We start from the raw sequence: 143682 nt of genomic DNA, 5'->3' as shown, positions 1-143682 counted from the left end.
TTACATTGATTAATATACATATGTTAATCTGGTCTATAGAGTAAACAGAGAAGCATGACTGCAGCATACAGTATGAGTGTGACTGTAAAGGAATGGCAGTGTTATGTATATATTTGGTCAGACATGAGTAGTTAATTCTAACAGTATGCACATTTTAGCCATGTCATACATTTTGTTTAGAAAAACATACAAAAGGCACTTGTGTCGCCATCTCAACACACAAAAGGGGGTCCAAACAATGCGCACTGAGAAATCCAGTCTACATTGTATGAAGGTTGTTTTCAATCATAACTCTTCCAGCTGATATAACTTTGTTTATATCTGGTACTAAGAAGCTCTTAAGTTCATTTCAGTTTTCATCTTAAGCCAATTACTGAGTGGTGCATTTTAGTGGAAGATTGTAGTCCCATGCTGCACATTTGCTCCAAATTAACCTCTGAGCTAAAAAACTGCGTCATATACCTAAAGGTATGCACCGTATGTTTTTCAGATAAGCAAGGCCACACAGACTAGAAGATTTCTGAATGAAGGCTGGTATATTTTCCCATATATAGGGCAGTAAATATCATTATATTTATGGCATTACAAAGTCAACATTTGATTCTATTATCCCATCATACCTGTTGATAAAAACTGTACACGTTATAATGTAAATAAGTAACTCAAGTACAAATGTAAACTACAAATGTAAGCTATGACAATGCAAAACTAATTGGTCAGTATTGTAATTAATTTTCATGTTCCTTCAAATAATTTCTCCTGTATGCTGAAGTTAAGGAGAACTGCAATAGTTAACATTTTTACTATTAAAGCAACTCCCAGCTGATACTGTGTAAATATGCAAAGTGCTGCATGATGAACGGTTTAAACGGTTAGGGCTGCGCTCCCACAGTTCCTTTAGAGTTTGGTTAGTATATGCAATATAACAGCTGCACACATGTTTAAAGTCAAATACATGCAGTTCTTGTCTCTTATCAACAATACAAAAGTGACCCCCTTTTACAGGTAAAATGCATGAAAAAACAAAAACACGACTGGCAGCTGTATAAAGTCGTTCCCTGCAATGAAATCTCAATACACTTCAGCACGTAGAAAACATCTTTAACAAATCACTATGTAAACAGTTCTAGCATTGGTCACAGTGTTTCAGCCGGGGGTGTCATGCTGTAATTGTGATTCAAGCTGTTCCCACTGCAGCACTACAGTTAAAACCTTTCTAAAGCAAATGTGCGTGAAAAACATGTGAGGAATGTAAACCTGTCGCATTTGAGCTACAGAGATAAATGCTCGTCTGAGTTTGTTCTTAATGACCTCTTACTTAAATGTGGCACATGTGCACAAATGCTTCATGGGTGGAGGAGTTAGACTTGCTAAAAATTGATATTAAGAATTTCAATGTGTTTAAGAGCCACAGTGCTATGATAGTCTACAGAGAAGGAGAGTGATGAAAACAACTATTAAATTCCTGTCTTTATAAAACACGTCAGCTCCGCTTGTTTTTAATTTGTGCTCAATTTTAAAGTCAGAGTATAAAATGAGTTGAAATTTAGAATGAGCTTCTGTATGTATCACACCACACAGTAGTTCCACCAGAACACCACCTGAGGGGGACAAACTGAAGGCTTTCTGCTTCACGACTTCAGCAGATCTGAAACTGCTAGGAATAAATTAAATAAACATGCATGTTAAAACTGGTGGATTGACGCATATAATACTGCTGGCAGGTTTTTCTGTTTCATGTTGCAATCAACCACACGTGCAGGCCAACTTCAGTCTGCTCACTGTGCTGTCACTAGGGTAAGACGCCGTGTGGATTGCTGTGCTGGTGGGTCCTTAGTGCGGAAGGAAGTAATCTTATCAGCCGCTGCTGGTACTAGCAGCACCTCCTGGTGGATGGAGCAGGCTGTCGTGTGAGTTTAAAGGAATCATTGCTGTCCACCTCAGAATTTTCCAGGGGTGGAATTTGTTTACCTAAAAATACAGACATTTAAAGAGATTCCACATCAGATTTAGTCATCTTAAGCATACAAAGAGTTTTATAAATTTAGCTGAGTTGTATTTGGCATTGCTTCACTACTACTAAAATTAAGGCAGAGCAGTTTTTTTGATGACCACATGAAAGAAAGGAGTTTGCTTAGCTTAGGATACACAGCGTTGAACCAAAACATCCCAGCATCAATTAGCCGGAATAAAAATAAAACTTTCATTGTGTTATATTTGATTTAAAATGTATCCCCCACATTATGGCAGAACCTTAATGCAATTAAAACAGAAAATGTGCATTACAAACTGCATGTTTCATATCATCATTTGGAGTCATGCTGTGTTGCAGGCTCCAGGGAAATGTAGAGTCCAGGTTTATTTGGAACTGAATAATTAAAGTCAGAGATTTTTTCTGCTTCCATTCTGAGCACAAACAAAAGATACATTTAAAAAAAACTGTCTCTTGTCACATTTATCCACTTTGTTAACTGATCATCCACTTCAGGGTCTATTCTAGCTGTCATACTGCAAGTTGCCAGGTGCATCCTAGACAGGACACCCTCAATCACAGGGCCTGTAGCCAATCTAGATTCGTTGACCTAACAAATCCGTTTTTGGACTATGAGGGGAAGCTGGAGTTCCCTAGGGTATTAACATAGACTAGTGTTTAACATGACCAACAGTTAATTTCACTGAAATGCAGAGAAGAGAGAAGATTTTAGAGCTGATCTGCTATAAAAGTGTAGTTACTTTTCTGGGGAGGTGCAGCAGGCTGCTTACGCCACTCTAAATCAAGCACAAGACAGGACACACTAGTACTTCTGATGGAGAAAACAAAAAGCCACAAAACCTACTGATTTTCTGAAAGAGCTCCTCAACATTGACAGCATTTCGGGCACTCGTCTCAATGAAAATAGCCGCAATTGATTCAGCAAACTCCTTAGCTTCCTTCATAGGAACTTCCCTGTAAAAAAGATGAACAGTTCAGATGGAAAATCTGCATTTTAATCAGTCACTTTCACCAGTTGAGTTTCTAACTGGATGTAGACATGTTTTTTTTTTCAGGCCTGACACTTCTTCTCACCTCTGATTGTACAGTTTCCTCCATTTTTTAAGGACAAACTGCACACTGTGCCAAAATATATCGGGGTTTCAGTTTATAACACTTTGGGAATCAGTTTGTTGGGGTAGAAATGCCATTTTATGCCTGTCAAATTGTGTTATCTTTGCAATCTCTCGTGAATTCAACTAAAAATGTTAACAAAAGATGTATATTTGTGACAGGCTGCCAGTAACAAAATGTCTACAGATACAACTGAAAATTGTTTATTTGCTAAGTTGTCTGTAATGTGAAGGCAACACTTAAAAAAGGACTTTTTAAACTTGACTGTTTCAAAGGTCAGTGGCTCAACAAACAAAGTCAGTCCACTGAAAATAGTCAGGTACAAGAACGTACAAAATGTACAGAAATAACGTGGCGACCCCACACCTTTGCACAGTATTGTGTGACTTTACTGCACATATATTGTTGAAGGAAGGGATACAATAAAAGAAGACTTATAATTGGGACCAGAGTGAATAATAACACAACTTCTTCATCACTAAACATAAAGAGAAAGGTCATGTTGCTGCTTTGGAACAAATAAGTCCTTTGAAGTGATGCCACAGACCTCCAATAACAGGGGTGTCAAAATTATTTTAGTTCATAGGCCACATATATATTTTAGTTTGGTCTCAAGTCTGTCAGGCAATAAAACAAAAATAGAAGTACTTTCTGAAAACGACCACAATTAACGAGCTATTCATTGACAGAACATGTGACGAAGAGCCTCAGAGATCAGTCTGCTGTCAGTACAAAGAACCCCAGTGGTTGTAAATTCAAGAAATGCACAGGTCCTTGGCTTAACCACCTTACTTCAGTGTGGTATGACAGGACGTGGCTAGACGATGATTCAGATCTCTGCCCGGATTAAGTTAACAGTTGTCCTGTTTCACTCTTAAAGACTTGCAACACAATACTTTGTACTTCTTGTCTGCAGTTTGCTCACTGTGAAAATCCCTCAACTTTGGACCCCTTTTGAGGTAAATTATTTCCATTTTCACATTTGTTTGTTAACTCAGTCTAACAGTGTCTGTAGAAACTTTTTTTTAACATATTTGTAACAAAAGAGATGAAAAATTGCGGCTTCAAAGAGACAAATTCAACAAACTCTGTTCCAGATGGACCCAGTACATTAAAGAGCTGAGAAGCGATTTTATTTAAGTGACTCTCCTTACCTAGGTAAGCAACTATAAGGTGGACATCACACCAAGATTGGATCAACTGCCTCCAGTTACAGAAATACAACTGGGAACTATTACTTACATCTTACTACAGTTTTGAGAAATTGAAATTCTGTTGGATATGTTGACCAACAATGTATATGGCTATCTGATCTTTGTCCCCATGTATGTTGTAAAGTTCCTTCTGTACAAGATCACCAATAAAAACTACAAATATAAAAAAAAAAAGAGATGAAAAAAAGAAGCCCACCTGATGTCTCCTAAATCATTCTTATTCCCTGCTATAGCTACTACAATGTCTTCTGGACCGTGTTCCTTCAGCTCCTTCACCCATTTCTTCAGCGTCTGGAACGAATCCTGGACAACAAGAAGACACTGGGGTCAATCCTGGGATAGATCGTTTATGAGAATATGCCCAGCAGTTTTTTTCCGTCTCCTGTCATATATTCATTGCTTTTTTTTTCCCAGACGAGTTTCCATTAACAAACCAGGAAAGAATGACATTTGTAGGTCATGAAACACAGCATCCCACAGTGATGGAAAAGTAGCAAAAATTCTTCACTTACAAATGTTAAGGACAGCTGTTACTGATGTTTTTCATTTTTTCCAGGGAGCTAACAGCCCTGACACTTTAACCAGTTTAGCAATAGTAAACTTGCTGTTACACTTACCAGTTTAGTAATGTCATAGACAATGACAGCAGCAGCCGATCCTCTGTAGTACATAGGAGCTAACGAGTGAAACTAAAAAAAGACGACACATTTATATTAGTTAGCATAATTGATTTAATTTTTTGGTATATCACACATAAATATTATCCAAAGTGCTCAGTCTATGATTAATAAGGGGGGAAAAAAGCTTATAAAAGCCTGGCAGAGTACTATGCCCATACATTCTTACATGATGAGTTTATGGAAACAGTTACTTCCTCAAGTCCCCAGGCCTTTCTAACTTTTAGCAGTTACCTTCACTTTGACTTGACAAACTGTGGTAGCTTGTAAAGAAATGCTGAATGTAAAAATCACCTCACTAAATGTTAGCCTACTGCAGATAAACGATGAGTGAACGCGTCGGCTAATAATGTACCAACACGTGCCAAACTTTGAGATCATTTATAAACAGTGAATCCAAAAACAAATGTCAATTTAATAATAAATATCACACTCAGGTTATATTCTTTTACATTTCCTACACCAATGTATGGCATCTGTATCAAAATTATTTCTATTTTGTACTGAAGTTACTGTTGGTTTCTCTTATCAGTTAAAACCGGCACCATTCCCTTAAGCTTGCGCAGCTTTTCTTCTCCTCTGCACCGACACATTGCTCAGTAACTATCATCAGTACAACTATATATCCACTGCCAATGAGAAGAGAAGATACAATTCATCTCAAAGTTGCAGCAGTTTAGTTAACTCAACAATCATTAAAAAAAAAAGTCAATCGGTAGAATGGTAAATGGCCTGTATTTGTATAGAGCACTTTACACATCCAGTCATCCACCCATTCACACACTGGTGATTTCAAGCTACATTGTAGCCACAGCCACCCTGGGGCGCACTGACAGAGGCGAGGCTGCCGGACACTGGCAGTACTTTAATGTTGGTCATAAGGGTGGTATTCTAAGAGCTATATATTTTATGAGGTGGTACTCGTTTTGAAAGGTTTGAGAAACACTGACATGTTCAATTATATTTGGTATCTAAAACCCCAAAAATGTCAGGTAAGGGAAGTGTGTGTTTAAACAAGCAGATGGTGTTTGAATGATAATAAATGTAGAATAAAATATTATGGCGTGTTTTTAAAATTATATTAATTACTCAGACGTCACAGGTTTAATCAGCAAGCTCACAGTCATGATGATAACACTACACTACAGTGACATCAATATTTCAAGAGTGTCCACAGTTGTATTGTTCACAGATGTTTACAATCAGCACCACTGATCACACAAGATCAGTCGGTCAAATGTAATAATAGAACGCTCACAGCAGAAGTCCCAGCATACTTTTTTCACACATAAGCAGGAAATGCTCGCGTTAGTTTTTTCCATGCAGTAAGCAGGTTTGGCAAGCTTCAGCTATAACCCACCTCCCCCTCTTAGCCATCAAATTAATCACCGTGATGTCTCATGACCTTTGAACTCTTGTGTCAAGCATCCTGTTTCATAACCTATAAATATCTACCTATCACGAGTACCAGCTTTCTGATGCAAAGTTTAATGGAAAATCAACATCACATGTGTTAACTTAAAGCTAACAGCGAGTCCATGCGGAGTTTCTGTTGCGTACACTTACCCGTTCCTGCCCAGCTGTATCCCAGATTAGAAATTTGTGTAGCTCATTTCCACATGGCACTGTCTTGGTCAGGAATGACGCTCTGCGGATGATTTAAAGCATTTCACAACAGCTATTTTTTAGGTCACTCTTTAAAAACAAAGGGGAAAAAATCTGTGCATGTCAGCAGGAAAGTAAGAACACTGAAAACAAGTATGTTTGGGACAGCATGTTTGTTGCTATAGAGGCATGTAAAACCTCCTTTATTTCAGTGTTTATTGCACCAAGTACTAAAAAAATATATAATTTTTAAACAATTCTACAATCTTTTTGCCTTAAAGTGTTACTCCAAAGTGAGGGTTTTTAAAATAAAAAAAAAATCAGATGCAATGACATAGTAAAATCAAGGTTTTTTCACAGGCTTACAGAAGTTGGAAGGTGGATTTGCAATTATTCATTTGAACTCATTTTCCCATAAGTTACATTTTTTACACTGTTTTCAACCACTACTCGTACCCTATTTGTGCATTAAAGCTTGCAAACACTTAACTAAAATTTGTACTTCAAAAAGGTCATTAAATCACATATTTGTAATAAAATGAAAACGCCTTGTGAGAATTATTGGAGTTGTGGAGCTGAAGCAGGATGACTCCCGCGTGGGTTTGTCTTTATTTCAGTTGCTAAAGTTTGTTTAGAATAAGCTATGTGTTACCTGCTGAGGTTTCCCTTACAGGAAGGAGACCTTTTGGCTGAGCTGTACATGTTCTACATTGTCTAGGAGGTTATGACTATCACCAATCCGCCCAATTTTAGTGTGGACTAAAGAAATATTAAATAGTAATAAAAGTCTGTTAAGTTTTAACAGTCTGACAATAGTGTCTTGTGCAATTCCTTATATGTATATATAAGTATTCAGTTAAGATAAAAGACCCAAATGAAATAAGGTACATTCATTTTTATCTCTTGAGTAATCAGTTCTTCTATAATTAGGTTTAACTTCTGTAGCTTATAGACAGTTCATAGGATTATCAATCTACCCATTAGTACAAATGATGTGGATTGAGATCACTAAAAAACACAAGCTTAACTTGAGCTTGAGCATAGTTTCATTCAGCCAAATTACTGATTAACTGGCTGAATCTCCCTGTACATTTCTGTACATCTTTACTTCAGCTTTGTGTCCAAACACGATTGATTAGTTTCCTGCTGCTTAAGCCTTCTGCTGATTAACACTCACCCTATGGTTGGACTTATGTTGTGATCGAAATGATCCTGGACAAATCGGCAAACAATGCTGGATTTCCCAACTCCAGTGTCCTGCAAACATCAATCAGTCACAGGACATGCACACAAAGAGTGAGCGGTCACTATTGAACCTACTGGATTATACAACCATAGCAAATACAAGAGTATGCAACAGCAGTATTTAAGTCATTAAAATGATAACGTGAAATTATCCAGTAACACACGGTGTATGACTCTGTAACACGTACTTTCACTTTAGATTTCTTAAATATATTTTGATGGTAAAACTTTTGTACTATAATCACTTTTACTTATTAAGGGTTTTCACAATGAATACTTCACCTGCATTCTTACTAAGGGCCAGCAGGGGGCAACTCTTGTGGTTGCAAAAGGTTCCAGCTGTAATCAGCATCTTCCATGCTAACTCCAGGTGAGCACAACAATCTGCTAGCCACCAAAGCAATCACAAAGAGGCTTTTGTGCACAGCGTCCTCTTTGCGACTGATTTCACCTACTGTAGCAACAGCCAAGCAACCTCTGGGAACTACTCACCAACCACTCTGGAATACACATTTTCACTTGCAAACAGTGGCTATATCATGTCCATCATCATCCGAGATAATACTGGTATACATTTTTTTACTGATATCACAGACTCACTTCCTACTTACAGACTCCATTTAGTAAGTTGACTTTTCAGAATATACTAATTGCCCAACACAATCACAAGGTGTTAGCCAAATGAGCATGTGGTTCACAGAGAGAGCCACCTCTTATTAGTGTTGTGCAATACTGCCGATTTTAAGTAAATACAAGGCCAGTATCGCTGTTACCAATACCGATACTTCTAACTTATAACATCAACTTATGTAGAGAAGAGTGGTGTGTCATGACTTATGAGATGAATCACCATCAATTTTCAAATTCTGAATACATTTTATTGACCACAGTAATTGGATAACACAATAAAACACACCTTTCAGCTTTTTGTGTATCTTGAAACTGTTTTTTGGAGACCTGGAACGTAATGCCCTTTTGCCCCACTAGCACCTACTGGGCTCAGCATGGCTCAACTCAATTCGGTTTTTAGGTGGTACTCAGTTGTAATTGAAAACAACTGAAAATGAGTAGAGTTGAGTCAAATTGGTACTAGTGGGGAAAAAAAGCGCAAGTGTGCCTGTCTCAAAAAGACTTATGTTGTTTAAATGGGTTATAGGGTAAAAATAAAATAGACATTAAAGTCTGTTTTATCCTTTCCCCAAAAAGTCATTTAATACAGTTCAATGGACTACATACTGAATTTAGATCATAGAAACTAAGTATCAATTCTATCGCACTAGTATCGATACCAAAACCAGTGCTGGTATCGTTACTACCGATATCTGGATAGACACCCCCCCCCCCCCCCCTCAATTGTTACCTCTGATTCCAAAAGACCGACATGTCAACAGTAATAATGCTCAACTCATTGTATCTACATTAATCTTTGAGTCTGTCTATAATTTAAACTCTCATGCAGTCCCACTTTTCATGTAACACATCTGATGAAGAAAATAGGACCCCCCACCCACCCACTTCCTAATCTCCTAATGTGGCACCCCATTTTTTTAATCGTATAAACACCCCTGTACGGTTTTATGTGACTTTAAATGTGCATAAAATCTGCTCCTCCCGCTTGTTATAAGCATGCAGAGGTGTAACAAAAGATGGGTTAGGGTCAGCGTATGGTTGGGCTGACTCAAAAAAATATTTTAGTGAGGATGTCAGGGCCCTGAGGAGGTATGCGGGGGCCTAAAAACCTTATGAGGCTCTGAAAAGTTCCCAGCTCCCGACTTCAACATCATCGATAAAGCGACAGTTTGCGGTCCAAAGCGCTCTCGCCGTCCCTGTCACCGCTTATAAAGACAGACTGACGTGTTTCGCTAACGCAGCAAAAAATCTAACGGCTCGCTGGCTCCGATGATGACGTAATGGCTGATAAACTGTCAGAGCCGTTATAAAGTAAAGATTTATACTACACAGCAGAGCTTAATCTGTTAAGAACTACAAAATACATGCGAGAGGACATACTCAAAATGACTGCCGACCGATGAGGCTGGTTTTAAGCCAACTACTAGCTACCAATATTAGTTAAATTCCCAACTTATTTCACGAAGACGACAAAGAGTTCTTTTAAATAAAATACCGGAACTGACAAAGTACCGACTCTACCATTAAGTTGTAAACGAGCAGCTGTTAACATCAACATGTTGTCGGCTTTTGCAGTTTCGCAGCAGACTAAAGGAATTTGCCCCCAAAACGGATCAACAAAAACATCAACCACTTACCCCTAAAAGGCAAACCTTGAGCTCCCTTATAGCCATGGTAAGTTTTGGAAAGTTTTTAAATCATCATTTGTCAGTGTACACTCAATGTATTTCTTTCTTCATGCTTGAAACTCTATTATTTTCCCCTCTTCTTGGATAAAATAGAAACCCAGCCCCTGATACAGACAGACATCTCCACTAAGCGGCTGACAAGGCGCATAGAATAAATTTTACAACATCCGACAGTGACTTTCAAAATAAAGGTATCTTACAGCCGTTTTGGCACAAATAATGCGAAAAGGCTCCAACAAACAACTTCGTTTGCAATTTTATCTCTGCCTGTCAGTTACATGTTTATATTTTGAAATAAGAGATGAAAGATTTTAGACCTATTTTACCCTAAAAAAAAACAGTGTTCTTTAGTTAAGAATAGATAAAAGTGCATACAATGGTCTTCAGTTCAATGAAAGCATAACAGGACCGGGAAATGTCGGTCTGCTCTTAACATATTTTTGCAATTAACTAATTTAACCAAAGACAATGACGACTGTGACAATGATGTTTTTGTTTCAAAAATAAAAGCCTAAAGTAGGATCATCACACAGCCGGCTGTGCCCTGGCAGCCAAAAATGAGTGGGCTCCAGCCCAGTAATGGCTACCAGGCTTGGGTGGGTTTTTTGTAAGTGGGCTTGGGCCAGTTTGGACTGAGAATTGGCAGAATAAATGCATGCACACTGCATTAGGACTGAAAAACCGACCAAGGTTGGTAGTCTGACTTTTGACAAGATAAAGACTTTGTTCACTTTCAGCACCCAAACTACTACCATATATGGGCCAAGGCATTTCTTATAAATCAACTTGATTTTGGCCATTAAGGTGCCAAGCCGTTTTGTATACCTGGCCAATCTGTTAACATACTTTACAACATCACGAAACAAAGAAAGATGGGGAGGGCACCGAGGAAAACTGACAGTAACCACAGAGTCACAAGCTATGCAGGTTTCTGTGGTACATGATAGAAATGACCACAAATAAAAGAAAATACAACCATCAAGACTGAATAAGCTACTTATAAGGCAATTCTCAGTCATATGGTCTTGTGAGTTGTGATTTTATTATTTTTCATAGAAGAGTGAGGAATGACTGTGACACAGTAATTGTAAATGTTGCAAGAAATCTATGGTTAAAAAAGAAAAAGAACACCAGGTAAGATAACAGTTGACTCATGAAGACCATTGACCATATCTGGCATTTAGGTACAATACTGTAGGTTTCCTTCACATGCTGAATACCAAACCTGTACCATGCAAACTGGGGCTACAATTTACATGCGCTCACCAGTAATTGATGATTAATGCAAAAACATTCTGTTCTGGTGGGTCTTGATTTCTGCTCCAATATATGGATGGCAGGGTCAGTATCTGCTGTAAACAGCATGAAAGCATGGATCCATCCCCCACCTTCTATCAACAATTTAAGCTGCTGCTGTTGTAATAATGAGGGGAATCTTTTCTTGGCACACGCTGGGTGAAGAGAGCATCTTTGTAACCACAACCTAACTGAGTATTGTTGCTGACATGTTCATATCCTTATAGACATCCCTTTTTTTAATCTCTTTTTTTGTTCACTGTGCTCAGATGTCTCCAAATATCTCAAAAGTCACCAGATCACTATTTCATAGAGCACCTTTCAGATGTGGTGGAACAGGAGACTCAGCCAACCACTCAACAGTAATTGTGTGATGCTGTCATTATCTTTATAATAATAATAATAATACATTTTATTTAAAAATAGCGCCTTTCAAAGCACCCAAGGACACTGTACAACAGATAAAAACACAGAATGGTTAGATTTTTCCAGCACCTTGTTCAATCTGTGCCATGAAGACATAAGAATTAAGCCAAATCTAAAGGAACAAAAATGTTACAACCTTGTAATAACAAGTTGTACCTAATAAAATGCCCAGTGAAGGTATGTATAGCTCTATGGTTAATATTAATTGTATATCTATAGAGCCAACATTTCCTGAAATGCAGTAAACTATGTAAATCTACTCTTTTAAATTACAACCATTGCTTCCTTTCAAGAGAAAATGGTCATCTTGTTATGTGAATTCAAGTCAAGCTTTAATTTTGAAAAGACAGTTCCTAACATCCGTTGTTCTCTTAGTTTTTTTAGTCCTACTTGACAAGCCTAGTTTCCAAATCGGAAACCAGTTAAAGCCCTGACCAAAAAAAAGAAAAAGAAAAAAAAAGCTGGGTGGCTCCACTATCTCTTGAGTAATTTGTTTTCAGAGTCAAAGTCCAGCTTTCTATTCTCTCAGAGATGCTCAGGTTTGTATTTAGGCAGATACTGTGTAATGGAAAATGAGAAGTACTAAATATGGAATACATGTCCAGCCAGACATAGTCGAGTGAAAAGGTAAACTTGAGGAAAAGAGACAGTGAGATAATTATTTTAGACTGACACTTTATTCTTCACAGCATTACTGTCTGTAACAATCAGCTACAAAAGCTCAGAACAATATGAAAATAACCTCACGAGAAGCTTCTGAGCCTGTTCTAGTTTCATGGAATCGGGAGTCCAGATGAGATTGCATGGATTTGCCTGTGACCAAAGCAGGGCAGTCGCACTCGCGTAACTCCATACAGGTTATTAATGGTAAAAAAAGAAAAGAAAACAACAACAAGAAGACAAAACACGAAGAGCTGAAAATACAGTATGTTTGCAATTTTACAATAATATACAGAAAAAGTAAATCAGGACACATCTCTGCCTTAAATATTATCGAACAATGACGTTACATTGCAGCAGACACGGATCAGCTGTGAAATGAAAGGATTGAAGAAAACCTCCACACATGAAGAGTACAAAACAAAGCGTCTCCACCCATATAGGAAGCAAAAAATAAATCATCAGCACAGACTTGTTACATCCTTATTAAACTGGACAAATATGATCTCCCGCTCTTCCTCGTTAGTGCAGCGCAGGCAAAGGTAACTGAGAAGACGACTGCACTACGGAGCAAAGTGTGGCCTCCAGCTGTTTGTCTGCGTTTTGCAGCGATGAACACACATTTGTTATTTGGCTGTTCGTGTTTTCATCCACCGGTTAGTTGCGAGGTGCAACACTTCTCTGTATGAATCTGCCGTTCAAAAAAAGAAAACGAACCAGAGACTCTACAATATATTTATTTGTATATTTATATATTACTAAAAAGCTGCAACTTAAAATTAATGTACTTCTTGAATAGTCATCTGTGTACTTCAGAATACTACTTAAATATAGAATATATAGATAGACCGATCATAAATTCTTCATCATTCAAAAAGCTTTTGTTATCAGTGGTTCTCTGGGGCATCCTCAAGTTATGGCACAGTGGTCTCTATCCAAAAGAAAAAGTCAAATTTCCATCAAGGTAAGGGACGAATCTGAGCGACAGGGACTGATGACATTTGTGGTCTAGTGATCGCTTCCTGACTTGCTCACCAGTGAGAAATAATCTACAATCTACCCTCTCTTACTCTCATTGCCTTCATTTCCCCTTCCTTCCTCCTTCATACAGGCTTGGCACGGCATATTTGAAAACATGGTCCCTGCTAGTCTCTTACAGTGGTAGTCAGTTGTCCGCTACACCAGCTAAACCTAGCATTTGTTTGTTTTTTTCAGGGTGGTTTTTTTGCATGAGGATGTGAAAAAGAAGGTTAGGACACCGAAGACGATATAAAAGGTTTTTCCTTGTCTGCCACTTGGTGGACACGGTCACTAATGAGCTCTGCAATGTGAAATCTCCAGCAGGATAGCGAGCAACGCTGCAGGACAACTGGCCCACGGTAGAGACGAACACCAGCACAGACGACCATCAAAAGCATCACAGAGGTCTCACATGTTGGTGTCTCTCTTGTCTTTGTTTGGTGAAGGCTTTGATGGATCCTTAGCCGCCTTTCCGTTGGTGGTGGCAGCAGCTGCATCGGCGGTAGGAGCCACGGCAGCAACGGAGCGCTTGGTTTGCTCATCGCTGCGGGCCTCCGGGCTCGGCTGTGTGGGTGGAGCCTGCTCGGCTGGCGGCTGGGCGGTCAACTCCTGCTGTAGCTTGTGGCTCTGCAGGAGGCGAAGCTGAACGCGGAGCTCCAAGATGGCCTCCTGCTCCTCGTGGATGGCCTGGTTCAGGTGAGTGTTTTTGTTCTTCAGGGCAACAAAGTACACATTCAGAGTTAGATCCTGTAAAACTCCAGCCAATACTTTCACTATTACCAGAAACAAAAGCATGCTGAGCTTCTGGAATACGAATAACCACAATTTTGTCAAACACCACAGGACCACCGCAACAGGTAGTGGAGGCTGGATGCTTTCTCACCTCTAGTTCCTCGTTTTGCTTCTGCAGATCTTCCAGTATCATCTGCAGCTCTTCCTCATCCTCGCTCTCACTTTCGCTGTCTGATGAATACTCCTCTGTCTCGCTGCGACCCTGCTGCCGACTGCGGAGGAACACAATGCTGGCTTACTGCTAGGATCTAATGTCGTGTTTTACTTCATGGTCCCATAAACTTGTCCGACCACGTACACTGTCTTAAAGCAACTTAAAGCAAGACTTAAAGCGGCTGCCGAATGTTGACTGGTTCACAGGTGAGCTGGAATAGAGCAGGGAGGGATACTGGAGTTCACTGGGAATGGGAAAAAAACTTCAAAGATCAAAATACAGAGTATTAAAAGCACAGGCAGTGGCTGCAGTGGACACTTTTCATTGCTTTTAACACTCTGTTTCACTTCAGCTCTTTGTGTGTTATCACTTTGCTCTCCTCTGTGACTGGCTGATGGACCAACAACAGCACAAGCAAGAGTGGCCCATAGACCCAAGTAGCCCATACACCTGTTGGGCCACATACTTGTATAATGCCTCTATCTGGCAACAGAGCTCACTCCAGGCAGACGGACAATCCCTGGACTTGAGTGGACAGCGAATGCACCATTTCTGCTCGACCATAAAACCAGAGGGAAAACATCATGTTTTTCTCTCAAACAGGCTCAAATGTCATCAGGGGTATTGCTGCTAATGAGGAGACATTCACAGGGGTTCACACAATGCAATGGTACCAGAGTGTTGTCCTGAAAACAGCCCAATATGGTCCTTCACGCACAAATCAAAGGACACAACAAGACATCCACTGAGGGATCTGAAATCAGCAGTCACACTGAAAATGATCTAAAGATCCGCAAGAAAATGTACCTGACTGGGACATTGACCACTTTTACATCAGGTATAGGTTATAAATTTTACACTTCCAACACTGGAACTCTTTGTTCACACCTCATATTTAATCACTGTCCTCTTTTACCTCTGTATGTCTGCAATCTCTGCCCGCAGCCTCTCGATTTCCTCCTTCTCAGTAGCAATCTGTCTACGCAGCACCTGCTCAAGAGAGATCAGCTCCTCCTGCTCCGTCAGGATCTCATTCTCCTGATTATCGAGAGAACGAGAAGACGTTTAAAGGTTTTCTTGGCAAGCTTTTGATCGGTGTATTTTTATGAATTACTCACCTGTGCTAAAAGGAGGTTGATGACTTCCTCTTCATTCTCAGTCATCTCCTCCTTAGAAACGTCTTCCTTTGACAGGCTTGCTATCTCCTGGGCTATTTTACTCTCGCACTCCTAAAGCCCCACGGAGAGCAGACACATACAGCACAGTTAGAAAGTAGTTCTAGTTGAAATAACAAGACAATGCTTTAATCTTGGTCGATTCATCTGCATTTGCCTTTTTGTTGTTACTGTGTAGGGCCACATTATAGTTTATTAAGGACTCCCAGCTCAATTTAATACAGACTAAAGAAACAATCTTACTGCTGTTTCCTACCTTAGTGAAGGTTATAATTTCTATACATCTCAGAAGAGGTGGAAATTCAAACCCTCACTGGTATTACTGGGTATACGAACAGCTATTGTATCCAGAGAAACATAAATACTGACATAGACAGATTACCTGACGTTTGGCCTCCCTCAGTTTGCGTTTCAGTGCGGTCAGGATTCTCTGAACCTCCCAGAGCCGCTCCTCTTTGGACAAGTCCTTCACCCCTGCCTGCAGGTCCCGGTGCAGGCAGTTCAGGAGGAACTCCTACACACAAATACCTTCATAAATATTGGCTGAAATTTACTTAATGACAACAATCAGCTCAAGACAAGTAGAGGAGCCAAGCACATTTAATAAAGTAGTCAATATGAGAATAAAAAAAGTCAAAGTATTAAGTAGCAAAATAAACCATATAATCTTTTTAAAAAGGGCAGTCTGAGATTCACACATAACCACTTATAAATGACAAATAAAGTTAGTTGCCGTGGATAATTAACATGATTTGAGCATCATAGGACAAAAAAATCTACAATAACTTTTCAGTATATTCTAAGTTAGGTGATCTAGGAGGGATTTAGATGTGTGAGCCTCCTCTGGGATGTTTTATTGTTTTGGAAATCCAGGCCACGAAGGAACATTTTGTAATGTTAAAGAAACAGCTTCAGCCGAGAGACTGGGGTTCAAATCGACAGACTAAACCATCTGAAGCTGACGTGTTTTCTGGCATTTTCTTTTATATACAGGTGATTTCTGGCACACTGAGAAACAAACCCAAGATAAAGATGTGTACTGCTGACAAGACACTTTAATATAAATAGAAAAGGCCTTAAAGCTGCATTACTATGTTGTAACATTTTAAAACCTGCTTTAAGGGAAAATCATCATCTGCTTATATTAAAAAAAATAATTTCCTTTTGCAGCAGATATTAAGATATGAAGCAAAAGAAGAAACTTTTTTTTTTTTAAACTCATTTGTTCAAACACTAAAATAGGCAGTCATTAGTTGCCACAGGACCGAACCCACCTGCCGTCTGATCTCCTCTTTGATGCTCTCCTGGGTCTCGGGCAGAGCCGGCATCGTCGCCATGTTGGACCAGCGGAGTGGCCGCACCACTGGCTTCAAGACTACATCCCCAAACAGCTCCTTCACGTGGGTGAAGAACATGTAAAGGACACGATTCCCAATCTGGAAAGGAGGCACACGGATCACCAGAGGGAAACGAGCACAAAGCTGAATTGTATCTGCACCAGTTCCTCCACAATACAAATTCCTGCATGTTTATTTAGCCTGATTAAACTGGCCCTGGACTGTGCTCATTAAGTGGGAGAAGTATTTATTTAACAGAGTTGTGGCAGCTGCTTGCTGCTGGTTCAGAATAAGTGGAGCACCAACAGAGATGTCCCCTATGGGAATAAATTAGCTTCACTAAACTGGGCCAGGGTTTCAGAGATGAACTGACTCTTTGATCCAATAAAATTTCACTGGTTTGTTGCTAGGGGGAGGGTTGTTTTTTTTTTTTTTAGCTATATCTGAGCCTGAGCCAAAGCGCCACATTATTATTTGATGTTTAGTTTGCCTGTTGCTGGAAAATTGATGTTCTCTGCCCCAACTCATGATCTTCTTGCATATTTCTTCCCTTTCCCATGTAACGGTGCATTTGCATTTTCACTGATTGATCTCCTTCCCACTGACCTGTATGGTGGGGTTAAGGACGATGGAGATATTCTGAATATTCATCTTCGTCTCTGCCTCCCTGGCAATGACGTGGTCCATGTGTGTGACGAGCCAGGACAGAAGCAGTCGGCTCTCCAGCGGCACTTCGGTCAGCAGCCTCTGAAACTCCGTCACCTTTTCGGCCTCGACCTGCCGACCGCAAGCATCCTCGAACCACTGGGCCAAGTCTCGACCGAGTATGTTTTCGGGCAGCTCGCGGAGGTACTGCTTCAGCAGGCTGGCGACCGTGTGAGGGTCATACTCCTCCAGGCATGGGCACTCCTCTCGGTCATACGCAGCTTTCAGTTCATCTACTTTGGACTTCATACCTGAAAGAAAAAAAAGAGCCAATGTGAGTAATCAGAGACGTTGTTTAAAAAAAAAAAGAAAAAAGGAAGAAGGTAGAATCAAAATGTTTGATACCTGAAACCCGGTAGATGCCCTCACACTTCATCCCATAATTTTCAATGTAGTCCACACACTCTCTAAAGATGGCTGGTAGCTGGATGCCATCATACAGAGCTGTCCTCTTGATAGCTTCAGCCAGCGGGGCTCCAAAGATGGGCCTGAAGGTGGGGGTCTCCACTGGGACCGGTTCTGCCTCTGTGGCTGGTTTCTTCTTCTTCTTCTTCTCCTTCCACTGTTTCACCACATCTGCAGCTGTCAGGTCCTTTGACTTCTTATCCTTGGCTTTGTCCTCTTTGGGACCCTTCTCTTTCACCTTAAAATCCTTTTCTTTCTTCTTGGAGAAGCTCGGCTTCTTGAACACGTGGATTCCCTTGGAGCGCTTCATTTTGGACGGGCTCTCTGCTTCGTCTGCCGAGCTGTCCTCCTGGAAGGCGGCGTATCCTTCCGCTGTGAAAGTAAATAAAGAGTAGAAGAGGCAGAAATCAGGTTAGATCTGAAGGGAGTAGCACCTCTGTTTTCTAATCTCCGTCCTATAACCGAACTATGATAGCAGCGAAACAGAAACAGGAAGAGAAACGGGTGAGAGAGAGAAGATAGCAGAGGAGGGGGAGAATGAGGACTAGGAAAAGAGGTCAGCCACTGATTTAGCATAGCTCCCACTGCACCTTACAACGCTCCTCTCCAGAACAGCTCACTCTAAGCTTTTTTTAAAGTGATAGCGAGGGGCCCCTTGTCACTTTCAACCTCCTAATTTTATCTACGCTGGGTTTCCCCAAGAATGGGCTCTGCGTATCACACCGCTGCCTGAGACACACCTTCACTGGGTTCAGTGGGTGTGTGCTGAATCTGTCCATCTCTTCCTCTCTCCCACCATATCCTGGTGTAGGAGCTAAATCCAGGCATGGAAAAATCATGATACAAAGTGGACGACGGTGAAAAACATCCCCAGCAGAGGAACATTTCACACCACTGCAGCCATCAGGATGGAAACGTGGGAGTAGCTCGCCTCATTAGTACTGATGTGACCTTCAGCTCCCTCGGTAGCTCCCAGTTGTTAAAATACAAGGTTTGAAATATTCTAAATTTTTCTCCTTGTTGACGAATAACACAGCCATGTGCCGCCCTCCAAAACATATGTTAAAAAAAAATGTTGGAATGTTTTTGAAAATGTAATCTAATCTTTGGCTCAATTAAACTAGATTATAGGGTTTGTAGTGATTTCTATTATGTAAAACCTGTCCTGCTGCGCCTGTGAGAACAACATCTGACAGCTTTTTATTACCAGACTTCATTTCCTGGTTGTTTGGAAATGGTTGCAAAGCTATAAAATCGTGCTTATTTCATAAACCAGCCCAAGTCTGATTATAAATGTGTGTCCTGTTGTGTTCTACTGTTGTCAGTATTTTCTGTTTATCTCACTGTGTTAACCTCTTGGTCTCAATTCAATTTTATTTATATGTTGCCAATCACCTCAAGGCACTTTATAATGTAAGGCAGAAACCCCACAATAATACAGATAACTCAAACAACCTCCTTTAAGCAAGAACTTGGCAAAAGTGGGAAGAAAAAACTCCCTTTTAACAGGAAGAAACCTGCAGCAGAACCAGGCTCAGGGAGGGGTGGGGCCATCTGCCAATACCATTTGCAGGTGAGGAGGAGACAGAACAAAAAAAGAAAAACACTGCGGAATAGAGCAGGCGATAATAAGAACTAATCATTAAAGGGAAAGTGGTGTATAAACACAAAGTAAGTGAAAAAAAGGTCTTGTGAAGTATTTTGAGAGATGGGTGTCGCAGTTTAGCACCCACTATAAAAGCACCTTTTTCTTTCAACTGTACAGTGTACTCTGTTGGTTGCCATAATACTACAATGCAATTAGAATTAAGGTGCTACTACAGTTTATTGCATGATAACTCAAGCACAAGCAAACACAGCGATAGTGGTGATAACACAATCTATACTGCAGAGTTGGATATACTCAGTAAACTCTGGCCACCCTGCTTGGCTACCGTTACATGGAAACACGAGGCCTTTTATGTAAACTCTGGACAACATCAGAGTTTACGTCTAATCAGAACTCGATACTGTCTGAAGTTGCCTTTTCCCACATAGCACACAGCAGGAGACGATAAGAGGGAAGTTCTCACTACTGGAGTTTAGATTAGAATGTCCTCAGTGTACACACTCACTCTCTTTGAAGTCAGCAAACAATTAAGTTCTTTGTTCCCAAGACTGGACTTCAGTCACACTTTGTGTTAGGGAGCTAAAGTTTAGATGTTAGATCTAACATTTGGGTTCTCATGTGCACGTTTTTTCAGGTAATGCCTGGAAAAGTAAAAGGTTTTAGAAGAACCAGATTATCATATTTCCACATCCAAGAAAACTGTTTGTTTTTTTTCCCTACACAGGTATACATATTTAGATCACCTGGTGCTAAAAAACTTTTTCAAAGTGCTATTTTCAGAGTCAAAAATAAGCCTGCAATCTCAAATAGTTCACTTGTGCTATACTGTCCTTCCCTCCCTCAATCCATGTTTCCCAAAAAAAGCATCTTACTCCTTTTCTCCTTCTTCTTGAACTTGTTCTTTTTCTTGCTGTGCTCTTTGTCATCGTCGGAGACGTAGGCGTCGGGAGGCTCGTGGTGATGTCCATCGTGAGGCGGCGATGGTTCCCCGGTGCGGTACAGCCCGGGGAATTTGGTGGGGCTGATTTCCTCAGAGCTCGGGGTGCGGGCCACGCCCCCGGGGTGCTCGGCCCTGCGCTGCTCTGCGGGGCTGCTACTGGGGGGCAGGAAGCACTCGGTCATGGCTGCTTTGGCCTAATCACTCCTCTGATTCACACGTCACCCCTCCATCACACCTGCAGTGGGCAGAAGTACAAAATTCTGACTCAAACCAGTGTTTCAACTCATTGTTCAAAAAATTTTTCTACAAAAACATCAGTAATTGTGCACCTTTTCAGCCATATAATCAGACTAGAGCACTTAGCTCATTTGTTAATGTTTTTGTTTAATCTCAGGACCAGTGACTTAGATATATCCTGTGGATACCGTATGCTGTCTTTTACAACCTGTTCGGTATAACAGAGCTTAATTTTCTATGTTAGAGCACACTGCAACGATAGAAATATGCTTTCACAGCAAGGCAGATAAACTCAAAACAGAATCCAATCATTGTCAGAGAAGTATGTCTATCTCCAAAATGAAATCTTCATTTTAAGATCAAGTTGCTAAAGCGAACAACATAGTTATAACACAATTTACCGCTTAAAGTTAAACATGTTTAACATAAGACTTTGCAGACAGATGAGAGAATGTATGTAAAATAATCACGATCTGTAGCTGATCTTTAGATGTTAAGGTAGCAGAACAGTAAAACAAGCTGGAACTCTTTCCTGTGTTGTCTTCCTTTGTTTCTAAACAGTACGATGATAATCCCTAAAAAAATGCAACTGCACCAGTAATGTCCACCCACCAGATGGGGCTTCTGTCATTCAAACAATCCCGCATCCAACATGTCAATCCAGACAGCTGGAGTAGGAAAAAAACCAAACGATCACCTCACCAGTCAGAGACACAGTGACTTATCTGAAGCTCATCATCTCACATTACTGTAAATCATGTGATGGGCTGTATACAGACAGCTACCTGACACAGCCCAATGGCTGTCCGCACTGTGGACGGTAAACAGAAAAAGGAAGTGCTGAGTACTTCCACATGTTTAAGGAAGTGAGTTAAATTACATGACTGCACCTATTGATTCTAAGGTTTTGTAGGCTGAACATCATGATTATTATAGTTAACTAAAACTAGATGTGAAAAAGAAATATGTTAGGTAACTGGGATATAAAATAAGAAATGAAACCTTAATCTTAAACCAGTCATGAGTATCTATAAAAGGAGATAAAAGAAAATAAGTGCACACAGGAAATGTCAAGGTTTGTTTTTTTTCCTAATTTAGTCAATTCTGAAGAAACATGAGGAGGCTTCAGCGCAAGTGTTTGGGGTTTTTTTAAGACTGTGATGTTTAGATGATTCATCAGTGTTGTGTTGGTCTTATCAGAGCTACTTACAAATACCCATCATATTACATATATAAAAGACTAAGACTGAAACAAATAAAAGCTACACATAGTTCAACAGTAAAGACCAAGCTGAAGCTGGCAAACCCACTCTGGAAGCTAGTCTACAACTAACCTGGTCTGACAAAATGATCGTTTGAAGACAGACAACTGATGAAAAATATACAGGTATGAAAACTATGTTTAACATCTCCTAGATGATGGACATCAATACATAACAGAAATTTATTTAGGGTGCAATGAATTCACGTTTTTCAAGAAAATAAGCAGCCACATGTTCCTTTAAAGTATCCTAAATTAACTCTGGTTGCAAACAGATTATTCAAGCCTGACTCTCTTTTAATCTTTCTTCGCTTTGGGCAAATTAAATCACCATTTTCTGCTGGGTTCCTTAAAAATGACGTTAGAACAGCTGGCTACTTATTATCTGCTCATTTGTTTAAATGGCAAGGTTCGTTTCTGTATCTTCGATGAATTTACAATCAAACTGTCACAGAGAGCTGCCCTCCTGTGAACGTAGGGCCCCATATGCTAACGACAGTTCAGCTAGCTGCCATCCTGCTAAGCTAGCTGGTTAGCCAGCCTATCAGTAGCGATAAAAACCGAAGATCCGTCCAAACAAAAACCAACATCTGATACACAGTTAGCTACAGATGGTAAACTATATTTGCTAACCGCTGCATTATGTTTAATCAGGCAAAACACAAAAGGCGAGAAACTTTACCAAGTACTATCCCGTTCCGTTTATTTCACAGTATAGCTTCCGGCTGCCTGTATACCAAATAAACCCATCTGCGCTTGCGCTCAAGCACAAGTGCGTGTCGGGAAATGGAGTTAAACGCAAATAGAATCGTGTTTAACTCAAGTGAAAGAAATAGTGAAACATCTGTGAGGGGAAAACAGGAGAAATATAACTGAGAAATATCATAGTCCTCTTCTTCTTGTTTCATGTGTTCCCTTCATGTTACCCCATCCATAGCATCCGCCTCTATCACACCAAACCTTTGTCTTCAAACTGCTCAACCTGAGCAGTCTCTCAGATATACTGATTTCTAATCTTGTCCATCCTGGTCACTGTCAGTGAAAATCTTTTTATCAAATCCACGGTCTCCAAACCATACACCATATGAGAACCCGCTAGAATCGTGTACACTTTTGCTGCTTAAACCCATCTACCTTCACTGTTATACCTGTCTGCCTCTCATTCACGCACATTATTCTTCTCTCAAGAGCATACCTCCACCTCTCCAGGCTCTCTTCCACCTGCTCCCTACTCTCACTACAGATCACAATGCCATCTGCAAAAATAGTCCACAGAGACTTCTGCCTGACAATCACCCCTGCAAACACAAATGGCCACAGAGCTGATTCCTGATGTATCTGAAATGCTTGTTGCAGACCTCATTATTGTCTGGCTCCACATACATGCCCTGTATTGCCCTGACATACTCACATTATTAGCATATGTTTGCCTCTATAAGCTTACAATGGCTCATTCTTCTGTCATTAGGTAGAACTGAAACTTACATCAATGCACAAAAAAAAAGATAACCACAAGTACACACATACATATATATGCCTTGACTAACACATATTTTCCTCAGCAAGTTTGTTGTTACTGTAACTTCCAAAGAGCAGTCACAGCCTTCGTCTCGGTCACAGGTTATTTTAAAGCATCTCTTCTTTTTCCTTAATCTTCCATCTGCCTTTGCTTTTCCTGAATGTAGCACAGAACCTATTCCAGCGGTTCACACACTGCTGTGCTACAGTTATGTCCATAGGTGTTTGGACAATGACACATTTGTTTGCATTTTTTAAACAAGGGTGCAGGCATAATCTGGCCATGAAACTGCTAATTAATTACTGTTGAGTGTCGGAAAAGGATTAGAGTGCGTGCAAAAATTCCTAAATGTTTATTGCAAAACTTTTTTTTTTCAATCCCCTGAATTACAGATTAAAGTAATAATTTATAAAAGAAACAATTTATATTCATTAAGACTGCAAACCAGTCATGGAAACCATAAACTCACCATAAAAGCATTTACTCATTTCTTGTATCAAGTCAGAAGTCACACCATTTTCATAGACTTCAATATAAGGATTAATGCAATTTTAAGGCATGTCTGCCAACATCCAGAAGCTACTTCAGTTTTTATATATAGTCTGTTTGCAACACTCTGGCAAAGTAGGTGGTAAAAATACACCTAGTAGTTGGTAGAAGTGGGTGCTTCATTTATTTGGAGATCCTACCACAAATGTATTTTCTTTATAGGTTTCCTGGCTGAAAACAGTCTGGAACTAATGGCGTATGTTTAGGTTGTGGTATCGTTTTGATCTTAGCCACAAGTTCACTGCTATTCAAGCCAGTGTACAAGAGAAACTGTCAAACTGTGTTTTTAAAAAGCAACTAGAATCTAAATTTGGTGAAACCACATGCTATTCTCAATCATGTGTACTTTCCCCGAGCGCTGCGGTCGGACCCAGAAGACTGGTGGTCATCCTCACATATGAAACACATTATCCCTCTGATGATCTTTGTTGGCACCGTCGGCTCCAAACCACACAGCTGCAGTGGTGAAATGAGGTCGTGATTCAATATTATAAAAAAAAAAAAAAAAAAAAAAAAAGACAAACAAGGTTTCATTGTGTCGGCCGGTGGAGGAGTCTGTGCAAACTGCTGTTGCATGCCAATTGGGAACACAATCAGTGATAGGGCACCCTGCTGCCTTTTGAAAATGTACTGGCATTACAAAGAGCATTTGTGTGCGGCGGTGAGAGATTGGCATCGGCAAATGTTCCCTTCTCCACCCACCCTCCCCACACCATTGCTTGCATGAGACGGTCGGTGAGCAGTGGAACACCTGTGGACCAGAATGGTATAATAACAACTTTGTTTCCCCAGGAAATGATGCGTTTCCTGACTTGGGCAACAGAAGAGCTGGAGACAGGCAACTAGGAAGACAAATATTTACCATTTCACTCATGCCATAAGCTTTTCACACATTTTTTTCCCCCTCCCCAGAATATATAATGAAAGACTTTCTTAGAGACGGAAACAGTCACCAAAACGTATCTTTATTTGGCATGAGACTGGGATTTAGCGGACCATAATTGTAAAAATACATTATTCATATACAACTCTAGTAAAAAAAAGAAAAAGAAAAGAAAATGCTATAAAAAATTAAAAAAAAAACATCTAAAAATATACAGTGAAACAAAAACAGCAGAATAAAAGTTTGCAGGGGTAGGAGGAGGGCTGCAGGGGGCATTTTACAAGGTAACTGAGGAATGCTAGCACATAACAGTCATAGTTTCCTCTGTCCCCAGTCCTGCGGTATGGGGCAAGCATTTGGTACCAATATGTGCCCGCACTTCAGAAGAGACAGTTCATGCACTTCACAAGCTTGCTGCCGTAGTCCACGCACTCCGGTCCGATGCACTGGCAGCAGGCGTTGTGAAACCAGCGGTACTTGGATCCTCCCATTGACTCACAGTATAGTTTACACTGACGAATGGACACGCAGTCGTCAAAGTAGACCACAGTGCACATGCTCTCTGAAATTAAAGAACAACACGCAAAGATGATGGTGTGAGTCACAGATCCAGTAAAGAGAAAAAACTAAACCTTTAACCCTCAATTTCCTGCTTTTCCTTAAAAGCTGAGGTCAAATTGCTGCGTCAAGTATGATTGTGTGTTCTGGTGAGCTTAATGAGTTAACAGCTCAGCTCTGAGGGATTGCTTTCATTATTGCTTTATAGCAAATAAAGCAATAGAGGTTGAGAGCCAAAATGGCCTCAAATTCAAATAAAAATGGCAACGTAACACTTCCAATTCCCTTAGCTGGAGATCTTCTGGCAGCACAGTCCTGCTGTAATGATGCAAAAGTCTGATCCAACTGAAACTGGTCACAGTTCAAGACTGACTCGTCAGGTCACATTTTATTACCCTCAGTGAGTGAGACTAAATGTGAACAAAACAAGGAGACGATGGGAACAAAGGAAAAATTAAATGGCAGCAAGTCTTGTTTTGTGTGAGCCATTCAAAAACGTAAAGCAATATGAGACGGCACATTTAGGAAAAGACTGACTGCTTTTAGTGGACCATGTGGCTTCTCATCATTAGTTACAATTTCTGTGGAATACGGTGGTTTCGCTGATGTACATTTGTGGTCAGAGGTTTACATACACTCATCTCAGGCATGAATGTCATGGTAATTTTAGGCTTTTAATCATTCCTTTGAACCCTTCTCTTTCCAGGGAAGAATGATTGGACAGCATACATCTTTAACGACTTTAACAAGGATTGAAAGTACAAAGAACTCTGTGCAGATCCCGGTATCGTCAGTCCGATGAGTGCTGTGAAAACCTTTTTCTGCTGGCAAAGCGTAGTAGTAGCAGTCAACCATGATTAATAACAAGAAGTTAACAGACCTTTGCCATGTCAGGTTCAGAGCCATTATAGAATATTCATCACCGCTTATTCAAATTGTTTAGGTGTTAGTGAGATAGGATTTCCGGGGGATTCATTATTCTTTACGTGATGCATGAATCTCTATAGATCGAGAAACTGTATTATTTATTACCGAACATTAGTAGGTCATGACAATGAAATAGGTTGTTATTTACGTGTGAGGCACGCTTCGATTGTCCTAGTCCATGAGTTTGTAGCTGAATGAACTGTTCTAGACTGACTGAATCATATTTTTGAGGCGGGGGTCTTTGCTTTGTCTGTGGAGGTAAGGTGATCTGTTGTGCAGGGAGACTGCAGATTGCTGCTTTGTCAAAAATGTATTTTTTTAGTAAGTTATCTGCTTTTGTTAAACAACAATTTTGCAGACAGAAGAGGAAGTCTTTTGGCCTGGAATATCCGCCGGCCACAGAAACAAGCAAACAAAACACGCCGTTCCCCCCCGAGGACGAGTCATCAGACTCGTGATACATCGGTGTGCACACAGCATTTAAACTTCACATTAAAAGAACGAGCCAGTTACAAAGAACTAAAGAGCAGCTGGAAGCATTAAAATTTTAAAACCCATCTCTGAAACATAATTTATACACATTTCTTTATCTCGTTGTTGCTACACTGTCGTTTTATTCCAATTCATTTTTTTGACTGTTTAAATCTGCTGCTTTATGTTATTCACTCACTAGGACTTACCGATTATTAGATAAAAATATACTTTCATGTTTTGTCTTTTTAATCTACAGTAACTGGCATAACTTTATTCCTTTTTTGCCCTTTTTATGTTCTAAATGTACTTCTCTTTATGTGCTTTAAGTTAATTTTTATTACATTAGCAACTTATCAATCATCTGTGAAAAGCCAGTAAAAGTTTGCTTTCAAGCACACGAAACACATGATTAAAGCAACATAAAACATTACGGCAAAACTGTACTTGAAGTATTCGTGTAATTGACTTGACGCCCATTCATGAGTCTATTCAGCTGAGAAGCATTAATGAGGACCCTCTATTGATCAAAGAAGTGACACAAAAAACCCCCAAAACAAAACACACTTTCATTCTAAGGATGAAACAAACCTCCGCCAATCGAGGGGGGGAGAAAAAAAAAAAATTCAACTTACCAAAATTGTGAGAAAATAACTCAAAAGTTTTCATTATAAAGTTGAAATTTTTAGATTTCCAACTTAAAATTTTGACATAATAATAATAAGCCCAAATTTTGATTGGATTGCAATAGTTCCCCCCAATTAATTATTATTTTTTTGGCCTCAGTGACAGAAATACGCTTTCCTTCAAACTTGATGATCACACCTCAGTGTAGTAAAGTGTGAACAGGTACTTTTCCACGCTAACGCAGCGGCGTTACCTTGACTGTCGAGGCTGCCGTGGATGCTGTTGCCAGGCACGGTCACGTTCTCGTGCTGGCTGTTGAGCGTCTCCAGGAAGGAAACCAGGTTCTCGTGATGCGACAGCTCCTCTGAGACGGGGAAGGACACGACCATCATGTTGATCTGCACGTCGCCTTCCGTGAGGGCGCGGAACAGCGAGGGGATGGGATTTTGCAGCTCCTCCACGGTGCTCTTGGACGTGGCTGGAGTGTCGCTGTAGTTCTTTGGGTTACACATCCCTGATGTGAAAACAGTGAGAGCACAGTGAAGGATCAGGTCACAGGAATCATCTCAGAAAGCAGAAACTGCTGGAAGTCTTGTTTGATTGAAACTCTGACTTCACCAACACAATGCAGCTAAATAACTGACGCTCACGAGGCAATTTCCCCACTTCTCTGGATAATCCATAGACATCACTGTCAGGTTTTATTAATTCATATAAATCAATTTTTTACGTTGTCCAATTGTATTCATTGTATTCAGTTACATGCAGAGCCATTTGTTTTGTTTTTAACTGAAATCATTCAAATTTTAGACCTTATGCTAGTCATTTACTACACTCAGTATCCTGGAAGGAATCAGGTTTATTAGTTTACATGATACAGTGTTTGCTGTGATCAACAATTCTCTGATGGAGGCTTTTGTATAGTTGCAAAACTCGTGAAATCTTTGAGATCATGTTTATTTCAGTGTAACTACAGCGTAAAGCAGCAGACTTTCACACAGTTTAAGAAAAAAGAAAAAGAGACCGAAGCAAAAAACTAGAACAGCAGTGAAGGAACGGGCCGGCTCACGATCCATCATAATCACAGGTTATTTTCATGTGTGAGGTTTTCTTGTCACTGGTCAGCTCTTTTGCACAAATGAATAAGAATTCAAATCTGGTGAGAAGTCGAGGAGGCTCACAGTCAGTCCTCAGGACAAATTCATCTTGTTTTACTGAAATCTGACTGATACTCTCACAGGGGTAAGTCTCCAGGAAGTTAAACGCTTTCTGGTGACTTATCAGTCCTACACAGCAGCACGGAGGACTTAATCCTACGTACGAACAGCCAAGACTGAGGTTTCCGTGGGTTTCCCCTGAATTTATTTCATGCTTTCATTCCTATAAAACTTCTACTTTATTAAAAAAAAGTTGAGAATCATGACCATTCCAAAACACCTGAGAGGCAACAACGTGATTTCTTTTCTTAAGTTCTCAGGTCCTGTGCACAAGTGCAAGTAAATATTTTAGTAAACTTTCTCTGTGGTCTAGTCAATTTTTGGTCTAGTCCACAAATTAATTTACGGATGAACTTAATTTCTGCATTTACATGAGAAAAAGGAAAAAGATCATCTTGCAACATCAAAGGTGTTTTTCTTTATATCTTTTTTGATGTCACACTGTGGATCATATTTTTTTAGCTCTAGTCTTTGTATATGTACAACAAAATTGTGGTGTTTGCAGCTTTCTGATTAGACAACATTTCGACACATCACGCTCAACAGCCCTTGATATTGTAGATATTTAAGACAAAAAAACAAAAAAAACAAAATCCCCACTTAAAAAACAAAACAAACAAACAAAAAGAAATACCAGTGTACTTGTGGAAGTAGCCTCAGTTCATTTGACTTGTGAAAAAGAAACCTTGTCAGATTCCCGCTGCCTCACACCTGAGAAACGATTACCTTTGATTTCCTCGAGGTTCACACACACACACACACACACACACACACACACACACACACACACACACACACACAGTTAATAATTTTCCTCACTAAGAAATCCAAGTCTAATATATTATTCAGATATATCACCAAGGACGTGACTGTGGGTCGCAAATCTACTTGAAAAACTGAGTGAGGTAATGTCAAAAATAGATATGCATTTTTGAGCATTAAGACATTTTTCCCCTTTACAGTCTTGAATTATCCGGTTAAATCTTAAATACAAAGACTGCTTTAAAGGCTAAACGGTCGAACACACACAGACACAGCAACTCACAAAGGGCCGTTCTGTAAAACCACACCACTGTCAAAAACGTCTCGTCTCAATTAAGGCCTTTTTAACACTTCATTTAATTTCCAGATACAGTAGTAATCACTCGACAAAGTCCCCACATCAAGATACGATCTTCCTAAGCCTTCAAATGAGTCAAAGTGAATTATAGTTAATGACTAAATCATTTTATGGAGAACGGAGTTTGACAGAGGAATTGGATTACAAAACTGATGCTAAAAGCAGAGCCAGAACAGCTGTTTTCGATAAAATGTACACATGGGTCCTCCCTCCATGTCCTCCCTCCCTCCCTCCTCTAAAATATAAACCGTCCTCTCCCCTCCACTCGGCCACTCTAACGGCTCTCAGACACACACTTCAAAGTAGATGGAATTTGGCACAGGGAGCGTGTTTAGAGTGAAAACTTACTTAAAGTAGACATAAGGGTAGCGGCAAGGAGGAAAAGCAAAAACATAAATGAGGAGTATAAACTTGCTCAAAGCTAAAAGCCATCCTCGGTGTATTGTAAAAGGCCTGTCCGGGAGGAAAACGGCACGTAACATCTGTGCAGCAGCAGCAGGAGCAGCAGGATGGAGTTCAGAGCTCAGTGTCAGATTCTTGTGTTCGTGTTCCACATGAAAGAGCTTTAATAAAGCTTCCTTGTCAGCACGTGAAGCAATATCTGTCTGCCGGAGCTGATCTGAGAGAAGACTGGTTTACGAGGGCGAGAGCTCAAACCTCGTGCTTGCGTTTTCGCACAAACTCCAAACAGCGTGAGGGGAATCGAGACGTGTCAACAGGTGTCCTCTCTCACACGTAGCACACAGCTTCAACATGTTAAACCAACAGTGTGTGTGCGCGCGCGCGTGTTATCGCTTCTGGAAATCCGTTTTATTTAGATGAGGGAGTCTCCTACGCCACGCAGACTTTGTGGGATCTGGAAGGTTATTAAGAGCGTTTCAATCTATGCAAGTGCAGCGTGTGAAAATGGCTACGGATAAAATTCTTAACAGATGCAGGCACCCTCCACAGGAAGGGATTTTGGGGGTGGGGTTAAACAACCTCCACCAAATAAATAAGTAAATAAATAAAAACCAAAAGAAGTGCAAAATAAGCTAAATCCACATGCTAAGCTACATACAGAATTACAAAACAAACAAATTTAGGGGGAGCCGCAAAACCACCAGAGACAGAAACAAAGAAATATCAAACGAGAGATGCGAAATGGAAAGCAGAACACACACACACACACACACACACACACACACACACACACACACACACACACACACACACACACACACGAATGTGCAAAGCAGCTTTAAAGAGGAACAGTCCAACCACAAAACAAGAGGCAAAAACATCACAAAGAAATAAAATAAGCTAGAAAGTCAGAACAGACACACAAACAACTACAAGATAAAATACAAAAAGGACACAAAACAGTGAGAGTGACACAAAAATACCTGCGAGAGTCAAACACACAAAATGAGAATAATGAGATGCACAGCTAAATTACAGCTTTAAAAAAACAACAAAAACTCGTACAGTCTGGATGTCGTGCAGCCATGTAGCGGAGGTGGGATAGCTTTAACAGCTCCAAGTCAGGCTCTTAAACTTTGACTCTGCTCACTGTTTCTTGTTTTTTACCAATCTGCCTTTAAGTCTGGTTTTCAAACCACCCCTGCTGCTTTGAAGTGAGTTACAGTTTTAACCAAAAGTCAAGAGTTCGTTTAAGCAGCTCGGCCTCGCTGTCCCTTCGGGGCCTCTTCATCCTTTGATCTTCGAGAGCACCTCGAGACTTCTGTCCATATGTGGAAGTGCTACTTTAATTTCCTGTGCTCTGATAAACAGTCGTCCTCTCCGCACGGAGGCCGAGACACGTTTGATATCTGGCTCTGCTCACCTCACACTCTGGTATCACAGCAGCAACACCCTGAGCAAACTGCAGCGGTTTAAACCTGTGTGCTTCTCAGCTGTCGAGCGCATTACAGCCTCGCTCTCAGGCTTTTACTGGGAGAAAGAGCTCAGAGATGAGACTTCAACTGGCACGTTCAGGTATGGATACAGATCAGTGTCAGAATTATTTGAACTACCTTATGAGTCAAAATATCTGGGGGGAGTTTAACGCTTGCTGTGACAAGTCGTCAGGGTTTCTTACAACAAAACTGGGATTTCATTTGACAAAATGCAATCTTGGATCCACTGATGATCATCTGACAACGATTTAGCTTTTGAGATCTTTGGAATCATCTACATTCGTAACTAATGTTTGGTGCACACAAGCTAAATGATTGAGCTAATAGGCTAGCCACTGGGTTCCCTGATGAGCTCAGCTCATCTTTATGGGGAAATTATGGTTCACCAATGGCAGTGTGGGCAGCCTGGGACTGCATGGCTACCTGCAGAGCACGCCTGTGGTCAGATTAGGTTGCTGTGGGTCCATCAGGTGCAGAGAATAGTAAACTTCTAGCACACAAAGATGATTTGGGGAAATTTGTGGAATTTTTTTGAACTTCTACCTTTTTGCTACCTTCCCTGTCCCCGCCTACTCATCAACCGATCAGCAACGAACACACTCATCCATGTCAAGCACCATGCAGCATGGATTTTGGACGACTGTCGGGAGCATATTTACATAGTTTGAAAACCCCTCTTCGTGGACAAATCCCTCCATAAATCGAAACAATCGGGGTAGCATAAACTAAGCATGACACAGGCTCTGCTTCTATGCCACGACACTTCATCAAATTTTGCTTCCTCCTTCACACACTGCTTCACATCACACCATGAATGTTTCAGAAGAAGTCTGCACAGTTCTCACCACATTTTTCTTCAAGTCAATCTGATCTATAAAGAGGACAGAGTCATTTTTCCAAACACAGAGGAACTTGTGTAATACTTCTGACTGAAACAAGCTCTGTCTTGGGCTGGCCTTAAAGCCATGTATTCTCATTGTTATGGGTACTTTTCCCTATGCAACCCTCTGAACATTGGCAGGATTCACAACAGAGTCCAGTATCAGCACTGTGTATAGCTCCCAAAGCCTCATGTTAAACATGAATCAGTGGTGAAAGATGCACGATTAGCCATTTGTCCATGTTTTTTCTCAACATGGAGGAAAAAAAAACAAAAACTCTGCTTCAGAAAAGGCAGCAAAAAAAAAAAAAAAAAAAAAAAAAAAAAAAAAAAGAAGCAGGAGACCTTGGGCCTGATGTCTCACCCCATTTCTCTCTGACGGAGGAGGGGACGGCAGCGCTTTCATGTCACCTTTTTTGAGTGTAGAGTGAGCGATGAGGTGATTCAAGTTGAGTCAAACAGTTCAGAAGGACAAAACAAAAACGCTGATGTGACGTGGTGCTGTATGTGTGCGTGTTTGCACTTCAGTCTTGCGTCGCTGGTTACCGTTGGAAATAAATCCTTGTAAACAAAACTTCACAACAAATTCAGCACTGCGGTACACACATCCATCGCTTCTGACACTAATGTCTTACGCACATGTTGAGCTCAGCAGATATCACCAACCTGCTCAGTGTGCAGAAGCCTGAACTAACAGTGAAGTTCTCCAAACCTAAAACAATACGGACCAACTTTCTGTCAGCTTTAAAATGCGTTGCTAATAAAAACGGAGTCCCCTGCACTCACCCACGCAGTCGCAGCACTCCTCCCAAAGATTCCCCAGGCACAGCATGCACTCTTTACAGCAGGAGCAGTTCCCATCAGACGGACGACACTGGCACAGCTCCTGCAGGAGAAAACACAAACGTGCATCAGTAAAGCACAAACAGCTCGTGACTCGTTGCAAAAACACTGGATAGTACTGGCTGCTGTCCTGATTATTATGCTACTGGTTGTACAAGCATACTTGCTACACATGAGTAATTTCTTCCCCTGAGATAAAGAGTGTGGACAGCGAGCATAGAAGCAAACCATTACAGAGACCTGTGCACAAACTGGAAATTATATTTTATGAAGGTAAAATATGGAAATGAACAAATTTAACCACGACCAACCGAAATGTTTCCTTTGCTATACACCACAAACACACTTTGTCCATGATGGAGGAATGGCAGCAATAATGCCAGCCACAGACGTGAGATGTCGACTGATACATTATAATGCAGAATGGCACGCTTATGTGGGACAGTGTCATCACGTAGTTTGTCCAGCAGAGTGACTTTGATGTCTACTGTGTCCAATACAGACATCACCGCAGACTGTACAGGCTTTGGTTAGGATGTCTAATATTAAAGTTAGTGACAATGAAAGTATGACTGAACAAATATGGCTTGTTTGGAAAGGTTGGAGGATGAAGCCTCTTCTCTCTTAAAAGAACACGGCAGCACGGCTTTTGTTTGCAAAGCATCTTCTGAACAACAATTCTGGGACAATGTCCTTTAGACAGATGAGCCCAAAGTGGAGATGTTTGACCTGAATGCACAAACACCTCATTCAAACTCCTGTGTATATGGAAGTTTTCTACAGTCAAATATGACTCTAGTCAATGCATTCTGTATGTCTTCTTCAGTAGTCTTTCTCACTCACTATGTGTTAATAGACCTCTCTGCATTGAATCATACTTGTTATTAATCTATGTCTCTCTTCCACAGCATGTCTTTTGTCCTGTCTTCCTTCTCTCTCCCCAAAAAGTCGCAGCAGATGGCCCCGCCCCTCCCTGAGTCTGGTTCTGCCGGAGGTTTCTTCCTGTTAAAAGGGAGTTTTTCCTTCCCACTGTCGCCTAAGTGCTTGCTCATAGGGGGTCATATGATTGTTGTGTTCTTCTCTTTATGTGTTATTGTAGGGTCTACCTTACAATATAAAGCGCCTTGAGGAGACTGTTGTTGTGATTTGCTGTATAAATAAAACTGAATTGAAAGTATCTGGCCAAATTGGCTTAAGCAACAGGACAATGGTTCCGAACACAGCAGCAAATCTACAACAGGCTGAAAAAGAAAAGATTCTACAGCCCAGTCTGGACCTCACCCTACACCCACTGAAGCAATGCTGTAAAGAAGAATTCCTCAACAGTGATGCAGCAGTCTGATAAAGTCATACACAATATAATTATTTAGTAGCCCTACAAGCCATTGAATCGTGGGGTGTACCTCGTTTTCACAGGACTGTATGCATTAAACACCGCTTAACAAAACCTGACTACTAAACTCATCTCAGTCCTGATGAATTTGATGCGGAGGTGTCTGACAGGTGCAGCAGAAGCTTCAAATCACAGCAAACACGCTGCTCAAACAGCAGACGTACCATTAAAACATTACAGGGCCCACACAGGCCATTACAAGACTGCGCTCTGCGTGTGGCATTCATCGAAGAATGCGAGACGTCACCGCAGACTCGAATGACTGAAAAAAAAAAAGAAAAAGAAACGGCATTTCCTTTCATGACCGCAGCAGGTCCGGACACGTTAATCCACACTTTCACATCACAGGTCTCGGTTTATGATCGAGTTAAATATTTGACACGTTCTTTAAAGAAAAACTGCACTTTGTTACAACTTTGGTTTACTAAACCAAGAATTCAACTGATTCACAATAAAGTAGCTAATTATGTTGATGATGTTTGTACTTGTAGTCATCAGTAGCCACATGTGAACAATTTACTTAATGTAATCAATAACAGTGGTTACCATGGTTCAGCATTTTCTAATTTGATGGGTTTGTTTTATTTTGTTTTTTGGGATTTCTGTTCATATTTTATCATTTTAAAAAAAAAAATTAGTTTTTATTACTTTCAGTGTTGGTTTTAGCCTTTTAAAATTTTTACTGCATGGAGGACGTGTCAGCGGCAAGATTTAGGAAAATCAGTGATAAAAAACAAAACAAAAAAACCCACTTCACCAAAAGCAGTTGACTCACAGTTTTGTTGAGATCTCAAAGCTCAAACACACCATCAATGTCTCATCTGTAAGTGGTAAGAAATTATTTTATATTCAAACAAATACTAAAACTAAGGATATTTCCGCTTTTTATTTTTTCCCCCGCATACTCTTTCACGTGATTGAGTTTATTTTGAAAAGTCTCAAAAGCATCTTGAGCTTTATTGTGAAAGGTTTATATGGAACATAAACAAGTGGACACGCGATGGTTTTACCATCGTTGTTGCTAACCACAACCCATAAAAAACAGGCTTGTCCGTCAGTTGTGTGGTTATATTAAATATAAGAGAAAGAGAGAACTTTAAGAAATTAATATAGCCGCTACAGTGACCATCAAAACGATGAAAAAAAAAAAATATTGCCGTAATGAGTTTATGTTGCGACACCACGAAACAAACGATAGTGTAAAATGAAATGATAGACGTTTTTATATCGTCATCCGATATATATCGTTATATCGAACAGCCTTAGTCAGTTATGTCTTCTTTTTGACTTTAGGGCAAAAATAACCCTTTTTCCTGCAGTAGTGCCATTATTGTTATGCAAGCTGACCAATTTTAGAGACGCCAGCTGTAGAGAGCATCATCTCCCTTCTCTTGATTATAGTGGAACTAAAAATTCCACTTCTCATGTAGTCCCTAATCCCCAAAAAAGTTTTTCTACAGAAACTACGAATCCTAATGAAATCCACAAGATCAAATCCAGCCCATCAGATGAGAGTTAACACTTAAAGGAGAATTGGATATTGAACATGCTCGCTGGTGACATCCAGGTTGGCCCACAGACTTTCTGAGGACAATTATTAAGACTCATTTTTCTGCCTGTTAGGAAGGTTTTGCCAAATTCTCACAGAGGAGGAGGAGGAGGAGGAGGAGGATTAAAGTGGTTTTCATGTTTGCTAACACGGAAAAGATCCAGGTTAACTTCTAAGAGGAAATAAATCTTTTGCTTTAGGAAATTTAAAAAAACCAAACCAAAAAAAATTGACCAAAAAAACCAAAAAAACCTACCAAAGCAACAATTGATGATACAGCCCAAACCATGCAGGCCAATCAGAAGCCTACAAACAATAACACACAGTGCACACTGATTTCAACAAGATAGATAACAGCACACACATTTGACCTTGCAAGACAAAAATCTCTGGTTTGCTTGTCTGCAGGTAAATGCCAAAAAATCTTGAAAAATTTTCAAGAAGTGCAATTTTTAGTGACTTAAAAAAACTAAACAAACTAAACAAACTAACAAACAAATAACAAAACGAACAACAATTATTAAAAGTTGAATGTGTGCAAAGATCTTGTGTTTTTTTCCCTGTCCCACTCATTTTCTACATATCTGTACAGTGATGAGAGAGTTTCCATGAAACAGACACAAACATTCAAAAACATTCATGTGGATGTTTTTGAATGTCCAAAACATTCAAACTGGAACAAACTATCCTTTAAAGTCTTAAGTCTTTTCCAGACCAGAGTCCTGAAAGACTTTCACAGCTCAGGTCCTCATATTGGCACATGAAGTGAAATCTAAAGCATTTATTAAAGTACACAAAAAACTATAATAAAAACAACAGCTGTGCAAATAAGAAAGAAAATATAAAAGTCTTTGTATGACATGATCTCATACAGAGGCCTCACACACACACACACACACACACACACACACACACACACACACTTGAGCTCAACTGCTCACGATGCTTTTTTTTTCTTCTTCTTTCTTCCTTCCTTTCTCTTAGATGGAAGCTACAAGTTTCTGCAAACATCCAAAAACATGAAACCACTGCTGATGCAATACCTCCTGTACAAACACATGGAAACAGCACTCCTGTGCTGCAGTGCAGTTTGCGTTTAGAGTTAAAACGACACAAAACTAAAAAAAAAAGCGCAGTTGGTGGGCTTAAAAAGCAAGTGAGAGTGCCAGAGGAGCTCCTCTTCCTCCCTCCTGTTCCCCCATGACACTAAACAGGGAGCACATTCCTCCATGTCAAGGTCACTGGGATGGGGGAGGAACAGAAGGAGGGAGGGAGAAGAAAACACCTGGAGAACAGGACAGGGCTGCTCCCTCCATGACTCCTTTCTTCCAGAGTCTCCTTTGCAGTTTTGCAGAAACCATGTTTTACACATAGACAGTCTCTCTTCAGTGACTCACCATCGAGGGATTGCAAGAAACACACAGAGCTCACTTAATCACTGGCCTCTCAATCCCCAAACCTCTGATCAACATCAGATCCCATGAGTAATTATGACTCTCAAGGGTGAAATTATGAAAAACTAAACAGCTGCTCCTGGGAAGAAAACATGCAGCCTTAAATCAGGCAAAACGTATAAAAATAGAAATTTATTTATTTATTTTTTTAAAAAGGATGGAGGAGACTCATAGACCTGCATTTAGCCTGGCTTTAAAACAGTAACGGCTAACTGCCTACTAACTGCTACTTTAGCTGGATCCACTTAAAGAAATAAAAACAAATAAAAAGTACATAACAGTACATAATCACCTTTTCTTTTGAAGAAACGTTTTAGTGAATCTTATCTAAGAACCATGTCTTTATGTGACGTATGGCACTAAAGCAAGAATGCTTTTCATTAGCTTAATTTACAGTTACTAGTAAATTTGCTTATTTATTATGAAGATGTAGGCAAAACAGGAGGGAAGTGTCAAATATAAAGCTAAAGCTAAAATAACTGATTAGCTTACATTTCAAAACTTAAGGAAGGCCGGCTGCAAATCTACACGTCAGATTTCCAGCCGGTCTTCGCTGCAGGAGTGTTTTGTGGAAAACTTGCTCACATGTTTAGGGGTAAGAATTTAAGAAGTGATGTTAATTACCTTATATTTGTTAAGAATGAGCTCAAGCTTAGAGGGAGCTAGCTTTAAAATAAGCACCTCTCTGTTTTTACAATCTTTGCTATGTGCAAAGACTAAGTTAGAGCTCCATGTTTTTGTTTTGGGTATTTACGGGAGTAGAAACCACAATTCACTTCAAACATTTTTTTTTCCCTTTTACTTTATTTAATTCCATTTAGCACCCACATGAAGATGGGACATATAAAAAAAAACCCGACTTTGTCTCAATCAGCTGACTTCTAGAAGCCTGCTGAGAGGCAGCACCTAGCATCTGTGAGCACAACCTCATCATCCAGTAAGTGTGAAGGTTACGTAATGGCCCTTTATTATCATTTGTCTAAACCAACATCAAGCTAGACTCAGATTTATAAATGTATTCTCTCCCAGAGCACCAGTGGTTTGAAGGACACCAGCAACAGCACAAAGAAAAAGAAGACGACATAAAATACAGTTCGTCTTTGGAAATGGTAACTTCTTAAATCCATCTGTACATGTGAGAGCCTTAATCTGCTGCACAATATCACAGTGGACGGGATGGCTGTCTGGAGAAACAGCTCAAAGATGGCATCTGTAAGGCCTGCACTCAGACCTCATTACTGTGTGATACGACACTGGATTTATTCTTTAAATTACAGGTCATTAAAAAAAGTGAAGGCTGAAAAAAAAAAAATGAGCTAACATGCAAACTGATTTGGACACAGCCACTTCTGCCTTTCAGACTTCATTCTGAGACAAGCAATTTGTCTTCTGGCTCTACCTTTATAGTTAACGCACAGACATAATTAGTCTGTTAGTGTTAAAATATAACTACGTCCAAAAGTAGCGTTTCCATTCTTTTTACTGAAGGAAAACAAAAAGGAAACAAGGTCTCGTCCCATTTATTTTCTTTTCAAGTTCTCTTTCTTGGCTGGTATCACCCTAAAGCAGATTTCATATAAATTCGAGTAAAAACACTAAAGATTTACTTGCCTAAGCCTCTTAAACTCTTCATCTCCTGTGATAGTAAATTCAACCTCTTTGCTTTTTCACCATATTGTTTGACAAAAGAAGCTTGAAGACATCGCTTTGGGCTCGAGGAACCTCCTTCACCTCTGCCTGACGCTGTCGGGAAACAGCTGGAAAACGAATGGACAGACTAATCAGAACAAGCGGTAGTTGCAACCTTCCTAACAACAATTTCCCCACTGAGGTGGATGAGGTTATCTTAACGGCTTAAAGAGCTCTTATTAGGCTACCCTTGCTCTCAAGTGGAAACCGCTGCAATCAGTCAAAGCCCGGCTGCAGCGAGACAAAAGGGCTCTGGAGGGAAAGTGAGTATGCGCTCGTCCCACCGAGCGACCGCTATTGTGTTTCAGCTTTGAAATCTGCTGCCCCACCCTGCTAAACAGCCTGGTGTGCAGAGTCCTGGACAGAGCTGGATTGTGAAGTTTTGCACACATCTTAGACTCAAAACTGTAGGTTTCTCTCCACACAGACGCACACACACCTCCTCCTGACCTTAACCTCCCCTCCCTCCTCTTCAACCTCCTGCTCTCATGTTTCCCCACCCCTTGGTGGGGGTTTAGGGAATTCAAGACAAATGACTTGAGATGGCAGCAGAGCGCAAAAGTGAGCGTCGGACAGCAAATCCCACTAATCACAAGCAACATGGAGCGTCTACAGAGGGGCTGGAGAGGCAGAAAAGTTTCTCCTTCACGGCGCACACACACACACACACATAAATCGCTCTCGCCTCTGACAGCTAGCGAGTTGGTGTCGACGGGGTCGCGGAAGCTACAGAGCTGTTGTCCGGAGCAGTGATTCATCAGGCGAAACAAGCCACCTGGAAGTAAAGAACAAATAGAGGGCCTCAAATGTTCTGGGGAAACTCAAGCCAGGAAGAAGGGATTTGTTTAGGAGTTTAATCCAAAAAGAAGTAAGCTTTAAAAAAAGAAAAGAAAAAAAAGCCACGAGAGGCTGTATTTCCTCTGAAGATTTTTGGAAGAGAGCTCATTTTTCCTCAACTGTTTTTAGATCACTTAGCAATTTAAGACCTTTGCAAAACAACAAAATCCAGGAATTTCCTGGCTACAGTGATTCACGTGAGGATTTCTCAATTTTCCTGAGGCGTTTTCACACATGAACTCAGGAAGATGTTTGTAGAATCAGTTCGGGACGCCTTCTTAAGTTTCCTTTCGCCTCAGCCACATTTTCCCCAACTGAAAATATCAGTATCTCTGTATTCATCGCACCATCACCTGCACTACTCTCATATCAGTGCATCAGTCACACAAAGCAAACTCTTAAAGACCAAAGGACGTCTCTTCTGGCTGTATCAGATGCTTACGCGCCCTCATACAAATCCTCGGCGGGTACCTCTTAGAAAAGTTGAGGGCTGTGGTGCATGTGTGAAAACAGCACAGATAAAATTCCTTGTAACAGTTTCTAAAGCTGCACACAATGTGGGAAATAAGTATTCGATCCTCTGACGAATCTGTAAGTTTGATGAAGTGATGATTTCAGTCCATTATAAGGTAGTGTGTGTAACCAATAGTGTTCTTGATGACTCTGGTCCCAACTGCCTTCAGACCGTCAACGAGCTCCTCCTTTGTAGTTCTGGGCTGATCCACCACCATCATGATGATCATCTTCACCCCATGAGACAAGATCTTGCAGGGCGATTTATGGTCATTTTCGATATCTACAGTTTGGATTCATCTCCTGTCTCTAAGTCTTGTTTCTTTTCATACCCACTGCTCACAGCTTACATTTAACCATGTCCTACATGTCTTGTTGTACTGTTGGTAGTTGCTGCACGAAAAGTTTTCCTTGAAGCAACGTAGTGATCAAAAGGGGGAAAGGTTGGATTACCAACCAGGAAAACAGAGGAAGAGCACAGGGCTGCTTAGACCCCTCTGGGCTCTGATTCACAGCATGCCAAGCAGATTTTTTGGTAACTTAATTAATTGCAGAAACCTGAACCTTTGCATTAAAGCCGGCGCTGTAGTACTGATGTATTTTGCAATCCTGCAGCAATGCTTTTTTTTCTTTTTTTTTTTGCATGGTACCCACATTAGTGGTTAAAATCAACTCGAAACTGCATACATTTAATTATTTCATTTAATTAAGCAATGAGTTTGGTCTTCATGACTAAAGCCAGACCTTCAAAATGTCTTGTTTTAGCTAAATTAAAAATAAATAAATAAATCTAAATCCAAGAAAAGACAAACTTTGGAAGCAGAATATGTTTGGGATTTTGTTGGATACGTTAATTTTTCTGCTAAACAATCTAAAAGCCAAATCTTGAACAAAGAAAAACAACAACAACAACTTCCTCTCTTTACTTGCAAACATCCTGCTCCAAGAATAGAGTCTGGTGCAAAACAGAGCTGCAGCTCACGTTCACAAGAGGTTAAACAGGTGAAATAGCCACTGAGGTTAATGACAGTACTTTAAAGACTGTAATGGAAGAGGCAGGAAAGCTAAACACACAGCTCTGACCTACAGGACAGCAGCCAAGCAAAAATCTAGCTTGACAGCTGAAAGAAAGTCAAATCAAGAGAAGAGTTGGCCTTTCTAAAACCAACTCGAAACAAGAATTCATGAAGGAATCAGTGTTAACGCGTGGGCTGAACCCCTCATCTGAACGTGTGAGGAAAAAGTGACATGAAGGAAGCGATGTTAGAAAGTCAACAAGCATGAATGAGTTTGATGTGAGATTTTTAAAAGCAGAGCTAAAAGAACCTCACATAAATAAATACAAACAAACGGAACAGAACGAAAGAAAGACATCCAACTCCCTCTCAGCTGAAGGCTGGATAGCTTCACAGGTCTGCTCCCTTTCAGACGCCTCCAGGATTATCTAGGGAATGTATCTGCATTCTTTACAACAGATTCCATCGTTGCTCCCAGGTCCAAATCTTCATCTTATCCTGGCAGATTTTTAGACTCGACTTTGGCTGCCGTTGGATATTTACTGTTACGAGAAGAACTTGTATAAAACAGACCGACTGCGGAGGCATTATTTCCCCTCAGTGAATTCAGCTACCGCTCAAAGAAGCGCCGCTGTACAGTTTTGCTGCTTTTATGGAAGCAAAGCGGCAAAAAAGCGGACTCCTCGTCCACCTACTGCTGTCGCTTTAAACTCCTAACTTGTGTTTTAGCCAAGAGACACAACTGTGCCTGTTTACACAAAACAGCTGTAAACCCTGGAGGATGAAAAGCTTGAACTTGGCTGCACTTCGCCGCTTTAATCTCCAGAGAAGATCATCACATTCGTGAGTTAAGTGCACCTGAGATTATGTGTCTGCAACCACAGAGTTACCTCAGGGAGGCGAAGCCTGTTTGCAAACACTCGTTCTTTCACACACACCGCCTCACCACAAACATCCAGGACTCGGCTCCACGTTTAAGGTGCAAAAACCAAAAGCAGCTCGCAGGTCGCGAGGCGTGGGAAAACCTCAGCATCCCTTACCTGGATGAGACATTTGCTGACGTCACTGGCGCAGAGGGCTTTGTTGCAGCCGGAGGTCAGAGATAATATTGAAAGGAGGAAGAGGAGAACGGCGACAGCGGGGAGGATCAGCTCACCGGGCCTCATCCTGACGGCTCACCAGCAAGGCACTGGGAAAAGTCCTACATCAATGAGAGACACAGCACAGGATCTTGGATCAGGAATGGAGGATTAAGGCAAACAAACAACAGTTTAATTCCAAAAGAGGAAAGTGAAGCTCTGTTCGACTGGAGAGCTCTCCTCCATTTTGTGAGAGAGTTAACATCTAACTTCTACTGTTAAAACACACACACACACACACACACACACACAGGAATAAAGTTTCATCCTAAAGTAGATGCAAATGTGCTGTCACGTGTGCAGGAACTCACTGCTTTGCCTTTCTGTAAAGTCTTAATTTGAACTTTTCTAAAACGCTCGCGTCACATCTCATTCAAAGCCAGCACTGCTTACTTTACTGAAGAACAACAACAACAACACACACATACACACATCTGGCAACATCAGCTCCCTTTCTCCCCCCTTTCTTCACCCCCTTCTATTTTTGTCGCGCTTTAACACTCTCTCCCATCTCGCTCCTACACTTCAACACTTGCAGCACATTGTTGCATTTCGCATGACGGCGAGAGAAAACATGTGAGGAACATTAGCTCCCCGAGTCCTGAACGCGTTTCTTCACCTCTCTTTTTCCCCTCCCCTGCTCCGCTCAAAACTTTGTCTCACTCGCACGCAGCCACAAGAGAATCGAGTGCGCAAAAAAGAAAAGAAAAAAAATAACAGCGAGTAAATGCAGATATTAGAGAGTCTCAAACTTACCACAACGCAGTTAACGAGCTCGAGGTTTTCCTTTTTTTTTTTAAGGAGGACTGGGGTTGTGCTCTCTTTGAACCTCTCCAGGATGGTGTTCTGCCGCCGCTCAAGTGTCCACTGTGTCCAGAGGGCGTCAGTCTCTCCGCAGCACAAAGCGACAGGCAGTCGGGCGCCTTAAAGGCACACACACACTCCCTTTTCTATCCGGCGTCTGTGCAGGAAAACACCGGGTCTCGGGTCTCACACAGTCACCGGGTGACGCGCATGAATCATTCAGCTCACCTTTAACGTAAATATGAGCCCGGAGCAAAGTTTGAGAGGTCGGTGCGTAAAATTCGCTTCTTCCAACGCAGGTGGGTTATGTTTGCCTTTTTCTTTCTCCCCCAACAACAAAGGAAGTATTTACTTTTCACTCCACCCCCTGCCCAATTACATATCCCCTTTTGTCTCCACTCTCATTAGTGGCCTTGTGGGTTGCTCATTAGGTCATCTGAAGCCGTGAAGCTGATCAGACTTCCAGCCGCGACGCTCATTTGTTGCCGCCGCGGAAACCCTCTGATGGAGCGTTTAACTCCACAGGTGTTTACATGGCTTTTTGTGAAACTTCATCAAAGACCCAACTGGCCACCACTTCCATAGCTGCAGGGGAGGAAGGCAAATTACAATTTTAATCGGATTTAGTATATATATATTTTTTTTATCTTGACAAAGGTTAATTAACTTTAAATTTGTGATAAATTATGTTTTGGACTAAAAGTCAGGTTTGAAAGTTGTCAAGATTAGTTTAATCAATTGCATATGTTTATTTTATTTTCATTTGTTATGAGTTCTGTGGGTGTCAGAGGGAATATGAATATGTCAAAGAAAGTGTAAAAAAATCAGAATTATTGTGATGTATAACCAAACCAAAATATACGAAAATGTACCTAAAGTAAAAATACTTTTTATCCAAAGTGTCCCTCTTAAGAATCCTACACATTATATTATTGAATCATAATTACTGATTGACAGATACGTGTAACTTTACTGTTACAGTTGCAGATGATTTTAAACCCTTACCTATAACACAGCAAGATATTAATAGATTTGTATTTTAAAAGCTGCAAAAAAAAAACAAAAAACAATTAACCAAGGCTTTAAAATTATTGATAAGGATTAAAACTATAATATTTGAATCCAAAATATTGCGGAGTAGACAATTTATATGTAGCATAGTGTTTACATATCCTAAACTGTGCTTCAAGCTTCAAGTTTGTCTTTCCAGCCGTATGTAAAATACTGTGGCATGAAACTGCATTTCTCAGGGCCAGAATATGTGAAAAAGTGGGGAACGCACAAGATGAAGACAGAGCAACACAAGGACAGGTTAAAAAATGTTTTAGGAAGGGTTGGTGCCACATCATTCCTCACTGTTATGTATAAATATACCTTAAAGACAGACTAAAGCAGTGGAAAAGCTCCACACTGATAAAACTTATGGTGTCGAAGGTAACGGTCCCGCAGTAAATCCTTCATTCATAAAATTGATGTGCAGGAATGATTGAGGTGACAAATAAAATCTGTTGAAGCCAAATAAAACCAAACTATTAAAACACATTATGTTCGTCAGTATTAATGGTCCAAGTAGGACTAGTATTATCATGTTAATTATACTCCTTTAAATATCATCTTACTGGAATAATAATGCTGATGCAATCGTGTGCAAGCAGTTTGTTGACATTGTTCCACCCAAGCTTGCTTCAGCAGAGCTTTACATTAAGGGACTCTCTTCACCTTCATCTGCTAAAGGAGGAAACTTAAACTCAGCTTTAAGCTGAGCTTAAAAACATGCGTTTATGAGCAGGACTGCTCTAACATTTCAAACTGTTTTGAAGCCAGTCACATGACTTTCGGGTTTTAGATGACAAACCAACACCAAGAGGAGCGTCTTTAAATGCATAACATGTCAAAGCAGATGGGTTACTTCAGCAGAACACCACACCGGGTCCCACTCCAGTTAACTAAACTGAGGCCATTACACAGACTCACCAAGAGTGGGAAAATGTTGCCTGGTCTGATGAATTCATCTGCAACATTTACGCAAACATTGTTTTAATGCCAGAGCCGGAGTATCGTTGCAGATCATGTCACCCCTTTATCACCACAATGTACCCACCTTCTGATGGCTGCCTCAGCAGGATAACACAAGCCAAGCCAACTTTATGTATATAGTGGTTTAAAAACAGCAAGTGCTGAGCAACGTGCTTAACAATAAGGGCATGATTAAAATAATAAAAAAATAAATAATATAAAGAAAACTGCTCTTTTATCGAGGGGCTATTTTTTATTTTACTGCATCTGTTTTTCAACAGGAAAAATAAAGTCACAGCTGGAGGTGCAGCGCTGCTTACAGTGACATCTACTGGCTAAACATAGTACTACCACTAAATAGTGTTCAGCTGAGGTGGCTGTACTATGAAAATAGGTTTTTACCAAGAATCACACCAACAAAAAATTTAATTTCACAACAAATAAAATTTATTCAATTATATATTACAAATATCTACAAGTCATGTAACAAGTAAATATTAAAATAGACTTTTTTAGAACTATCGTTCAAAAGGCATTATGCTGAAAAAATAGGATTTGTTGTGATCTCACAATGAAACTGTAAAAGTATGATTTTTTTTTGTTGTTTTTTGTTTCCTTGGAAGCCACAACAGACTTTAATGTGCACAAGACACAATGAACAACATGAGGAGTGAGGCCACAATAAGGACATAACACAATGGCGCAAAAAAGGGGGAAAAGAAAAACAACAAAAAAAAAAAAGTCTGAACACTTCAGTAAACCTCACAATTAAGTCCACAGTACAGCTCTTTAGGGAAAAAGTACAAACAATGCAACGCATGCACAGCATTTAATTGCCAAAGTCAAAGAACACCAGCTGTGGCGTGGATGTCCAGATGAGGAAGGAAGAAACAGCAAAAACAAAACAGGAAAAAAAAAAAAAAAAAAAGAAGCAACTGAAGCCAACACATGCTTAAGATTTTAAGCCAACGACAACATCACAAACAAAGAGGACACTCAATATCAAAAAAAAGGGGAAAAAAAGGGGGGGGAAAAGAACTTTGGTCCATTAAAACATCAGACAGAACAAGTTTACAATCAAAATATCTATCATTTTGTTGTTGTTTTACAAGTTTAAAACAATAATTACATGGCTATTTACAAATGCACAATTTATGTATAAAATAAGTTAAAAAAAAAATTAAGAGCACAGTCTGTACACAATGTATGAACACTCAGTTTGAAAACAATTGAAATCTTTCACTTGTGTGACCCTGCTTGATGAGGTGTTGTTGTCCACACGGCGCCTCCTCTCGCTGCACCGCCTGGCCCTGCTTCTCGTCTCGGCTCCCCGGCTACGTCTGTTGCCTGGACGGTCTTCCTTCCCCGTCCTCGTGGGCGGGCGGCCTGTTTTGGACTCTAAGAGCTCTGGAATTAAAATGGTCTCTTTTTTTAAGTGCTCTTTCTTATCACCGCCTCATTATAAGTGCTTCACATTTTTTCCTTTCCTGTTCCCCGATTGTGCAGGCTGCCCGCTCGTGTCAGCAATTTAGCTGCCGCTGTGGCAAAGCGCGTCTGTCCTACAGCTCATATCGGGGTCAGGTCAAAGTCGTCGTTGACCTCCACGAGCGGGATGTAGAACTCGGGGATCTCAAAGATGCTGGTGGACTTGTAGGTGGCCGGGTCCAGCTCCTGCAGCTTGAGCTGCCACTCCAAGCGCTGCACTGCGTTCAGAGCTGCTGCCTCGTGCTGCTGCCTCATCAGAAGACACGTCTGTGGAGGGAAGAAAAAGAGGTCGTGACTTCATCCAACAGCTGTTCTCATTTAGACCAAGAGCGTCTGTCTCCAAGAAGGAACTGGTGGAGGAGAGGGTAGGAAGAAAAAACAAAGGCAACCAAGAAGTGAAACGTTTTTCTCCACCCTGCTGCTAAACCCAAAAACGCTCTCCGGCACGCTTAATTCAAAACAAAAAACTGGACTGTACCATCGATCGACACCAGAGAAACTTTCCCTGGGTGCTTCATCAGGTACACCTGTTCAACTACTTGTTAACCAATCACATGGCAGAAACTCAGTGCACTTATGTACGCGGACATGGTCAGATGCTGGAGTTCAAACTGAGCATCAGAATGGGGAAGAAGTGAGACGATTGACGTTGTTGATTCACAAGTATTTCAGAAACTGCCCATCTGCAGACATTTAACCACACAAACACCTTGAGGGTTGCTGATGACAGAAGAGAATGGCCAGACCACCTCGAGCCGATAGGAAGGCAACAGTAACTCAAATGACCACGTATTTGTGCCATATTACAAACCTCCAAAAATAAAATAAAATAAAAAATAAAATAAATTGACAATGAGTTCACTGTACTCTGATGACCTCCCCAGTCACCAGATCTCAATCCAGAAGAGCACCTTTGGGATATGGTGGACCGTGAGCATCATGGATGTTCAGCAACTGTGTCATGCTATCATTTCAACATGGGTTAAAATCTCAGCAATGTTTCAGGCACCTTGTTAAATCTGTGCCATGAAAAATTAAAGCAGTACTGGGGCTCCAATTCAGTGCTAGTTAGGTTTACCTAATAAAATGGTCAGGAAGGGTAGTTGGTGGTTCCTTTTAGCACAATTATTTTTCATCCCTTCCAGAGAATAGCCATATGCAATTAATTAACTTATAAACATCCCCCTTGCTTTAAACTTGGAAGTCGCTGCTCTCTGGCTACCCCTAACCCTTCTCTTAGTTTCCTGGCTGCCTCTTGGCTTCCTGAGCACGGACGCCAAGATGTCACAAGATAAATCTCAGATGCATGAAAGGCAGAGATCTGCATCTTGGATGTAAAAAGCAACAACTAGCAGGATACAATCACTGAAAGATTAAAAGCATTCACATATGAGACAATAAGACCATCTAAAACAAGCAAACAACTCTTTCTACATTTTTTGGAATAGCATAAAAATCTCCTGCAATGATATTTCTGACCATTTCCTTATAATTTCAGATTCACTGCTCACCTTTAGTTTGTCAAACTTGTCGTCGACATCTTGTAACCACGACATGAACTGCCTGGCGTTGAATCGGTCCCTTACTGATGTTTTGCCATCATCACTCTATGAGACAAACAAATGATAAACTCTCAAATTCTCCCCAAAATACACTAAAAACACTGGACTGTAAAACATAAACCCATGGATGTCCTTGTGTTAATTACCTGGACATCCTGCGGCATGTTGTACACTTCCGCATCCAATAAAACGGTGCAGGCACTGAAAGGCAGAGTCTGATTGGCTAGTGTTCTTGCTGCCCGGTAATGGACTCGTAAGACCTCCTGCTCGTTTGAAACAATCAGCTTTTCCTTAAAGAAGGAAAAAAGAAATCCAGTCAGTGTCATAAATCCAACGTTTGTGTGTTAGCGTGAAACTCAAATCTTTTTAAGAAAGCACATGTAGCACAGCACCAAACACAGTCATGGTTAATATAACTGCAGGCATAACACAGACGACATTTAACAATGCGAAGCTCCAACGGCAGAACTACGTACCCTTTCAATGCTGTGCTGCAGTCGTAGTTTCATGCGGACCACCTCCTGCTGTTTGAACATCTCTTTGAGCTGCTCAGGTAATGACGGAGGAGGAGTTATCTGTCCAAACGAACCGTTTAAAAAAGGAGAAAGATTTTTACAAACTTGGTCAGGACTGCAGTTTGACATCTGAGAGATGAGAAAATATTATCATTTAAAGTTTAGTACTGGTGTGTAGCAGTGATGCAGTGCGTCTATGCAGAAAACTGAGCATCAGCTGTCCTGGTAAACATGGGGGATGAAATGCTTAAGGCTCTGAGCCTTAATAAATGAGCAGTTAACAGCAAGACATCAATGGCGTGCTCACAGTTTGGGTGAAAACATAAATGATTGTGTTGTGGACGGATGGATGGCTCGCCTTGGCATTAGCTGATTTGACTACTAGACTTCTTTTTGTCACTCTTCTGTTTCACTGATGAGATTTAATTCTCTTTTCAATATTTTTCCAACAAAGTCTCATCTCTTGGGAGTTTATACCTTTTGCCTGTATAATCTATGACTGACCCCCCTGTCTTCAACACAGCTGCAGCGGTGCAACGTGCCGGATTAACACGACCGCCAAAAACGGGGATAGAGGATGTGACAGAAATTTAATGTTAACGTTGACATGCAGTGAAAGGGAGAGCAAATGATTTTTCTTCCCAGAAATATATCAATTAGAGCCGCCTGATTAGTGTAAATTTATATTCAACTGCAGTTATGGATCATGTTATGAAGCCAACATAATGAGATCAAACCATCATTGTGCTCCGTTCTTTGCACTAAAGGTCAAATGGTCACTAGCTTCGTTTTGACTCATAAAAGAGTATGCACATCATCCCTGCTGCAGTTTTGTCTAAAAAAATCAAATCAAATCAATAATAACAATGATGACTCACAGTTGGTATACAGAGTTTGCTGAGTGGGTTCCCGTCTAGGAGGTATGAGCCATTAAAGGTCACATATTCGTCATAATACTGCGGCGGCTGCGGGGCGACGCTGCACAGCACTTTACGCTTCTCCTCGATCTTCTTGCGGATGTGCAGGAACTCGTAGTATGGGTTAGCCCTGTCCGACTGGTAAGGTTCGATCTCCTCCAGCTTTACAGAGTCAACGATAGCCGCTAACGACTGCTGTTCCCTCTCTTGTTGAGTGGTGGAGCACGGCTGGGAGAGGGACACCTTCGGCATCTTCCTCTTGCGTGGATGGGGCACGTGAATGTCCATTTCCTCGTCTGCTACGCGAATCTTGAGTTTCGCCCCTGAGGAGTCGGACTCCCGGTCTCCGGATTGCGGAGAGGAACTCCCTGAGGCGCTGCTGCTGCTGACGTCTGTTGGATCCGCTGACTGGACGGCGCTTTGGCTCTGCTCTTCTAGAGCTGAGGACGACTCTGGTTTCTCCTCGGCAGGCGTGACCTCCATGGGCTCCGAGGAGGCCTCTGCTTTGGATTCAGGTGAGCCGTCTGTACTCAGGCTGCCTTCAACGGATGAACTCTCAGTTGCAGCAGAGACAGCAGCACCACCACCGCTGTTGTGCGAGCTTTGTGGTACATCTGCTGTCCCTTCAGTCTTGTGTTCAGGGCTCGAACAGGACACGCTTTCCTTTTCCGTAAGAGCATCGAGACATGGGCCTGAGATGTCGCTGGAAGGCTGTGATTTCTTGCAGTCTTGGCCACTTGCATCTGCATCCTCTTGAGAAGGCCTGCACTCATCGGATCTGCTGAAACCCGTTGAGGATTCTCTGGCAGCAGAGGTGGGAATGTGCGAGCTGGTGGACGGTATGGGACTCCCCGCCGCTTCTGTTGTCAAGTTTTCTGCATCCGTTTCCATATTTTCTGGTTCTGTTCCGTGAGCGGTCTCCACAAGTGTGTCTTTTTGGTCAGAAACCTCTGTGGTAACTAACTCGGCCTGCTGCTGATTCTCAATACCAGAAGACGGGAGTGGTTCTCTATGCTGGAAGAGCTTTGTGTTTGTGAGTGCTGACAGCTCAGCAGCTTGAGAAGCTGTAGGTACTGACGGCTGATCAGATTCTTTAGTAACACATTCTGCCTGTGAAGTCTCCATCTGACACTGGATGTCTTGGACAGCAGGAGGCTCAGATAGAGGAAGAGGTTTTTGCTCCGCCGACCCACTTTGAGAACTACTGCACTGTGAGCTGCTGGACTGTGGAAGAGTCACGCTTTTACTGGGAAGATCTTTATTTAACAGTTGCGTTGTCGAGCATCCAGCAGTGCTTCCTTCCCTCTCTGTGACTGAATCGGTAACTGAATTTGAATTTTGTTGTGTACTCAGGCTCTCTGCGGTTTCTGAGGCCTCCTTCATTCTCGGCTCCTCTCCTGGGATCGCAGTCAGGTTGGATTTTGGCAGATTTTCAACAGCTTTGCCTTCAGTTGATGAGTTGGCATCCTCATCCAGAATAGCCCTGAGGTAAGGAGATTCATGCCTGCCGGACATCACTCGATTACCTTGTGAAACATCTGGAAGACTGTTGCAGTCTTTATCGTGAACAGACGGCGACCTTGTAGCTTGAATGACGAGGGAAGACTGGAGAAATGCAGGCTGGGAGTCTGAGGCTTCCATGTTTACATCAGAATCGTATTCGGCATTTCTGGGAGTTAATGTCGTTGCCTGGCACGAATCCTCCGAGCTGGCAACAGAGACTAAAGATACAGACCTGGAAATGATGCCACAACGGTCATTCTCAGGACGGGGTGATCTCGTCAGACAGTTTTCCACGGCTGATATGACCTTTGCGCTGATAGAGGGCAGACTCTTCCCATCAAGTGACACCGTTCTGGGGCTAGTGCCGTCCTTCAGGGATTTATCTCTGCTGTGGACATCAGATGTATCAGAGCTTTTTGAGCGTGTTAGCTCCTTACTCAAACATGGTTCTGTTTTTGTTCTGTCTTTAGGCTTGGACTTCCCCGGATCTGCCACAGGCCGCTGTTTAAGCCTTTCCCGCTCTTTCTGTTTGAGTTTTTCTAGGTGCTTCCGATGCCACAGCTCAATCTCTTGGTCCTTCATGCTGAGCATGCGCTCAAAGCTGGTCTGCATCAGGTCATCGTTCACAAGTCTCTTTTCTTTTGGTTTGGCGTCTCGTATTGCTGGCGGGGCTTTCAATTTGGCCTTGTCTGCCTCCGTCTCACTGGATTTGGCCTTGCTGATTTTGGCCTGCTGAGAGCGGTCTTTGTGTCGCTCTTTATCCTTGTGTCTATCCGAGTCTTTGTCACGGTCTCGCCTATCGCGATCCTTCTCCGGCGTTCTCACTGCTTCCTCCTTTGATTTTGTAGATAAGGACTTGCCGCTCTCAGAGAGATGGCTTTTCTTCTCCTCTAAAAGTAATTTCAGATTGGAGGTCGAGGACAGCGTTCCATCTTTTATTTTATCTCTTCTTTTCCTGTCAAAGTCCTTTTCTTTGGCGCGATCAGATTTACTGTGATCCGTGGTCTTCTCCAGAGGTTTTCCTTTCCTATCAGAGCTTGTGCGATCCTTTTCTCTGTGATCCCCGGCATTATAGTCTCTGTCCTGCCTCTCCTTATCAGACCGTTTGTCGAACTTATCTTTACTTTTCCTGCTGTCTTCATGCTTTTTCGTTGTGGTTAAAGATTTCAGCTTCTCGTTTTCTTTGTAGCTTTTCTCTCCAGGCGAAACGGAAGAGATGGATCCCGCTCGCTCCTTTTCCTTCCAACGATCCACTGAGTTCTGTGGTTCGGTTTTGTCAGAGTGCTCTGTTTTGACCTTTTTTTCCTTGTCAAGATGCCTTTTCTCCATTTTGTCTGAGTCCTTTTCCTTTCCTGGGAGCCTCTTGTCAGTTTTCTCGCGTGAGCCTTTTTCTGCAGGCTCCAGCTGCTCTTGATCAGCTGTGATCCCACTTATGGGTTTCTCCTCTGTCTCTTCTTTCATGCTGTTGCTCTGCAGCGACTCCTCAGGAATCCGCCCTGAGCCGTGGCAGTCCACCTTTTCGTCATGCTCGCTGAGCTTTGAATCCTTCACCTTCTCTTCTCTTCCTGCTGCCTCCTTCCGCTCTTTTTTCACGCTCTTGTCTTTTTCTCGCTCCTCTCTTGGCCTCTTTTCCTTGCTGCCGGAGTGTTTCTCCTTTGGGTTTCGCTCATCTTTCACAGGAGAGGAATCAGCAGTCTTCTGAAGCGAGCTGCTGTCTTCACTTTCCTTTTTTACTGGCAGAGGTTCATCTGTCTCATCACTTTTGAAAAAATTTTCTTTCCAGAACTCTCTGTCAAATTCCAAATTCCTGTGGCTGTCTTTCCTGGCCTCCTTTTGCCTTTGGCGGCTCCGCTCTGCCTCATATTCCCTGCGGTGTTTGTCTTTCTCTTTGTGTTTAAATTTATGCTTCTTCACGACTTTTCCGTCTAAATCAGTCTTCCGTAAGGCACCCTCGCTGTCTATGCTGTTTCCTATGCTGCCGTCTTTGTAGGGGCTCGAGTGGCCGTCGTCGCCGTCCACACTGGAGTCTTTCTGTTGATGTTTGCTCTTTTCCTTGTGCTTACACCCCTTCGTGCTGGAGCCTTCAGTGCAGTAGTCTGCGTCTGTGTAGTGGTTGTATTTGACACCGTCCACTGGACACGAGCTGTCAGTGATGGAAACGCACATCTTCGCATTTTCCTGTTTGAGTGGTGTCTGTTTATCTGTCAGGCTGTGGTTCAGTTTAGGAGATTTGATGGCTGACAAGTGGAAGAGGTGGACGGATGAGTCATCTTTGGGACTGAAAGACATCTTGAAAGAGTCTTCCTCCCGGCCCTTCTCTGTGCTTTCAGACACTGTTGCCAGAGAGAGGACTAGCGTTTTACTGTTTTCTTTCCCATCTTCTTGGTTTTCCTTGTTTTTATTCTGGCTCTTGCTCTTCCTCTTAACTTTACCTTTGTCCTTTTGCTCAGTATTGTCCTTTTTCGACCTCGTGTCCGGCTTGACGTTCTCCGAGCTATGAGAGCAGGTGGGGGAGCTTCTCTTCTCTGAGAGGCTCTCCGTTTCGTCGCTGGACGTATCCGAGCTGCAGTGGACACGAGACGTCTTCTGCTTCTTGGACTTTGATGAGGAATCCCCCTTGTTGCTTTGCTTTACTGCAACGTGATTCCTGTCTTTGTCCTCCTTCTCCGGCTGTCGTAGCTCCCTCCTGAGGATGTGTCTGTCATTCAGGGCTTTACCGAGATTGTCCTCCTCTTCCTCGTCCTTAAATTCATACTCATCCATCCCCGGCATGGAAGACGATGCTTTCGTGGCAGAGTCCTTTTCAGTATCAGAGTCTTCCATGTTGTCATCGACACTGGATGGATTGACAGATGGCGGGTCTTCAGATTCTGTGGAGTACAGTAGACTTAAGCTTCATTTACAGTGGACACATTACTGGATGTCGATGACAGGGGAGTAAAAAAAACAAAACATAAATATTACACAGGAGGGACAATCACCTGAAGAGCTGTCATCATGGTCCGACACGGCTCCTTCTCCCTTTAATAGCTGTTCCAGCTCCTGAGAGTCGGCCACATCCACCGGGCGCTCGCCGCGCTTGTTGGCTTGGAAAGCGTTACCACCGTGACGAAGCAGAAGTTTCACAATCTACAGAAAACACAACAATTACACTGAGAAATCCGAGACAGACAGACATGCCTTAGACTTTTTAAAAGGTAAAATCTAACATTTTACCAAGGCATTTAAAATTGTAACAAAATGCACTTTAACGCAATCTGATGCATTTTGATCATTTTTAAACTCGAACAACTTAAAAACAAATTTACTGGCTGATGACCTAAGAGTGGCCGTCTTCTTCTTATTATCATAAAATACTACAATCTGCAAGTTGATGCAACAGAAATAAATATTTGACTTAACATTTAAAGACAGCCAAAAAACAAAAAAAACCCCAAACATGTATGCAATGTCCACATATAAATGTAACAGCACTCTGACTCTTCCTGCATTAAGGATGGACTTGTGCAACCTTTATATTAGAGGTGCGATCAAAAAAAGAATTGGCTCATGAATACATACAAGCACACCAGATAAAAATTTGGCTGATCTCCCTTTTAAAGTCATCCTCTTGGGTCAGTTTTCAGTGCTGCTGCTATTTTTAGCTTGCTCATTTTTAGGCTAGATTCTGATCGCTTGCATGTGTGGTCTACGATTTCACCGCAGCCCTCAAAACTTGAAGCAGCCAACTTCCATCTGTCAGACTGACTCTGCTTTCATGTGGGGGGGGGGTGTCTGGGTGTCCAGCTATGACAAAAGTTTTTTGCAGGTTTCAGTTACAGAGTCCACAGTTTCCTGAGCGAACACGAGTGCGAGCAGGAGCATGCTTGTCAACATTCGCAAGATTGTTATTCACTGTAAATTTATCCCCCAAGGTGACACTGACACCTCGCTCGAGTTCATCTAACATCCTGAGACGTCTACGGACAATATTCAGCACAAACGACCTGAACTGTGATGCGTGCCATCCTGTGCCGGCACAGAGCGCATTAAGAACACGTACGTTTTTCTGGCTATGTTGACATAATCTTGGCTCACCAACCTCCCTACTTGCCAAATATGTCTCCCTGCCAAATCCACAAATTCCACAAAGTTGAAAGGTCACCGTCTTGAAAAGCTGAAGGAGGTGCACCATGTATCTTAGAGGCAGTGCAGGAAGACAAAACAGGTCTTCTGCTGAGCGACCTAAAAGTAGCATTCGCTTGGAAGCTGTCCGAGTTTGGTGATAAGCCAAATTTAAATCAATTTGTGTATTTTTGTTTTGATTCTCAGAAATGTTTAATCAAATTTTGTAAGTGCACTGAGACAATGTCCTTCTTACATTCTGTAACAATTTCAGACCTGTGCAGAGTCCTTAATCAAAATTTTTAAGTGCAATATACTTTTAAGACCTTCAGTTACAGACTAACTCAAAGCTCTTACATCTTTGTGCCCGCTGCTGGAAGCATCATGAAGTGGTGTGTCGTCATCCAGACCCTGTGTATTCACCTCTGCACCCGCTGCTATCAAGACCTTGGCCACATCATAGTAACCAAGATTACAGGCTTCATGCAGAGGCGTCCAACCTGGTGAGGACAGGAGAAGAGTCTTAAAAATTTTTACCAGCTGTTTTCTCAATTCTACTACTCGACATACTACTGCTTATGCAGCTGTTGGTAATCTGCAGACTGATTACAGCTCATGTTGAGACATTGCCTTTGCATCAGCATCTGTTACTCAGTCTAATGTCATTATTAACAACTGCTGGGACATGATGAAAGCTGTTAAATGAGTATCTCCTGGGGCGTCGTACCTGCAAAGTCTTTGACATTGACATCAGCTCCCAGGCTAATGAGCTCTTTAACTTGCTTAGCGTCTCCCCGGATTGCTGCCATGTGAAGGGGAGTCTCCCCTCGCTCGTTCCTCTTGTTGACCTTGTCTTTCTGCCGAGACGAGGCGCTGCTGGGGACTTTCTTCTGCACAGGGGTCGTTTGTGAGGGGTGACTCGGTGTAGAGTCTGGACACATGGAGAGAGAGAGAGGGAGAGCGAAAAAGACTTAAATGATGCTCGAAGGGAAGAGAGACAGAAAAAAACAAAAAGCACATCACACACTAAGACAACTGCTTTTCTCTCTAGACTGAACAACTACAGTGAATCCAGTTTTACTGGGAACGAGAGACTGCTTAAACCCATGTCTGAGTAAGCATACATGCATCTGGACCTTTCTAGGCATTACACATGCACGTTTGAATGCATGGTGTCAGTACAGAGTTCACTGAATTCACAACATCCTGGTCCACTCAGACAGAAAGACAGCACCTTCACCTAAAGCAAACTAGATCTACTGCCGTTTGCTACAAATTCAGGCTGTAGACAAACAGCAATAGTTGAAAGAACATGTATGGGTCTATGAAACATGAAATGGGGGTTGCCATAGTAATGGAAACTGAATAGCACTAATGGGACTGGCATGGTTGTGTGTTGGTGCTAAACAGAACCTACACACAGCTGTGCAGACTGTCATCAACAAAATGTATCTGTGTGCTGTCACATTTTTTGAATACTGATGTTATTATTCATTTTTTACTTCTCTCCTTTAGCGGTGAACTCTGCAGTCCCTCCGTTTTATCTGTGCACACCATCATCTTCATCGGCTACATGATGTCAGTTACTTTGGAGGACATGCACATATGTATACCTATGCAAATTCAGACAAATGCAGTTCCGTGATTTCCGGAAGATGCACTGTAATGTTTGTCAGAGCTACTTTAATAAGATATGGAAATGGACTAACTGACAAACATCAGATCATTTGAGTACTTTTTCCACCACTGAATATCCCGTTTGTTGGCAATAACAGAGCAGTCCGTTACTACAGCATTACAGATAGCATCATATAAAGCACAGTCAGACTGTGCCAATGGAGAAGGTACGTGTGCACATTTCAGACCATTTTCCTAACAAATGAGGGTTATCATTCCCCTCAAACTGTCTACTGTAACAGTCACCAATTTCTCATTGACTGCTGATGAGCACCGGTGACGAAGCATGACATACATGAACAAATGAAGAAGAAAGAAAAAAAAAGGTCTAGTGACTAGAGACCATATTTGGGGGAAAAGAAAAATTCTCAAAACTGCCAACAACGTAATGGAAAGGAAATAAATATTATTCAACTTATCAAGAGGAAGTAACTTTTTCACATAGCACAGGGTACAGCAAAAATCTCCTGTAGTAGACAGACTACGGCAGCAGGAAGTCGCATGGTACCGCCCCCCCACAATGCAGTTTCATCCCCTTCCAGCACCACAGCTTAATTCCCAAATATCCTGACCCGATTCTCTCAAATTCATTTGGAGTCAGTTTTTCGTAGGCTTAACACTGTCAAACAGCTCCTTTAATGAGTAAAGCAAAAGACAAACAAAACCAAACTGCAATAACTACTAGAAAACACGTAAACAAAACAAAACCAAACAACACAGAAACCCTAACCCCTCTCCAAGTCAGCTATTTTCAGATCTAATCTACAGCAGCAGTACAGTATCACTAACAAACACCACAGATAAGATTTTTATCCTATTCCTAAAAAACAAAACAAAAACAAGAGACGTTCTGAAGTATGACTCATCTAGCAGCAAATACACACTGACCCTTCTTGAGGACGAGGTGAAAGGGCGAGTACACAAACCTGGACTGTTGGCTGTCATCTGCATTAGGAGAGCCATCTGTTTGCGCTCCGACAGCGGATACCCAAACAAAAAGTTGGGTGCCTGGGATTTCTTGCCCCCAGCTTCCTTTTTCACCTTCTTCTTGTCTGGTCCATCTTTATCTGTAACAAGAATGAGTTTGGAGACAAATTACAAAAAACACCAAAAAAGGTAGTCTTTTACAAGATGCAACTTCATTGTGACTGCATCGTATTTTTCCTCTTCCCCTTGTATCTGTTGAGCGCGCAGAGAAACAGATGACAAGCATGAGGTTTAAAACAAAAAAATCAAACAGTTAAAAAAACAAAAACAAATAGAAGATGGCATTCTCTTAAGCCAGCCAAGTGCCCATGGCACTCCTCGGGCCCCCCCAGTCTCCGGTCGGTTGTTTAAACACAGACATGCGTGAGCTGTAATAGGGGGGAGATGCAAGGCGAAAACACACACGCGTGCATGTGTGCATGTGTGTTTACAGCAGAATAGCAGCGCAAAGTGGATGGGCGCGGGGGCTGAGGATCGGGCTGCAGCGATTACCTGCGTATATCCTGCAGGGAGGCACTAATCTCTCTCCCCAGGTCTCACTCGACTGGCCTGGGTCTGAGTCATCTACAGTGCAAAGCAGAGAGGATGGGAGGGGGGGAGAGGGGAGGAAAAGGAGAGCAAGGTGGGGGGGTGGAAGGGTGGGAAAGCACTGCATTAACGCTCGCTCGCTCTCTCTCACCCTCCTCGCTTCACATGAACTCAAACACAGACAGCCACAAAGGCACACTCGCACTCCACGCACAGATTATGAGTCATGGCAACACAGCAGACAGGAGAGGAGATCCGGTCCGAGGCGGTCACTGGGGTCGCTTCTTCGCCTCGTCCTACAGCTGCTCAACAAAAGGACCGGGGGAAGCTGCTGGAAGGCAAAGCCACTCTCCGTGCTAGTTTATTACGTGTGCGACATAAATTATACTTCCAAAATTGAGGGTTCTCATCTGTTAGAATGACACAGGACCACACAATGAAAACGATCATGTTGAGCTTTGCTCTACAGAGGAGATGAAGGCAAACCTGCAGGACTTCAAGCAGTCCATAAACATGCAGTTTATTTATTATAATTACAGCTGTACGATACAGTAACCTATTTTTAGGCCTTGAATCTGATAAACATATAGTTAAACTTTAACTGAAAGAGGGGGTTAGAACAGTGTTTACACAAGTGAGAGGAAGAACGACATGTCTGCACTGCTAAGATGAGTGCATTTTTATCGTCAACATAGTGACAGTTATTGGGAAATCTGTACACCATCAGTGAGGTTCAAGACAACTGCAAAGGTCTTTCTACAGCGCAGTTTATAAAAACATGTAAAAATACAAATACAAATAGTGTATTTAACAAAAAAATGTTAAAGATAGTATTGCAGTGCATTTGTAGAGGGTTATTCTACTATTGAGGACTGAAAATGAGGGAACATGTAAAACAGTGAAGATTCTTGGGGGGCTTTTTACAGTTCACTTATACACTGGATATCTACGGCTACATAGTTCACTGCTGGTTTTGGTCTTTTTTAAATGGGTTTTGTAGATAAAGGACATGATGTGTTGAATGTAGAAAAAAACAAAACAAAAAATGGTGTTATATTAGGAGGTGGGGTAGGAGGCCCTGATTACTATTTGTAACACTAAAAAATGAATACATTCTCATAGAATGATTCTTCATCCATCTCAGAATACACACAACAGGCCACAAGTTCATCAGTGAGACCTGACTTAGGTCCCGTTTTCGAAACAATATTGACCCGTTGTTGACTATTTGAAGACCTGTTTGACAGCAGGCCACCAGGGGGCAGTGTACAGACATGGCAGTGAGCCAGCAGCATGGCTGTTTGGAGGGAGGAACAGCAACACTCCTTACCCGTGTCGGAGTCTCGCTCCTCTGCCTGGGGCGGACTGGTAGTGAAGGAGAGCTTGCGCTTCATGGAAGACTTTGCTTTCCCTTCCTTCCCCAGCAATTCACTCCGGTCCAACTTTGGAGTTTTGGTGAAAGGCGACAACTTGTCTTTGCTCTGTCAAAGGTGAGGAAGAAATAAAACACACACAAAGAATTAAAATCGGGTCAAACGAGGCAGAGGTGTGGCCTCAGTTGAGTGCCGAGTGTGCCTGGATATGTAAACAAAGGAGCAATGGCCTCAAATAAACCCTGGCAGTCTCATTTTAAAAGCCATGTCAACTAGTTTGACAGCTAACAGGATCGAGCTTAGTACGCAGGTGGTAGTTCCTGCTTTACGTGACTTATACTGCAGAGATAACACCGACTGCAATACGGTATTTGGGTGCTGCTTGTGAGGCTCACTTAAATGTTGTTCCCAAGGCGAAGTCTCAAGGGAAGAATACAAGATCTGGAGCTTCCCCCCCCCATCAGTTTACACACAAAAGAGAAAAAAGGGAAGAAAAATAAGTCCATTATTATGGCACTGTGCTGTGGGAGTGTGAAAATATTCACACCTGTGCAACCTGCACTGCCAGGCAAGCATTCAATACCATCAGACTTCATAGATTAACGGTTTCTTTTTAATGCACAACAGCACCTTTACTGATCATCAATTTAAATCATATCCGATTCAAAAATATATCTGCAGTCCCAGTCCTCAAATGCATTGCATTATAATCTGTATATAGCCTGCTGGTCAGACAAAAAATGTTTAGGGTCGTCCCCCACAGCTTTGGTAGATTATCTCATACTTGCATCACAACTTTCAGACATTTTATAGACAAACTGAGTGAGACACTCAGATTAACTGATGTTGCAGTGACAACTAATTCCTAACTCAAACCCTTCAAATTTAATAGCTATAATACTGAAAACACGTAAAGCAAGGTTGACCACAAAAAGCCTGAAATGGGACGATAAAGCAAGAAAATTACCTACATATACAGGGTGGCTTCCTGTTGAACACAAGTACCACCTCATTTGGGTAATTTGCATTTCTTTGGTGACCAAAATCGGAGCCATAATTGAGCAGAAAAGACGACAACACCCACTTCAAAAGACACAAGATGTTAAATTTTATCCCTCCCACTTGCAGCTGCTGATTGCTTCTGTGGTTGTAATTTTGGTTTTCAATGCCTGAATTGAATTTAGCCACTCCAAGCACATATAAAACTATTTGATTCTACAGAAAATACACACGGTGGAGGTGGAGCGAAAACACTCCAGCATCAAACACAACCCACAGCAATACCACTAATCTCGCCATTATCACAGTGTCTTTCAGTTACTGGGTTATTCTGCACTCTGATCTGCAGACAAAGCTTTTTCAGAACCATTACTTTTAGTGTGCTGCACTTTGGTGCAGTAAAATACATTTCTGGCAGGAGGAAAATGTCTGCAGCATGGTGCTTCTTTGATCTCAGTGAAGCAATGTGCCAGCTGTGCAAAGCTGAAGTGTCTGGCACGACTGAAAGTAGATGAGAGCTAAGATGTGAAGTACCTTTGCCTTGAAAATAAAGGCAGACACAAATGCTTCCTTGCATTTATGTAGAAAAGGGCAATTAAGCCCTGTTTGCATGGTAATATAGTAGATAGTACGTCAGATATTTCTCACGCACAACATTCGAGTGCATCTCTGGGTTAAAGCAGAATACTGTATCACAATAGAAAAAAGCCCCACAGAAATATATGCTGTGTTAAGAATATCCTTTTGATGAACCACAAGATTTATCTCGTTCTATCACTGGTAAACTACATACAATCAAATCACAATGTTGGCCGAACATAACCGCATTGATGTCAACATGTACATGTATGGCAGCTGAAGTGCACTGACATTTACAGAACAAGCCGATATAATGAATAATGCCGCTACAAGCTTGGATGTGCTCCCTGCTGGTGCCCAGATGTTAGTGTTCAGCAAGTGGGTGATGAGTGTTTACACATCAGAGCTCTAAAACCCAAGAAACATTCATGCAGATGTTTGAGAACTGAAACAAAAAAACAAAACAAAAAAACCCCCCTGTCACTCAGGAAGCAAAAAGTGACACACACTCTAAAGAAGCCTTAAAAGAAGTCAGCTGTCTTGGAGTCCAACACTCTCTGCATGCCACATGATTTAGCATCAATAACAGCTTCTCAATTTAGTTTTATTTTACCTGGTTTGCTCGATGAAAGAAACTGTGAATGAACCAGATTGCTCTACAATATCATGTGAACCAAGCAGTCAATCTTTGTTTATTCAAATGCCATTTTCATTGATCATGTGATCATATTGACAGTTTCTGCCAAACTCTGAATTCATTTAGTTGTAATTAAAATCAGCTGTGTATTATTTGGGGTCCAATTTTGTACAGTATTTCCCCAAGAAAATGTAAAGAAAACAAGTATCACTTTTGTAAACTTGCAGGAAATATTCCTTGTGTTTACCACAGGATGGTAATAGAAGCTTCTATTTGAAGTAAGAGAGTCACATACCTTCTTCCCCGCCTGCTTATCCACCATGGCTCCATCTCTGTCGCTCCCAGGTTTTGCCATGGTGAGGCAACCTGACTAGCTTAGACAGCTACAGCACAGTAGGTTCATCATGCACCTGGAGACAGAGACCACAACAGCAGTGAGGAGGATTTCAACCCTGCCACATCACTGCCTGTATGGAAGGCTGACCTAGTAATTCTTGCTGCAAACAGAGCACGCCTGCACGAGACAGTGGCAAGAGCAGGAGATGGTTTTAAAATGCAGGTACAATTAAATAACGTTTTTTTCAGAGACTGTTTATAGGCTTTCAGCAAATGTTTGTGTTACAGAGGAAACGAGCCAAGTAAAGAAAAGTCACTTAACCCCCACAGAGCAATGGAGGGGCAGGTATTGAAATAGTGCTGCCACAGAGCGCAACTCAGCTGTGTTTCAGGATGTAGGTTGAGTGGATCTGTAATCAGGGATTTTTATTGAAATTTCCATTGCATCTCTCGAGATTGACCTTAAAGCACCGGCAGGAAAAACTACATGAGGCAGCATGAATCACAGCTTTAGGGACTTCTTGGGTTTCTGAGAGGAAAACGTCCCCCTCTGTATGTTGTCCCTGCGGCCTACTCATCAGTGTAACCGAGCTCGTTTCTGATGTGGTTTGTGACGGTGTAGTAACACAAGCTGCAGAGTCACTGGGGTGCACTGTGGGTGCCAGCACTTTAGAGAAAGTACAACACTGAAGCTGAGCCTGCACCTGAAGCCAACATGGCATCTGTCAGTTATCTTGCCACATGAAGATTGCAGCTTTCAGTCATGAGACCCTCTATTATCTAGTACTTTGAATGAACTTTCCCTGCTTCCTTTTTTCGCTCACATATACACACCCAGTACCATGATGACTGAGCAGAAATAGCCTCCCGCTGCTTATGAAAGTCCCACTCTTACTCTATATTAAGAAACCTGAGAGCCATTGATTAGTTGTTAAGCAGCCTCCAAAATGATTGGGGCAGCCCCCATTACTCATAGGCATCAAAAATACAAGGGAACTCTAAATTTCATAGTAGACATTTAATTTTCTAAGAAGAGAACAAGCATGATAGCAGTTTTAGTATTGCACTTATTCATAAAACAACCAGGGCTTTTGTGTTAAGGGGTAAGCCATCTCAGTAAATAGCACAGCTCTGGTGTTCCCAACAATTCTGGCAAGTTCCAGGCTGAATAATTTATGATTAAATAATCAGATCAGCAATCTCTCACAGGAAAGTTCTGACAACAAAATGTGACAAAGTGTTTGGCACTGGCTAGCATGTTTTCTGGGTTTTTAAATAGGAAAGGACATTTCACAGGAAGAATCCTAGCCCATATTCACTGGGAACTATTTAATGACTCTTTAAAGATCACTTCCCACCCATAGACAATATACAGTATGGACATAGCCACCATGGTCCAATCCAGTGAATAGTAGTCTCATTATAATGCCCTGATCAGAGCATTTCTTACATCCTTGTAAAGACCCGTGATTGTTAAGTCATTAAATACAGTAATAGGATATCCTAGGGCTGGGCGATATGACCCAAAATTCATATCTCGATATTTTTTAGCTGGATGGCGATATACAATATATATCTCGATATTTTTTTAAAGCCATAAAGTAAGAACAAAAAGAGAGTTCTTAGTCAAAGCTGTGTCCCAGATGTCACACAGGCGCTTGAAGAAATTACTCAAAAATAAATTATCAGCATTTATTAAATAATAATGCTGCATAAATAAAAGAAAACAATGTCGTTTTTGTGCATAACACAGCGCGGTTAGCTCATTAGCGCGTTAGCTCGCTAACACGTTGACGCCGTCTAGCCCCATGCACTGGGCGATGCGCAGTAACTCGTTAACGGAGATTTGCCGTGTCCATCTTGTCGTTGCCTGTAGGTGAAGCTATGGGGGAGGAGGAGTTGTGTTCGGTGAAGGAGAGGCGAGCCAGAGTAACGTTGTGCAGAGACAAAAGTGGACGAAAGAGAGGCAAACTTGCAACTCCACAAGTATAATTATAACGTGACATAGACTATATCGATATTGTCACATCCTATATCTCGTATGAAAATATATCAATATTTTTTAAAAACTCGATATATCGCCCAGTCCTAGGACATCCTAGAAAAACTTTGTTTTTAACCACTCAAAATTTGCATAATTTACAAAAAGAACTTCATGTTTTATTCAATATGTCCTAAAACTAGCAAATGAGCCCATAAACACAGGAAAGATTTTATACAACTGTGAGTCTGTTTTCAAAAGGAGTTTAGAATGAATGCAGGTTTGTGGCCCTTCTGCTTTGGCTTCACTTTACAAACACAGAATCTACATCCATATTTTATACTGTCTATGATGTGGACTACTTGCGACAGGCTCTCTTTACCTGGGTTTGAACTGGACTGCATTTTCTTTTTCATTTTGAAGATGTTCCGCAGAGAACTTTCTGACAGCTGAACTTGCCTTTGCAAGTTTCTCCTGTTTACACAGTATCATCAAATCTAACCTTGGCACATGTGTATCACAGGTCCAAAGCCTGGTATGTAGTAACAACTTCTACTTTCAGTGGCTGACAAATAGCTTTTACTTGCATTGCCACCATATTCAAACAGTAGTGGCATGTTACACACTAAAACCTTGATTATTCCTGCCTGGTCTACAAGTCTGATAGGGTCTAAGTGATGTAAATGTCATTATTAGGTGAGTGCGAAGGTCCATAAGAATGTCCGCATGCTTGCCGATTTCTTATGACTGCACAGACGTCTGGAGACTTTACAATGCACCGACTGTGCATGAGACTTTAAGCAGATTTCAAAGAAGTATAACAGGAATGACTGCTCAGACATGATCTTTCTAGCTGCTTATGTCTTCAACAGAGTATATTGAAAACTTAAGTACTAACAAGGAAAGATATAAGACAAGAAACAGTCATTTAAAAATGATTTTATAATTTATTTACTATTCGAGTAATTGAAAATCATAACCATCCTCAAAATTTATGGCTGTTTGCATTTTTTTTCTAACACAGAGGTTCTACCATTCAAATGCTTTAAAAACCCACTTTATCTATCAATTACAAGCAATTCAGTCAAGTTTTTTTCTCCAGGAAAATGCATACATATTTAACATATCAATTTTACATGTTAACGTCAACTTGACGTCAACTTGTGTGTTTTTAATCATCATATTGTCATATTATAAAAGGGGGGGAAAAAAATTCTGATTAACTGTCAAGATTACTTGGGAACGAAACTGTTGCTTGCATAGTTTGGCCTCATTCTCTTTAACTTGTGCTCTAATGGGAGCCTGTCCTCATGTACAGGGTTAAAATTGGAAGGACAAGGGCAACCAGTATCCTTGAAAGACTGACATTGCTTCTACACTATTAGTAGTGAAAAGTCCACTGTTAGTAGGTATACAAGTGATGGTAATATCCACTACATTCCATGTCTACAAAACGCTAATCACAAGTTCAAGGTCAGGTGAGGTTTTTGTGAGTTTTCTAAAATTAAGTGGTCATATTTAAGAGTCTTCAACTACCAAATGTTCAGCATTTAAGGATGCTGAACAGGATGCAAATATTGCCTTTGAAATTGAAGAAAAGTGAATGCAAGTGGCTTCTTCTAATTTAAACCTTTAGCATTAAGCAGCACAGCCTGTGGCACACTACAGAATCATTACGGTGCAAGCAATTGATGCCCAACATACCAGGTTTGAAGGGATCAGAACATATAAAAAGCCTTCAATTAGACACCATCCAGATGCAAGCTGAGCAACAAGCATGCTCTGACAGTGACACAATGTTTCATGTAATCACCTTTACGAGGGGCCATTTTTAGGACGTATATAAAAACCACAACTGAAAGTTTAATCAGCTACTCCAAGACAAAAGGCATGCCTGTCATAAACAAAGTGACAACGCTGACGCACGTTAAGGAGGAAACTGCTGTTGCTGTAATCTGCTCTGTGGTTGACATTTTTTATGTATTCGTGTATTCGTACAACTCTCAGGTTGACATGAATTATTTGAATATGGCATTGTTGTAATGTGTAGGTACTGAATATGATGCCTTCTTAGAGTCTAACCAAACTTTGCTCAGTCTAACCATTCTTAAGAAGTTGCAACATGCTTTTTTTTTGTTTAAAAAAAAAAAAAATTTATACAGATTTTTTTATGTTTACTTACTGACTTAATGTATAAAGGAAATAATTTGCTGTCGTGAGGCTTTAAACTTCGATTCTCGTCGTGCAGTTTAATCATAATCTGACTACGTGATTCTCCATAACATCATCACTCATAATAATCTCTATTGGAAAGCAGCATACATGTTACACATGCTATTCACCTTTCCGGGGAGAAACCAGTCGTGCTGGTTTTAACATTAATAAGGCAACTAGACTTCTTTCAGTAATCCCACATTTTGCTTCTTCTGATACCTTTTATGATCTTTGCCGATCCTGTGTGATACTGTGGTGTTGACAGGTAGTTTTTTCCAAACACATGGACCAACTGCACAGCCGAGGCCAGTGAGAGGTCATTAGTCAGCAGATAGCCAGTAAGCAGCAGCATTGTCATTCACGCAGCTGAAAGGGAGAATTGAGCTGCCCACAGTGAACTTGTTGGTGTAAAGAGGCTGGTGTATTGGGGGTATTAAAGCAGTGTGGACAGGCCAGGACCAAACCAGAAAACAAACGCTGACAGGACTCCAATCTGGCACAGAGAGGAGGCGAGAAGGGTGGGACTATAATTACAGAGGTATTTGGGCACTCGCCAATTTGGCATTTGCATTTACTGCGTTTCATGTGCAGCTCAGGGCTGCATAAGCCCCTGCACGCTCTGCCATTAACCTCAGGCTGTTTCAAGTCCAGATCAAACCTCGCCTTGATGACTGCTACAGTTCACTGAGACTAAAGCGGAGATTAGATTGGCATGAGATGTCATACTGTGGCAAACAGTGTGAGCAAAAATTTTCCAAACCACTTAATATCACTAAAGCAGATTTATCAAACTACCCCCCTCAACAACAAAAAAAACAAAAAAAACAACCCACGAGTGGGAAAAGGTTGAGAGATGTGATTACAAAAATCATCGGCTGGTTTTCTCAGTCTCAACGCCATCACTGTGGTTAACAATTCAGCAGAAAAGGACACTGATGAGCACTAACAACACATGGGCCACTTTGAAATATTTTCAATAATCATATATCTGTTGAAATACCAGCTAAAAATCTCGGTTATAATTACTTAGCAGTTTCTTCTCATAAATGAACAGCAGTCAAAAATGCCAAAGTAAAACAACTTAGAGGGAAATTCAAATATTCCCACTCCCAATCATTTGCCTCAATTTAATATGTTAAACTCCGATACTGGGAGGAAGATTTTTCCTCTTATGTTTTAGAAAGCAAATGATTTTTAGGATTATTTGTGACTGATTTATCAAATTAAAATGACAGTTTTCTGTGGCCCTAATTGATATATTAAGTTTATAAAGGTTTAAAGTATAGTAGATTTCCAATTTAAAAAGACAAATGACCAACACTTTATACATACATATTCACTAAAAATTTTATTTTGCTTCTTAATGTGTGCACTGATTGTGTATGTTGTTTTTTTATGTCTGTGTTTTAAAAGCTCAACCTAAGGATGGGCATTGAAAAATAGCTTAGGCCATAAATGCTGTGGTGTGTGGCATGGTTCATGTATTGTAGTCATTCCCATAAAAATAAACTGCAACTAAACATCAAGGTTGGAGGTCAACATATCACCCTTTACTAACCATCCTTCTTTACCTATAACATTGCAAAATTTGTGATTTCAAAAGAAGTAAATTCTAAATCTGAATGAATGAAGACAGCGAAATCCCAAGCCAAGTGTGCTGCTGCACTGCTGGTCTCTGTCTCCATTTATTTATAACCTTGCGTTCCTGCATTTTTAACTCCACTGGTTCCTGACTAACAACAATAACAACCATTTCCCTGTAGTGTTCGGGTGCGCCGGCCCTGACAGCAGAGCGGCTGCTAGTGCGTGTCCTTGCGTGAGTGCAGCAGTCTGAGAGGGGAATTGTGGTAAAAGACTCTGGGAGTGTTGGGGTATGTTCACTGGGGGAGGATGGAGGAGAGTGTATGGTGGAGATGTAGCCAGGAAGGATGACGAGCACACAGAGTACGGTAACCTGATCCACTGACTGCAGGATGGGACAGGGAGGGAAAGGGGGCTAAGAATAGCACCGAGCCTGACACACAGCTTGCAGAGCAGAGTACGCTGCCGCCACCAGCAGCAGAAACATTACTCCACTCCAGCTGCGAGAGTACTGCCTGCTGTGAGCTCACACACACACCATGTGGAACATACATGTGATTTTCCCCTGCTCTCCCATGTGGCTGTACTTTCGACTGCAGGCACACACACACACACACACACACACACACACAAGCACACGCACAACAAAAACCCCCTGATGAAAAGTGAGCTCTGACTAAACCACTGGGTTACACTGCAGTAGAAATAAAAACTGCTTAATTATTATCACGAATATTACCAATCCAGAGAAGATGTATTCAGCTTTTCCTACAATAGGATGTAGGGAAGACTGTGACATGCTCAAGGAGACGCTCGACGCCTGCTGCAACGGTAAACAGCCCGTCACGTGGTTGTGGTCCTACACACCATCGGGCTAAATGGTGGGGGAGGTCTCTCTCAGCTGCACATTCACTCGCTCCCTCCATCCTCCTCCTCCAACAACGACTCCCTAATGAGTAGCAGGACAAAGCCAACCGCAAAGGCCCGATACTGGAGGGGTAGGGGAGGTAACAATATCCAGCAAAGTGCCATCTCTCACATATAAATATCTGGACTATAAGCTGAATTAGATGTTCTTAAATACCTTACACAAAATCTATGAGGTATAAAGGCTCTTCTATTTTCTGCCCTTTCAAAAGACAAAAGAAAGAAAAAAATCAAACAAAAAACAAAGAAGAAACAGCAGTATATCAGGAAGAGTCTATCATTTGTATCTGTAATGAATGCCTGGCCATATATTCAAATTAAGGGTTTGTGGTGTCTGGTCAAAGTAAGCAAGCAATTTAAAAAGCATAAAGAGCTGTTAGCTTACTAGTCTACCCAGTATAATTGATATTTTTAAAATGGTGCTCAAAATTTATACTGGGGGGGAACCCGGGAATAAGCAGATGTAAATTATAATTGTCAGCTGTGACAACAACAACAACAACAACATGTAAGCATGGTGCCTGGAGCAGCAACAATCAGTTACTTAATTTATTATACTAGCAATTAATTACAGGTATAATCGACACCTTAAACAGCTTCTTTTACAAAACAGTTTTTAAAAAATATTGTGCCGTATTGCAAAAACAACAAATTCTGGGTTCTGGACACATTACTCTGACGAGAGGTATTTTGGACTTTTTAACTCATGAAAAGAAATAATATTACCTGCAGCCACAGACTTTAAAATGCAATCACAACCTGTCTATTTTTTAAATGCAGAGTCACAAAAAGAGGTTGTATAAGCCCTTCATATCTTTGGGCTCTTAAAGTCACTCTCTTGTCATTCTCCTGACTCAACTATGCACCAAATTCAAAGCAGCATAACATTTCCAGCACAATGTAAGTGCAGCTTTCTTCCTCCCATCACTGGGTCATCTTAACTGAAGGCGCATTTCGACAAACAGCAAAAGAGACACTGGATGCCTCGAGGAGGCCGTTCACCTCTCACTACCCTAACCCCAGACAGGCGAAACACGCTGCCTCCCACCAGAGCGTCTGGCCTTCGTTCCAGTAGTTTTTGGCTTTCATAAATAAGACGGGCACACTGCTGGAAAGAGGCGGAGAGCACTGGTTAAACTCTCTGGCATGGGAAAAACATGGGTGGATATTAATATTAAGTAACTGTTCAAACCTGTACCAGTCAGCTGCTGCCAAATCTACAATGAAGCTAATAGCTTTTTGGTAGTACGACAGCAACTTTTATAGGTGTATTTAGTCACTTACAACAACAACAACAACAAAAAGTTGTCGTACAACTAAGTACACTTCATGTTTCATCTCCATTAGATACAGCATTTACTTTGCTAATGTCAAATACTATTATAACACCAGATTCTTTTGCCAAATCAATACTATGAAAGACATAATAAATTCATTTAAAGACCAGAAATAGTTTTTTGAGCTTTATTATGCAAGACAGAGTGCTGAACAATTTCAGTCTTATCCTTCACTTAAAAAAAATAAAATAATAATAACTCATCTAAATCTACAAGGGCGAGGCTCGGGACATGGCTTGCACACAAATAAAAGCCTCGTCAAATAACATGTTTGTACATGAGAGGATGTAAATAGGGTTAACTTCACTGGCACGAGAATAAGGCTCTAACCCGGACTGATGAAAAATGCCCACTAAACTGGTTCGAGAGAGTCTGACAGCCTTAAGAAGCCTACTGCTACTGCTCCGAATGTAGGTTAATGATCAGATACCCAAGCAGAGGACAAGAACAATGAAGCCTTTACTGCTGATTACGGGTTAAAAGGAGGGGGAGGGAATGTGGGAGGGATTAGACCAAAGGTTAGGACCCAGGCATAGGTCTTGTTCTCATTTCCACCACATGGCCAAGCTCACTTGACTCAATCAAACACTTGAGAGCTGTTGCTGCTCGAGGAAATATTGATATCCACAGTATGGATGGAGAAATGGGGAATTTTTAATAAAATAAAAAAAAAAATCTGACTTTGAATTAGCAATTATCAGACTTGGCATTAATAACAGTGAGCTATATGCAACAGAAATGCATCTCATGTTGGTAACAAAAACTATTAACTGAAAAACATCCTGTTTAATACATGTTAAAAAAATGAATTAAAAAAAAAAAAGCCTCATCACTGTTGCAACATGTTTGCTAAAACAAAACGCCCTCCTTTTCCTTTCAGAGAATTTGTAGGCAATGATTTAAAGCCCCTGGTGGCAAAGACATTACCTACATGACTATGAAACAAAACACATCTGCAGCTAACAAGGTGTCACAACCACAAGGAATCCTATCCACTCGGTTCCATATGAGCAACTAGCTCGCCACAGTCTGAAAAATAAACTGTGAGGCAAATATTGTGTCAGTTTTCATTATGACATTCAAGATACGACTCCATCTACACCTGTCAAATCCTATTAAACTCGATGAGCTGCCGATCCGATCACAGGCCCGACACATGGCTGCCTGCGCAGTGCCAAAACCACAGCTCTGCAGTGCCAGACTAAGCTTAGATGAGACCAGTGTGTGTGGAGAGGTTGAAAAAGCAACTTCAGCTTCATGCTGCGAGGAGTCTACAGATTACATAGCACACCAACCTTTTACCTTTGATTTAAACCTCTTAAGTCAACAATGAAATACCAAAATTGCTCTTGAATAGCTGGAAGTTAATCAGTTAATTGTCTGAAGGCCTGGTTGAGTAAAATATTTAAACCTCTCCTTATTTCAACACTATAGTCTTAATGCTTAAGAAGACACAAGATGCCTTGAATCAACAACGCAGAGACAGCAAACATTTTCAGAGCTGGTATATTTTTTTACAGTCAGCCCCACAAGACATGCAGCATATTAATGTTTTGTTTTTTTGTTTTTTTATATATACCAATTTGTATTCTAAAGTGTTTCATTTAAAGAGTGAGGCTGTGTGGAGCTAAAGGACAAACTCAGAAACATTAGATATTCATTGAAAGGAGTTAACCATTTACCTTCCCTTGGTCATTTTACACTGAAAGTGGATGACCTTGGTACTAAAATACATCAATTAGCTTAACAATTACATGAGGTTTTACAGCGTTTAGGACACTTGGTTAGATTTGTCCATTACAGTGCACTCAGTGCTCCTGCGCGATTTCATATTACTGTGCTTTAGTGTTTTGATGAAGTGGTCAATACTGGAACACTACATAAATCCATGGACCATAATACACCGCAGCCACACCATTAAAACCATAAAGAGGTGAGGTAAATAACATTGGTTCAATGTAATGTTCTGCATTGAAACCTTAGGTCTGGGCATTCACGTGTGTGTTATGGGGAATTTAAGGTCCTGTATCGTCTTTTTACATCTCTGTTACTATAAAATCAACCAACACAGAGCCTATGTTAATGCACCTTTGTGCAGGCCTCCAAAAAGGTGACAGTGTATAGCTTGATGGCAATGATACTTTGCTATGGGCTGTAAAGTTAGCATTAGATAGAAGAGATGCTACTTTGACTGTTTTTAACACTCGGTTTCACTTCAATGTGAAGAAGTTCTGTTTATTATTACTTCCGCCTTCTGTACAGCACAGGCTAACCTGTAGTTGTAGTACATGAACAGCATGAACAGAAAAACAAAACAAAAAACAAACAAACTGCATAGCCCACGTTGCATGTTGTTCCATGAACCATCACCAATTCACTGCCATACTGAACGTCTGACGTTAACATGTTCCACCATTTTAATGCTGTTGTAGACAGCTGGGAGCAGTACCAAAAGGCCTCCCTGTCTGGACAACGTGCCCCACCAAACTGCAAAACCTGCTGAGCGAAACTCAAGGTGGGAGTACGATCCAAGTCTAACTGAACCACCCCAGAATGTGTAAGAACTTATCTTAACAGATATCTTCAACATGCAGAACCTGCAGACAAGGAAAAAGGTTTTTCGTACTGCAAGATTTCTGGTTTCTGTTTGCAGTCTTGGCTGTATTACACAATCTTGTTGGAGCAGTTGGTGGCTGCATGCAGGTCAAAAGAAGGAAATCTTTGGGAGTGTCCTTCAGAATCTGCCAAAGTTCCCATGTCTGTTTGGGTGGCACAAAAGGAGCCTACATTTTTCATGTTGTGGTTTATTACTGTATATAAGTCACCCCCTTCCAAGTTTGTTTAATCTTTACTGTAATCATATGCAGAAACATGAAGAATTTCAACAACTGTGCCCAATTTCAGCAGGTTAATTCTAAACATATCTGAACTGCTCTAAACTGTTTTGTGTATGAAAAGGGCCACAGTTGATTATACTTCAAACAAGCATGTTGAACACATGCTTTGCTTTCATGTTATTTAATCAATAAATGTTTGTTTTCAATTGTGTCTACAAAAACAAAATGAAACTGATTAATGTATGAGTTCTGCCACATAAAAATGTCTTTCCTTATTACTACATGTGCAATTAACTTTAATAACAAAAAAAACCCCTTTAAGTTTAATGGGCTGGCTGTAGCTCAGGAGGTAGAGCTGTCATCTACTTATTGGAAGGTTTGTGGTTCGATTCTTGGCTGCTCCAGTCTGCATGCCAAATATTCTTGCGCAATATAATAAACCCAAGTTGCTCTCCAGTGCATCCACTGGAGTATAAATGTGTGTGAATGTTAGACAGAAAGCACTTATGTAGAAAAAGCATAGACAATAGCGCTTTTATGAATGGGCGAATGAGGCAAGTTGTATAAAGTGCTTTGAGTGCTCAGGTAGAGTAGAAACAGTGCCAACATTGCTATGTTGCCGTTGCTTCAAATATTTTAAACAGTTAGTAAGACATAAAACCCATCATCAAAAGCAACCCTAACTCTTATGTAAACATACAGTGGAGAATATGATAGGTTACTTCCTGTATAACCCTAAGCGATCTCAATTGTAGCCTGTTTTCACCTTAGCTTTAAACCCATTTAAAATGAAAACTAGCACAGTCATGGATAGCATAAAGCAGCATGCAGAGTACTGCCAATGATTAGCACAATCTGATCACATTTCTCCACTCAAAAAGAGCTCAGTGATGCGATTTATTCTACAACCAAAAGGAATCCACTGAAACTGTCCTGTGAATGAAAATCTCATTAACCTATTTTACAGCAGGAGGGTCCTCAGCTTTCCGAAAGCATGGTCACAAAACCGAGCCAGAGTAAACAGGATATGGCTGCTTTCTTTGGCATCAGTGAAGTGAAAGCAGTCCATGAAGAATGCAAAGAACACACCCACTGTCAAATTGTCTTTTTTCACAATAAACTAGCAACAGACAGATATCTCTCTCACTGCTCATTCATAAAATAAAACTTTAAGAGCTCTTTAATAATTTAAAAACCTACAGCATTGTAATATTGCAACCCAGTCTGTTCCTTCCTTCCTGTGCGCATGAGGTGCATTCACAGTCACGCAGGAAGGTCACAGGCTCTCGAACTGTCGGCCTTTAAAAGCGTACAATAGATTATCAAGCCGTTACACACAAAGATAATGCGCTCAACGTACCAAACAAAAACAACACTTTGCACACATTCAGCTGCTGGCAAAGGCCAGCACATGTTGTGAAATCAGGAGGCTCCACCCTCTTCACAGACACATGCACAAGCGCACGCTTGCTAGGCCTCTTGAAGACGCAGATACTCGGCTGATGGAGCCAACTGCAGGTTCTGGTCTAGCTTGAGGCACATCACATCATGACCACTGCTTGCTTTCATGCTCCCTTTTGAACTGCAACCCAATAAGTGTAGTCGACAAGATGAAGTGAAAGTGATACAGAACAGAATTTTAAGCTGCCTCAAATAGAGGAAACAGATAATTTCTTTGGCTTATTGTGCTTGGAGTTTTTCCCATCACATTTGTTGTAACCTTTTTAAATTTCACTCCATCTTCTAAGCTGACCAATCTTCACCATCACAAAGCTTAAACGGTGCAGCCACAGTAGCCTCAATGACCAATAATGGCAATTTATCAATACTCAGTGGGCAGTGGTGTTCACTTTGCTGAAGAGTGAAGAGTAAAAAAAAAATAAAAAAATGACTGTTTGGGGGGGATTTCCCTGAAGATATGGCCCTGCTGTGAGCACTCAAAACAAAAAAGAGGAACCCCAATCAGAATGTTAGTAAAGTAAAACAGCTTTATTACAACCATAAGTCATTCTTGCTCTTTGTTGCTGTGAAATGCTGCAATATGGCAAAGATCAGACCAAGCAGACAACATATAGGCACAAAATACCAAAGATAGCCAAGCTAAAACTCTCAATGTGAAGGACTCGAGTACAAAAGGCACAAGTTTAGGTCTCAAACAGACTGCTTATGTTTCACATGAAATGAACCAATACATTTAGTAAGCTTAAGCTCATATGAAATCATTACTTTCCTTCACTGAGTGATGTCCAAGTCATCAGTGACTAGTACCTCAGACCCGAATCTCTCTGCTTTAAAGACAAGAGATTTTTGGCTTTTGTTCCATCAGAATTTTGCAATCAGGGAACCAAAATAATAATAAATAAAATCTAAGACATCACTTTGTGTCTAGGCTTAACCCTAAACCCGTGAAGGGTTAATACCTTTCTCTCTTGTTCTCTAAGAGAATGTCTTCTAAATAGCTTAAGACATTTTCCATTGCACCGATCTGCATTTAGAACCCTCCACCTCCATGTGAATGTTACTCCTTTAATCTGCCGCCTCTTATTTTTCCCCTTTCTTAAATTACTTCTCACCCAAAAAATGCATAACGCACAAAACATTTGATATGGCAAGTTAGGCATTGTGTTAAGGAATAAAACAAATTACAAAAACAAAATATTGTATAATACTGGAGACAAAAACAATAAAAACTGGAAGTATTATGTACTTTCCACTGTATGAAAAATAATCCAAATGAACAACTGTAATGCAAACAAATTTTCTCAAGAAGTGCACTGTAAAGAGGAAATAACGTATGCCCTTACATAATTGCTCAGGCATTACAGCACCTTAGTCAATACCCTATTCTCTAAGAAGCTTATAGTCTGCCTGGAGAGGCTTTATACTATAGATGTCATGCTAACGTTTTCCAGTTATTTTTAGAGCAAGCCCTCTTTGTGCTTGCATTATTAAGCAACAAAATATTGGAAGGAGTCTAATAAGAATCTAAGAAATCTGAAAATTTTACGTAGCTGGACTTTCAGTTCAGTATTAACTGTGTACTTGGGCTGCATTTCTTTACAAGCGTCTGCATGGCTCTCAGCACGTTTCTGTCTATGCCTCTTATGACGATCTGCCTCGACGGCATGTGTAAAACTGATGTGACTGCAGATTCTTTCCCACCATCTGATTTCCATGATCTGGCAGAAATAAGAGGAAAATTTGATTTTTGAGAATCCAGACCTGTCACTATGCATGCGAGTGTGATCAGAAGATAAATGCTGGCATTAAATATTGCCAAGACAGCCAGAGAAAATATTTCAAACTGACCAAAACTGCTCTGTAATTAATGTCTCAACCACAGCGCGACCGCAAGAAGCAATTATTCAGATGATCACTTTATTAGTATATGACAAAGCTACAATGTTAAATACAAAAACAAAATGCTCCGTCTAAACATAAGTAGTTTTAACTTGCTTAATGACATTACTTTTAAATAACAGTTTTTCTGCAGATCAAACACTTCATCGTTACAGGAAGTCATATCACATTGACATATGGATTGATACGCAGTTGTGACAGTTGAGTCACAATTGAATAGCTGTTTAACATGCCCCTCCTTTAAGGCAAAGTCTCACCTGCAATTGACTACGCCATGAGACAAACTCTGTAAGGGATTTGTAGACGAGCAATAAAAGCTAATTTAGTGTCTGAAGGAAAGAAGGATGAGTGAAAATGAAAGCAAAAGCTTTGGAAGAGCAACATAAACAAGATCCAATCAATGAGAAAGAGGAAATTAACATATCATATGCCAGTTCTAACAAAAATACTCTCAGAGAACAACAGGTCATATTCTCTTGCGGAAACTGGTTGAATTTTAAATAAAAAAAGAAAAACCAAAAAAAGATTTGCCAGCTGGCTTGTGAAACTGATCGTCATCAAGCTACATGTCAACCGATATCTGCCCACTGGCTCTTCACCCCATACATGTGCTAGACATTTTTGATGAAGGTGTCAGCCAGCTTATTATCAAAAGCAGATTTTTAAAAGTAAAGTTCGTCATATGCCTGTGAGTAAATACACTATAATAGAACTATCAATGCAATGATAGCATGGGCAGACTGGCAACTGCAGACAAATTGCATTAACCTCCTAGGACGTGCCGTCCACGTATGTGGACATCACATTTTGGGTTATTTAGACCAAAATACTCAATTTTGCTCTACCGGGTCCTGATATCCATTTACGAGGACATTATACTGCTACTGTTCTATCAAAATTTTAAATGAATATCCTCATATGTGGCTCTGATTTTTCATAAAAAGACAAATCAGGTAAAAAAAAAATAATAATCTGGTAATTCTTTGTTTTTACATTCATTGGGCCCCAATATGCCCAAATATCAAAGAGAAATTAAAAATGCATGCCGTGGAAGAGTTCGGGTCTTAGGAGGTTAATGTCATTATAATTTCAACGGCTTCTGGAATAATGGGCAATGCCTGCTATCTAATGGCAGAAAGGTGCCCATTTACCTTGCAGTTTGACAACAATGTAAATTCAGCTTGTTGGGAATTTGGGGAAGAATTGCTCTAGTCCTTCCCTAAAAACTCTAACTTACTGTTTAGTGGACCATGAACCAAAATGGCCAAAATGGAGCCTTTGGTAGAAAGATCTATCTCAGGAAAGTAAAACCCGCTAGATTTCTGAAGATCAACCTGTGGAAGGATCAATGATTGCCTTTGTCTCCAGATCGCCCGGTCCACTTTTGGCAAACTGTAACAATTTACCATTTGCTCTGAGATTCTGCTGTTCACCCCATAGCCAACTTGCAGGCCTCTCAAGACATGCGAGTCCTCATGAGCCTGGGGCTCTTTTCACCCCCACATGCAACCACAGACTTTATGCAATTAGACTGAAGAGGAACTTTACTATCAAAAAACACCCACTGGTCAGGACATGCAACCATTCATGTTTTTAATGTACTAAGCCTACCTTTCCCTACCTCCCTCACATTTTCTAGGTGTTTGTTTTTCATTTTAAATTATATCTAAAGGTCAATAAAACTCACAAAAAAGACTTTAAGTTGAAAAATGTTGAGCTGTCTTACCGCACCAATAACAAAGGTAGCCAGGCAGAAACAGAAGAAAGTGAACTGGTGCTTCAGTAATGCAGACATAACAACAAAACAAACACGACATTGGAGTATGTCTTGATGAGTTTGACATGCTGAAACTTTGAAGGGGATAGTAGTATTTACACAGCTTTTCTCTTGTCCTTTTGCATTGTTTGTGTGTCATCCGGCACATGTGCAAGTCTTTTATTACTCCTAAGTACTTGTTTGGGCAGCTATTTTAAAAAATTTAATTATTTTAAAACCCCAACATCAAAACCACTAACAGGTCAACAATGAAATGTTTTCTGGAAACCTTTATATAAATGTATTTATTAAAAAAATAAAATAAAATAAAATATCATACTGACACCACCACCCACCCAACCATTGTTACACTATGCACAGAGGTTAACAGTAGAACATACCAAACCCTAACCCTAATGCTATCTTTAATTTCACTTGGGACTGATTCATTTAAAATCTTGAGGTGAAAAGTCAAACAAGCAACTTATTGTTTTTGAAATTGCTGATTAGTAACACAACACCTCCAATAGCAGCCACCATGGCTGTTGGTAGCAGCTAACAGCAGGACAATGTATCCCAGTATTCTCTGGAAGAACATGAAAAGTAAGACAAACAAACAAACAAACAAAACAACAAAAAACAAAGAGTTCAAAGTATTGACTTGACCTACAAACTCTCTGGATCCCCATGCAATCTATCCTCTATCTGATGCAGCACAACAAGTCCAGTCCATGGAGCCCATACCCCAAGTCTGCTCAATTATGGCAATTCACATTGAGATCACAGACAAAAGCATCAAGCACAGATTGCCAGTACAAAAGCCGGGAATGGCATTTGATGCTCCTTTCCAGTGGCTCCACAGTAGTGCTTTACACATTCACCTAAGAAGCCTGAGATCCCCGGTTCAGTGCTGTGAAGAAACACAAATCCCTGTGGGGTTGTGTCATGAAGGGCAACCAGCACAAAAAGAGATTCATCCAAATTCAACATCTGGAGTTACCCACTGTAGCGATTCCTCGTGAATAAGGGAGCAGATGAAAGCAGCTTTTTTCAAATTTAATTCTCCTTTCTCTACTTGTTAAAACCAAAGTGTTTTCAGACAATTAAAATTGTTTTAATATTAGTGCTGACCAAAAGATGATCTAAATCTGGTACAGCATGTCAAGGAGTACGTCTGGCGGTTAATAGAAGGACAGAACACTGACTTTATGCTTCTGCTGGGAATTTATGTAGAGCTTAGGATGTAGCACATGCCAGTGCTTGTGCTGACTGTGTCAATGGCGATGTGCACATTAGGTTGTGTCTTAACTTTAACAGAGGAGCATGAATCTGATACACACGCAGCAAAGGAAAAGGTGCCATGGATTTATAACACAGGGCAAATGAGTGCACAGATGTGATAAAAGAAGGAATTGCCTTAATTGTTTAATCTAATTTTAAATCATTAGATTGAATGTAAATTTTGATTAACTGGAGAGCCCTAATATACCCTTAAACCTATACGCCCCAAAGAACCTAATCTTTTGTAGAGAATCACACCGTTACACTGAGGCTATGCATTTTTAAAATCACCAATTAAGTAATACAACTAAATAAATGTTGTTTGCAATGAACAAAACGATAAAAGCCAGGGCAGTGCCTTTTTGTTACTTAAAACTGACATTTATTATTGGACACCATCATTTAATTTGCTTCATCAGTGTCAGCTACTAAACTACCAGAAGACTGAAGTGAACAAAGAAAACCCTTTCAAACAAAAAGAAGCATCTTCTCTTCAATGGCACCACAAAAAAGGCACCCATGACGCACTGCAAGAAAGAGCTTGGTAATATACTGCAGTGTCAATTATGTGTCCTACTCGTATTGTCATAACCTTTAGTGCCGTGGGAGGTCTCATTCATCCTCAGGCAAATCATCATCACATGATACTCAGTTGCCAGTGAGAGAGATGTTAGTACAAACTCATTACAGAAAGTAAAAGAGTATTTTAAAAAACAAAAGTTTGAGGTGACACAAGCACACTAATGAAAAGCCTACTAATCCCACCACGTACAATTGAGTCCAAAACAGCAGTGACCAATCAATCAATCAATCAAGGGAGAAGACAGCACTTTAATGCCTGAAGAATCATGTTCCCTAATATGAGAGTGATATGTTCTATTGATAAAAATCAGCTACTGCCAATTTAAGTCTATGAATAACATTTTTATTTACTGTTCTGTCTATATAAAATGTATCTAAAGGAATAGCAGATTAACAGTGGACTACATTTAACAAAACATTAATATGAAAAAGTATCATGTATTACTACATCCTAACTTGCTCCTTAGTACATTGTTAATAACCAAATAATTGCAGTATGGTCCTGGTGATTTATCTAAATTGCAGCTGAGGTTAAGGTTAAGTTTTAAAAAATGATTTAACAAGATTTATTCTAAAGGAATTGTAATTACAATTGCGCAAGAATTTACTCATCATTGAGGACTCACCATTTAAGGTATTTAAGTGCTGTTCCTTAGTAGTAAGGTCACTTATGATGTGTCATGGCGAACTGGAAGTATGCTTGCTGTTATACAACCTTCTATAATCTTAACACATTCAGTTTAATTAATCAGTTCCTGGTTTAAGGTCAGCTAAAGAGTGAAATTACTAAATATAACTAACTGAAATGACAAACAGATCACCCTGTTTTAAGAGTATTTTTCATGCATTCCTGTAAGATTTGGTTATTTAAAAGGCCACAGACGCAAGCTGATGCTACAATCAATTGTCAGCACAACAGTTGAATTGTAACAACTAATGCTTTATTTTAGTAACTCTCAAATTGTAAATGGAGGTTTCTAGAACACTAGCAGTATTCAAGTCAATATTCATGTCTCCAAAATTAAAATAAGCCCCCCAAAAGAGACAATAAGAGTATGTGTTTCTGACAGTTGGTTTCTTATGGTTTTATTTTTGATGTAACCTTTAAGCAGCTGCTTGATTAGTTAATCTCTGAATATGACACGTTTTCATGTTTGAATTGTGGTGCTAAATAGCATTTTTCTTCATGATCCCAAAATGAACATTTCTTGTAATATTGAAAATGAAACAATTATTTTAAAATGGCCAGTTAACTGTATTTACATGTGCTGTTCCTTAACAAAGACATAAAAAATATATTTTACATTTAATACTGTTGTTTTTTTTTAACTGTATGAAAAAACAGATTAATTAAACACCATTACAATATGACCATTACACTGTCTACATACTGCATTCAATATAATAGTATAAGACGAATACACAGTATTTTGTATGAGACAGATGTCACTTAAAAATACTGCCACTAGGATCAATTTCGGACTGATTCTAAAAAAAATTAAAGCTTCATTTAACAGTGTAGACGTGCTGCAATCCAATAAAACTCTTTAACTTAACGTATGTTCAATTTCAGGTTGACGTTTCGGTTGATTCAGACGGGTTGCTGCACAGATAGCCATGTAAAGACAAGCAGCTTTTGTATCAGGCAACACACCCCCAAGATGTCACAGTCACTGCCTGGGAGGCGCAAGCTCCGGATTTCTCATAGCTATGCTAGTTCCTTGAGAGAATTTACAAATCGTAACTACATTTTACAGCATATTGACTGCTACTGTCCCGCCAAACTACGCTGGTTGTAAATAAACGAAGTGGTGTTGGCTCGATCATTGCAGAAACCACCACCCACCAACGTTAACGCCGCTCGTGCTTCCAATAATCAAAAAGTAATGTTGTTGAGCGCTAAAATTCGCAACTTGGACATAGATAATAAACACGAGCTAGTTAGTTGATTAATCTGGCGGTGAAATTTGTCTTGTGAGTAAATATGTGTTCTAATGCTAGTGCTTGGCCAGGACAAGGCAAATTCAAGTTCACGTTTCGCGATTAAACAGCAACAGTCAACACAGGGAGCACAGCACAGCCCGAGACAAAAGCCCACTGCAGCTCCTTTACTGCCCTCACAACGATCCCCCTCCCCAGCGCTTAATCTAAGCTAGCTAGCGAGCTTGTTCCCAGACCTACACAGCCCCGTTGGCTGTCTGGCTGTCTGAAGCTAACCCAGCTCGCTCTGCTTCGCCCCGACATTTTCCTATCAGCGCTCTGTATCCTCGCTTTGAAAGCACCGAGCTACTAAAGGCAGTTACTGGGGTGGAAATTTCAGTTAGCGTAGAATAAGTCCTCAATGTGTGTAACGCACGTGGCGCACAACTATACCAAGCCCACGCAAACACATAACATTCCCATTTTCGCACGCAGTTTACGTCAAGTTAGCTTAACGTTAGCCAGCTTGCAGTACAACTTAGCCAGATTGCTAGGATTTTTTTACCCATCCTGATCCGAGGCAGTCAAACAAGAAACCTCGTTTTGCGCTTACCTTTAAAAGGGGTTACACGTTCCCACCGACTCATTCAGGTTCCGCTATATGTGACTATTGCGCAATATTAACAGTTAATTTCCTAAATACTGGACGTTAACCGTAGCCTACGGCTGTGTGACGTTCATCGCTGGTTTTGAAAACATCCAAGCCGTTCGTCGCTCGTCCTCTCGGAGAAAAACCTAGCAAAACATGCAAGCGTCATTTTCATTGGTAGGGAGAAATCATGTGACCACCAGAGCACCACCGAGCTTATAAGGTCTGCGTCTGCTGGATAGACTGTAGATGGGTATGTGTCAAACGGTTTAACTTTCATTTAATCGAAGCCGTGAGTAAATTCGCATCTTTAATTTTAAGAATACGCTTTTTGCTGAGACATGTTGTACGTTAGCGGTGTGTGTAGCACCTCAAAGTGGCTTTTGAGCGTGTGTATTTGAACCGAAAGGAGGGAGAGAGAGGGAGAGAGAGAACAGGAATGGGCACTTGACGTCATCTTTTCCGCTGCTGTGCTGCGGTCAGTGGGAACTTTCTCGAAGATCACGGCTGAGGTTAACAGAGGAATGGTGTTTTCCTTCTTTGTCGTGAGCATGGCTGCGGACTTCAGGCCGCAGTTTCAGTAATTAGCCGATCTGGTTAAGTCGACCTATTAGCCCGCCAATTCAGTGTATGAGCCAGCTTAGAATTGGTTGCGCAGTGACATTTGCATCATGTTGCATGCATTGCGCATGCGTCACCGTGCATAATGTTATATGTTGCAGAGAAGAGCTGGGTTGAAAGCGTATTGGTACGAGGAAAGTGGGGGAGGGGTACCGGCTAGACATGAAAACGGCTTCGGGATGGGATGAAAATGAAACGACAGGACCAGTTGTAGGAAGCGGGGTGCTGTTCAAGGCTAAGGGGGCTGTGTTTATCATGTAATGTCTTGAATGAATCAACTTTAAAGGTGTTTAAGCAGGCGGAATCTTAAGGTCAATACGTGGTTCTTTTGTTAATAAAGTCAGTCACAATGATACTACCCACAGTCTAGTTTGGAGTATATTAATTGGAGATGTACTAGATGAAAGAATTTTTATATTATTCCTGTCAGAACCATCAGGTAGTCTCTACTAATGTCTTAAATGTATGTCCAGAACCAAATATAATGAAACAATGTCAATAAACCACATTTGAAATTAACTAAATAGAGGTAACATGTAGTAAAATAACTTTACAATTTAATCATAATTTGTTACACCATGCGTAGCAGCATATCTGGTGGTATTTACCGTTTACCAAAGGTTTTCTTTATGAATAAACAATTTAAATGTCACTGATCCACAGTAATTGAAAGACATCTAAAATTGGTCCACTAAAATATATTTACATCCAGTAAAATTCAGAACAAAATATTAAGGACCAAAAATAAATTTGGTAGAGCTAGTGTTAATTAAAAAGGCTTTATACTTTTTGTTTTAGCATGTGTAGTACTTCAACAAACATCTAATAGCTTTAGCTTGTACTGTGAGCTTTTAATTACATGATTTTTCCATAGGGGCATACATGGTAGGAATATGCATCTTATTGTGCATGTGCTATGCTGTAATTTTGAGATGTCATATTTGAATGAATTTGAGTGTACAAAGGATGTGATTCATACTTAAGTAAAAACCCTTCATAAGGTTTCCATAGGTGGCCATCACTGAAGTGGCAATGACAGTGGAAACTGTCACATAACTTACTGAGGTAGAAATACATACTATTTATGTAGTATCACAATATGCACAAAAATACTTAGCTTTAGGCTTACATTGACGTATTAAGAAGCTTTACTATTCCAGTCCTTTAGCCAGCTTTGCTTAGAAGTATCTAGAAATATAACAACTGCTACAAATCTTGCATTTCATGTTTCCAGTTTTGTTTTCCTTGTTGGAATCCATGTAAGTGAGACACTGACACCTTGAGAACATGTACAGGAACAATTTATTTACACAATATATCTGACTTAACCATAACAGTTTCACTGACAGCTTGCCTTTGTAGCAAGCAGAGAGTGGCCCAGAAATGTCTACAGGTCCGATCTTACACCGAATCCTGGTCCTTTAGGAGGCTCTGTCAGGGAAGTCAGTCCGCCTGCAGGCTCACAGGAGAATCGGCCACTCCTATAGAAAAAGAACAAACGTCTTCATCTACAATCAGTTCACATATGACTTTAAAATTATATAAGAATCTATTATGCAAATTGTGCACGTACCTGGGTCCTGGTGGAGGGACTCTGCCTGCCTTAAGCTCATCAATAATATCCTCGATATCCTTTGGTGTAAGGTCCTCCTAGAATAAGGGATGAGAGCAGCTTAGCTTTTGGTCATCTGATGGTCCATGTTTTGATTTTCACATCCTCCAATCTGTAAGAAGATCTATTATATTCTAAAGACAGGGGAATACTTTAAATACTATCTTTATGATTCAAAGGAAATTATGATGATTTATTCTAAATTGAATAAATGGATAAATACTACATCAATGTCAGATTGACCATGTCAGTCAGTGACTGTATTTCACCCAACAGCAACTTTTCCCAACTTATCTTATAATTGATCTTTAGGACATGCAGGGCAGCACCAATTTATCAATAGTAAGATGTATGAGCCTACCAATATGAGCCAATATCAGCCTTGTTCACTAAAACAAGAATACTGACATCTGCAGTGATATTTATAGGCATCAGTGGCTGATATGTATCTCTTGTATCATATCAGTTTTCCCTGACTATAAAGTATACAGCATAACAGACAGCTAATCGACTTTAAAACAGGAAAGGATTTTTGTAATGAAGATTTTTTTTTTGTTTGGCTGCAAGAGGAAACCAAGAAGAGGAAGTAAACAACAACAGAAAAACGATAAACAGGGGGAAAAAAGTACATATACCGTCTTCAGCTTATTTTAAACATCAGTATCGGGCCAGAGTTTCATGATCAGCGCATCCCCAGTTTTCCAATCAATTATTTTTTATGGCCACTAATAACTATAGCCAATAATAACTCTGACTTTAACTGTCAGTAAAGTTCAAACCAGCTCTGACAGATTTAGCTTTTTTTCCAAGTCGTGCTAAAGAGGATACAAGTGTCAAATAGTGCTTTTTTTAATTAATTATTTTATTTTATTTACAGTACAGCTACTTTATGATATTGCAGAGCTGAACCATAGTGTTAAAAATGAATGATATAGACTTGCCCAAAACCATTATGGCATTTTTTTCAAATCTCACACTGTTCTTAAGTACAAAGACTGAATCGGGTGGTCTGCTTAATTAATACTGCCTGTGTGCTGCTCCAAAGCTGCTTCTACCTTCATATTTAGAAGCCCCTGAACAACCCGACACAAGTTCAAGCTCTTATTTGCAAACTGTGTCATCCTGAGTAAAACTAAATGTTTAATTGATGACTGAATTAATCTAATCTCCAAAGGCTGTGTGTATGGCTTGAGTGTTAATTATTCACATAAGAAAATGCCAACCTCAGCACAAGGTACTCTTGGTATTAACACATCGTGCCTTTTCTCGCTAATGATGATACCTCAGCAAGCTGAGGTGTTGCGGAGAATTCCTCCTTCACAGTCATCTTTAATTGGGTAATTCACTTAAGCTCAGCTTGCAATAACTAAATGTCCCATGGTCGAATTATTTTCACGTGGTTAACCACGAAAGAATCCAAAAAGAAAAATTTTGACATCACACTTGGTTCAAGAAGTTGATATTTTTCCAAACTAATATAATGAATAAGAAAACATTCGTGTTATAGCTGATTATTTCTCTATTTTTTTCTCCCTGCTCTTAATTTCCTTTAGAGTCTTCCATGTTGCAGGCTGTGTCACACCTGTACTGTTTTCCACATGAGAGGAGAACTCCAGAAACGGTGCTCTGTACACATTCTTTGTGAAACTCGTTTGAGCTTTAATCTAATTTGGTTAATTTAGTTAAAACGTTCATCTGCACAGACGACTCGAACACTCACATAATAGTTGTCGTTGATCTGAACCATTGGAGCATTCACACAGGCACCCAGGCATTCCACTTCTATTACAGTGAACATCTTGTCTGGAGTAGTCTCCCCAACTTTGATACCTGTGGAGAACCAAATGGAGAGACGCTTCATATTCAGCTAGTCTCATCTGACACTCTACAGATTGTCTTACTAAAACAACAAATATTTTTAACTCGAGCACTAAAGCCTGACGTGCCACAGCTGTTAGCCACATATACGAGTTAAAAGGAAGAGTAAAACTTCACTATGGTTGACTTAAAGAACAAACGTTGTCCTCTATTAAATGTAACGTAGGCTCAAGTGTGTTGACAGTTTCCTTGCTTGATTTCAATCTTGTTTGATGCTACAGCTTGATATTGTTTGAATACCAATGGCAACTGTATATTTATACATTTGTTCTCAGTCTCTGTTTATCTCAAACATACACAATAAAAAAAAGTTTGTTTTCATCTGTTTTCATCTCTTCATTGGTTTCTCAGCATAAAATGGAAAAGCACTCTTACCAAGTTTGTTTTGGATGGCCTCCACGATGCTGTCTGAGTTACGGAGCATGCAGGGTGTTGTCGTGCAGATTTGAATGAAGTATTTTCCCACAGGCTTACGTAGGAACATCGTATAGAACGTTGCTACTTCATATACTCTCATTGGAGGGATTTCCAGCACCTCTGCAACCTGAAATACAACATTTATATAAAATGTGTTCGTTATCATCAGAAAAGCTTGACGAGCATCACTCTGCTGGAAAACACTAAAAATATGACTGTGCCTTGTTCATGGCAGAAATAGGGAGCCATCCATGTTGCCTTTGGGCCAAATCCAACACGGGGATGGTGGCTGCTTGCTTGTGTCCTTCTGGGTACATTGAAGTGATCGCCTCAATCCTCTACAGTGAACAGAAAAAGATATTTTTCCATAACTGTATTTCCCATTTTTATTTTAACAATAAGGCCAATTTATACAGTGAAATAGTCCTAATATAATTCATGTACATGAATTAAATGATACTATAATTGTAGAGTACAGTACAGTAGTAGGTAGGCCATCTATCGTTGAGCTTTTTTTCTACAAAAATACCAGGAAAATACATTGTGTCTGGTGTAGTAAGGTGGAAAGGCAATTAAATAACTACTAAATTAGTTACAAAATAAAGCTAGAGACATCTTAAGCCAATCAACTTGGGTATTTCTGAAAAGAAATTCCAGCTTTTGTACAATAACACAAAATCAATACCTGCAATTATCTGCTATTACTGGTAATGAAAACCACATCAGTGCATTAAAAAAATACTGTTCAACACAGATGCGAGGCTCACCTTCTTGTTCTCCTCAGTGAACTCAAAAGGTGTGTCAGGGTTGTTGTCAGGAGTATCTCTGTGCTAAAAAAAGAATAAGGATAACATTAAAGTAGATTAAACTTTATTTATAACAGACACACACACACACACACATAACCGTCTTCGGTATATAATTATCTGTGTATATATTAAATTTTGTGAAGCTTCTACTGAGGCTGAATTTTTCCTTAACAGCTACCACTTTCATGCATGAGTAACAGATCTGTGAGCTGCAAACAGTATCTGATAAAATATTAACAGTTCATCATGTAAGCCCAGAGGGAAACAGGTGCTACTACCCAACGAGAGAACAGACTCAAGACAGACAACTATTATTTCTGCTTCTGCACACACTGCCCCCTTGTGAGCAGCAAAGCTCCTTTGTGCAATAGAGAAATTGAGGAGGGAAGAAATTTAATGTTTTTTGTTTTTTAATTTAAAGCAGCCAAGCAATGCATTCATTAAAGAAGAGTGTCATAAGAATTCTTTTTAAATCAAGCACAGGTTAAAAACAATGTTACTACCGGGGGACTATGGAACCAAGGAGAGTTTCCAATGCATGAAACTATCACAAGATGTTTTCGTGTGGCTGTAATGGCTCCTCCCTGGATAAATTAAGGTCTTTCGGAAAACAGATACCACTGGGATCAATCCTGCACAAACATACTGCAGAGCTGTGTCTTCAATTAATGGCTGAGCCTTTTTTTTTTTTTGCAAAATTTTCAAGTTAGTGACGCATGGACAAAAACACATCTCCAAACCCACCCAAACAGATCAGGATAACAAAAATACAGCATAAGGACAATACTTGACACTGGTGACAGTAGGTTTATAAGTTCTAAAAACCTTTGCATTTGATCCTATCAGTCCAATAAAGGAGTTGGTATAGTGTTCATATAGGCCAGGTAACGCTGCCAAATCTTAACAAAGGTTTTATAGTCGTTTCTGAGCGTGTAGGTGATGTTTTCAAGTGGGACACATCTACATATCTCTGAGATCCATCTAAAAATAGGTAGTTGGAAGTCTGACTTCCACATAATGGTTATGCACTTTCGAACAATGCATAGAGACAGTTCCAGGAACTTATGTTGGCTTTTTTCATAATTGGGTACCAACCTTTAAAATCCCCTAATAAACATATTTGAGGATCTAATGGAAAGAATAGCTCTAAAACCTTTGACATAATGTTGGAAAATTCATGCCAGAATGCCTTTACCTTTGTGCAAAAACACAAACGCTCCTCAATGCTCTATAAACTCTGGTTTACATTTATTTAATTTTTGTGGCGTGATGTAAGTTTGATGGAGATTGTTGTAATGTCTGTCTGTATCTGATATTAATGGTTACATTTAAACATTTCTGACATTATTCCGACCATCGTTCTGCCTCAATTGTTACATGCAAATCGGACTCCCACTTCTCCCGTGACCTGTGTAACCCTGGTTTTGGAGCAGCACTCACTAAGACAGAATACACTTTTGAAATAAGACAAGGTGAGGATAAATACAGTTTCTAAAAGTTTCGTGATTAAAGTCCATGCTTGTGAAAATTTGTTTATGCATACACCAAGTAAAGAAAGCTGATATGGTGTTGCTGTTTAATCCTGTTTTATGAAGCCCATCAGCAAATCTTTTTCTTAACCCTTCTAAAATGTATTAACATGAATAATTCATTTTCCAATAATAGACAAAAATTGCAGAAGTAAGTGAACTTCTGCCCCAGTGTAACTAAAAAAACAATGTTAGTGTGACATAGTAACAGCTAGACTGACTGCGTTGAACAATGAGCAGTAACAATTAAACTTAGTAGTAATATAGATAATATTAGAAATGGCTACAAATTGTTGCTGTAATTTACAAAATTTTCCATGAGCTGCTGATCTATAGTAACCCACCATGATGAGCTCACACAATGTATAAAAAAAGCCCATACAGCATCAGCGTGTACAGCATCCGCATGTACTCTCTGTTTTTGTCTGTCACCTTCTACACATTTTGTGCACTGAGGAACGGAAAGTGCTACTCACCACAAAAATGCCACCAGCTCCAGCACGTACAGCAGACTGATGCAGACTCCTGGCCTACAAAACAGAAGAAAACAGGTAAAATACCTAGTGATGTCATGGAGCTAAATTCAAACTGATCTCAAATGCCAACATTTCTTACAGTAAACATGCTACTTACATGCAATACTTTTGAGTGCATAACATATGTTAAAAATAATGAATCCAATTCATGACTTGCAGGAGTTCATTCTCTAAGACCCAAGTTTAAGTTGTGTTAGTTCAGCGATAACTAAAACCTCAAAATATCAGGTGGTGCAACCAAAAACATGAGGTTTTTATGTAAAACTAGGATAATGTTGAAGTAAACGTTAACTTAATTTCTATTTAATTTAAATTTCATTTTAAAATTATATGTGTGCCCTTGGGAAGTTAATACAGGTGTTCGAGTAAAAAAGTTTGAAGTGTTTAAAGTTTAAAATGAACCAGGAACTGGGAGGAGTTAAACTGCAGATGTCAAATTAACATTGTGATTTAAGATCATCTGTTAGTTTTCTAAACCTCTTATTTATTTTATTTAAATGTTAGTCTGTAGATTAAACTCCTTCAAGTCATATTTTAAACAGAACTGATGCACTTAGACATAATAAAATATGAATCTCACATCAATGACCCAAAGATTGCAAGACTAAAGACTGTAGGTAATTGTTGACTGACTGGCTCAATGTAAAAGGTCAAATTTATAGTGACTGCTGCGCCTGCCTTGATTTGTACACAACTATACTATTAGTAAAGCTTTAAAATACATACAGCAATAAAATGGAAGGTTTGCGCTAGGGCTGGGCGATATGACCCAAAATTCAAATCTCAATATTTTTTAGCTGGATGGCGATATAAGATATATATCTCGATATTTTTTTATTCCATAAAGTAAGAACAGAAAGAGAGTTCTTAGTTAAAGCTGTTTCCCAGATGTCACACAGGCACTTTTATTAACATACAGCATAGGTGTACATGAAAAAATTACTCAAAAATATATTATGAGCATTTGTTAATTAATAATGCTCCATAAGTAAACTAAAACAATGTTGTTTTTGTGCATAACAAAAAGCTCACAATTGTGCAGTCAAAATGTAAAATAAAGGACGCTGAGCATAATAACAAAGACAGATTTCACAGCTGCTCTATTCCCAAGTTCTACTGCGTGACTGACAGCCTGGAGTTTGAAATCCGCTTTGTAACCATGACTCTGAACAGGTGCCATTTATGGTCCTTATACACACAAAGTACGGTAATATTACGTTGAAGCACAGTACGTATTACTCCACAGCTCCGTAGTTTACCAAAGTCGTACTCAAACATTTTTGACAGATTGCTGAGCGCCGTGTTCCACATAAAATCGGTTCGCGGTCATCAAGCACAACCAGAATTCATACATCAGGCGCGCTGTCAACTTTTGAGAAAATGAAAGGATTTTAGGCTGTGCAGCCCCTCTGGGCTGCATGGCGTTAGCGTGGTTAGGTCGTTAACACGTTGACGCCGTCCAACTCCACGCACGGGGCGATGCGCAGTAACTCGTTAACGGAGATTTGCCGTGTCCATCTTGTCGCTGCCTGCAGGTGAAGCGATGGGGGAGGAGGAGTTGTGTTCAGTGAAGGAGAGGCGAGGCAGAGTAACGTTGCGTAGAGACAAAAGTGGACGAAAGAGAGGCAAACTTGCGGCTCCACAAGTATAATTAAAACGTAACATATACTATATCGATATAAACGATATTTTCACATCTTATATCTCGTATAAAAATATATCAATATTTTTTTTAAAAACTCGATATATCGCCCAGCCCTAGTTTGCGCCTAAAGTCAAGATTTTTGTTTTCTAGTATGAGAAAATTTTTTTTTTGAGAAATCTTCCTCTAAATCGATGAAGTGGAACTAAACTAAAATGTTTCTTACTGGAAAATCTTATTTACATAAAGTATGACACAATAGTGTAAAGGTGAGTAAAGTTGTGTAAAATAAACCTCTTCGTGTATATTTTAACGTTTCCCACTAGTCCGAAAGAAGATATGAAAACTAAATAACCCCAAATCTATAGATTTCTATTTCTAGTCCACTATATTTAGAAATTAATTGTACTACGTTTATACTACTGAATTTTCTTGAAATCTGAAGCTGCGAACAATTCTACATCACCATAATATTAAATATACATCTTGTAACACATTATGCCTTATTATTAAAGTTTAAGCTGCATAGCTGTATATAAAACAATTAAAATGAGCCCCAGTTGCAATGTTGGAGTGATTATACTTATATAATCAAAATTTATGATCTGATAGTACGATGTGTATGACTGTGAAATGTGACATTCTGCATAGTGAATACCTTAGATAGCTTAAGTACATGTACAGTAACAAATGTGTAGAATTACTACTTTACTAGTAGAAACTTTGCAGTATAATTGATATTTAACAGATCTAAAGCTTTTGCAAGCTGTTATTATACACAAAACTTCTTGTGCTGAGCCACTTTTACGTAAATCATTGTTTTATGTAAATTGCAAACAGTGTTATCTGATCCAAGTTTCCAGCTAGATTAATATTAAGTGATTAATATTGCTGTGTTTTCCCATACTGTGAATTTACAGTAGCCATGCAAGCAGTTATATAGGGTGAAGTTAAAGCCAACTGCATGTACACGAGCCTGCTAAAAACCCATTCTAGCGGCTATGTTTTCCTTTCGCTGCACATTTTTCCAGCGATCGCCTTTTAAAAGTTTGACAGCAGAAAGCTAATTTAGCTAGCATGCTAGTGTTACCCAACGTCATTTTGCTGAGCGGCCTCCACTGCATGCCCTTGTGAAGAGTCATAGCATTTTTTTTCCTCCAAGTTATCGAAAATTGCACCCAAACCTTTCCCCAGATCCATAAAAAATCACAACCGTACCGCCTGCGACACTGCAGAGCGAACAGCAGCAGACAGAAACATCTTGTCGCTTGAAGTTTGGTCCCGGTGCGTTAGGAAATGAACGGGACAGCGGTAGCCGCCATCAACACAAGCGCGCTCAGGTTCGATTCATACTGTCTGACGCACGACGTGACGTCTGTACGTCTCTGCGCTTAATCGATCCCAGATTCAAGTTGGAGCTCAAAGTCAGTCAACGTTGAGTGTTTGCGAAAATTTCTTCTACATTCAAAAAACAAAATTATGCAAATATATAATGAACATTGTTTTTCTGTTATCATATTTTAAATTAAAGAGTACAAGAAATAAAGACGCAGTAAAAGCGGTCAAACAAAATTATACAAAATGCTTCACAACAAACTTTTAACTAATATCTAATATTACTTTAATAAACGTGCTCATTAAAAAGACTACATACTGGAGTAAAAATACTGATATACATTTAGTGGGATTACGTCTGGGATCTCTCTGAGCCTCTTTTTGTTTGCTGTGGTGATGAACAGGTTGACAGACAGAGGTCAGGAGTCTTCGTATATTCTGATGTAGTGAGAGTTGGTAGCAGGTGGGAAAAGCCTGGAGAAGTGGAGGTATGCACTCCAGGGAAAATGAATTATAGTCAGAATAGAACACATGTGCACGAATGAAAAAGACTGTGGTGAGACCTGCAGTATTTGAAGACGGTGTGTGTAACAAAAGGACAGGAGGTAGAGCTGGAGGTGTCAGAGTTGAGGATGCTCGTTGGGAGCGACCAGGATTAACAAGACTGGAAATCACTGCATCAGCAGAGCGATTCGTGGATGCAGTGAAGCAGGACAGGGAGAATGTTGACGTGACATAGGCGGGATAGGGTGAGAGGAAGATAAAACGCTGTGGCGACCCCTAAAGGGAGCAGCTGAAAGTAGAAGCGGACATTATATAATTGCGAATAATAATTTGTCTCAGGTTAAATTGTTATGACTTATTTTCTACCGAGTATAAAATATTTTTATTATTTCTGTATTTGTTTTTGGTTCTTTTAAGTTTTTCACATGTGTTTTGGAATATTGTTTTCTTTTCTCTAAGGATATTTTTTAACTGTGCTATGTTTGCAATGTCAGAGGATTAAAGCAAAGCAGGGTGGAAGCAGGGGTTTTACAGTGAGCTTTCCCATAAGCAATTTATGTGTTAAAAGACTAAGTTTTATTAAATGTTAGTGTTAAAAGGATTCAGGAGCTGTCTCTCACAGCAGACATGTATTGGGGATTGGGCAGGGTTTGTTTGTTTACTCTGAAAGTGAATAATTGTTGCATACCTCTCTATTATTATTATTTTCTTCTTTTCACCAACATCACCCATCAGCCTCCTCCCTTCAAACAAATGTTTGCCTGAATCCCCAGCATTTATCCTGCTGGGGGTAGACGCCTCCTTGTCCTCCTCCACCACCCACTTGCTTAGAAACATAATGTGATCAGCAGGCCAGGGATGGCTCATCCAATGAAAAAGTGGGAGTGCTGCACTCCATGAGCTGATTGGCTGCCCTGACTCTAAGCAGACTGAGCCAGAGCCTGCAGATCAGGGATTAGGGGTGGGTCTTTCTGCATGCTGAATTGTGTTGGTTCAGTACAGGCCTTGTAGTGTTCTTACCTCACCCAGGAGGATTCAGACAGACCAGCAGGGACTCAGATTATACCATTTTCAGACTCACTCTCCAATGATATAGGCCTGTCTGCATCTGTACTTCCAAAATGGTTGTTCCTGAGTCTCAGGACAAAATGTACTACCCTCTTAATGACCTGCAGAAGGATGCTCATGTGCCTGACTTTAACTCATATCTGGCATTGTACCAAAAGTCTCTGGAGAATCCAGAAGGTAGGTCAAACTTGTCTGTATTTTTAGTGCAGCGCTTGCAGCGCTTCTTTGCCATTCATATCTCTTTGAGCCTGTCTGCATACAGTATCTCTTTGTGCTAATCTGCCTCATCTGCATCCCATAACACTGATAAAAGGTATCCTCTGTTTTAGCTTTCTGGAAAGAGGTTGCTGATGAGTTCTTCTGGAAGAAGCCTGCAACAGCACCGATGCTGCAATACAACTTCGATGTGACGAAAGGGAGCGTTTATGTGAAATACATGGAGGGAGCCAAAACCAACATGTGCTATAATGTCTTGGACAGACATGTGAGGGAGGGGAGCCTTGGTGAAAAGGTTGCCTATTACTGGTAAGCACCAGCATGCCCCCAGAGGAAATAATAGCTATGATGGGAAATGCTGCCTGGAGTTATGCTAAGTATTCCAGTCAAAAACAACTGCTGTGTCCCCTGTGCTGACCCCAGAACACCAAAACAAACCACAGGCAGCGCACATCACTACAGCAGTGCTTCTTCTTCCTGTCAGAAGCAGAAGATAAAAATTTACAGATTTTATACACTATCTGTCCAACAATTTCTTATTGTTTTATAATACAAAAATCTATTTCTATTTGATTAATCAACTACAAAAAGTCTAACTAGAGCAACTAACTTCACTTGATAGATGAATGTACACACATTACATTTTAAAACTTATTATAGCTTTAAATTTTAAGTCATTTAAATGATTTGAACCTGCAGTTGCGTGCTGATGACCCCACGCCCTTGTCATATTACAATAAAGCCTCTACTTTATGATGTTTTACTATTATATTATGACAGTTATTATTTGCTCTGTCAGCTGTTTAAGCTTAGCAAGCAGGAAGGTTGTTCTGCACGCTGAGCAATGTAAGGGTTCAGTGGAACTTGGCATACTGGAAATCACCTGTAGGAGAGCATTAATGCTATTTACACTAAAACAAAGCACTTGTATGATATACCTGCTCACGTGTTTGCCGTGACTATTTTAGTACACTCTGTAAGGAAACTATAACTATCAGCTGTGGTGACAAGTTATCAATTTCCACATGGTTTGTTTTGAGCAACAGTCGATCACTCATGGGACTTTAGCTCACGCTTTGTCCAAGTATAATTTGAACAACTGTCTAAACTGGTAGAAGAATGCAAATTTTTTTTTTTTTTTTTAAATAGAACAGCAAAAATGCTGCAAAGAGTGCCATTTCAACAAAAATCTGGGGCCGTGAAAGAAGTTTAAGTGACAAATCAAAAATAAACACATATGAAAAGCAATCTGCTTCTATAGTATTTGTATAGATTGGTATAGATTAAATATGGGAAATTTTGATTATCTCATATTTTGGCAAGTGGAGTCATATAAATGTTGGAATTAAAGAGGTCTCATGATCGACCCCTGCGGAACGCCATGTCTGAATTTGGTTTGCTCTGCTGTACATTTTCCCAAAAATAAATAAAGACTTTGACAACATATATGCAGGCTATTTCACATAGAGCTGAGTTACAACATTTGCTATCACATCTTGAAGTCATTTCTCAGTTGCAGAATTTCATCTGTGCAGTCATTTATTTCATCATTCCCATTTGGCTTGGTACCATGCTTTCTGCTGCCCCTTCAAGTGTGCCAAATTGTTTTCCAAATAACTATCCTGACAAACATCCAAGCCTAATATAGACTTAGCAAAAACAGGAACAGGCTATCTCTACTGTGAACTCAAAGAACTCACCGGACAACACTGTTGGGGAAAGTGGGAAAGTACTTTTGTGTGCAATTGTTTACCAAAACAGACGAAGAGACCTCTGTAGAATCACAGACAGGTTTTGTAATACATTTATACATTTGAAAGTTTCTCTCTTGTGTGCTGTCTTATCAGGGAGGGAAACTCACCTGATCATCAAATGGCCATCACCTACAGCCAGCTGCTGAGCCATGTCTGCCGCTGTGCTAACGTGCTGAAGCAAATGGGTGAGAACCTGAGCTTATGGTCATGTCCATGATTAGTCCATAATTATTTAGTCCATGATTATAATACATAAGTATAGCTTTACAGATTTTGCTGACAAACTTAGTTTCAGAGATAGAGTGGTAGTAACTTGTTTTATATGTATATATATTTTTATTAAGGTGTGAAAAAGGGAGACAGAGTGTCTATCTACCTACCGATGATCCCAGAGCTTGTGTACACAATGCTGGCCTGTGCCAGGATAGGTGCTGTTCACTCTATTGTGGTAAGCACTATTATGACTATGCACCATATGCAACAATTTTACAAAACTGAAAAGTCTCTTTTTTTCCTGTCCAGCATTCTCTAATATCATATGTGCCATCTGCATGGTGCATTTTTGCAGACTGTCAGGAAGTAGGCTGCTGGTTCTTGCTGCTCTGATTTCCACAAGAAAACATTGTCTGAACCCGAGCTGTTGCTGCTGTTAGTGCAGACTGCCCTGCTCGAGTAGTTTATCAGCTGTCTTCTACATGAACACAGCACCAGCAGCACCTGCACTTAGTATATAGGTCAGACAGTTGCTGGCTGTTTCCAGTTTGAGAAGGCACTAGAGTCACTGCAATTCTGCAAGCAAGCCAACACTCTTTTAGATATTTAACCTTACTCTTCCATGCAAAGGTTAGTAGCTCTGCTTAAAATAACTCTAGAATGTGACTCCAAAGTGGGCGCTTTTTATAACTCGCAAAGGCTGGCAGAGTTAGATATAAGTGACCTTGTCTTTGCTTAGTCATTGTTGTATATCGTCCAACTCTCAGTTTTGATCTGATTAATTTACTTTCGACAGGAACAACACTTGGCATGGCAACATAACAATCTTTGGGACAGCGCCAGCCTTTTAGATTATCCCGTGACTGCTAATATTAATCATGAATGAGCAAAAAGGATTGGTCCATGGAAACTTGCAGGAGAGCCAATGCCAATCATGCAGTGACATTTTGCTGAGTCCAGAATCCTTAGTGACCTGATTCATAATGCTTCATCAACACTGAAACTTTATGCTCTGTGAACCATTAACCTTGTCCAGATATCCAGACCTGCTGTCTGGATTCTATGTGAATGACAGTCATAGAAAAGAGCAGTTAATGTCTGTCTGCTTTGTTATGTAAAATTCAACAAGGTTTCTAAATCTGTAAATGATGATGAGAAGGAGCAGCATGCTCCATCACGGTGTTATATCAGAGACATAACAGCTTAGTTTAGGATTTTAGAAGGCTCCACACTCCTTACAACTTCCAGCCTTTAAAAAAAAAGGAATATGTTGGCTCAGTACTCAGCAACATCTGCTAGTCTGACTCAAGGGTTCTGACTCAGTTTTAAATTTGTAAATGATGTTTCCTAATAATTGTGATTTATTTCTCATGTTAGTTAAAATAACGTACACACACTAAATAAAAAGCATTTAAAGCTGCTATATTGAAACAAGTTGCAAAAAAAACTCTCTCAGCAGCCATCCTTTGCTACCTAGTCAGTCCCAAACAGGCAACATACACAGTTATTGAGTAGCTGATAGGCATTAAAGTGGAGAATTTGGCAGATCAAGAGTCAGTTATTTCCCTCAAGATCTGGTATAGCTGAAACACGACGCTACAGTCAGTGTGAGTGAATTGCTACAAACACAGCTCCAAATATACATTAAATGTTGCTCTATGTTGGTTGGATGATTTTGTGTAAAAACCTTATTTACACCTGCCGCAAGTGCCTTAAAATGTAGTTATTTAGCCAGTTCTTCATTAAGATTATCAAAACAACTTTATTTGGAGGTAAAACCAGGAATTCTTCTTCGTTTGGTCTCCATTTAGGGGTTGCCAAAGTGGATCATCTGCCTCCATGTTTTCTCTCACTACACCCATGGCCCTCTTCTTTGATCTTCCTCTTTTCTTAATGCCTGGTAGCTTCATCTTCAGCATCCTTTTTATCCAATATATCCTCTATCCCTCATGTGTTTTTGTCAATGCCCCCATCTTCAAAGCATATATCATAGCAGGCTTTACTACCATCTTTAAACTTTCTCTTTTACTCTGTAACAACCCGTCTCCATCCTGCCTGCACTCTTTTCTTCACCTCCATTGTGCTTCGGATGATCCGATTCAAAGCAGCCCAGGTATATAAACTCATCCAGCTTTACTGCATCTACTCCTGGCTTCTTCACCTCCTCCTCTCCAGTTGCTCTTTCACCTGGTCCCTATTCTCACTAGAGAAAAAAACAAGAATTCAAAAGTGCTTTCTTTAAAAAAAAAATCGTGCAAATGCTCCTGAAATGATTGTTTCTGTTATCTAACGTCCTCTGTTTTTCTCTTTGCATGTTCAGTTTGCAGGTTTCTCCTGTGAGTCTCTGTGTGAAAGGATTGTGGATGCCCAGAGTAGTGTACTGGTGACAGCAGGTAGGTCTTCAGGCAGCCAAGTGTTTGTCCTGTCCCTGCGTTTCCCAAGGTGTGGCAGAAGGATAAACTGTACATTTTATCCATTTGCACACCTCAGATTACGATGTAGCTGACTAGTAAGCACTGTTACCACTCTGCAAGACAATCTTAAGTTTACGCCTTTGCAGGGCCTTTCTGTTTGAGTTTTCTCTGTGAGCTCTGATGTGTCAAACAGAACATGTTAGGTTAATGCTGCCCAAGTTAATCCAAGATATTCCTGCAAAAGAAGCTCTTGATGTTAAGAGTTTCACTATCTGGTTATATGAAGATATACAAAGGAACAAACATAGCTTTGTTTTTGGTTTTAAAAGTAGGACTCAGCACAAAATTAAAAACAATCAAAAACAAAAACCACCAATCTCTATTCTAAACACTGATTAACTGTGCTTGATGTGTACATTGTTCTTTTGTGGTCCTCACTCATTCAGTAGCTCCTAATGTGTCTGTTTAAAACACGTGTGCCAAATGGCAGCATCACAATGAGATGTTTTGTTTTGCCAGAAGCTGCAAAGATGATTCCCTGCTGTTTACTTTTACTTCTTCATCATAGCTCTCTGCCTCTACCTGTTCCTCCCTCTGTCTCCTGTCAGATGGTGTTTACAGGGGAGAGAAACTGATCAACCTGAAGCAGATTGCAACCGAGGCTCTGGAGAAGTGCCGGGGAAGGTAGCTCCTGCTTACAAAGCCTACACTTTCCCAGATTTCAGTAACCACCCTTATTTACACTGGCTGCAACTGGTAATGGAAGTCAGCCCCTGGAATATGAGTCATTGCACACACAGACGCACACACACAGAGCAGTCAGCTGATATCAGAGATGTTAAAGAATCATACAGCAAGGCTTTTACATTAACGAGGTTGCCGGGCAACATGGAGCACCTTTATCAGGGAAGCCCAAGCTGCTCATCTGCTATAGCAACATGACTACGAGGAATGTTAGCTGAGAAGCAAAGCATGCTGGGAAGGATTATGGGAGTATCTGGGGTACAGATGTGGTTAGAGGTAACTTTGAGGCCATATGTGAAAAAAATCATTTTATGTCAAATTTTCATACCAACCCTAACCCCTGTTATAATTACCATCAAATCACAGTATTTACTTTATTTACTTAAGTTACTGTTATGGTGATACTAATACAGAGTTGAGAAACATGAGAAAAAAACATAAAGCTCAGGAACGTTTATGTGTATGTGGGTCCCCCATCTATGGATCCCCTGAAATTATATAATGTATGCTTTTTAATCTTGTGCACAAAGTATACATACAAGATTTGTGCTGTTCACAGTGACCTAATATAGGAAAGAACTGTGTTAAGTCTACAAGGAGCAAACAGCAGTAATCACTTCCAAAAAGAAACTTTTTTTTGGATAAATAACTTGTGGACACATGACAAAATATTTCATCTCATGGGACTTCAGGCGCTCGACCTACAAGAACCAAGATGTGACCCCAATCCAGTATTTGCAAATCCTTGGAAAGCAGAGCAGCATGCATGCACTCAGTATCCATTAGGCAAAGACTTTATGCTTTTACTACCTTTCACTGCTTTTCTTTTTTTTCTCTTTTAGAGGGTCAGCTAGTGTCACCAAATGCCTCGTCATCAAGCACCATGCACTGAAGACAAAAAGTGGAGGTGCATGCAACAAACTACAGGTTCGTCAGCTCGAAAAATGAACACACAGTGACAAACACATATTTGTCACATTGTAAAACGATTCTATAGACATATTTATGTCTTTATTTGAATAACTACAGGGGGGGGAAATATATTTCAGAACCAAAAAAATGGTTCTGTCATATTTTTCCAAATATTTAGCCTTTAGCTCCTCAGGGCATTCTAAATTAGAGTTGAAATTGGCATGTTGCACTCCTGCTGGTGTGCTTGGCAAGCAGCTGTAATGATCCGGTTTATGAGTTTGATTTGTTCCCTCCTGTTGTGGTGCATTCAGACCCCCTGGGACTCACAGTGTGATGTTTGGTGGGATGAGGCCATGAGGGACTCCTCTGAGGAGTGTGAGCCTGAGTGGCTGGATGCAGAGGACCCGCTCTTTATTCTCTACACCAGCGGCTCCACCGGCAAACCCAAGGTGAGGCAGACGTTCACATGCAGGCGAGTTTTTTTCCACAAACACAGCAAGAGGCATGAGGGAAATCTTATCATTTACACAAATCGCAGCATCTATTTATTACTATGAAAAGCCTATAATGACTTTAACCGGGCCAGCGTTTACATAATCTGCCATGAAATAGTGAGAATTAATGGTTTTCTGTTGCTGAGAGGCACAAATGTAATCCTTGAAAGTTATCTGCAAGCTCCACTGTTGTATTTGTGTATTCTATTTGTGTGTGTGTGGGTGCGTGTGTTGTTATAGAAAACACAGAATTTATGGATTTTTCTTTTACACAGACATGTTTCTTTCACTCAAGACATAAACTTTAACTTTAAAATGTTATGGTTTACCTTATGGGCACTTGTTTTTTATTCCAAACAAGAATTCGCTTTCCCACTATGAGAGCGTGTAAACAGAACTTGACTAATATGCACACAGAAACACACCTCCATACACATCTCCTCTGCCAGCATTAACAGATCCCTTATTTTTGCTGTCTTCTGTCTCCTTGTTGACCTATTTTTTGCTCACTTGAAACAGGGTGTTCTCCACACTGTTGCTGGATATCTGCTCTACACGTCGATGACCTTCAAGTATGTTTTTGATCATCACCACGATGATGTGTACTGGTGTACAGCCGACATTGGCTGGATCACCGGACACTCCTACATCACCTACGGTCCACTTGCAAACGGTGCTACGAGCGTCCTAGTGAGTCAAATCAGCAAGGTGTCACATGTATAGAACATTAAACAAAAAATGGAAAACCAAACCTCCGTGTGCATGTGTCTGCATGTTTTTGCAGTTTGAAGGTATCCCTGTTCACCCCCATGTTGGCCGGTTCTGGGAAGTAATTGAGAAGTACAAAGTGACCAAGTTTTATACAGCTCCTACAGCCATCCGCCTGCTGATGAAGTATGGACGAGAGCCACTACAGAAGTATGTGGACACATCATCTGCTGCAATAAATAAATAATTACAAACAGCGTTAGCTCCAAGATATTTTGGCTTTAAGGTCACAGTTTTACTGGGGAAGTGGTGCAGTTGATGTGGTGCCTCTCTTGATTTGGAAAGACCTCCGTCAACTTGCTCACTTCTTAAATAACAATTTGGTTAGTTTGTTTTCAGATTTAGAGCTATGACCCAATATGGGAACAATTGAAACCTCTTCTTATAAACTACAGGATAAAAACAGAAGACACTGAGTGTTTAAATAGATTTTTCTTTCTCTGAACAAAGAGACAAACAACAAACAAATGGTTTATTTTAACGAAATATTTTAACTAAGCAAATCTAACTTGAGTAGTATGACAAAAACTTTAAGGGCTTTAATCTGACTATTGATAGACTGTCATATTTGTACTAAGTTAAAGCTAAGTTTAACATCTTAGCCAAGTACTTATTGTAAGCATTGGCAACAAAAGACCTCTTTCAGATTATTAATTTATCATATTATTAATATTAACTATGTGATACTTTCAGCTGCTGCCTTGTCACAAAGAGTTCCCACAATAGGTACCACCACATTTAATTTGGCAATTTTATTCCTGATGCCCACAAGTGGAATCCCACTAGCGACCTTTTGCTTGCTAAGCTAATGCCTTAACTACTACTCTATTAGCCAAGCATTAGTATGAGCACATTTTTAATATTTACTAAGTAGTGATAAAATAAAGGCTTAATTTATTTTGTTTAGTTCATGAGAGTTAACATATGTACTAATATTTGAAATCGTGTTTGTTAATATACTATGTTTACATTAATAAGGATTAATGTCTATGCTAGCTTTGCAGCCAGTTAGCATAGCTTAGGAGTTGCTTTCAGTCTTTGTGTGAAGCTAAGCTAACCTTCTAGTTACTGGAGCTGCATATTTGAGTATAGAAGGGAGGGTCAATCCTCTCATCTAGCTCTCAGCACTAATAAGAATATTTTTCAAAATTAATAATTAATTGGAGCACAGTGTTGGCACAGTAGCGACAAAAAGAAATATTCCAAATCACTAATTACAAGTTTGGTAGAACTGTAGATAGAAAATATTTAGCATAATCAAATAATAGTCTATTTGTCAAGAGAATTTAAAATAATCTTACTTAGACAAACATTCTCAACAATACATGCAAAAAATGAGTCATTATAGACAATTATGAAAAATTAAAATTATCAGCTATGAAAGCTTAAAAATGCAAAGTCTCACCGAAGTCAGATTTTAATTCACTATTTAAACAGAGCACAGTATCAACATTATGGTAAGGCTAAAACAACATAGAGCACTGAAGTTGTAGTTTGAAGGTGAGATTGTTTCCTTCTTTGTTGTCAGTAAGGAAGTTTAGACTTTGAGCTACAAAGAGCATGATAAATACCACTCAATGATGTGATCTCAGGGAAATCTTTTGATTTGTCAGGTATGACCTCTCCAGCCTGAGAATTCTGGGTACTGTGGGTGAACCCATCAACCCAGAGGCGTGGCAGTGGTACTATGAAGTGGTTGGTCAAAGCAGATGTCCCATCGTTGATACCTTCTGGCAAACAGAAACGGTAAGAGACAACAAACTGACTACAGAGGTGTTATTAGGAAGTCGTACTCAGGCGTATCGCTTCAGAAGAACTGCAGGGTCTGAAACAACTTTTGTATGATGAGCTGGGATAGCTCTTCTCAGGCTGTGTAGGTGTTTAGATTCTAAGATGATGCTAGGTATGCGTCAATAGGGATAAAACGATAAAAATATATAGTACCTCAATGCGGGATTTTCCCAAACCAGTCACATATTCTTCCTGTTAAATGGGATTTTTTCCTTTCCACTGTCGCCAAGTGCTTACTTGTAGCAGATCATTTGAATGTTGGGGTTTTCCTTTATATCACTGTAAGGTCTTTACTTTACGATATAAAGCACCTTGAGGTGACTGCTGTTGTGGTTTGCTGCTATATAAATAAAATTGAATAAAATATTTGGAAACGAACATGGAAGTAACATAAGAGAAAAACACTGCTCCCACAATATTGAAATACAGCAGTTAAACTACAGTATATAAAGTCTTGTAGTAGTAGAAGAATTAAAGGTATTAATCATTTTAATTGAATTGTAGTGAGCATATGCTAAAACCTTTAAAATGCCCAATAGGAAAGTAGTCCTTTTGATAATCAATGACATTTAAAAAAAAGCCATGACTGGGATTGTTTTTTTTTTTGCTTGCTTTCTTTTTCATAGGTGGGCAACAGGCATCCCAGCCCACCCATAGATACACCACTGATTGATTATATTCTTACAAGGCATATCAAATGTTTTGCTTTATTACCTCTTTGTTGCTGTGATGTTTTATGTTTGTTTTCTCCTTAGGGAGGTCATGTCTTGACTCCTCTACCTGCTGCTACACCGCTGAAACCAGGCTCTGCTGTAAGTGATAACAGTTCTTCCACGCTGACATTTCTAAATCTAAAACATACCTGCATGTGAGGACTGTCATTAGTTCAAGTTGTGCTGGTATGCAAGGGTTTTTCCCTGTGCGCATGAAAATGGCGAGCATGATTTAACAAAAGCAGGGCAGGAAATGCAGCCTGGTTCTCCTTATTATGATCCAGATAATGATCTGGAAGAAACGCTGCAGCTGCAGGGGAGTTATTAAATGAAACAAAACAGTTATCTCACATTAAATCCAAAACTCATATTTCAGACTTTCCCTTTCTTTGGGGTGGAGCCGACCATCCTCAACGAGCACGGAGAGGAGCTGGAAGGTGAAGCTGAGGGTTATCTGGTAAGTTTCAATTCAACGCAGCCTCATTTCTCTCTGTCACAGTGATCGTATCGAGCAACAACGAATACATGTGTGGTAAAGAGGAGAGGAAGACGAAAACGATGTTTCACTGTTAATGTTGGCCAATGAACCAGCAGCATGTTTATTATCTAAATGTAATCAAATACTTTTAGATTTTTTACATTTTCATTTACATTCTTCACCTTCTTAAGCTTTCTGGAAGTATTTTTCCTGGATGTGACGTTTATTTTATTTAAAAATAGTTTAAATAATTATATAAAAAATTAGAAGAAATTAATTTTTTTGTTGTTGAACTCTTCAGTGTATGGATGCAAATAAAATTTCAAAATAGCAATGGCAATAACACCTCTCTTTCAGGTATTTAGGAGGCCGTGGCCTGGAATAATGCGCACTGTGTTCAAGAACCATGAGCGCTTCGAAAATACCTACTTCAAGAAATTCCCAGGCTTTTATGTGACTGGAGATGGTGAGATCCAAGAATCAGCCCTAGCTGGCTATCACTCCCAGGCTGAATATTACTCAGGATAGAGTTTTAGTTCTCAACATGAACAATTTCTCACTAAAGCACCAAAGTGAACCATGAGACCCCATATAAAGTTTTGTTTTGTCCTCTCTCAGGCTGCAGGCGAGATAAGGACGGCTATTACTGGATCACAGGGAGAATAGACGACATGCTGAATGTGTCAGGTACGGTGCTGTCCCTCAGAACTTATTTTAAGGCTGTTATCTAATTGACATAAATAACTTTAAATATTCTCAGCACATTTTTATTTATTAGCCTCTCCAGGAAATTGTGCTATTCATCTCTGCAATGGCCTTGCATATCTTTCCCCCCCCCCCTCAGGCCACCTGATGAGCACAGCGGAGGTTGAGGCGGCCTTGACGGAGCACGCGGCTGTGGCGGAGGCTGCGGTGGTGAGTCGACCTCACAAGGTGAAGGGAGAGTCCCTCTACTGCTTTGTCACCCTCAAAGACAGCAGGGAGTTCAGTCACACGCTGGTGGATGAGCTCAAGAGACTGGGTGAGACCTTTGATTAGGGTTAAAGTCCACTAAAATTCATGCGTCTTTGTGTATCAGTGGTCTCTTGTTTTGCATTTGATCTAAAATAAAATGTTAAATTAAATACAAATACAACTTCTGTTGGATTCAGTCCTGTGAAAAACTAAGCAGTAACTGTGCAGTAACTTGGCATAATTGTTTTTTGTAAGACTTTATCAGTCTCTCGTACCTTTGGGAAGAACCCTGGCCCACTCTTCTTTACAGCGTTGTGTCAGTTCATTGAGGTTTGGATAGGTTTGTTGCCCTCTTATGGTCCCGCCACAGCCTTTCAATCAGGTTTAAGTCTGGACTTTGACCCGATATTTGCACCTTGATTCTTCTCTTTTTCAGCCACTCTGTTGTGGATTTGCTGGTGTGCTTGGACAATTTTAGCCAAGTGTTCAGCTTTTGGACAGATGGCCTGATATACAAAAAGAGTTCTTGGTGGATAAAGAAACTGCAAGGTGCCCAGGTCCTGTGACTGCAAAACCAGCCCAGATCATCTCCACTTGACAGTTCGTGCGAAGTGTTCGTGCTGTGTTTTTTTTGTTTCCCAATGTGGGGTTTGTACACTTTGGACAAACATCTCCACTTTGGTTTCATTTGTCCAAAGAACATTTGTTAAGATGCAACTTTCCTAACATAAGCTGTTCTTTCATGTTCTTTTTGATAGAAGAGGCTTTCTCCCGCTATTCCTCTTAACCAAAGGTATACCTATTCAGTCTTTTTCTAACTGTACAGTCAGGACATTCAACATTTGACATATTAATCAAGGCCTGGACTCTCTGACATGCAGCTCTTTGGGTTTTTTTGCTAGCCTTGGGGTGAATTTGTTTTATTGAGGTGGTCAATGAGATGGTAATTAAATGCTACTTACCCACTTAATTGCTATGGAAGCAGTAAGGATGTACTCAGTTTTTTGCAGGACTGAAAATTAATACAGCTTAAGAAAACTTGCCCAGTTGTGGAAAAAAAATATTGTCTGGTCTAATTCTTCTTCTTATTTTTACTTCTTTATCAAGAAAGACCAACAGTAAGGGATACACTTTTGTCAAAAGGTTAAAGTGTCTTTATTATAGTATCTAAATCACTCAGGACATCGAAGTCAACTACATGCTGCAAAATTTCATATTTTTCAAGCATGTTCCATATGTTCTTGAAAAATTAACAACAGTTAATAAACCAAAAAAAATACCCTTTGGGGGTATAATACATGGGTTTTCAAATAAGTTTCCCCAACTTTTTTATGCTTCCTGTTTCTGCACCAACAGAACATCATACTTTAATACTTTTATTATTTGGCTTTGAAATAGCCAAATATGAAAGTTCATATGCAGTTCATTTACAGCCAACTGTTTATGTTACAGGGTAAGTTATTTTATTATATGATAAATGGCCTGTATTTTTATAGTGCTTTACTTAGTCCTATGGACCCCAAAGCACTTTACACTACATTCAGTCATCCACCCACTGATGGCAAGCTACATTGTAGCCACAGCTGCCCTGGGGCGCACTGACAGAGGCGAGGCTGCCGGACATTGGCGCCACCGGGCCCTCTGACCACCACCAGTAGGCAATGGGTGAAGTGTCTTGCCCAAGGACACAACGACCGAGACTGTCGGAGCCGAGGCGAGACGAACTGCCAACTCTTGAGCCACGATCGCCCCACAGCCACGATCGCCCCACTTGCATGCAATTGAGAAAAAAGCTAAGGAAATGCTCCAAAATAAAAACAGCCTTTTGTTTCTTTTTTTGATTGATTTTTTTTCCTATTTTCTACATTCTCTTCTCAGTGAGAGAAAAAATTGGACCAATCGCTACACCAGACTTCATCCAGAATGCCCCAGCGCTCCCAAAAACTCGCTCAGGTAACAGTCCAACACCTTTATAAATCGGCATCATCTTCCTCTACTTGTCTCCTGTGTAACATCGTGTCCTCATCCACTTCAGGAAAGATCATGAGGCGAATCCTCAGACAGATTGCTCGCAACGACAAGGACCTCGGGGACCTCTCCACCCTGGCTGACCCCAAGGTGGTGGAGGTTCTGTTTAGCCAGAGATATGAAGCTGCAGCCTGAAGAAGAAGAAGAAAACAAACTCTCTGGCTTCAAACTATGCTATTGTACAGATGAAGACAATCACAAACTGCTGCCTTTTGGGTGTGAATGATGGGAATGAGATCACAAAGCAGAGCACAAAAATACAGCAGACATTAAAATGTTCTGATTTTTTTTTATGTATGAGAGAAAACAAAACATAATTGAAAATGTCAAATTGAATCCCAGATGTGCTTTTTAAACAGATGTATGAATGCGGTTGTGTTGATGGTTTGTGTTTGGGCCAAAATGTCACACGTACTAGTTCCTGTGAAGATGTTGAAGGATGACCTTAATCCTTATTTACGCCTTGTTTTCGACTGATGCATATTTCCAACCTGTGGTACATTTCTATGAATAAAGTGCTTAATCCAGCTGTTGTTTTTGTTCTTTGCCTTTGAGCACAGCAGCTGATCGACGCCCTCAAGTGGCAGGAATCATCCTCTGCATCGGCTGCACTGTGGGTTACTACAACATCCTTTTAACTGCCATGCGGAGGTTTTCTACCTTTTGTCGTCTAATGATGCAAGGAGTGCACACACACGCAGCTTTGATGATGTGATCTGTACGGCGGGGAGCAGCGATTATGGGAGACCAAAGGGAGGAGAGGGCTGTTTTATCTTAAGAGCAGTGGATTCTTTTGAAACTACAAGCATCTGTTGTTCTGAAAAAGACAGAAAAGGCAACTGTAATCTGTTCATTAAAAAAAGAGAGAGAGATTAGGCTGCAGCAGGTTTTAGCTCAAAGGGGCCGTTTAGTGTTAATGGGTCGTGTAGAGTCAGTGGACACTGGCTTTGTCCCTGCGTGTCTCCTCCACGTCGCACACATGCAGGCATGTGTGAGAGCGTAGGTGGGGAGGACAAGGACAAGAAAAGAGACCCAGCTATGGGCAGTGTTACATCATCACCCCCAGCAGCAGGAGAAGTGGTTACCATGACAACCTCTTCACCACCATCACCACCACCGCCCCACATCTTCAACTCTCTCCGGCTCACCCTCCTTTTCTTCCCCCTGGTTTGGTCCCATCAGCAGTCTGCAGATGTTTTGTAACCCGACGTTTTAGACGATTAGTAACGCAATCAAGCAATTTCAGATGTATTTTTTTATGATTTCACAAAAAAGAAAAGAAACAAAATATATCAATAATTCAAATACAGGTTTACAGGTTTACTGTACATTACACCAGTAGTTATTGAGTCCAAATTAGCTGAGTCCAACTTATCAAAATAACCAGTGTCATATTTGATAAACGAGTTTTTGTGACTTTTTGAGTTGTCTACATCGTCAGTGACCCCTCTCCCCCTCAAAAAAAGAATGATAAATAAATATAAATAAATTGCATGATACATTTTAAATAAATATATTACAAGATTAAATGAAATTAAAACTCGTATATGCAAATTTCTATTCCATCAGAAGATTCACTAAAGAGTCCATTTAAATAAATAATAATAATAATATTCTGTAAATTATTTCATGGTTCAGGGTTTAAAGGGTTAAGGAACGAACAGCCTGAGGATTTTACCTGGGATAAAACTATGGACGGTGATAGTACTAACCATGATTGGGCCGCACATTATAAAGGTAACGAACACGTGTTGCTTTATTAATAATAATGTGTATTATTACTATTCAATAGTGCAGCACCCAGGGAGCAGTGTGTAGAGATAGCACCTTGCTCAGGGGTACCTCAGGGTAGCCATTCAATGGATTTGAACCCCTGACCTTCCGATCATGGGGCAACCACTTTACCTACTGATCTATCCCAGCTCCTTAGACAGATAGCTGTGCATTTTAGGGGAATAAAGTGTCCTTCTTTTGAGTAAATAAAGTTGTTAAAACAGTATTAACTGCAATGCCGGTGATGCAGGATTCAGCTGTTGGAGTGATGATGGTGATTTGTAACTCGAGCTCAGAATCATACACTAACAGGGGTGTAACATGTCTCTAAATCCCTGATCTGGTTCATACTGAGATTTTTGAGTCATGGTCAACATCAGGAAAAACTCTGACTCTAATGTGACATGACTAAATATCAGAAAAACAAATGGCTAGACTGTCGAATGTAGTAAATCAAAAATATATGCATCATTAGATTAAAAAAAGATTTTAATAACAAAAAAAAAAAAGATTATGACTGCAATAAGAAAGATTACATTTTATTTAATGCTCCATGGCTTACTGAGGTCTTGTATTATTGCAGCACGCTGTTCTGTTCATAACAAGCTTAGAAAGTCTTTATGTGTATTCTTCATGTGGAAACAATTTGATTTGACCTTCACATATAAAATTCAAATATAACAATCAGGCAGAAGGTAATATCCCGTCCAGCTCTCCACAGCCTCCAAACCAGCAGCACTGAGTGACATCCGCAATCTGCGCACACAAAAAACACTCTCAAACGCTGTCATTTAAAATGATTAAATTGCACAAACTGTATCTTTAAAAGGCGAGCTGTCAGTGCTGACAGAGCACTCTGACAAAGCTGTAGTCAGCGTGGCAGCAACAGGCAGAAGCCATCCAGCCTCCAAACAACAGGCAATGAATTATTAATGAGCCGCTCGTCATCCAAATGTTGTGATGTAGGATATCTGCATTGCTCCAAACACCATCTGTCTCTCCATATTAATTATGATTTCTAACCTTCAGAAGCTGTGCATTGTATTATTACACTATTGTATTATTCTTTATGCTACCCCTTCTTATATTTTACTATTATTAGCTTAAAGACACATGGTTGCATCTCTCAGTGACCACTGTTCTTTCTACTTCAGGCAAATGTTCTAATATTATGAACAAATGTGCTCATTTTATTTAATTATGTATTCATGGGAGTATGTTGGTGTGTTAGCAATATGGCCTCACAGCAAGGAGGTCCTGGGAGTCTTTTTGAGTGGAGCTTTCATGTTCTCCCCGTGCCTGCGTGGGTTCTCTCTGGGGACTCTAGGTTGGCTGTAGGTGTGAATGGTTGCTTGTGTCGCCGTGTTAACCCTGTGATAGATTGGTGACCTCTCCAGTGTGTACTTTGCCCAAGGACAACTGAGATAGGGTCCAACAGCCCCACAACCCTGAATTGGATAAGTGGAACAAAATGGATGGATTTCAATCAAATATCTCAATTTTTTTTTCTTAATTTTCTTGATTACTGTGTTTTTTTTTCTTATTCTCTGGTTTACATTTTAAAAGGCTTAGAATTTTTGTGTTCTTCCATCATTTAAAAAGCACAGACTTTTTTTTCATGTTAGTTAAATTATATTTTTGCCTGTGGCACAATCCAAATAAACTCCGTCCTTTTGTGGAGAAGAGCTGGAAAACAATAAAAACAAAGAGAAAACAAGTGGAGTACTTACAGTATAAAGTAGAATGCAACAGTTTTTGCTATGTTTTCAAGAGCTAGTTTATAGAGAATCAGTGAGTTTATCTTTTAAATATTTTAAAGTCTCCACCTCACAACAAGGAGTGTGTTCATGAGAATGTTTGACTGTTGTTCCGATGTCAGACACCGATGTTGGACGAGAAGGCCTTCCTCACAGTCCCACCCCTAATTCATCTCAAAGGCTTTATGTTGGGTTGAGGTCAGAACTCTGTGCAGGCCAGTCAAGTTCTTCCACACCGAACACCGTGTCTTTATGGACCTTCCAGTCAAGTTGGAACAGGAAGCAACCGTTCCCAAAGTGTTCCCATAAAGTTGGGAGCATGACCTGTTGCACAGGTGGCATCCTATCACTGTAACTGTAGTTGTTTCTCAAATGTTTGTAGAAGTGACACCACCACACTGATCAATTCAAAAAGATGAAGAATAAATTCAAAGTGTTTTAGCAACATCTTTTTTTAATCTATTGCATTTGTGTGCAGCTTCTTTTTCAACATCACCTTTTGTTAAATAAAAAGAATAAATAGCAAATGTGTAGTTATTATGCATTTGTGTTTTCTTCATATATCCATTTATCCATCTTCTCCGGGTCGTAGGGGCAGCAGTCTAAGCAGAGACGCCCAGACCTGCCTCTCCACCAAGGCGTTCCCAGGCCAGATATAATCTCTGCAGCGTGTCCTGGGTCTGTCCCAGGGCCTCCTCCTGGTGGCACATGCCCGGGACACCTCATGCAGGAGTTGCCAGGAGGCATTCTTGTCAGGTTCCTGAACCACCTCCACTGCCTCCTTTCAATGTGGAGGAGCAACAGCTCTACTCTGAGCCCCTCCCGGATGGCCAAACTTCTCACCCTATCTCTTCGGAGAAAGCTCATTTCTGCCGCTTGTATCCGTGATCTTGTTCTTTTGGTCACTACCCACAGCTAGAGCGCTTAGATTGGGCGATCTTTTTCTCTTGGCCACACCAAGGTCAAGGCTGGTTCTTAGAGGCGATCTTGTGTTTGCGGTCGCGGCGCCTAAATTGTGGAATGATTTGCCTCTCCACATCAGACAGACTCCTACCGTCAATCATTTTCAATCCTGTCTTAAAACACATTTCTACTCATTGGCTTTTAATACTGCATGAGAGTTATTTACTTATTTATTTGTTATTTGGCATTGATGTTAATTGATATTCGTTATTTTATTGTGTAATTTGTATGTTTGTACAGCACTTTGGTCAACACCACTGTTTTAACTAAATGTGCTATATAAATAAATAAACTACACTGCACTAAACTAAACTCGTGACCATAGGTGAGCATAGGGACATAGATCAACTGGTAAATTGAGAGCTTTGCTTTTACACTCAGCTCTCTCTTCACCACGACGCTCCGGTACAGCGTCTGCATCACTGCAGCCACAGCACCAATCCGACTGTCGATCTCCCTTCTCCCCTCACTCGTGAACAAGACCCGAGATACTTAAACTCTTCCACTTGGGGCAAGAACTCGTACCTGGCCCAGAGTGGGCACTCCACCCTTTTCTGTCTTCTGCCACTTGGCTAAGCCTAGAAATTCTGTCCATAAAAATTATGAACAGAAGTGGTGACAAAAGGCAGCCCTGGCGGAGCCCATCACCCACCAGGAACGAGTCCGACTTATTGCCAGCTATGCGGCCCAAGCGCTTGCAACGGTTGTATAAGGATCGAATGGCCCGTAGCATAGGCCAGACACCCCATACTCCCCCTTCTTAAAAATGGGAACCACCACCCCGGTCTGCCAATCCTGAGGTACCTCCCCTGATCTCCACGCAACATTTTCTTCATTTAATATCAGCATGAAAAGAATTGGAGCTCATATTAAACACGAAACATATTCATATGGTAAAATGCTAAACATCGCAAAGATGTTTTAACATCTAGAATATGCAGGATTGTTTATTCCTTTAAGGATTATGGTCCAAAAATCTGGCATCATTGTTTCATGTTCTTTTACTCAGACAGGGATTCAGCTATCCTCAGAGTGGGATTAGATGCCATGTGACCCAAAGATTTCATCACCATACATTTCAGTCCCTGTAGAGACAGAGGCCTGCTGGGGGAGACACAAAGATGTGAACTGTGTGTGTATGTGTTTGTGCCAGTGCCATGAAGAAGACTGGGCACATCCAAAGCAAATTACACAGACAAAGGAAGAATCAAGGAGGCACCAAATGAATGGCCTCTTTTTGTTTTTGCTCCTCAAAAGACGGACAGATGGTCTAACTGAACTTGAAGGCTGTTGGACTTTTTTTTCTTCTCAGTTTGTGTTTGCGGGGAAACTTTGAGATAACCTGATTGGGATCAGCAGCAGTCTTGTGTGACGCGCAGCAGATGCGATATCTGTACGCATGTGAAAAGAGCTGAATGGCATAGAAAAATCAGATAAACTGCTTAAAGTTACAGTACTGTGCAAAAATCCTAAGTCACCCCTCATTTCTTTACATTTTGCAAGGAAAATGGAAAACAGGTGCAGTGTTTTACTAAAACGCACAAACACAACAATACAGTATAAAAGTCAAAGTTTGTCACAGCATTTACTGTAGCATGACCACCTTTATTCTTCAACACAGCCTGAAATCTCTTAGAAAAGCTTTCTTCTAATAAAGTTGTCTTCAGGAATAGCTCTCCAGGCTTCTTGAGGGACATTCACAGGTTTTGTTTGGGTGTGGCTGCCTGTTGTTTGTCGAGATAATCCCACACTGCTTCAGTAATGTTTTGGATTCTTTCCATGACCTATATTATTCCATTGTGTGTTTTTTCTATCCAGGTATACTTTTACTGCATTGGCAGTGTGTATGGAATCACTGTCATGCTAAAAAGTTAAGCCTTTGCCAATGGGATACTTTTCAGGTGGATCAAAATCTGAATGCTGTCTTCTGGGTTCGAAATTCCACAACTTTGATAAGATCCCCAAAACCACCAACTAAAAGTCAACCGCAAACCACAACGGAGCCTCCACTGTGTTTGACAGGTGGCTGTAGACACTGACTGTTTTACCTCTCTCCTGACCTCCACCGTACATATTATGATGACTTAAAACATTTTGCATACCTCCCCATCCTCAAGGCTTCTTTACAGCTGCCCTTCCACTGAGAGCATTTCCAATTAGGCTTCAGTGAACAATAGATGGATCAACAGTACATGAAGGTACAGGTGCATCTCTCAAGTTTTTCCTCAGTGATGATTTTCAGATACTGTTCATCTGCTAAAGATGTTTTTTTACACTTGTCCAGTTTCCTCAGATTTTTTGAGGACACACTGCACAACATACATGGATTGCTTGTAGGAGAAAAGTAGCCAAAAGTAGCCAACTTTGAAAGACCTACATAACGTCTTTGGATTTAGACAACCCGAAGCTGTTGAAGTGTGCCAGTAAAAAGATAATATATGTACTGTTTATTTGATGGGACACTAATTTCTCTGTACTTGTTTTTGAAAGCAAAGGAGTCGCCTGCCTCTTAGTATTAGAAGGAATACAGGATTAAGGCATTTTAGCATGTTTCTGATTAAAGCTTTAAAAAAACAACAAGAGAACGATTGATATTTTATGTTTTAGGAATAATACTTTGTAAACACTTTCGCTTTTAGATTATGTTTACGTTTGTAAACATAATGCAGCTGTACTCTTTCACATTTCCTGTAGATGTTTTCTTTGGTGGACATTGTGTTTTTGATTCTGCGCCAGCCTGAGCGCCAGCCCTGCTGCTTCAGTTCAGGGTTCAAACGGTTGTCACACTCCTCCACACAAAGGGTCTGCCTGTTTACTCGTACAATGGTGCGTTTCTTGTGGCGCAAATACCCCCAAAAACTTGACACCCAGCCTCAGCCATGCTGCTTCCCCAGTATGGGCACTACGGGTCTGCGGCTCTAGACGGGAACCTCAGGATGAATAACGATGTAACTGAGGGAGGGAGGAGAAGGGGAGGGCCTTTAAGCAAAGCTCTCGCTCTCCATGAATTCTCCTTGGGGCCAAACCTCTCGCCTGCACCGAGTGTGGGGCTTTTTGTACTGTTGGCATGACAACCTCTCAGCTAATGGCACAGCCAGGCCCATTGTGTCACTCATTGTCTGTTCGAGGCCTTTGCGCACAGCTGCAAGCTTGTGCAATTTAGGGTCCAATTTTTTGACAGATTGCATGCTGAACAACGCAGCGTGGAGCCCTCAGAAAGGTTAATGCTGTCAGCAGGACACATGGAAAATGAAGGTAGTTAAGTAAAAGTGAATAAAACATGTCTTTTTTAAAGATTGTACATGCTGTCTTAAGTTTCTAGATAGCATTTCATTTTATTTTTAACAGGTTTAAAATGTGAACAAAGACAGGGAGTTGCTTAACACTGAAGATGAATATATTCTTTGTTTTTAGGGTAACATATTTAATTTAAAAAGTGGCAGATTGTAGTCTTTGGTGCATTAAATGCGGATGCATCACTAAGTTTCAATTTTCAGTTTTCAGCAATGCAACTGGTTTATTTTCAAACAATCCCAGTCATTTAAAGCCCCCCGAATGTAACAGATTCTTATGAAACAGTAGTACTAAGGAAGAAACAAAGTCCTCTAACCTGAAAACAGGAGATTAACACAGTAAAAAAAGTAGTTCTCAACCACCCCAGTAGGATGGCAGAATGCCCACAACAAATCTGAATATTTGATCATAAGTAAATTGTGCATGATTCCTGCACAGCTCTGTGATATAATAGCACCGTAACATATGGTGTAACAGTCACCGAACAGAAGAATACCCAAATCCAGGAGGTTGAGTAAAACCCACAATCCAAAGCTTCAATCTAGAAACAGACCAAAGTCATTAACATACTGTTTATGTTGCAGCAACTTGCCTGGAACATGTAAAAGACCTTCACTAGTGCTAAGAGGTCACAAATCTGAGTAAGGAGGAGCAAGCCCATGAAGGATCAATAAAAACCTTTAAGGGTATTCTTAAACATAATGGAAGCCAATGTAAAAGGGCTAAAACCTAAGTGGTGTGATCCTGTTTTTTAGTTCTGCTTTAAACCGTTGCATCTGTGCACTGTTCAATGATTTTCTGTTAATGCAAGTAAAAAGAGTGTTCTTTGCAATGGGGAACCAGCTGATGGAAGAATTTGTTTATCTATGAGCCGTGATCAAATGATAATAACTTAGGGTTCATCTAAACAAAGGTTAGATGATCTAATGGTCAGGAGTACCTGCATTTCATCAGCATAAAAATGAAAAGAAACACTCTGTCTCTGAATTACATGCCTGAACAGAGTGTACATTAAAAAAAATAAAAAGGGTCCCATAAATGACCCCTGTGGCACACCATACTCAACAGATGCAAACATAAAGAAATCTATCCAGTGAGATTGAAGAAATTCAGCTGATGGGATTGTAGAAATCTCTTAGCACATAGCAAGACTACTGTGCATACACCTCCATCCTTCACGTCTTCAGCAACACATTTTTAAGGCTTTGTCTCACCTGCATTCAAAAAATTACTTTAGAAATTTGTTGGTCTAATAAAATGTTTACATCCTGCAGCACAGCGTCTCTGCTGTCTACAGTCTCTTAAACGCTGGGGATTGTGACACTTATACCTGTGTTCTCTGGACTGGCACTGATCTGATCCTCTGCTGTTTTGGGATTTTTTTCCCTCCCTGCTATCAGCTGATGTTGTCTTGCTTTGCTCTGTTTATGACCAGTGGCCTTTGTATTCCTCAGACTTTGCTCTGCCTAATATATAGACCATCTCACTGCTTTGGTCTACAATTTTACAAAGCTGTTTTCTATTTTGAAATTCTCCCTCCAACCGTCATCTAGAAATCCACTACTGTCTTATGTATGACCAATCCATGCAAAAGGAAAAACCTTGACAAGTAGTTATACCTGTCAGTCAGACATATATTTAGTTGACCATCTGAAAAAATAAGGACTCGGCATTAAAGGGGCTCCTTGAGGAAGAAATAGAAAGTCACTGGAAACATGTCTCTCCTGCATCGTACTTTGTTGTTACTCAGACTGTTCATTTACTACACAAACGCTCAGCCATCCTCAGGAGCCTTCGCATAATCAGCACATCTGTCTATCTTCCAGTGGCATAAAATCAGTATCATTGCTTCAGCCCTGCAACGTCGATCCCCAGCGCTCAGACTTCTATAAGCTGTCAGCTGAGTCCTCAGACATCAGCTGCAAGACTCCACAAAGGAGAGAGAGCACGAAGCTCGTCTCATCTGTTCAGTGAGATGCACGGAGATTTGAGAACTCAAGGGGGAAATGGCTCTAGACAATCTGACGGAGACGGCCAGACAGCCGCCGCTGCATTATTCATCACAGCCCGAATGGAAAACGTGGATCTTTTTATCTTTTTCAATCACAGCCAAATGTCAGAGCAAACATTGAAAGGCAGTGTCATTTATAGAAGTGGTTTAATAAACATGCACAGTTTTACTTAGCAGACTTCATAGAATAACCTGAACTAATGTCACAGCTGCTGGCTGGAAAGAAAGAGAGAGAGAGGTTTCTTTACAGTATTTGTTTGCAATAAGAATCCGGCACTTCAGTCATGGGTCACGATAGCTGGAACAGTTACTTTTTTTGGTGCTGTGCCATCTCAGTGATAAAATCACATTAGCAGATGTTTGTCACTGAAAATCCTAAAAAACATCCAGTGACCTCTTTGATGACTGATTTATTTTTCTTATCAGTTAATTGGAACATTTTCGAGTGACTTTGTAAAGCAGAGTGTCATTTAAGAAAGCGAGGGCAAAGAGAGATACAAACAAAAGCATAAAATCCCGTTTTTACACTAACGTCTGCTAAATATTGCATTTCTGGAGCATAATATCTTAGGAGTTGGTGGAATTAAAATGCAAATCTTAGAAATTTAGCAAAGAATGCTTTATATTTAATTTCTTTGTTCAAGCGGTGATTGCTTTTGTTTTTTCAGAGGAGAAAACTCCCCAAAATAAACAACATCTACAGCAAAATGACCATAGAACAATAAAAAAATGAGCAAATTTTCACACAATGTCTCACTTGCAGCTCACATTACTTACCCAGACAGCATTCGCAGAGGCTATAAATTAACACATGTAAACTGATCAACACATGTGGCAAATGCACCAGAGAACGAAGCATAAATGAGTTACAACACAAAACGAGTTTTCGGATGATGAAAAAGCCAATGAATGCCCATCGCAGCCTTTGTTTCCTGCAGTATGCTCTGTTGGTATCTGCACATTAAGTACATTAGCGGCTCCAAACACAGGATTTCTGGTAAATCTTTTCCTGGAAAACCCATCACACAGGATGCGATGAGTCTAATCAAGCGATCGTCCATCAGTCAAACTTTTTTAGCTTTGTGCACCGTGCAGCTCAGTAAAACAAGAAAAGAGTTGTTTACATGTAGTAGAGGATGAGTCAGGATACACAAGGGACACAAACAGGCAGAATTCAAGCCAAACGTGAAATGCATAAATGATGAGACTGGAACAATCTGGCAGCGTAAAGATGGCTGAAGGTGAACATGTCGTTGTGAATGCCGGCACTGAGGTTATTTTACAGGGAAATAGAGGAGTTTGTAGCTATCTCATATACCTTAAAGAGTGAGGCAGGACATACCCTTCACAAGCCACCAGTCTTTCTGTGTTAGTGCATCACAGAGCTAAACTAGAGAGACAAACAACCCTGCACTCTCACATTTACACCAATCTTAGAATCTCTATTATATATGAAATGAACAATCATGTTTTCAGTCTGTGGGGGGAAAGTAACCAGAGAGAATCCTACCAGGCACAGGAAGTACATGTCAGGAGGTTTGATTCATGCCAACCACAACCTGACCTAGCAACATAGAAACAGAAATCCATAAAAAACACTTCACTACACTAAAAGCACTAAAAACACTAAAAACACAACACTGATCAGCTATTAGGTCAGCTAGCAGCCACGTGTTTGCCATTACAGCCTGATGTCAGTGGAGCAGACAAGGGAGAGGACCTGCATGTTTGCGCAACATCAGAGCAAGTTGGTTGTCTGATCCTGCCATAACTAGTATATGTTAGTTCTGAAATCAAGCCCAGTATCTATAGTTCTGAACAGTTAATGTGGAATAAATAAAAGCCTGAATTTTTATTACTTTTACTATCTATGAATAAATAGACTATCGTGTATATACACACAATATCCACATGTTAAATCACACACAAAGACACACAGACAGGTTATTTCTATCTTTGATCTTTGGATACAAGGCACTTTGGTTCAGTCCCGCCACACATTTAATTCCTGCTCCCCTACATACTCAAAAGCACTTGAAATCAGACACTGCATGTGTTGATCTGCCTTTTAATACTGCTCCCAAGAAATAAATATTTTCCTGGTTTGAGTCCAGGTGTTTCATTTATTGCGTCTGTATTGAAAGGGAATGTTTTGAGGTGTTTTTCAGCCAGTGCAGGTACATCACCTGGATGAAATGCATTATATGGCCCTAACCAAACAAATGCGCGACAGTAGGAAAGAAATCCTCTTTGTATATTTTACATTTTTCACCTGTATATTGGTCAGTGTTATGATCGTTCTGCTCATAGACATTAAACTAGGGTGGAAAGAAAAATGCCAAACAGAGCATCTTGTCCCCTTCAGCTCATTTCAGCAGTAATGTGCATAATACTGGAAATCGTCCTGCCTACTTCAGAGAAATGCTGATCTCTCATCTGAAATTATCAGCCCTGATCTACACTGAGGATGATGAAAATCTCATCTTACTCTACACAAATCGTTTAAATGAAAGGAAAATAAGGTAATGGCAAACAATCTAACTGAAATCATAAAAATGTATGAAAAAAAATCAAACACAGACTTTCAGCTCACCACCACGATTGTAAAAAGCTAAAAACTTCCTCTTCAGCTTGTAATGGCTTGAATATTTAGTAAAATTACCATCCATTTATATCACATTGACCTTCAAGTGATATAAAATTCATCATATGTCTGTGTCTGCTTCAGGATATGTACTGTATTTGGGTGTTACTGTTACTTGTATTTTGTGGAGGTCACACCCTTCTTGCCGTGGCCGGTGTTTAGCAGCGTGTCTGTGTGTTTCAGCAGGGACTTCAGGGCTGGAATAAATTATTCAGCTGTGGTGGATTCCTCTCGGGTGGATGGAAGTAAAAGAAGAGCATCTTCTCCTTCCAGCCGCTGACCCACTCAGTGCCATCAGCAGCTCCCAGCGTGCAGCCGGGACGCTTTAATTATTCATTCTTATAACTCAGTGAAAGGTATACGGAGGCCTTCAGCTCTCTGCTTCTGCCTCTTCATCACTCTCTCTTTCCCCTCTCTGCCACCATCACATGCTGTCCCTCTGAGCCAATAAAAGCCCAGTGTTTTCCAGTTTAAAAAATAAATAAATAAATACAATTCATTTTAGAGATTTAATTGGAATTAAAACATTGAAAAGTAGTCAAATAAACAAGAGAAGAAATAGGACCTTTGTCTGTATTAGCTGCCAGTCAAGTACTATAAAGAGCCTGTTGCACTGTACAGGGAACTATTAGGCACATTTCCAGCTCCATGTTTGTATTGTTGGACTCCAGGGTAGCTTTGCATGATTCTCAGTGCAGCCCCCCCAATGTTTAAAAGTAGCTGTTTTAAGTCCTCTCCCTTTAACACCACTTAAAGGGTCTTATTACTGATTGGCTCCCCCTCGTGAGCAGGTAAAAGGCTTGAATAGCAGGTGGGTGGGGCTTCTTGGTTCCAAGCCAGAGCTGTGTGCCTCAGCAGACCACATTAGGGTCCCTATGACATCATGCAGAGATGTTTTATCGCTGACAATAAACCCGTTTCCTGATCACTTTTCACAAGATGATAGCAAACTAAAAAACAAACTACCAGGCTAATTAACAAAATTTTAGGAATAAGCCAGAGTGACATTTGAGAAGATTACTAGAGCCACAAAGGCCCAAAGCTATTTGTACCCTGTTTGTTAAACATTCCTGAAATTATAAGACTTTTTTTTTCTCATTTATATATTTTGTTAAACGGGGTGTGGTCTTGTGTCTTTAATGTATGGAAGCTTGTTTCTGTCACTGAAAATAACCAAAATAAAAACAATTTTCTGCCATCTATAGGTGAAAATTTCAGGTTATCTTAATGTTAAAGTTTTAGTTAGTAACAATTATTTTCAGGTACCCAACATGTAATTTTAATATAATAACCAAACAATTTGACTTGATGGAGCGCAGACCCATCAAAACTGAGAAAACTGAGTATTCAGTTCAATTAACACAAACGTTTTCTTCCTTCTCACTCTCATTTAGGTCCTTTGCGTAAATGGATGCCCCAGACAAATGTGTCATTTGTACATGGATGTTTTGGACCCGGAGGTCAGCATATTTGGATGTGGAGTATATAAATATAATGAGAAACCAGAGCTCCCCCTTACATTTACCAACATTTCACCAGTTTATGAATAAGTGATACTGGACACTTAATGAAAAAACGTACATTTATTATTTAGGGATGTTACATCGAGAGAATTTTGGGAGTATTATCCATCCCGTCTATGGAATGTGAGGGAAAAGCACAAGCCTGCGTTGAAAAGAAAACCTTAATTAGGACTGTTCACAACATAAATTCTGCTTTCCGTCATCGCTTGTTAAAAGAGTGTATTTTAATATAATTGTTATCCTGGCTTCCTGTTTGCTTCCATAGCAGGATGTGGAGCAAAAGATCAATAAATTACTTAAGAGCCCTTTTAGCAAAACTGAATTTACAGGTTAGGTGAGTTTAGTCAGGGTATTTCTAGTAACCATATGTGCTCCTCAATTCTTTTTAGAAATATATGTAAATATCAGTTCTTTGTGTTTATTCTTTATTTTTTAGTTGGACCTGGTTAATGTAGATATTTAGTTTCTCATTTGGTTATCCAGATACTCACCTGAGGCAGGTAGAGTATAAAAGGAAGTCAGCTGCTTTCAGAGGGGTCGGTGTGTGTTGGTGAACTCCTGCTTTAATAATACAGGCTATAGGTTGGTGAATTCAGCCTCATGCTTTGTTTAAACCTGAAGCTACTGCTGGCCAAACTGATTTTAAGTATCTGCTAACTCTAACTAACCTGATGAGCCAATTACATCCATAAGTTATAATGGTGTAGAAACACATATCTGTAAACTAGTGCTAAATACTAGTGGCCTCTGCTGGCACTCCTCTCCCTCAGAGTGTCTACACCCCTGACTTGAGTTTTTTGCCCATAAGGATGGGTTACACACACACAAGGAAACGATCTAAAGGCCTGAACTGCTCTCAGTCTTCTTCTTCTTCTTCTTCTCTCAGCTCCTTCCTTTCCGACTCACCAGAGTAAATCATCTGCCTCAATCTCACCCTATCCCTAGCAGCCTCCTCTGCCACACAGACCCTCTCAATGCCCCCCTTCACTACTTCCATGAATCTTCTTTGTGGGCTTCTTTTCCTCCTGCCTGGAAGGTCCACATTCATCATTGTTTGTCCAATATTACCGCAATCCCTGCTCTGCACATGTCTAAACCATCTTAGCCTTGCCTCTTTAACTTAGTCTCCAAACGAATCAACCTGAGCCGTCCTTCTGAAACACTCTTCTAATCCTGTCCAGATGCCGGAAACTCCCTTTTGCAGTCAGTCTGAAGTATTCATACAAGAAACTGGTACGCTGGTGTTGTTGCTGTTTTTTTTCCTTCTTCTTTTTTTCAAGTTCTTGAGGTCACCACTTGGGTCAGATATGGTGTGTAGCAGCTTGAATCCCCAGTGTGACTCCAGTGAGCTTGACCTTTACTGTTCTATCTAAATAAGGGCAAAATGTCCAAAAAATAATCTCTTTACAGTGACTGACTCTGCCAGGGGTAGATAAAACAGCAGATTCGATCCTGCAGACCTTTAAATAAACTAGTGGGGGTAGTAGTAATGGTCTCTGACTTGCACAATAACCTGGGAAACAAGAGTAAGATGGCACAACGTGATGCAAGAGGATTTGACTTCTGGGAGGACACAATCTTCTTATTCGCATTCTCTCTTGTGTGCGTCCCACCCTGACCCGCTGTAACCCTGTGGTCTGCACCGTAATCCACACGCACACGGTTCAGGATGGCATGTTTGCCAAGAACGCAAACTTGGGTCTAACGAAACAGCGCACAATCCATCGTGTGCTACAGCTAACCTCTGTCATGGAGAGATACAAGAAAAGAGGCGGTCTTGGAAATACACATTCATATTTATTACCATTTAGTATTTACATAGGACTATAGCTCGTTAAGACTTTTTTTGACATAGACTTTTCATTTAAAACATTCATGTTTTCCACAATCCCTTTTTCTTGTCAAAAGAAAAGGTTTTTCCTATCCAGTAGTAACAACTGTACAAAGCCAGCCTGATAAGTACAATAATTTACTTAAAAACATCTTATTTTCATCAATGCAAATCATGTGACAACAAAACAGTCCCCTCCCCCAAACAGCTGAGCTGAGCAATCACAAATGACTATAGCTCTTTATGTACATGCACTAAAGTGCTAGTATTCAAAAGGCATGCAAATATTTGACCCATATTTATACTGCCTTCCAAATATGCATAAGGTTATTATGTTTGTTGTCACCCATCTTCTACATGTCTACAGAGTCAAACATTCATCTCAACGTAAAAATAAAGACGGACACGAGCATCAGAAATGACATCATGTGTCTCCGCTTCAGACCCGGTGAAGCAGAAGTTGTTTTTTTGTTTGTTTGTTTGTTTGCTTCCTTGTTTTTGTTGTCTTTCCTCTCCTTGAAGGTAAACAGAAAAGTAAAGTGAAGCTTTAAAGGCTGGCAAAACAAAAATAAATTAAAAAAAGGATTTAAAAAAAGTTTGCATGAATGTTTATGGGACAGCGATGAAGAAAAATAAAAATGTAAACACAGGAGGAGTTTTAACCTGAAAAATAGGTTCAGATACACACACACACACACACACACACACACACACACACACACACACACACACACACACGTGGGTGATGGTTAACTCAAGTATACAGGCACCTCTTATGGAAACTTATTTTTCTATGTTGTCTTTAAATACAGTACATTCCAGGTTCCTCTTAAAAAAAAAAAAAAAAAAAAAAGGTTCTGGTTCCTTGATGGTCAGCTGGTGCTACTGGTTAGATCCCAACCCCTCTCTCAGGCTCCTCTAGAGGGAGTCCATATGTTTGGAGGGGGTTTTCTGAGGTACTGGGTCTGTTTAGGCAGAGGTGGAGGAGGAGGTAGAGGACGGCTTTACGGCGGCTCCTCACCCTCCAGGATGGTCTTCCGGTGTCCCGGCGGCGGGAAGGTGAACCTCCTCTTCGAGCCCTCGCTCCACTTTGGGGAGGAGGAGGGGGAGCGTGCGGCCCAGCGCGAGGGGGGTCGGCGGTTGGCCGGGCGCGCCGGTCTCAGGAAGCAGGAATCCAGAGGCGGAGCCACCGGAGAGCGAGGCAGGTCCTGCCAACGACAAGGAGCTGTCAGAGAGGAGCAACGGGGCGCCTGCAGCCATTTGCCACCGAGGAAAACAGGAAGTGAGGAGATTCATACAGAAAGATGAAGGGGAGCGAGTGAAAGAAAGCGAGCAAAGGTGCTGATGTAGAAGTGACGTGCACATGAAACAAAAATAAGGAGCAATGTAATGAAGGAATTTTAAACGAAAGCCATTTCATGAGGAACTTTTATGTTTTCACTTGTTTCTTACTTTATTCTTGTTGCAGTTTTCTTTCAGTGGATATAAGAACGTCAACCCCTAACATACTGCTCCTAATGCAGTTTTTAGTCTGACCTGTTCTGCCTGCCTTATCTGAAAGGATTTAACTTAAAACTAATTTTGTTTGCTTGAAGCTGGAGCAAAAACCAGCAGGTCAGCCTTTAAATAAGTTAAATAAGTGACAGACGTTTAACCTTCTCACCTAACAGGAATGTGCAATCTGGTGAAAAAGGCAAACAAACCAAGAAAAAAAAAGGTTACATAGTTACTGCAGACATTTAGCTACGGAAGCAGACAAGAGTCAATTTGAGCAGCTGTTTCAACCTTCCCTCTGCCACTTAATAGCACTCAGTTACTCAGGGGACACAGCAGCTAATGACCCACACCTGCTACCACCATCACTGGTTGAGCGAGCAGTGCAAGCGCCTAACATCACTTCATTTGACACATTTTAAAGAAGCTTCTGTTCAGTGATTTGTTATATTTGGCTGGTACACTGGCAAAACACAAATGGTATCACAGATATAATTTAAGAATTCTCCGCAATCAAGCATCATAACGTTTGAGTCTCTTGGTGTTTTAAAAACCGACTGAGAAACTGACAGACACAGTACGGTAGAGACTCATTAAGGGGAAAGTAAGGCCACCTTACTGCCCAGTCTATTTCCAGTCTAATGAGGGCTTTACTTTCCAAACTGAACATTATATTATATTCAGTAAAACTTAAAACCAGCAAATCTAAACTTATCAGAGAAGCATTTACTGGGGTCTTAGAGTACAGGAAGTGAAGGTCTATTTTCCCATAGACTCCTATTCAATGTAACTACTTTTTGCAACTGGAGAAGCCACCCCCTGCTGGCCATTAGAGAGAATACAGGCTTAAGACTGACAGGCTTTATAATGCAGAAAACATATACAGAAACACTGAAAAAGCCAAATCCACGGTTCAAAGAAATGTCTCAGGTACACTAGAGTAAAAATCAGATGCCAACCTCCACGTGGAAAAAAACAAGAAAACAAAACCAACTGGTTACCCAGAGGTTGACAATTCTTGTAGGTGACCACTTTCAGTTACGAGGTAACTGCACACAGGTTGCCTGGTAGGAGGCAAGCTGTCTTCAAATAATACATTTGTCCAAATAATCCTACTTGGACTGACTATAGTCGCTCACAGACTTAGCAAAGGTTAGCAAATAATTGCTGTCTAATTTATAAATGTAGACAGATTGCCAACATATTGCAGTCACTCTAATTCTGTGACAGGTCTCATGAGGAACTCAGCTGGTTGCCAACTGGTTGTGTTCTGGTCATATTCCTATAATATAATCAGAGCATTAAATCACTGGATTGTCCAACAGATGGCAAAAGATTTATCATTTTCCACATTAAAAAAAACAGAAACTTATAATCTTCTTTCATCTTGACATACAAAAACTGCTTTGAAAATGGCAGCTGACTGCGAGTGGTTGGATACCTGGTCCCGATCTTCAAAGCAACCATTTCAAAGGGAACAAGATCACACAAGTTCATTCCACAGAGCTGGCAATGTTATGGTGGCGCTGCTCAGACCACTGTTTTCCTGAGTATGACTGTGGCATAATTAGACCACAATTAGAAGTTTATTAGATTTAATTCAGAATTTTAAACCCTCACACAACCAACTCTGAAGTCATCTCAGTGTTTAAAGAAGTCCTAAACTGCAGATGAATGATCACTTGCGTGCCACAAATCTGCTATCAGAGGTCACTGCAGGCATCAGGTGATAGAAGTCCATAAATACATGCAGTCCATTTGTGCAATTTTGCATTGATTGTAACGTCTAAATATTTAAACCTGTTAAGTGCTTAATTGGCAACAAAGCTTTATGCATCTGTCCCCTGGATGAAAACAGAAAGTGTAGAAAAAAAGGCCACAAAAAACTCAAACTATGAGTGAGTTTGTTTTCCCCCCTTCGAGTGAAGTCAGAGCATGAATCGAGTGAACGATCACACCACTGGCCTGAAATATTAATAGCTCATCTCCAGGCATTAGATTTCACTTGAAGGATGGAGGACAAGAAGACCGAAAAGCAACAATCTAGTTCGGCTAAAAATACATGACAGTCAGGCTGCGGTGGTGTGAGAAGATGAACTGGAGGAAAAATAACCGGATGGATGGACACGTGGATGGAGGATGGACAGATGTGCTACACAATCTGCAGCAAGTCCTGCAGAAAAACAGGTCGTAGAGTTTGACAGGAGGCGTCTGCGCCAAACCATCAATAAATCATTAGTTTATGAATACAGCTGATGGGAATACAGACGATACTGCTTGTGCAAGATTTCCCATGTGACGCCAAAGCATCAGATCAAACAATCCCACAAGTCAGGCACCTGTATACAGGAAGTCAGTGTACACGAGTGGATATTAAAAAACAGCAAAGTCAACACCTGTACATGGACCACAGCTTCTAAGTTTTTGACCTTAAAAAAAGATCCACCTTAAAACCCTCCAGTGCAAGAATAAATAAAAATCAGTTTTAGATCAAATGTATGTCCATTAATTAGCCTGAAGTTACAGTATGACCTAAAATATCATCAGATTTTCACACAAGTTGATAAAAAAAGAGCCCAGATAAACAAATTAAATGAAAATCTTAAAGTCTGTCATTTATTTACTGAGGAAAACAGTCAAGTATTTAATATATGTGAGGGGGAAAATTATGTCAACCTTGAAAATAATCAGTAGTTAAAGCTGTTCAGTGGAATACTACCGTAATCAGGTACTCACATCCTGTGTTATCTAAGGAATCTGGTTTTTACAACTCATTTGTGGACGAGAATCGTGGTACGAGCAAAAGATTCCTGAGGACTTCAGAAAAAAAAGTTTTTGCTGCTCAACATCTCTAAGGATTTTGAAGTTATTCAGACAGATTGTGTACAAATGGAGGAATGTGAGGAGCATCGTTTCCCTCCACAGGAGAGGCCGACCAACGGTATTACTCAAGGAGCAATACAGCAGTCTGGGAGCCCACAAAGGTTCGTATACATTTGTCACTGATGATATCAGCTGTTGGGACTTGTGTAAAAATATGATGATTATTTGTTATTCTTACTGAGAAATGGAGAAATGTCTTAACACCCCTCTAAATTTAACCAAATGCTGCATTTCCTCCCTTTGTGCCAGGCCTGCTGTAAAGGCTCTGTATTTATATCCATGAAGGCATCTTGTTCAGTGTTCTCCACTTTGTTGGATGTTGCGAAGGAGATTTTTCACCACGGAAAGAATTCTGTGATCATTAGTTTATTTGTCTTTTTAAGAATGTTGATTTGGAAACTTCTGAAGGTATTTTTCACCTCTTCTGTTCCTATACGAGTGGTGACAGGACTGTAGTGAGTCTGATGTACCCTCAAGTGGCGATATAAGCGGCGGTTGTCACAACGAACGCAGTGACTATAAGCCAGGCTTACCGATGGCCACTGTTCTTTCAAAAGCATTTGAGAAATATCAGAAGTTACGACCTGCTAACACTTCGTTCCAACACGACATCTGAAATGACCAATATGACATGGTGAGAATAGACACACTTCCCTGCAGTTTCTAACAGTGGATTTTTTCCTTAAGCATGCACAGTGTACCAGAATATTTAGTTCATTTCTACCAGAAATGACACAAAACCAAGACAGTGCAGAGGAAATGGTGAGTGTTAGCAGCCCGTCTTCATTGGTTAATCTTTGTTAGTCTGAGAGGAAATGGTAAGAAGACGTAAGAAAGCGCTGTGTGGACAAACACGTGAGAAAAAAAAGTACAATATTACAAGAAAACATCACAGTCCGTCTAGCGGTGCACGTAAAAAGGAGGACCTGGTAGAAACACAGTGTTAGAATAATCCAGCAAGGCCTTATGAAGCCCGAACAGACAACAATCGACCTGTGAATGTGTGAAATGTCCAAGAGTCGTCTTTTATGTCATGTTCACTGGCAAACACTTTGGCAAAAATATTAAAATCCACCAGTGATCAAGACGTAAGCCGAAGACTCTTTGGGTTACATGAATTTAAGGACCATACCAGTGTTTTTGCATGACTTCTTTTCCCCCCAATCAGTGGCAAATAGCAGATATTTTATGTTACCACAAAACTATTTAGCTTTTATATTTAAGTGTGACGAGCTACTCGCTGAAGCTTGAATTTTTCTTTAGATACATACTGCAGTAAAAATCCAGCACAGAGAGCAGAAACTGTGTAATAAATCTAATCTCATTTTTATGTCTGCAAAGGTTTTATGAAATGTGTTTACAGCAGGATTACTCAAAAGGTAATGAATAGATTTGCAAGCACTCATTTTTACACCTGTGTTGATCCAGGAAGTTTTTCTGGAAGGGTTCTTTACTATTCTGAGGCCAAAATGGGCATGAAAATTACTCCAGGACTATTAGCTGTGCTTTTCAGACATGGGCTCAATTGGACATTACTGTGTAATCCAACCTCCCAACTAATGTCCGATTCAAATGCATCAGAAATGCATTTTCTCACATGCACCTCAACCGAATAGTGTCTAGAAAAGTTTAGGGCTGTAGTGTATGTCTGAAATTGTCTTTATAAACAAAGCGGGAGGGCTAATAGTTTCAAACTGAGGAAGTTATGTGTACCAAAATGCACAAACTGCCCGAATGGCTACCAAAACATAAAAAGAAGACACTCAGATTATACACACACAGAAGGAGTGTGATTTCATTCTCAGCAAAAGATTATTCTTTAAGTGCTAAATATACAGGTAAGAACCTGTAAGGTCACTTGTATGAAGTTGCTGCTCTGGCTGCTTTTGCTGCAGTGGAACTCACTGATTTGTGCTGCTTAATAAACCCCATCTCTCACTTTATGCGAGTCACTTAAACGTGTTTGTTTTTTACAGTACAAAGAGAGATTTTTATTAAAATTTTGATAAGCCAAGAACATATAGTATGGTGTTAGCTACAATAGTGGATGGGAATCATGGGTAATGTTCTGCAGCATGCAAAAACACCGGCATGGCCCTTTACAAAAAATTGATGATCCACCAAAAAATATGAGCATGCACTCATTAACTGGGAGAAACAGATGCATGGCCGTCGCACGACTTTTGACACCACTCCAATGGCTTCACACACTGTCACTGTGCTATCCTGTGAAGCATGCATTAATGAAGAGGGGGGGGGGGGGCTGAGGTCTGCGGGGCGTGAGGTTCCTGTGGTTGGTGAACCCACTGCCAAAGGTCATAGAGGCAAAGTAGGAGGAGGAAGAGGAACTTACATCACGGAGACTAGCAGATTTAGAGTCCCCAAGGAGTTGTTAGTATGACAGTGTGGTTCTGGATCAGAGCACAGAGGACAGGGAGGAGGAGATAAAGCCCAGAGGGGAGGAAAGAGGGAGGGGAGGAGAAGGAGGAAAGATAGAGCGGGAAATGTTAATTGGTAAAAATCAAGCAAAGGGGAAGAGATCAAAGAAAAGTCAGGTATGTCGAAGGCAGAAGGCAGAAATAAGGCGGACCACCCAATAAACACACACACACACAGCTTCACTTAAAACCTGGAACTTCTGAAAGGGGAGGAGGGGGGCAGGCCTAGAGACTGGTTGGCAACCACCTGGCAACCGGTTGCTAGGGAGTGGTTGCCTGCTGTTGTTAGGTGAAGTCGGTTGCAAAGTGGTATACATCAAAAACCTCGTTTCTATTTCTTTAGTTGCTAAGAAAGTCCCCACTCACAAACTACTCACTAAGTGCTCATGAAGAGTGAACATGAAAGCAAGAGTGCAAAGTTAGAACTAGAAACTGAGACCATTTACTTTCAAAGTAAAGGTTGCACCTTTTTCAGCAGCGAGGCACAAGTTTTACTTTGAAGGTGAAAGGTCTCCACAACTTTTCAGGGTTCATTGAAACTTGATGGTTACCTAGCAAGTTGGTGTCTTTAGTGCACATTGTGGGTGAGTCATGGCAATCTGACAAGCAAAGGAATCACAAGGTTTTTGGTGCGGCACCCTCTTTGTGACCAGTTTAACCTACCTACAGCCAGCAGCAAATCTGGAAAGCACAAGAATGCACGGCAACATTTAGGCTGGGAGCACCTTGTTAGTTTGGCAATGTCATGGTTACGGTCCAGCTTCACCACTCGCAGCCCAGAGAGTCAGTTTTATTGCTAACTGTGACTAGAATAGATATTAAAAGCTTACATTTTTAAAAAAAAACTCACAAAATATATTTATTCAAAATAAAGAAAGAGGAATAGAAAAGAAATGTGTGAAATTGAGCATTAAAGAGCAGCCTGGATTACTTCCAAACTGTCCTTAACAGTTAAAACTTTGGGTATAATTAATATGAGCATCTACCAGTACATGGCTGAAAATAAGGAAAAGCATAAAAGGTCCCTTTCAAACTCATAAGCTCCTCAGGTAATTGATTGAAATGGCCACATTTGTGCAACAGTCACCAGCAGCTATGATAAGTAACAGTGGTGAGAGTGAGTAAGCTTTAGCTACACCCAAATTTATCGGGTTCACCAAAGCCACACATTCATATCAGCTTATTTACTGCTACCTTTTATTAATTTCTGAATTATAAGACAAAGGCTGCATTAAGACGAGGTTTGCTCCATACTGCCCGCCACTTCAAGAAATAAAAAGTATTTTCTGTGAGTTTGTTCTTACAAAGCAAACAGAGACACCAAAACGAAATCCACATTCATACCTCTTCTAAAAAATTGACATAACGTGTGGTTACACACCATCGCAATCCATTACTTTCGTGCTATTATCATGCTGTAATCATTATCCACAGAGTCACAGTTTTGTTTCATGAATGATCGCACGCTCCAGTGCCATTCATAAAGTCACATATCAGACTGTAATCTTGCTCCTGCACATCAGTGAACAGCAGCAGGTGAACTCTTGATGTTATTAACCAGCATATGTGCGATTATGTTGCTCCCTGTACACAATTTCAAATATACAACTGGTCTGGGGAACACAGATTTTTTTTTACAGCTGTAATGCAGCATGACCTGCTTTTCATAGGTTTTAATCGGTTTATGGAGAGTCAAATATGAGGCGTGCCGGCAGATACTGTAATTATTTCATTCAGGACATATATTAATTAATTGCACGGGTCAGAGAAATGGGTGGTGAAAACAGCCTGAACCGATTTCATCGAGTGAAGTTAGCGCTTTCCCAGGTTTATTTTGGTACGCGGGGGCGGGGATCCAACTCCCTTAAAAACCGGAGCCACTTAAAATTCTGCTTGAACACTTGATTGGAAGGCGCTGCTAATGATTAATTAAGGAACTGTGTAATAGTGATCCCACTCAGATCGCAGTTGTTAGACCATTTATTTCACTTCTCCACTTATCAGAGATATAAATCAGACTTCAGTCGGGCCTCAGTGATGGTTTAAGCACAGAGGTAAAAGCCACACTACAAGGAAGCCACTGCAGCAGAGATGAAAGTACAGAAGAAGAAACCTTCAAGAGTTTCTACATGCAGCGATAAGAGAAAGTTCAATGTGTTGCAGAGGAGGGTTAAATGTTTTATAACATTACCATTGCATCAGTCAGTGCTTTTGATCTGAGGAAAGAGCATGAACATTTTAGTGATTGTGCACATTTTAAAGGTGAATTCTTGATCATCGTTTGTCTGATTAAACACAGATGTCTTCAGACATTACACGGGAACTCCAAGGCGGTACCATAAGTATCACCGTGTCATAAAACATGGGCCCCACATCACATGAATGATGAAGCGATGAATCCAGTGCATCTGTGTATTTACCTCCATGCATCCTGACTGTCCTCTGTCTGACTCGGTCTGCCTGCTGTTGTCTCTGCCGTGGCTGCTCGGTCCTCCCGCCTGCAGCCTCCTCTCCTCCCTAAAGTTCTGCTCCTGCAGCTTCTTGTTGAGGATGCGGGCTGCGTTTTCAGCCAGCGTGTAGCCCGGCGGGGCCGATAGATCCTGCCGAATGCTCACCACCTCTGGGTTCTTGTCGCCCTGCGTCTCCACTATTAGCTGCACAGGGCTTGGTGAGCGCCCGCGAGCAGGCCGCAGGCATTCCTGCGTGTTCCTGGGGTCTGCAGACAGAGGCCCATGAGCGGGGCTTGGCTCAGTGGTGGAGGGTGGTGTGGGGCGGGAGCGACTTGGGGACTTATTAAATTTCTGAATGGTGTCATAGACCACAGGGGTGTGGTCGATTATGTTGAAGAGGCTGGACAGCCCATCGTTGATGGTAGTGTGCACAGGGCTGTCGCGAGTGGTGGTGGAGCGGGCCCATGCCGACTCGTTGTTCCCTTTCTGGGGCGTTGTGGGCATGGGGGCGCGGCTGTTATTGGGTAGCTCGGTTTTACTGGACGTGGATGGTTTGCGCTGAAGTTTCGGTGAGCCGTACTTTGGGGAGCAGCAGGGTCGCTCGAACTTGCTCTGGACCACAGGAGAGTACTGAACTTTCCTTGTGTTGCGTGATGGGGACGAGATGGGTGTGTTGCCACCTTTCGGGGTGAGGCAGCGGTGGGGGCTGCTGGTCAGGTTCCTCAGCAGGTCTGTCTGCAGACCCACGCTGATGGTTTGGGTGGTCTGAGTCCCTCTTGTGGTGAATCCGTTGGTCTGGCAGGCGGTGTCCCGGACAACAGGCCCCGGTGGAGAGCGGATGGCGTTTCTCACAGAGATGGCCACCTCCTTCATGTCGTCACTCATGTTTCTGGAGAGCTGAAGATCCAGAGAGGATGCATAGCCCACTGTGGGGCAGATAGGAGACTGACTAGGAGAAGTCCGTAGTCCTCCACCCTCCAGAAGGCAAGGCCACCTTGCACTGCTGAACACTTCATCCGGCCCACTGGCACCCACCCCAGCCTCCACTCCTCCCCTTGCTTTGGTCCCCTTTGCATACAGGAAATCGGGATCCTGGGCAGTGGTGTGCTCAGCTGCCCCGGGTCTGGTGGGGCTGTGGAGGATGTGCACCCCGTAGTGCTCCACTCCAACCCCTGCTGCTGCTGCTCCATTGCCTCTCAGCGGGGACTTGTGGCAGTGCTCAGGGCTGCTCAGGGTGCTGGTGGTCAGGGTGGCGCTGGTGGTGAGGAACCAGGAAGCGGGTTGGAATGGACCAGGAACGGCCTCTCCTTCCCGGGCCTCTGTTGATTTGTCTGTCCACACTTCCCGCAACAGTCCCGGACCAGAGGTGGCTGACGGGAAGTCCCAGCCCTTATTGTTGAACTCCTCGATGTACTTGAGATCATCTGGAGACAGAGGCGGGGTGACGTCGTCTTGGCCCTGATCGCCATGACGCGTCTTGTCAGGGAGGAACGGTGAGCTGTCCATTAACCGCTGGAAGTCGCTCATGGAGCACACCGACTTGGCTCTGGACACACGCACACACACACACGCACACACACACACAGAGATCATTAACTACAGCTAAAGTCAAATGTCTCAAACTGATCTTCATAACATCTCCTTTATGTCTGTGTTTTAAAACTTTGTGAATTATTTAACAGCGTAGTGAGCTGGATCTCATCACTGCCATAAAAGAACAATCACCAGTCTCCCCGTCACTACAAGTCACACTTAACAGAATCAGCAGGGCCGATCAGTACATACGAGCAAGAAAGTACTGCAGGAGGCCGGATAATCTGCAGCCAGTCAGACCAGTTATTGGTTAAAAATTTACAGCAGACTTTACAATACTCCAGCTTTTTCAACTCAGTTTAACATAATTCTTTCTCTGGTGGTTACCTGAGCAGACTCCCACCCTCCCTCATCTTGTCTTCTGAGTAAGCAGCAGCATCTTCTCTCTCCGAAATCTCATTTAGGGCCTGAAAGGCAACAGACACAACAGTTAAAACATGTTGAGGGAAGGGGGTTCAGTGCATAACCCTATTTAATCTAAATATTGTGGAATTTTGGCTCACTTGTGCAACACAGTTTAGAGAAGTAAGTGCATCTTCTCCTGGGAACAGACACTAAATTTGTGCTTCTTAGATTTTAATATACTTTTAAATATAACCTCTTAAAATCTAAACTGGTGTTTGTGAATAATGTTTCACACTTCATAGCTAAATGAACTAATAAATATAAAACAATGAAAGAAGAAATGAAACACACGTATTAATGAAGATTACGCTATCAACTAAAATGAAAACATAACATAACTTGTTTTTACCTTTATTTTAGATTCAAATTTACATTAAGATGAATTTTCGTTAGTAACAGCTCAAAATCTAAGGAAGATGTTTTTTCACATAGTGTAGCTATCACACACATGCACAAATTTTCCTTTGTCTCTTCAAAGGTCATATTGAACTCATACAGATGTGCGTTACCTCCTTCATACAGGGAAACCTCTTCTCACTCTCCAGTCTGGAGGGTGGAGGGACCTCCGGTCCACTCATGGGGTCCAGAGACAGTGCGTCCAGGAACAGGTTGTCTGCTGAGCCTTTGAGCCCCATCGCAGCCCCCTGCTCCTCCAGAATGGCCTCGGAGTCAGAGTGGGAACGTGTGGGGGGCATCAGGACAGGTGTAGCCGTACAGGGGGAGCGGGGTGTGTGAGGCGACCGGGGAGCCTGGCAGGGACTGTCCTGAGGTGAAAACATGCCTCTGTAGGATGTGCTGCCATCTTTAACGTCAGAGCCCTCACCTCGCCGAGAGTTAAGTTCCCTCTGCATCTGCATGAAGTACGACACATGTGCTGGATAAGAGTCTGGGAGCTTATTACCTGTAAATGCAGCGAGCGCAGTCATCAAACATAATAAAACTGTAATTACTAAATGTGTCAGGACAATTTTAAACAAATATAAGCGGAATAAATATGCGAAAAAAGTTCGAGTTGTGTCTCTTTCCTGATGCTCCTTTTTCAGACGCACAGTGTTGAGCGTATATTCATGATGTGCTGATCTCATTAATTTTTCTTTTCTTTTTTTATGCAAAAATTAAATTTTTACCACGTGACATATTTTATTAATTAAGAAGCTAAACTAAAAGAACAGCTTGATATTTTGGAAAACACTGGCATGTGCTGAGTGTTCAATGAAGAATGACACAGATCTCATGTGTGCATGCCAAGTTTAAACCAACTGAGGTGCCAAACAGTAACACAGACTGGCAGAACCACAGAGACCAGCCGGCCTAAGTTTGTACAAAGGTATAAAAAAAGCAATCTGACTTTTTACTCTGTATGCTAAGCTAATCAGCTGCTAGTGAAAGTGGCACATTTGCCATAATGAATCTTGAGGTCGATGATTAAGAATTTTAAAAGCTCTACAGCTTTATATCAGATAATATACAAGTTTTTTTCTTTTCATGAGCAGCAAACAGATTTTTATTTGACATCAAGTTCCCTTAAAATTAATTTTGAAGAGTGATCTTTAGACACACCTCTCTGAGACATGAAACATTGCCACTGCGTGGTTTTAACCAAGCTCATCCATTCACCCTACTGGCTCCTTCACAGGTTTAGCACTATAAAGCATGCAAAACCTCTCATGTGGTCCTGCAGTCAAGGGAAGTGTGCAAAAAAAGCTCCCATTTTAAAATGCACAACTTTAGTGCAGAAAGTTGTCCGATCACATGTTAGTGCACTCGGAGTGCTGGACCCGTGCCTGGATACAAGGGAGGGTTTCATCAGAAAGGCTACATCTGTACATGGATGCAGCTTGTCTGTCATTATTAGTTGATAGTACACAGCACTCAACTCTCTCATTAAATCTAGCTCAAAAAAACAAAACAAACAAACAAACAAAAAACAGAAATAAGCCAACCTGGTGATGCTATGATGCCTAAATCGAGGCTCCAAAATGGGAATTCCCATTAAAGTCTATCTATCCTTTAATTTAGCTTCTTCTGCTCCTTTTAGGGGTCACCTCCCTCTCACCCTGTCCTTAGCATCCCTCTGTCACACCAACGCTCCTTACCACCTTCACTACCTCTGCTCCTTGCACATGTACATCTCCATCTGTTCTTCTCATTCACAACCATGTATTCTCTGATCACTCCTCTTCTTTCCAGAACATATCTCCACCTCTCTTTTTTTTAATTTTTTATTATCCATTTCTGTTAAGCAGAGGAGGCTTTTACCACACACGCGCTATATTCTTGTGCTCTGTTACTCCAATGTCACTCGCACAGTAATCCACCTGCAGCACTTGAGGTTAAGCACCTTGTTCCTGGCTTGAAGTTTAAGGAAGAACAGCCACATTACTCATTCACTTTTAGCCTGCCAGTCTGAGCAGTTCAGTGGATGACCTGTGCTTTATAGTTTCCTGCAACATTGCTGAATAATGCATTTCCACCTCCTGCTCTGCATCTCCATTCAGAGGTGCATCAGCAGTTTTTTCCCCCTCTCTGAGCTGGAAAGCGTAAACTATATTCAGAGAGGTGTATTCCTGTCCCCTGGTCTGAATGATAATACGCTCACACACACACATCATATTAATCAGTGTGTAGTTCTACTTCCTGCCCTGAACGCAAAACGCAAAAACGCAAAAAGTGCAATGCTACAGCTCGTCTAATTAAATCGCACAAAGGACATAAATTATTCAGTTATGCTCAATTATTGCATCTACTATAATCGCCCTGAGTCCTTTGTCTGGGTTTCTTTCTCTCATACCTTTATTAAAACACTGATGCAGCAAAAGAAATGCATAAAAAAATCTATTAGCTATAATTTTGTTGATTGTCTCCCCTTAAAACTTTATTTCTAAAAAGTTTTAAATAGCTTTAGTTTTTCCCTCTTTATCTCCGATGTCTCAGGTCTAAGACTCGTGCAAAAGACATTCAGAGCTCACAGAGATTAAATAAAGATTATACGCTGCCATCTTTGCCTAGTCTCCCTCACAAAAGAGGGATATTAGGCAACTCAGATAAACTTTAAGAACTTCTGTCTAGCAGAAATGCCAGGACTCGGATGAATGCAATGATCATAATATAAAAATATGGCAAAATTATTTAAAAAAAAAATTGCTTCATGTTTTCTATGTCAAAGCACAGAAAGCAGTAACGTGACGACGTGCTACAAAAAAAATGATACAAGACCGTCTCTCAAATATGAAGATTTAAAGCTTTTCTCTGTTTTATATCAATGTATAAAAGGAATATTTTGGTTTTTTGCCTGTGAGCAAGAGAAAAGACGTCTATAAAATGGCATTAACTGTGAAAAATGTTTTGGCTATTTGTAAGAGTTAAGAATTGAAATGTCTGAGTTTTCTTTTAACTTACTTACTGGTCAATAAACTGAACTGCTGATCAGTTATCAGGAAAGTTCAATCCCAGAATGAAACCTGCAACTTCTACTGTTGTTTCTTGATAACGTTCAGCAGGAGGAGCTGCTGAAGTTGTCATGGAGCTGTAAATCTTCACATTTATTTTGGGAAATTGTAGTCCAGTTTAAAGTTAATTTCAAACCTTGTAAACAGATGAATCCAATGATTACATTACAGGAAAGACCTCAGATTGAGTCAAATCTTGCCAAATCTTTCCTTCTTTGCCATTATTACCACTACTATTCTGTCTATTTTTACTCCCGCCCTTCTCTCACCCTCTCCATCTTCCGGTGGAGCTCCCGCATACTGCTGTCCCACTCCTGCCGCTCCCTGTCGAAGTGCTCCAGGAGATCGACCCTCTCCCGGTTCCACCTCTTCTCTCCGTGCTGCAGCTTCCAGCGCAGGTCCAGCGACGTGTTGTGGCTCTCGGCAAGCAGACGACGATGCTCCTCGCGCTCCAGCTTCAGGGCCCACTCGGTGTCTGCAGCTGGCTCCCCTTCGCCTCCCTGCGCTTCACCTCGCACCTTACCTTGCTCCTCCTCCTCCAGCTGGTCGAAGATGAGACACAAATATTGAAAAGAGACGATAAATAAAAAACACAGAAAAAGAGAAAATACCAGAGAATAGTAAAAGTCTCTGCAGTGGCAGTTTGCTGTTAACTTTTTGATAGCATTTCTGTTTAATTTGGCTTTAACGTTATTAACATGAAGGCAAAACACTTATTATAACAAAACCATCCTACTGTTTTGTAATTTCTGTGAAAGACTTGCTTTAATTTTAGAGCACAACATTTGTAAATAGAAAGTTTTCAGACAATTAAAAGATCTTCTTCCAAACTTTCTGTCAGTTCAGTAACATACAAACGTGAGTGCAGCCAAGCAGGTCACCAAACCACAAAATAATAAATCAATGTCAAAACAGAACAGAAAAACGAATGAAAAGGCGTTGGCTGAAACAAACGCTCACTCTCACACTACGAATGATCGACACGTGCGGACGAGCCAACAATTAAACGGCTCACTGGGACTGATCGGTGTCATTTTGCAATGCTGAAAATCACAGTGTTATGCCAGCAGCAGCATACGTGTTAGATGAAGATGTAAACAGACGCTGTAGTCTTTAATAAGTAAGAGAAAACTTTTACAATGCAAATTTTGGTTTGAATCCTAATCAACAAAGGAAGAATTTAGGCATGACGTTGGTTCAAAGAGCAGCTTGAAGAAATATGTTCTCAAATAAAAGAGTAGTCGATAAAAACCTTTGGGAAATTTAAGAGAATCAATATCACTTTCAGGCTTCTATTATACATACTTGTAGCCAGAAGACGGTTTGCTTAGCTTAGAATAAAACTGAAAAGATAGGGAATGTAGGTTGATCCTGAGAGCTCAGAGCTCAGTGCATTTCAAATTGGAAAAAAAAAAAAAAACGAAACAAAAGCTAATTAAGAACTCTTTACCACATCTTCCTACAGGACAAAAATAAATAAAATTAAACAAAACAACTGTATTATCATATTTTCAGTGCTTCCTAGAAACATTTTACTCTTGTATGTATCAAAAAAAACTGACGACAGTCTTCTCTAACTTTATATTCCTTGTGTTTTGTCCATTTGCTCGGCCTGTAGCAGTATTCAACAGCCTGTTATCAAAGTTCTGCTGAACTGAGGGTGAAAGTCACCAAACACAGAAGTTAAAAAAAAGGACGAGGCAGAGAGAAAATTAAAAGCAGCAGAAGGCTTTTCACTTTTCTCTCACTGCACTGCGGCTCTGGGTCCTTCTCCAAAGCATTGCTGCTCACTCACCTAATCAACACAACAAAGCAGCACGGTTCTTGTGCCGGTCCAACTCTTCCCACTTTTCACGCTGAACTCTTTATCGTTACACAATTACTGTGCAGACATGCAGGTGAGAATGATCTTCTTTTATAACTTAAGGGCCAAATAAAAGGGTAAAATGGCACGATAAGCGATAAAAACCATCCACTTTATTGCCCAGGTGAGGCTGGAGCCTAACCCAGCTGTCACGGATCGAGAGGTGGGGGTATCCCCCGGACAGGTCACAGGTCTGAGGGGGGTCCAATCAATCAGTCACTCTCACCTTCACACTTACATTCAATTTAGAATTGCTATCTAACCTAAAGTAGCCGGAGAAAACCCACATAGGAACAAGGTGGAACAAGCAAACACCACACCTGGATCTGAACCAAGGACCTTCTTGCTGCTAGGTGACTTTTTCCCAACTTAAAACGAGTTCAAATTAATTAAAATGAATTGAATCTCTGCTGTACACAGCGAAATGGCAAGAGAGGATGACAAAGCGGTTATTCTGCAGCAGGCAGAGACAGTTCAAACCTGAATTTATATGTCTAACCACACAATAGCGGAGAGGGGGGGAGGAAGAAGAAGGGAATCAGACATTCTGCAGATTCTTCAAAGCTGCAGAACAACGAGAGGGAAGCTTCTCTTTCTGCAGAGCGGAGCTTTGTAGTCTTAAGACATGCTTTCATTCCAAGACATAATGGTACAAAGTAGAGTCTGCAGCAGGAGAGTTGTGCACACGGACCTCCTCAAACACGAGCTTCCGTTCTCTCATTCACAAATATTTGCCTTGTAGGCTTTTTATCTGTTTTAAACCTGCCTAATTTGACACCGGAAGAGACGATGAGTACACTTAGAGCTGCTGAACGAATGCTATAAGTCAGACTCTGCGGTATTATTAATACAGGCAGCTCTGTAGGGGCGAGCAGGTGGCCAGACCAGAGCATGAAACAGGAGGCAGCGTAAGCAATAACATAATCACTGGTTATGTCCACAGGTGAGAGCAATTTCCAATTCTACTCTGGTCTACTGGGCTGTATAATAATCCTGAATGAGAAGTATATTTCTAAAGTCCTAATAAGTGAAGCAAGTAAAGAACTCTGCACAGTTATCAGGGCAAATAAGTACATTAGTTCCCACTGTGGCCTTCAGCGACCTCTCCTCTGTGGAAGGATTGAACCGTGTAAGAGATTTACAGATTAAAAGCACAAGAGTTAAAAAGATAATCTTCCTCCTTTGACTCGAGCCTCTTAATTGGTTCCCAAAGCTGCAGTTTCCTTTAAAAAAAAAAAATCAGCTCAGGCTGATAAGAGACACTTCTCCACCCACCAAGGGTTTCAAATTTTTAGCTCTCAGCAAAGTGGTCAGAGAGGACATTCAGGACCCGGTTCGATTCTCAACGGGAAAGAAAGTTTTAGATTTCCCGCGCGGCGACAGCGAGGTACCCACAGAGACGCATGCAAAGAAAACACACTCAGCAAACGCTGCCAAACCAATGTGCTGCTTCTCAGAATAAAGTTGCTGTTTATTTCGCCTCTTAAACGATTTAATTATGTTTGACCTTTAATAACAGTTTTTCTTAGAAACACGCTGTGAACACAATCCTGACACTTCAGTCAGAGAACTGCTTTTCAAAATGACAGATTTGTTGCAGCAGAGTTCACCGCTTCCTTTGAATCTGTTACAACAAAATTTAGGAGTGATTGATGACTAATTATCTCCTCTGAGCCTACAGATGGGAGCTGGGAGGGAATCAAACAACAGGTATCTTAATTAGACCGCCAGACTGTGAGGGGAGTTTTGAAATATGACATCAGAAGAGTAAGCCATCGATCTAGATACGTATACCTCAAACGTTTCCCTTTTTAAACCCTATAAAGTATGAACCATGAAATAATACCCAAAAAATTATAATTTCTTGAAACTTGAGTTTTTACTGAATCTTCTGACAAATGAAAAAGAAAAAAAATATCAGTTTGCAAATATGAGTTTTAATTTAGATCTTTTTTTGCTACAGCCAGCAGTTTTGTGTAATTTATTGCTTAAAAATTTGTTGTGCAATTTGTTCAAGTTTTCCAGGCAAAAGAAAATGACACTGATGCTATAGGGGTCTCAAAACCTCACAAAAACACACAGATTAAAACGATACTCGTGGCTTTAGAGCAGGGGTCCCCAATCCCAGTCCACGAGGGCCGGTGTCCCTGCAGGTTTTAGATGTGTCCT

At 40.6% G+C, this 143682-nt stretch overlaps 7 protein-coding genes and 1 long non-coding RNA gene across 14 annotated transcripts in view; 2 read left to right on the top strand and 6 right to left on the bottom strand.

Moving 5' to 3' along the window:
* The window catches only part of rab31 (RAB31, member RAS oncogene family), a 10336-nt gene extending 19 nt beyond the window's left edge, over nucleotides 1-10317 (bottom strand). Inside the window, exons 1-7 of the mRNA XM_005924596.3 lie at nucleotides 10115-10317; nucleotides 7780-7859; nucleotides 6564-6645; nucleotides 4938-5009; nucleotides 4517-4623; nucleotides 2838-2947; nucleotides 1-1971 (exon numbers count right to left, since the gene is read on the bottom strand). The exon at nucleotides 1-1971 is cut by the window's left edge and continues 19 nt beyond it. Coding sequence (XP_005924658.1) covers nucleotides 1874-1971; nucleotides 2838-2947; nucleotides 4517-4623; nucleotides 4938-5009; nucleotides 6564-6645; nucleotides 7780-7859; nucleotides 10115-10150 — 585 coding nt within the window. The 5' untranslated portion in view covers nucleotides 10151-10317 and the 3' untranslated portion in view covers nucleotides 1-1873. The remainder of the gene's footprint in view (nucleotides 1972-2837; nucleotides 2948-4516; nucleotides 4624-4937; nucleotides 5010-6563; nucleotides 6646-7779; nucleotides 7860-10114) is intronic.
* Nucleotides 10318-12545: 2228 nt separating this feature from the next.
* On the bottom strand, nucleotides 12546-22984 carry ralbp1 (ralA binding protein 1). Of its 2 annotated transcripts, none has more exons than XM_005924598.3 (10): nucleotides 22865-22984; nucleotides 20617-20919; nucleotides 18076-18507; nucleotides 17632-17981; nucleotides 16963-17124; nucleotides 16071-16202; nucleotides 15632-15742; nucleotides 15430-15551; nucleotides 14451-14571; nucleotides 12546-14278 (listed from the first exon to the last, which is right to left on the bottom strand). In XM_005924598.3, exons 2-10 carry the CDS (start codon nucleotides 20864-20866, stop codon nucleotides 13976-13978), a joined length of 1983 nt encoding a protein of 660 aa, XP_005924660.1. In that variant the 5' UTR covers nucleotides 20867-20919; nucleotides 22865-22984; the 3' UTR covers nucleotides 12546-13975. The 2 variants fall into 2 exon arrangements, with proteins under 2 accessions (XP_005924660.1, XP_042077954.1); XM_042222020.1 differs by lacking the exon at nucleotides 22865-22984 and adding an exon at nucleotides 21534-22849.
* A 2210-nt stretch (nucleotides 22985-25194) lies between these two features.
* On the bottom strand, nucleotides 25195-44480 carry twsg1a (twisted gastrulation BMP signaling modulator 1a). The gene is made up of 5 exons (XM_005924595.3): nucleotides 44021-44480; nucleotides 43166-43326; nucleotides 33618-33717; nucleotides 27970-28230; nucleotides 25195-25695 (listed from the first exon to the last, which is right to left on the bottom strand). The coding sequence occupies exons 2-5, from the start codon at nucleotides 43289-43291 to the stop codon at nucleotides 25514-25516; spliced, it is 669 nt and encodes a 222-aa protein (XP_005924657.1). The 5' UTR covers nucleotides 43292-43326; nucleotides 44021-44480; the 3' UTR covers nucleotides 25195-25513.
* A 2028-nt stretch (nucleotides 44481-46508) lies between these two features.
* Nucleotides 46509-83834, bottom strand: ankrd12 (ankyrin repeat domain 12). Of its 2 annotated transcripts, XM_005924593.3 has the most exons (13): nucleotides 83676-83834; nucleotides 63246-63360; nucleotides 60693-60843; nucleotides 59327-59398; nucleotides 58774-58914; nucleotides 56898-57101; nucleotides 56528-56670; nucleotides 55048-55195; nucleotides 50525-54936; nucleotides 49608-49706; nucleotides 49278-49421; nucleotides 49081-49176; nucleotides 46509-47836 (listed from the first exon to the last, which is right to left on the bottom strand). In XM_005924593.3, exons 2-13 carry the CDS (start codon nucleotides 63303-63305, stop codon nucleotides 47651-47653), a joined length of 5856 nt encoding a protein of 1951 aa, XP_005924655.1. In that variant the 5' UTR covers nucleotides 63306-63360; nucleotides 83676-83834; the 3' UTR covers nucleotides 46509-47650. The 2 variants fall into 2 exon arrangements, with proteins under 2 accessions (XP_005924655.1, XP_005924656.1); XM_005924594.3 differs by lacking the exon at nucleotides 59327-59398.
* A 66-nt stretch (nucleotides 83835-83900) lies between these two features.
* Nucleotides 83901-88145, top strand: LOC102295862. Its single transcript, XR_315953.1, has 2 exons — nucleotides 83901-83964; nucleotides 87498-88145. It is a non-coding gene; the product is annotated as an uncharacterized LOC102295862 (long non-coding RNA).
* On the bottom strand, nucleotides 85616-94121 carry ndufv2 (NADH:ubiquinone oxidoreductase core subunit V2). The gene is made up of 8 exons (XM_005924592.3): nucleotides 93974-94121; nucleotides 91054-91107; nucleotides 89007-89069; nucleotides 88461-88577; nucleotides 88198-88366; nucleotides 87665-87774; nucleotides 85906-85982; nucleotides 85616-85813 (listed from the first exon to the last, which is right to left on the bottom strand). Exons 1-8 carry the CDS (start codon nucleotides 94013-94015, stop codon nucleotides 85720-85722), a joined length of 726 nt encoding a protein of 241 aa, XP_005924654.1. The 5' UTR covers nucleotides 94016-94121; the 3' UTR covers nucleotides 85616-85719.
* Nucleotides 94122-95545: 1424 nt separating this feature from the next.
* Nucleotides 95546-109668, top strand: acss2l (acyl-CoA synthetase short chain family member 2 like). Its single transcript, XM_005924591.2, has 18 exons — nucleotides 95546-95839; nucleotides 95992-96187; nucleotides 97726-97817; nucleotides 97977-98080; nucleotides 100166-100238; nucleotides 100868-100943; nucleotides 101846-101930; nucleotides 102227-102364; nucleotides 102929-103099; nucleotides 103194-103327; nucleotides 104791-104923; nucleotides 105724-105780; nucleotides 106058-106138; nucleotides 106517-106625; nucleotides 106778-106846; nucleotides 107004-107180; nucleotides 108992-109066; nucleotides 109149-109668. The coding sequence occupies exons 1-18, from the start codon at nucleotides 95716-95718 to the stop codon at nucleotides 109274-109276; spliced, it is 2022 nt and encodes a 673-aa protein (XP_005924653.1). The 5' UTR covers nucleotides 95546-95715; the 3' UTR covers nucleotides 109277-109668.
* Nucleotides 109669-125738: 16070 nt separating this feature from the next.
* The window catches only part of LOC102314454 (microtubule cross-linking factor 1), a 79561-nt gene continuing 61617 nt past the window's right edge, over nucleotides 125739-143682 (bottom strand). For 3 of the 5 annotated variants that reach the window (XM_042222015.1, XM_042222016.1, XM_042222017.1), the window contains 5 exons: nucleotides 139919-140191; nucleotides 136710-137051; nucleotides 136123-136202; nucleotides 134173-135748; nucleotides 125739-126145 (listed from right to left, as the gene is read on the bottom strand). In XM_042222015.1, coding sequence (XP_042077949.1) covers nucleotides 125942-126145; nucleotides 134173-135748; nucleotides 136123-136202; nucleotides 136710-137051; nucleotides 139919-140191 — 2475 coding nt within the window. In that variant the 3' untranslated portion in view covers nucleotides 125739-125941. Of the gene's footprint in view, nucleotides 126146-131667; nucleotides 131726-133943; nucleotides 133969-134172; nucleotides 135749-136122; nucleotides 136203-136709; nucleotides 137052-139918; nucleotides 140192-143682 lie in introns of all 5 variants that reach the window. The other 2 variants (XM_042222019.1, XM_042222018.1) reach the window with 2 other exon arrangements.

The sequence above is a fragment of the Haplochromis burtoni genome, unplaced genomic scaffold (assembly GCF_018398535.1).
Source record: "Haplochromis burtoni strain Fernald_Lab_line unplaced genomic scaffold, NCSU_Asbu1 Contig_78, whole genome shotgun sequence".
In the NCBI taxonomy this organism is placed as follows: domain Eukaryota; kingdom Metazoa; phylum Chordata; class Actinopteri; order Cichliformes; family Cichlidae; genus Haplochromis; species Haplochromis burtoni.
Note: the sequence above shows the minus strand (reverse complement) of the source record. Positions and strands in the feature narration are given on the sequence as shown.

Bases quoted from the DNA above. Each gene is read 5' to 3' on its own strand.
- ralbp1 (XM_005924598.3), bottom strand. From the start codon at position 20,866: ATGACCGAGTGCTTCCTGCCCCCCAGTAGCAGCCCCGCAGAGCAGCGC. The intron at 18,508-20,616 runs GTAAGATGCTTT...TTACTTTCACAG, and splicing joins CAAGAAGAAGGAGAAAAGGA to CGGAAGGATACGCCGCCTTC. The intron at 15,743-16,070 runs GTAATCTGTCTA...GTGGGGCTTTAG, and splicing joins TGAGGGAGGCCAAACGTCAG to GAGTGCGAGAGTAAAATAGC.
- twsg1a (XM_005924595.3), bottom strand. From the start codon at position 43,291: ATGAGGCCCGGTGAGCTGATCCTCCCCGCTGTCGCCGTTCTCCTCTTC. The intron at 28,231-33,617 runs GTGAGTGCAGGG...TTTTCACATCAG, and splicing joins GGAGTGCTGCGACTGCGTGG to GGATGTGTAACCCAAAGAAC. The intron at 25,696-27,969 runs GTAACGCCGCTG...CTTTAATTTCAG, and splicing joins CGGCAGCCTCGACAGTCAAG to AGAGCATGTGCACTGTGGTC.
- ankrd12 (XM_005924593.3), bottom strand. From the start codon at position 63,305: ATGGCAAAACCTGGGAGCGACAGAGATGGAGCCATGGTGGATAAGCAG. The intron at 58,915-59,326 runs GTAATCGCTGCA...TTCTTGTTACAG, and splicing joins TCCCTGCAGGATATACGCAG to ATAAAGATGGACCAGACAAG. The intron at 49,177-49,277 runs GTAATTAACACA...TTTGTCTCATAG, and splicing joins ACATGCCGCAGGATGTCCAG to AGTGATGATGGCAAAACATC.
- ndufv2 (XM_005924592.3), bottom strand. From the start codon at position 94,015: ATGTTTCTGTCTGCTGCTGTTCGCTCTGCAGTGTCGCAGGCG. The intron at 89,070-91,053 runs GTGAGTAGCACT...TTCTTTTTTTAG, and splicing joins GAGCTGGTGGCATTTTTGTG to CACAGAGATACTCCTGACAA. The intron at 85,983-87,664 runs GTGAGTGTTCGA...CCCTTATTCTAG, and splicing joins AGATCAACGACAACTATTAT to GAGGACCTTACACCAAAGGA.
- acss2l (XM_005924591.2), top strand. From the start codon at position 95,716: ATGGTTGTTCCTGAGTCTCAGGACAAAATGTACTACCCTCTTAATGAC. The intron at 102,365-102,928 runs GTGAGGCAGACG...CACTTGAAACAG, and splicing joins GCTCCACCGGCAAACCCAAG to GGTGTTCTCCACACTGTTGC. The intron at 106,847-107,003 runs GTACGGTGCTGT...CCCCCCCCTCAG, and splicing joins CGACATGCTGAATGTGTCAG to GCCACCTGATGAGCACAGCG.